Source organism: Vombatus ursinus, unplaced genomic scaffold, assembly GCF_900497805.2.
Source record: "Vombatus ursinus unplaced genomic scaffold, bare-nosed wombat genome assembly UNPS02010548.1, whole genome shotgun sequence".
NCBI lineage: Eukaryota > Metazoa > Chordata > Mammalia > Diprotodontia > Vombatidae > Vombatus > Vombatus ursinus.
In genome coordinates this window covers 20,450,517-20,594,695 of record NW_020950326.1, presented here as the reverse complement: position 1 = coordinate 20,594,695, position 144,179 = coordinate 20,450,517, and the positions used below count along the sequence as shown (strand labels likewise).

Genomic DNA, 144,179 nt, shown 5'->3' with positions numbered 1-144,179 from the left:
AAAAAAAAAAAAGAGAAAATAGTATGCTTCGATCTGCATTCAGACACTATAGTTCTTTCTCTAAATGTGGATAGCATTTTCCATCATGAGTCTCTTGGAATTAAGACCATGTTCTGAAAAGTCTTCTTGTTGAATAAAAAGAAAAGTGCCGAGTCATTTGACACAACTAACATCATTTTTTAAAAATCTAGTTCCTATCTCTATTATTTCATTCTGTATCATGCCTTTAAGCATAATAGTTTCCTTATCTCTTACAACCCTGTTTTCCTTCATGAATGCCACTCTTTTAGATTCCCAGTCACATCAAATTCTGCTCCAGCTCATTTTAACAATGTAAATATTATTTTAAATACTTCTTTTAACAACTTGTTAGATTCCTAATTCTAGTTAAGTCTTAACACTGATTTCTAATTCATATTGCTACCCTCTTGTTTTATAGGTTTTTCCAATTCACAAGCATGATTATGTTCTTCCCGTCATCATAATCTTGTTTTGTTTTTCTCCCTGATCCTTTTGTAAAAAAAGGGTGTGATTTTATATAAACTATATAAATATATAATTTTATATAAACTTCAACGAACATGACCATTTCTATATTCAAAGGAAAAATGACAAAGAGGCTTGCCTGTGAATCCATGAGTCTTTACTGCAGTCTGCCTCTTTTTTCCCCCCTAAAATTCATAATAAAATTCAACATACTCCTTTTCTGTGCCTTCCAATGGAAGGACATCCTCTTAATTTTCAATTTTTGGCTACCAGGAAAAGAATTACGAATATTTTTGCACATTTCAGTCTTTTTCTGAGTTCTTTGGTGTATTGGGCAAACTTTAGTATAGCACGATCTTCCTTATTGGAAAAGATTTTTTGGTTCGTTTCGAAATTTCGAGAGAAATGATCTTGTTAAGAGTTTTTTCATGACAGAACTGCTGTATGAGAAGTCCATATTTCCTGCCGCTATTCAGAAACAGCTTCATTTGAATTAATTAGATTTATTTGAATTATTTTATTAGAGACAGTCTTTCAGCACGGATTTAACACCAGTAGTCAGTGTAAAAGACCGTGTAGAAAAACCAAAAACTACGACATAATCGATTCCACTTTTCGAAACTGTATTAGGTGAGAGCACGAACGCAGTCCCCCACTACCACAAACTATGCAGGCGAGTTCACTGCATTTTGGGAAACCGCACGGGTCAGCCCATCCGGAGTGCAACAAATAAACCTGGCGCTGGGGAAACCAACTTCGTGATCATGGAATCACTCCTGCCAGGTAAGTATGTTTTCATATATTACACTTATTTTCTCCCTCAATATGTTCACACATTATACACACGGTCAGTAACACAACAGTTTGATATCCCACACAGCAAGCTCCAGGCACGCAAACCACAGAAATCTCAAAGCATTTCAACGTCGCAACGTGGCTTCATTCAAAGCAAATTGGAACTTGGACAAAGAAACGAGCTGCCTTATGAAACATTAGGCATATCCTTCTGGGGCGAGAGCAGATTCGTTTTACCGTTGAGTTGGTTTAGTTTTATTTTTTATTTTCATACCGAGCCCATCCCTAATTTACAATTATGCTGGTTTTCTATTCGCTTCTTTTCTCCACATTGCCGCATCTGTCCCTAAGCTCAAGCCACCTGTCTTCTATGAAGCCTTTTCCCATAACTTTCCCATCCTCGTACAAAGAAGTCCGAGCCCTGGGCATCATCCCCCGCCTGCCCCATTGCAACTTCCTTCTGGTTCCTCTCCCTGCCTCTAGTTTCTCCCCTCTTCATCCATCCACCCACCTGCCAAACAATTTTCTTAACCATATCATTCCCCTCCTTGGGTAATTCCAGTGGTTCCCTTATGTCATTCAGATAAAATAGAAACTCCTTCAATGGCACGGAAAGCTCTTCTTTTTTATATTTTTTTGTTAATAAATTTATTTATTTATAGTTTTCAACATTTACTTCCACAAGATTTTGAGTTCCAAATTTTCACCCCATCTCGCCCCTCCCCCCACCCCAAGATGGCATGCATTCTGAATACCCCTTTCCCTAGTCTGCCTTCCCTTCTATCTCTCCCCACCTTCTCTTATCCCCTTTCCCTTCTATTTTCCTGTAGGGAAGGATAGATTTCTGTACCCCATTTCCTGTATCTCTTATTTCCCAATTGCATGTGAAAAAAATTTTTTTAAACATGTGTTTTTAAAATTTTGGGTTCCAAATTTTCTCCCTTCCTCCCTTCCCACTCACCCTCATTGAAAAGGCAAGCAACTCAATATAGGATATACATGTGCAGCTCTGCAAAATACTTACTTCGTAGACATGATGTGAAAAACTAATTCTATTTCCCTTAATTCAGTCCTTCATTCTCATTTATTCTATTCTTTTTTTTGGCAGTGTCTATCCTCAGAAGTATTTGCTCCTGATTACCCCTTTTCCAAATTTGCCCTTCTCTTTATCATTCCCCTGCTTTCTTGTTGCCTTCCCCCCCTATTTTCCTGAAGGATAAAAATAGATTTCCCTACCTAATTGAGTGTGTATGTTATTCACTCCTTCAGTCAAATCCTATTAGAATAAGGTTCACTCATTCCCTCCTACCTTGCCCTGTTTTCCCTCCACTGTAAGAGTCTTTTCTGTTTTTTGTGAGATAATTTATCCCATTCTACCTCTCCTTTTCTCTTTCTCCTAATATAATCTTCTCTCATCCCTTAATTTTATTCTCCAGATATGACCCTTTCATCTTCAACTCACCCTGTGCCCTCTCTCTCTCTCTCTCTCTCTCTCTCTCTCTCTCTCCCTCCTTCCCTCTCTCTCTCTCTTTCTCGCTATATATATATATATATATATATACACACACACACACACACACACACACACATACATATGATTTTTTCCCTCCAATTACCCTAATACTGACAAAGGTCTCATGAGTTACAAATATCATCTTGCCATGCCGGAATGTAAACAGTTCAACCTTAATAAGTCTCTTGTGATTTCTCTTTCCTGTTTACCTCTTCATGTTCCACTTGAGTCTTGTATTTGAAAGTCAAATTTTCTATTCAGTTCTGGTGTTTTCATTAAGAATGCTTGAAAGTCCTCTATTTCACTGGATGATCATTTTTTCCCCTGAAGGATTGTACTCAGTTTTGCTGGGTAGGTGATTCTTGGTGGAAAGCACTTCTCAATTAAACTTATTACGCTAATATTACTTCTCTTCTGGCACTCTATATGATTCAGCCAAACTGGCTTTTCTTCCCTTTCTCATGCAGGACACACTCCAATTCCTCTGGACCTTTGCAGTGGCTGTTTCCCATACCTGCAATGCACTCCCTCTTCACCTCCCACCCTTAGCATCCCTTGTTTGCTGCAGGACTTAGCTCAGGCATCACTTTCTACATACATAAAGCCTTTCTAGATTTCACACCTCTTCCCAAAATTATTTTTTATTCTGATTTTATATAAACATATAAATTATATAAATATATAATTTTCTATAAACTTCAACAAACATGACCATTTCTATATTCAAAGAAAAAATGACAAAGAGGCTTGCCTGTGAATCCATGAGTCTTTACTGCAGTCTGCCTCTTTTTTCCCCCCTAAAATTCATAATAAAATTCAACATAAAATTCAACGTACTCCTTTTCTGTGCCTTCCAATGGAAGGACACCCTCTTAATTTTCAATTTTTGGCTACCAGGAAAAGAATTATAAATATTTTTGCACATTTCAGTCTTTTTTCTGAGTTCTTTGGCATATTGGGCAAATAGTAGTATAGCATGATCTTTCTTTTTGGAAAAGATTTTTTGGTTTGTTTTGGAATTTTGAGGGAGGCGATCTTAAGCTTTTTTCCATGACAGAATTGCTCTATGTGAAGTCCATATTTCCTGTCGCTATTCACAAATAGCTTCATTTGCTTTATTTAAAAATGTTTTTCAGTATGGATTTAACACAAGTATTAAGTGTCAGAGGCAGTGTGGAAAAACCAAGGAAATTTTGGGATCTACTACACCCAAGACACTGCCTCGCCCGCCCCAGTATCTGGGTCCTGAACTGCTTTGGTAGAGACAGGGATGCTCCCTATACAATTAAAACAACAGGTTCAAGTCTCTATCGTCTGAACTTAAACATCAGTAAACTTAAGTAAACAAAGAAAAATCAAAAAAAGGAAGGATCATATATCTCCCTTTATTTTTTAAAATGTATGTTAAATTTAACAAGGGAGGAACTAAATTGCACAATATATTTGGATCTTCTTCGGGACTTTTTGTTTTGTATTTTTAATTTTAATTTTATTAACTTATCTTGCTAGAAGATATGGCTAGGGCCCAGAGGACCACCCTTAGGCTTTCTTCAGTAACACTCTGGCTGGAAGCCAAGTAAGAGTAGCTTCTACAACTGCCGGGGTGGAGCAGGGGAGAATTAACTTTCTACCTAGGGAAGACTGAGAGACAGTTTCAAGACTAAAGTTAAGGAGAAAGGAAGAAGACAATAAGAACAGAAATTGTCTTTTTTTTTTTAAGGTTACAGAGTGGGTAGCTCCTCTTGGTTCAATGGCCAATTCTCTGACACAAACCCTTCTCTTTGACCAAGGGATTGCTGTGTCATCTCATATAGCACCACATCGGTCAGCACTGAGATTTGTTTTTATATGCATTTCACTTCTAAAATTTCCGAATCCCCCTCTCATACACTGTAAGCCATGATGTGTAACAAAGATTAAAAAAAAATATAGGAAAATCAAGGAACATATCTTCAGCATCTGGCAGTATATTGCAGTTAGTTTTGTTTAATGCAGCAAACATTTCTTTATTTAACATGGACCAAGTGCTTTACAAATTATATGGTGGGTGGAGTGGAGAATAGAAAGCTAGCAAGATGTGGTCCTTGCCCTTCAAGAGCTTTATAATCTAATATGGAGGGAGGGAGCGGAGTGGTGACACCACACATGTATGTAATGTATAACAGAATATGAAGAGTGCATAAGAAAATTCAGAAGTATTACTAGAGGTATGACTAGGGAAATATTTTTCCTTTTCATTTAGGGATTTCATCTAGAATTTTAGGAATTATATTAGACACTCTGTAAATAAAGCCTTGTTGAAGTTTATGACAAGAAGGCAAAAGATTGATCAACTATGGAATATCATGCCACGACTGACGTGCTTTAAAACATTTTTAAGGGAGTCGGCATCTGAGGTGGGTGCTAGTAACTAGTTAGGATTTGATAGATACAAATAGTACAAAAGGTATATATATGGGCAGAAGAGAATGAGATGGAAAATTGGTTGTTGCGGGTAAATTACAACCGTTATAAGTGCTGTAAAAGTTAGGACAGGGCCTAGAGAATAGTAGATGCTTAAATTTCTACTGACTCAGTGTGCTGAATTTGGGAATATGAACACCTAGTAGAGTCCCTCCCAACATCACGGTTCGGAGTTGCACTGGGGTTCTGGGGTCTATTAAAACACGGAACGAAAAAAGGAACGTGGTTTTTGGGTACAATACACACAGAGCCCCACAACAAAATCCGTTAATCTTTCGTTAAGACGAAGTTACCACAGAAGAGCGCGAACGCAGTCCCCCACTACCAAAAACTATACAGTCGAGTTTCCCACATTTGGGGAAATCGCAGGGGTCAGCTCATCCGAAGTGCAATGGGTAAGCCTCACTCTGGGGAAACCACCTTCGTAATCATGGAATCACCCTTGCCAGGTAAATAGTCTTTCATGTATTATATTTAGTTTCTCCCTCAATGTTCACACATTATGCACACGGTCAGTAACACAACCGTTTGATATCCCACGCAGCAAGCTCCAGGCACGCAAACCACAGAAATCTCAAAGCATTTCAACGCCACAACGTGGTTACGACTCTCTGACACTCAAATCTATATCTTCCTGAGAGAGTTAACTGGTGGGAGAAAACGGCCCCAAATACTTCTCATCTGCATATTGCCTCCCCTTTTGTGACGTCATCCAACAAGGCTGATGGATACCACCTTCTAACTGGAAGTAAGGGAAAACTTGGAGAAGGAAACGAGCTTGACTGTGTATGATTAAGCATTTCCTGATCGTAATGGGATGAAACCAGCATGTTTTTTCGTTGATTTGATTTTTACTTTTTATTCATTCATTCATTCGCCAAGCTCATCAGAATTTGCAGAGCCAAACGAGCTGTCCAGTTTTCTCGATTCGTCTCCCTTCTGTCCACATTTCCTAATCCATCCCAGCTCAAGTTACAATTTTTCCAGGAAGCCTTTTCCATCCCCACCGTCATCGCACAGCCCCGGAACCTGACAATGAAGTCTGGGACCTGGGCATCACCACTCGCCTGGACTATTGCCGTAGCTTCCTGGTTGCTCTCCCTGCCTCTTGTCTTTCCCCTCTCCATCCATCCTCTACCCATCTGCCAAACTGATTTTCCTGACTATGGCACTCCTCTCCTCGGGCAACTCCAGTGGTTCCCTTTTGCTGGTGAGATAAAACAGAAACTCCTCTGTTGGCATTTAAAGCCCTTCACAAACTGGCACCAATCTACCTTGCAAATCCTATTATACATTATTCCACTTCCTGTTGCCTAAGTCCAGCCAAATTGACCTCCGCCCTGTTGCTCACCTGGGAACTCCATATCCTCTCGCTATGCTTGACTACCAGGCCTGGAATGCACTCCCTTATCACCTCTCACCCCTCGAAACCTTGGTTTGCTTCCAGATTCATGTGAGACATTACCTTCTTAAATAAAGCCTTTTCAGATGCCCACCCCTACTTTGCTCATTCCCCAAAATTATTTTTTCTTTTAATTTTGCATTATTACAAACCTGACAAACATCAGTGAAAATAAACATTTCCATATACAAACAAGAAATGACAGATTGCCTATGAAACCATAAATTGCAGTACACTTTTAAAAAATTTTTTATTAATTTATTTTGATTTATCAACAATCACTTTCATATGCTTTTGAGTTTAAAATTTTTCTCCCCCTTCCTGTCCACCACCCTCCCCAAGATGGTGCAAAATCTGATACAGGCTATACATATACATTCCTATTAAACATTTTCACATTAGTAATGTTGTAAGTAAGAATTAGAACCAATAGGAGGAACCACCAGAAAGAGGAAACAAAACTCAACTGAAGGAAAAAAAATAGCATAGTATGCTTCTATCATTGCAGCACATTTTTAAAAAAGTATAACAAATTTAACATGCTCCTTTCAATGCTGTTTTGCTTGTCTGAATTTCATTCTGTTCTCGTCTAGTCTCCCTTAAAAAAAAAAAGTGTTTCACTAATGCTCTTTCATTGTTTTTGGTATGACTATCACTGGGCTACCTGGCTCCCAAAAGCAGTCCTTTGTATCAAATAACCTTAAACAAAAGCAACACCTCATGCATTGACCATGCCTGGGCCTCTCTGCTATGAAATGGAAAGTGCTGTCTCTCAAAATAACCTGGTAGTTATTTTTTAAAGTAAATTCAAGCATGTGCCTATTTTTGTATTATGTGTCATACACAACACATAATCACAATAAATGTTTGTTGGTTTGTTGACTACAGTTTGAGTACAGCTAGAAAGTAAATGAAACTGATTTTTAAAAAACATTCTGTATCAGAACTTGGAGGTTTCAGGTCATCATTGCCCTTCAAGGTAGTTGCTTTGGCAGGCTTTACATTTATTTGAAAGATATTTCCATCGCCATCAAAAGTCAGTGCCATGTAGCAGACCTGGAGCCAGAAGACACCAGGTGCCAGCACTTCCTGGCTGTCTCACCCAGAGTAAAGCATTTAATTTCTCTGGGCCCATTTCCTAATTTGTCAGGAGTTACAAGTTCTGCCTCTCAGGATGAGGCTTTGATACCCTTAAATTGCCATCTAGCCGTAAGTCACTGTGCTCATGGGGTACTGCTTTTGGTTCTAGTTCATGAGACCTGAACGAAGATCCATCTCCATCTTTTATCGTCACATTCTCCGCATTAATTTACAATTTAAACATGACATTTATTGTCATCTCCCCACAAGCTCGCTCTTACAATAACCTGGAATGGGGGCTAGGTGGAATAATAAGGCCTTGGTTTTTCCCATACTTCCTTCTTGTGAATTGGCTCATATAAATCGGTGGATCAGTTTCTCCACCCCTGTAGTCATTTACTCGTTAATCTTTAATAGATCGAGCTAGGAAGGTGGCAGGAGAATTTCTGGCTCAGGCCTCTTCTTGCCACTGTGATAAGAAGAAGACTGTGATGGAAAAGAAAATGACTCCAACTTCTTGAGGTCACTATGATAAGAAGAGGACATTGGTCCGGTCTCTTTTTTGAGCTTCTAAACATTGTGTCTCAAAGCTTGAAGGTCACAACACCTGCAAGATCAAGGCTAATAAAAAAGCCACAGCTCCTGTTTTGACCAGCTGGCAGATGTTCTTACCCTCCCTCTTCTGTTATTTGCTTCTAGTCAAGTAAATCCCCTTATCTTCCCCTCCTACTTTCACATTCTATATAAGTTCCAGAAACTCATGCCCTAGGCTGTCTCACTATTTTTTGGACAGATGAGCTGGCTTGAGTGTAATAAAATTCTGCAGATAACTATCCCTGAATTGTTGATTTGGTGATTGACAACAGTACTTAATCAATGGACCCTCTGAAAATTTATTTTTATTTTTTATTTTTTTAATTAATTAATTAATTTTTAGTTTTCAACATTCACTTCCACAATATTTTGAGTTCCAAATTTTCTCCGCATCTTATCCCTCTCCCCACCCTAAAATGGCATGCATTCTGAATACCCCTTCCCCTAATCTGCCCTTCCTTCTATCTCTGCCCCCCTTCTCTTATCTCCTTCCCCTTCAATTTTCCTGTAGGGAAAGATAGATTTCTATATTCCATTGCCTGTATATCTTATTTCCCAGCTGCATGTGACCCTCTGAAAATTTAAAAAAAAATTTCCTTTTGATTCTCAGTTTTTTTTTTTTTTATTATTATTACAAAAGCTTGTGTCAAGGGCTGACTTTCAATAGATTGCAGATAGGGACTTGCTCTGCCACCCACGAAACCCTGACCTAGAAGCAGGTCGTCTACAAACGATTACCCTCTGAAAATTTTTATATCAAAGTAAACAAGCATTTATTAAGTACCTTCTGTGTTTCAGGCACATAATGCCGCACCAGGGAAAGCTGGAATGTAGGCTCCCACTACCACAAATTATGCGGCTTGAATTTCCTGAATTTGGGGAAATAGAAGAGTTCACCCCATCCAGAATGCAACGATTCAGCCTCATCTGGGAAAACCAGCTCTTTGCAAGACACTTTACAAGTATTATATTGTTTAATCCTCACAAGACCCTGGTAGGCATATTATCCCCATTTTACAGTTCAGGAAACTGAGTCAGACAGCGGTTAAGTGACTAGCCCAGGGTCATACAGCTAGGAAATGCCTCAGGCCAGATTTGTACTGAGACCCCAGGCCTCGTCCTCTATCCACTGTGTCACCTAGCTGCTAACCTGGGAGGAGTCCTTATAAGCAAAGCTGAAAACCAGTCAAGGCTGGCTGGGATTGTGAACTACCTTCCAAAGTTCTGAGTGTTCAGGGGTTAATAACACCCCAGTATAAAGCCCACTCAGAAGTGCTGTTGGATGTAGAAGTGAATTGGTATCACTCTGGGGGGCTGGTGACTATAAATACAAGCCTGTGCTTTGAGTCTGGGGACCAGGCTGTAAACCTCAGCTCTGCCACTTATCAAGTGTCTGACTTGCAAGATGGAGGGCCAACCAGGGTCAGGGAACCTGCTACCTCAAAGCCACACGTGGCCCTCTAGGTCCTCAAGTGTGACCCTTTGACAGAATCCAAACTTCACAGAACAGATCCCCTTAATAAAAGGATTTGTTCCATAAAAGTTGGACTGGGGGCATTTGTTTATGTTTTATTTTGTTCATTCTCAGTGAAGACCTCCACCAGATCTGGGAGTTTGGGCTATGGCAATTTTGGAGCTAGGATTCTAGAAGAAATGTTGTAAACCATCCAAGGCCAGCCAAGAAGCCATGGCTTCCACACCTCACCAGTGTCTACAATCTACAAATAGTTGACATTCATTGCTACTTCTCTAAGTGAGCCTATTTGTCTTCTTGTCCTGATGGGTGAGTTTATAATTCCATTTGGTTTACCCTGACAGTGCTAGAGGGACCCTCTAGAGAATTTTGGTGTGTCCTGTGTAGAAAAGGACACTTTTATCCAGACCCCAGTTGGATGGCCTTATACACTGAGAGAATCACTTGAAGAGTTTCTATCAGTGATAGTTTTCTCATTTGAGAAAAAAAAAGTAACCCTTAGTTTTCCCAAATGCCTGTGAGAATAGCTCCATGTAGTTTGGAAAGCTCAGGGTAGACTAGATTTCCTTCTGAAACAGGAAATCAATTTGTGTGTGTGTGTGTGTGTGTGTGTGTGTGTGTGTGTGTGTGAGGCAACTGGGGTTAAATAACTTGCCAAGTCACACAGCTAGTAAGTGTCAAGAGTCTGAGGCAGGATTTAAACTCAGGTCCTCCTAATTCCAGGGCTGGTGCTCTATCCACTGCTCCACCTAGTTGCCCCCAAACCAATTTTCTTTGCTGTTCTTTGTTCCTTCTTTTCCTTGTGGATTGAAAAAAGCCCTGAGGGAAAACTAAGCAGACATATCTGCTGATTGTTTTAAAAATACCATCGGTGGGGCTGCCAGGTGGCAAGTGAATAGAACACCTCTCCAGGAGTCAGGAGGAACTGAGTTCAAATGCGGCCTCGGACACATAACAGAGTTGTGTAACTCTGGGCAAGTCACTTAACCCCAATTGCCTCTTCAAAAAAAAAAAATGCCACTGGAGATTGCCTAGCACAAATTTATAGTGGACCCAACTGGCACTGTTTCACGATTTTCTCTAGTTGGGGAACAAGGATATTCCAACTCTTCCATTTGATCAGGGTGGGGAAGGTGTTGAGTGAAGGTATCAGTACTGGGGTATCCTTCGGTACTGGAAAGGATGGCAGAAAGTAGTAGTGTTATCAGGAAGGAGCCAGGTCTAACTGGCTTAAAGTCAGTGATAATTACATGTCTACTGCTGTATAAATTCCATGAAAATGAACAATTAATAAAAGTGGCAATGGGCACATGAAATGCTCCCACTGACAGGGGGTTTGAGTAAGTGCAAGGAGTGAGAATGGAAAAGGTTTAGTATGAGACAGGCATTCCAGAGGCACAATGGAAGAGCTGGGCAGATGTGTACATTATAGAGACAGAGCTGAGGGGATGGCTATGATGGAGTAGACAGATTAGGAGGGGGGTGTTCTTTCTGTCTGGAGTTCACCATCATAGGGATGGAGAGAGTAAGAGGGGGTAGGAGAATGTTAACCATTGGAAAGCAGAGATCAAAGCAAAGTAATTTTAGAATTACCATAAAATTTAAATCATCCACAATAGCCTCCTTCAACAAGCTAGCTTTCTGTTTAAATCAAGTCTTTTCATCAGCAGCGACTCTTGTGGGAAGTTCTTGTATTTCTCCTCATTGCCCTTTGGTGGCTGACATTAGACAAGATACCACACAGGTAACAGTTAGTATTCATTTAATTGAAGACTAGGAGGAATTGGATCATGGTTTCTAGGTACGCATGCAGTATTCAGACATAAAGCTGTGCTGAAATGCTATCTAGTATGTGTTGTGAAAGTCTGTATGAAGACCAAAGCTAAAGTCACAATATGCATTAAGGTTGTGTCCAAATTAGCTTTTATGCATAGTTCAAGTTGGCAGCCACGTATATTAGCTGTGCTAGAGGAGCTACTTTGTTTGTAGAAGAAGCAGATAAATTGTATACTGTGAGTTTGGGGGGAAACATGTGCTCCCCAGAAAAGTGACCTCTAAGTCCAAGAAAAGAGAACTACAGGGTTGTATAAATAGAGACCTTCAGGCTGGCAAGGACAGGATAAACCTGACAAATCCTACCTTGAAGGAGAGGTTTCTATTGTGTTAGATATTTCCTGCCCCCCCCACCCCAGCCCCCATACTGTGATAAGCCTAACCTTGGAGAAAAACATTATCCCACTGGTATAAACCTTATATTTGACAACTCCTCAGACTCCAAGGTTAATGCATTGGACCCCAAGGTTAATAACCCAAGGTTTATACATTCTCCCCCAAATTACCTGACATCTTTTCCCTACTACTCAACCTCTCAAATAAGGAAAGTGGTTGAGTAGTTTTTTCCTTATAGGCTCCTTTTGCTGTAGTGATGTTGCCCTAAGTCTATGTAAAGCCCTATGTATGTGTATATCTCGCTTTGTTTGGGCCATTGCTGTCCATTTGATAACTGGCCATCAGCTGATGCTAATTAAATTTAAACCTCCAGTCTTGCCTCCTGATTTATTGACCTTCAGTCAAATAGACCAAGGGGAAAAAACTGTTCTGTGGGAGGATCTTAGGACCTCTGGGTGCAGGAATTCCTCAACAGATACTGATGTATCATTGGTATTTCATTTCTTAACTAAGTTGGCCATGGAACTCTTTTGAACTTGAAGTACACTGACAACCCATAAATACTGGTCCTTAATTTTGGGTTCAAGTAATATCCCTAGGATGAAAGGGAAATTTTTAAGTAATATATTTTTATACTGAAAAGTTGTTCCATGTAATATGTTAGATACATGTTTTTTAACGATTAAAGTTACAGAGGGAATATATTAATAGCATCGCAATTCTTACCACAGAATTCCTCCTCATACTACCCCTGGAGCACCAGGGGAAGGGATCAGGGTTCTGCAGACTAGTCTGGGAAATTCAGAGTTAAGACATTGTTTCCTGTAAAAATGCAAATACCCTGGAAGGGGTAGCACATCAAGTAGTGTTAGCATTATAACCAGTGTGAATTAGTTTATTTTTTAAATTGTTCACCGATATTCAACGTATCTGAAGGAGGGAAAGAAATCATATATGTGGGAAGAAAATCTGGAACCTTGTTAATATTTTAAATGATGACTAAAAGAATAACAATAACTCCTAAACCTACTTTCTCATCTAAATAAAATCTTTATGAGGGTCAGCTATTCTGGCAGGTGGTTGGCCAGTCAGTCTACAAGCATTTATTATAAGCTTGCTATGTCCAGGCATTGTGCTAAGTACTGGGGATACAGAGAGAGGAAAAAAAATTCCTGCCCTCAGAAAGGTAATTTCAGAGGGGAAGGCAATAGTAGCTGGGGGAGGGGAGGGAAGCAGCCTCTTGCCAAGGGCATCTTTGATTGAGGTAGTAGTAGAGAAGAAGCAGCTGCTAGGTGGCGCCATAGTGCACAGAGCACTGGACCTGGAGGCAGGAAGACCTGAGTTCAAGTTGGAAGTCTGACACTTACTAGCTGTGTTACCCTGGCTAAGTCACTTAACCTCTATCTGCCTTAATCCACAGTGAATCAGACACGACTGTTCAGCAGCAAGAGAAGAAGCAGATAGCATATAGAATCAGGGAAAGCAAAAACATTTTTCTTATTAAAAATAAATCAATAACAATAGGTGTTGCTATTGTTGGCTTATAAAGATGGAAGGAAGAAGAGACTTAGGGGTGATTGGGCTAATGCTTTCCTATTTTATATCTTTCCTTCAAAACTGTCTTGTGCCCTGACTGGTGTTATAAGTTAACTGAGGCTTTAGGCATATACCTGTACCAAAGCATTGGGCTGTAATGATTCTATGTCAAAAGGTCAGTGACACCACACCGCATGCCCACAACTGTGTAAATTCTGTGACAGGTCATGAAAGTGGCAGCAACCTATTAAATGCTCCAGCTGATAGGGGTTTGGATAAGTCCACTATAGGCTGCTAGCTGGCACAGTGGATCAGGAAGACTCATCTTCTAGAGTTCAAATCCAGTCTCAGATACTTACTAGCTGTGTGAACCTGGGCAAGTCACTTAACCCTGTTGGCCTCAGTTTCCTCATCTGTCAAATGAGCTGGAGAAGGAAATGGCAAACACTCCAGTATCCTTGCTAAGAAAACCCCAAATGGAGTCATGAAGACTCAGACATGCTTGAAATGACTGGACAACAATAACAAATCCACTGCCAAAATTACCATGGAATTTAAGGAAGGCAGCAATAGCTCAGACACGTAATACCACGATATCAAATAATAACAGCTGATAGGTGTCTGTGTGAATCAGGAGAGTGGGGAATATGACCAACTCTAAAACTTGCATGTTGTTCATGAGAGCAGGGCCCCAAGACTCCACTGTGACTATCAGTCCCTTAACACTATTATGGTGTGGGGTTGGCTCCTGTTGGACAAGCTGCTTTATTAGATGGTCTTGTTCATGAAATTTTGTGTATAACTGTGGGCAAGTCACTCAGTTTCTTTGGATCTCAGTGTCCTCATGTATAATGATAGAATTGGAGTAGAAAATCTCTATGTTGACCTCCAGCTACACCTTTATGATATTATGTTCACATCAGTGGTGAGGTTTGGGGGGGAGGGCAATAGATCCATATTTAGATTTGAAAGAGAGGGGTAAATTGAAGGCTGTTCAGACATCTCTGGGACAGTTTGAGCACAGGGGCATGCCATTCACATTTTGCAAAGCCTCTGTAGTTGTCAAGAGCTGCAAACCATAGTTCCAAAGAAAACTCAACCTTTGACCCATTCTGATGTTGCTTATAGGTTAAGCAGATTGAGTTCAGGCCCCTGCATTAGCATTTCTTAAATTGCCCCTTAAGTTGATTATGTTGGGGGGAGGGAGAACAAAAGGACATGAGACCTAGCTATGTCATAGCTTCGTAGTTGTGGAGAATCTGGTTACCTAGGTGACTTTTCCTGGTGTTTGTGTGGTGCAGTGGATAGAGTGCCAGGCCTGGAGTCAGGAAGACTTATCTTCCTGAGTTCCAATCTTCCCTCAGGCACTTACTAGCTGTGTGATACTAGGCAAGTCATTTAAGCCTGTTTGCCTCAGTTTCCTCACCTGTAAAATGACCTGGAGAAGGAAATGGCAAAACACTCCAGTCTATTTGCCAAGAAAATCCTAAATGGGGTCACCAAGAATCAGACATGACTGAAAAACAACTGAACAACAACGATGGTGTTGTGGGTGTCAGCGAGAAAACTCTTGGGCATTTAGTTTCTACAAGCTTCTTGAGGTCCTAGGCACTTACTAGACCAAAGAGCCAGGCAGGGATGAGCCAGTATCACAAGGTCAGTGACTATAGTATTCTTTTTTTTTTTTTTTTGGGCTAGGCAATAGGGTTAAGTGACTTGCCCAGGATCACATAGTTAGTAAGTGTTATGTGTCTGAGGTCGAATTTGAACTCAGGTCCTCCTGAATCCAGGGCAGGTGCTCTATCCACTGTGCCCCCTTGCTGCCCTGACAGTAGTATTCTTGTCAATATTTTCTGAGCCCTTCTCTATATTTTCAGGTGTGCCTGGATCAGAAGTTGTGGGACCCTGGCCATCAGGAGCCACAGGATCCTAACAATATGGTGTTAATTAAGGGGTGCCGTTAAAAAGTCTCCCTCCTGGCACCCCACCCCCTCCATCCCTCAACTCACCTTAGTGACCTGTCAGAAGACCTGGTTTTTCTGAAACCACATCCTCCATCATTTCTTACAACATAGTAGTATTTCATCATAATCATATACTACAATTTATTCAGCCATTCCCCAATTGATGGGCATCCCCTCAACTTCTAATTCTTTGTCACCACAAAAAGAGCTGCTGTAAATATTTTTGTACATATCGGTCCTTTTCCTTTTTCTTTGATCTCTTTGGGATATAGACCTAGTAGTGTGTTGCTGGGTGAGCACAGTTTGATTGCCCTTTGGGTATAGTTCCAAATTGCTCTCCAGAATGTCTAGACTAGTTTACAATTCTACCAATAGTGTATTGATATACCTGTTTTCCTATGTCCCTTCCAACATTTGTCATTTTCCTTTTTTGAAATGGTAGCCAATCTGATAGGCATGAGGTGGTACCTCAGAGTTATTTTAATTTGTATTTCTCTAATCAATAGTGATTTACAGCATCTTTTTGTATGACTTGATAGCTTTGATTTCTTCTACTGAAAACTGCCTGTTCATATCCTTTGACCATTTATCAATTGGGGAATGGCTATTTATTTTTTTGCCTTTTTTTTTTTAAGTGAGGCAATCGGGGTTAAGTGACTTGCCCAGGGTCTCACAGCTAGTAAGTGTTAAGTGTCTGAGGCTGGATTTGAACTCAGGTCCTCCTGACTCGAAGGGCAGAGCTCTATTCACTGCACCACCTAGCTGCCCCTATTTTTTTAAATTATAAATTTGGCTCAGTTCTCTGTGTATTTGAGACATGAGGCCTTTATTAGAGAAACATACTACCCTTACCCTTTTTCCTTTTTCTTCTAATTTTGGTTGCATTGGTTTTGCTTGTACAAACACTTTAATTTCATGTAATCAAACTTTTTTTCATGTAATCAAAATTATCCATTTTATTACTTTCTACGATCCTCTCTATCTTCTGTTTAGGCAAAAACTCTTCCTTTATTCATAGATCTGATAGGTAAATTTTTTCATGATCCCCTAATTTACCTATGATGTCATACTTTATGTCTAAATCATGTACCCATCTTGATCTTACTTGGTACATGGTGTTAGATGTTGATCTATGCCTAGTTTCTGCCAAACTGCTTTCTAGTTTTCTCAGCAATTTTTGTAAAATAATGAGTTCTTTCCCCTAAAGCTTGAATCTTTGGGTTTATCACACACTAGATTACTATGGTCATTTACTATTGTATACTGTATATTTAATGTATTCCACTGATCCACAAAGTATTTTTTAGTACCAAATTGTTTTGATGATTACCGCTTTGTAAAATAGTTTGAAATCTGATACTGCTAGGCTGCCCTCCTTTACATTTTTTTTTCATTGATTCCCTTGATATTCTTGATCTTTTGTTTTTCCAAATGAATTTTGTTATTATTTTTTTCTAGCTCTGCACAATCATTCTTTGGTAGTTTGATTGGTAAGGCACTGAATAAACAAATTAATTTAGGTAGAATTCTCATTTTTATTATATTGACTCAGTCTACCTATGAGCAATTAATATTTCTTCGATTGTTTAGATCTGTCTTTATTTGTCTGAAAAGTGTTTTGTAATTGTGTTCATACAGTTCTTGGGTTTGTCTTGGCATGTAGACTCCCAAATATTTTATATTGTCTGCAGTTATTTTAAGTGGAATTTCTCTATCTCTTCCTGCAGTTTTTTGTTGGTAATATATAAAAATACTGAAGATTTATGTGGATTTATTTTATATCTTGAAACTGCAAAAGTTGCTAATTGTTTCAACTAATTTTTTAGTTAATTCCCTAGGGTTCTTTAAGTATACCATCATATCATCTGCAAAGAGTAATAGTTTTATTTCCTTGTTGCCTATTCTCAGTTCTTCAATTTTTTTCTTTCTTATTGCTATAGGGAACATTTCAAGTACCGTATTGAATAATAGTGGTGATAATGGGTATTCTTGCTTCACCCCCGATATTATTGGGAAGACTTCAAGTTTATCCCCATTACAGATAATGCCTTCCAATGGTTTTAGATAGATAATTCTTGTCATTTTAAGAAAGGCTCCAATTATTTCTGTTTTCTAGTGTTTTTTGTTTTCATGTAGGAATGGATACTGTGTTTTGTCAAAAGCTTTTTCTTTATCTATTGAGATGATCATATGATTTTTATTATTGATATGATCATTTATGTTGATAGTTTCTTTCCTTTTGATTTGATGATTTTTTTTTGTATAACAGAGGCCTTATAAAAAAATCTAGCCTAGTTTATACTCAAAGATACCTCTCTCTGTGCCTCTCCCTTGCATTGAAAGTAAAAAAGAATCTGATTAGAAACTGTGTCTCAGGCATACCAACAAGATCTATGACTCTATGGTCTAGGTAGGCCATTCATTAGAAGGTATGAGCCTTTAGCCTCAAGCAAATTCCAACATAGAGAAGAAACATAAGTATAAGAAAAGATAACCAATGATATAAGGAAGCATATGATGAATTAATATTACGTGGGTGATTCAAACAGTAAGTACATTCAGAGGTTGGAGAAAGGAGAGATCAGTGTCAGCTTGGGTGATCAGGGAGGCTTCCTGGAAATGATGGGACTTGATGTAGATCTTGAGAATGGCAAGGCTGATATCAAGTCTACTGGGGGGAGTACAGTTATGCCTTCCACATCTTGACTTTCCCCTTTGTGGTTTTGATATATCACAGGTCGGCATAAGAAACTAAATGGGAACTTTTTTGGAATTTCGCAGAAGCCACAGATGACATGCAAAGGCCAGGAGATGACACAGAAAAAGTTTAGAAACTCAGAAATGCATAAAATATGTATTTTATTGTATAATATCAGCCCAAATTTTATAATAAGGTATTGAAAACACCTCATAAAAGAAAAAAAAGTAATACAGACTTCTTCTCTGGTACAAAGGGAGGGCTAAAACATTTTGGGCAGATTTTCCAGATTTCAGGGGGCACCACACCCCTAACCCCTATGGTGTGGAAGGGATAACTAATATATTTTAACATGTAAACATATACAAGATACATACAAAGCAACAAGAAGCCCAGATCAGTGAAGAGCAGGGTAGAAGGCATTCTAAGTGAGTAGCATTTTAGCAAATATGTTCTCGTCGTTTTTAGAGGACAATGAATCTATCACTCTGGCAGAGGTAAAGGACCCTCCTGAGGAAGTGTGTATGATAAGTTGGGAAGACAAGTTGGTCCAAGGTTGTGAAGAGCCTAGAACAGGGTGGGGAGCCTTCTGCTTCAAGGCCATATGTGGCCCGCTAGGTCCTCAAGTGCAGCCCTTTGACTAAATCCAAACTTCACAGAACAGATCCCCTTAATAAAAGGATTTGTTCTGTAAAACTTTGATTCAGTCAAAAGGCCTCACCCAAAGACCTAGAAGGCCACATGTGGCCCCGAGGCTGCAGGTTCCCCACCTCTGGCCTAAAATGTTTAGTCTGTAGGAGTTTTGATTTGTTCTCTTCCTGACCTCCACTGGGGAGTTGAAGGTTTTTGAGTAAGGGAATGATATGATGAAAATGTCATTTTAGGAAGATTAACCTGTGAATAATGTGCAGAATGGAGAAGCAAAGGGAAAGGAGGTAGTCATTTCAAACAGCTATCCAGTTTAATGTCAAATTTACTGAAACCAGATACTGGGTGTGTAAAGCACTAATGTACAAAAGCAAACAAACTATTGTCTGACTGGATATTTCACTTCTCACCTTTTGTTAGTGGCAACTCGACCATACCTTAGTCTTACATTAACCACTCATAGGATCACATCCAGAGGCCATTAGCTGCTATAAGATGTGGGAGCATATTAAAAACTTCCTTTTTAGCTCAATGGAAAATATTAAGAAATAAATATTTTTTTCAGCCTAAAATCTTTTCTGAGCTTGTCTGTTTAGGAAAATGCATAGGATGTTAAGAATGAAAAAATGAAGACCTGGAGTGAGGATTGGGAAATGAATGAAGGCTGGATGGAAGCAAACTCAGAAGAAAAAAGTGCTGTTTATCTAGTATCTAGAGAATTTTGTCTCCTTATTCCCTCAAGGAAATTCTGCAGCTGTGTGTACTATATCTGTCCATCTAATCACTTTGTTCCTGACCCTTTGTTCCTGTCATAACCAGGCCACCTGTATTTACAAAGTAAGTGTTGACAAATGGGGTGCCAGGACATTTGGGCAAATTGATCATTTTCATGGGTGGAAATGATGCATCTGAAGTAAGTTAACAAAAGGGGCAGAGCCCATGGCCAGGGTACAGTTTGGAACACTGACAATCTAGAGAAATAAACAAGGAAGAGTCATACCAATAAGAGGTCAACCTACAGGAAGAGGTATCCAAAAGAAAAGCCAAATGGGGGACTTGTCAGAAAATGAGGGAGTTCAGGAAGCTAAGGAAAAATAAAACAGACTTTTATGACAGATTTACATTTGTTAGTCAGAATTTTCTTTTTAAAGGGAAGTGCTGTCAGATGTTTAGAGACAGCTAGGTGATGCAGTCAGTGGAAGCTGGGCCTGGAGTCAAGAAGATGAGTTCAAATTCGGCCTTAGACACTTGCTAGTTATGTGACCTTGGGTAAGTCACTTAATCTCTTCTTGCCTCAGTTTCTTCAACTGTAAAATGGGGATAATAATAGCACTTATTTCCTAGGGTGGTTTCTGTTATTGTTGTTTATCCTTCATTCTTTATTTTTTATTTATTTATTTAAAAAAAATTTTTTTTTATCCTTCATTCTTGAAGAGGACCATGACATCAGGGAGGTGATGCCATGACATGCAAGTGAATTGGATTTAAGTGAGGGAGGGCTGTACAAAGCTACCAGCTTCACTTTCTCCTCCCTAGAGTTGTTGGGAGGAACAAATGAAATAATATTTGTAAAGAACTTAGCACAGTGCCTGATACATAGTAGGGTGCTCTATAAATGATGATGATGATGATGATGATGGATCCTGTATAGTTCCTAACTTTTGTCCCAGTTCTGGTCCTTGTCATGTTTGGGTACCCTAGAAAAGAGGCTATTTTGTGAGGCAAATTCCCGGTTGCTGGGAGGCATGGTGAGATAGATAGAAGCTTATACTTTAGAAAAGTAAAAGCACAGAAAATTCATGGAATCACGGGAATCAGGAACAATGATTTGATGGATTTACTCTTAGTGTAAAAAGTACCATCTATTTATACAAGAGTTGTGTATGGTCACACTTCTCTCTGCCCTGTCTGTTTAATATGGCATAATTATGTTAGGAGCCATCTCTGACAGTTCTGATTTATAGTCTGGTCATCCATCCTTCACTACCCAGCAGCTGGCAGTGGCACTTACAACATTTATTCTCAAGGACCTGAAACTCTTTCACACAAAAATACAAGTGAGTGATGACAGCCCTCATAGGATAGTTTCTTCCAGGGGTACCTGCATTTTTAACCGGTAGAAAAGCTTCAAGTTTTACCACTGTGGGTATGCTGGAGCCAGCTCTGACCACATCACTGAAGTGATTTTTCATTGTGAGCATTTACACCTTGGGAATTGGCAAATTAGTTCACAGGCAGCTTGGTCATAACAGGAACAAAGGAATAGTTGAACAAGGTGATTGGATGGACTGATAAAGCACATATCAGTTGCACCGATTCAGGGAAAGGGGAGGCAATGCTCTAAATGTCAGATAAGAAGTATTTTTTCTTCTAAGTTTGGTTACTACCCTCAATCCATTTCTCAACCCTCACCCTAGGTCTTAATATTTTCATACTTAACTTTCTATTCACTTTCCTAAGTAGAAAAGCTCTGGAAGGATTTCAAGGTAGAAAAACAGTTATTTTTCAATATTTTTAGGTGATCTAAAAAGGAGGTTTTAAATATGTTTCTTGTAGCAATTCAGGGCTCGATTTATTGTTTTATTGATTGTCTGCACTCAAGAAAGTGATGGAAAAACTGTTGTCAGGATCCCCATGTCAAGACTACCCTTTTCTTTTCACTTCCCTCTTTTTACTATTAGGAGACACCCTGTTTTCCAGAGCTAAGACCCAGCAAGCAGCTGTGCCCTGAGCTTGGCATAATAGCAATCCTTTGCACGTATCCTCTGGATGAACTCAGCCACAGCAAAATTCCAGAATTGTTTCATACCAGCATAAGGTGGTTTCTGAGCTTGGACAAGCACCTGTAGGACCTATGTTCTGGTCATGAAATCCTGCTATGAATCAAACTTATCTCATTGTTACTGTTACCCCTCATTGTCAGGGCTAAAACTCACTGAATAGCCATTGGTATAAGTATTGACATTTGGCAATACTAAAGTGGGTCTCTGGGGGGGGGGCATCTGTGTCATATATGTGTCTACTTTCCCTCCAACAGAAGAAAGTTTTTTTGCTTATAAGCTTTATTAGCTCCTTTTATTTTGTTTTGTTTTGTTTTATTTTTAGAGTTAACTGTGGTTTTGATAACCTGCATGAGTTCTTTTTTTGTTTGGTTTTTTTCAGAGGGGGAGTTAACAGAAGTTGCAGAGCTACTGTGGATCTTTGGTAAGGGTTGACACTGCTAATAATGCAGATCAAACTTGGAAGTGTACTATATATAGACAGTTCTCGCTTTCTACACACCTCTAGTAAAGTGATTTTTACATAATGCAATTTGCCCACTGATGATGTGGGGAAGGGAGGGAGGCAGGAAGGAGGCTGAGGTGTGTGGATGTCACACAGTTCAAGGACACGTGGGGGTTGGAAACAGAGGAGCCACACCTGGCCCTGTCAGGCCAGCCACATTTGGCCCAGAACCTAGAGGAAGAACACAGGGGAGACATGCAACCCATCTACATTGGTAAACTCAAAAGGAGTTTCCTATACCTATGAAATCACAGGTATAACCTTATATCAAATAGAACTACCTCTCTCCCCTCACAAATTGGAACAAAAAATTCTCTTGGACATGTGCTTATGAAGATTGGACAGTGGCTTGAGTAGAGTGCTGCCTGGTAGGCAATTCACATAATGAACTCAGCCAATTAAACTGCCTTGCTGGATAATTAAAATAGCGGCAAGCTGTCTTTATAGGCTCAAGGAAGACTACCACATATTGTGATATAAGGGATAGTGTGAGAAGTGGAAAGGCCAAGGAAGAGATGAACTGCTTCATAGAGGAGGTAACACCTGAATTGGGCCTTGAAGGAATGGGATCAAAGAAGTGAGGAGTGCTGGTGGCCCCAAAAGTAGTCCCAGAATTGTACAGCTAGCCACAACAATAGCAGCAAAGGGAGCACAGCAGACCATTGGAATGTATGAAAATATTTTTTATCTAGGGATTGTAAGTAAAATTGGGATATTTGTTGTGGGAAGTTCTAGGATGCTACAAAACTTCAATGTATTGTGATTAGCATATTTAAGTATATATGATGGCTGAGGATTTTGCTTTTCTTTAAATAAAACTTCTTTCTGACAAATTTGGGTCATTTAATTTTGAAAGTTGAGGAGTTGGCTCTAGTTTACCAGGCTGTCTACTGGAGAGATTTTCCCAAGATTTCTACACAGGCACTTGAGCCAAGGGAAGTATAACACTATTGAAGAGATGGCTCAAAACAATGGAATTAGTTGCTTGAATCTAGGAGGGCATAGAGGGTGGTGCCATTACACCCCGGGGGCAAGAATTCCCATTATGGACTCCCTCTTCTGTTGCCTCTTGGAATCCCTTTTCCCCTCAAGACTCAGCTCAAGTGCCACCTAGACCAAACCTTTCCAGATTCCCCTCAGCTGCTAATGCCCTCCCTTCCCAAACTACCTGGTAGTCATTTGGTACACTTTATGTGTATCCCTCTCTCTCTCTCTCTCTCTGTGTCTCTCTGTTTATGTCTCTCTGTGCCTCTGTTTCTGTCTCAGTCTCTCCTCCTCCTTGTTAATATACTTATGTGTATTGGGATAATATTTTAAATAGTTAATAATAATTAATAATATTGAGATAGTGTTATATCTAATGAGATAATATTTGTAAAGCACTTAGCACAGTGCCTGGACCTTAGAAGTAGTCACTATATAAATGCTTCTTCTCTTCTCTTTTCCCTCTCTCACTCCTTCCCTTCCCCATGTATTTATACCTTCTCCCCAATAAGTGTCAAATTCCTTAAGGACAGGGATCATTTCACTTTTGTTTTTTTGTAATTCATCACTTAAGCATAGTGCCTAGCATATAGTAAGCCCTTAATAAATACCGGTCAAGGTCAAAGGATATGAGCAGGCAGTTTTCTGATGAAGAAATCAAAGCTATCTAGTGGCATATGAAGAAATGGTTTAAATCACTTTTGATAAGAGAAATGCAAATTAAAACAACTCTGAGATGCCACCTCATCCGTATTAGATTGGATAATATGACAAAAAAGGGAAAATGATAGATGTTGGAGAAGATGTGGGAAAATTGAGACACTATTGCACTGTTGGTAGAATTGTGAACTGATCCAGCCATTTTGGAGAGCAATTTGGAACTATGCCCAAAGGGCAACCAAACTGTGCATACCCTTTGATCCAGCAATACCACTTCTAGATCTGTATCCTAAAAGGATCATAAAAAAGGGAAAGGACCGTATATGTGCAAAAATATTTATAGCATCCCTTTTTGTGGTGGCAAAATATTGGAAACTGAGGGGATACCCATCAATTGGGAAATGGCTAAACGAGCTGTGGTATATGAATATATACTATTGTGCAATAAGAAGTGATGACCAGGCAAATTTCAGAAAACCCTGGAAAGCTTGTATGAATTGATGCAAAGTGAAATGAGCAGAACCAGGAAAACATGATGATCAACTATGAATGACTCAGCTTTTCTCAGCAACACAATGATCCAAGACAAGTATAAAGGAGTCTCGAAGGACAATGCTTCCGTAAACAGTTAAAGAACTGATGGACTTTGAATACAGATCAAAGCATATTTTTTCACTTATTCTTTTTTGTGTTTTTTTCCTTTTGATCTGTTCCTTCTTTCACAACTGTGACTAATACGGAAATATGTTTTACATGATAGCACATGTATAACCCGTATAAAACTGCCTGCCATTTTCAGAAGAGGGGAAGAGAGGGAGAAAAATTTGGAACTCAAAATCTTGTAGAAATGAATACTAAAAATTGTTTTAACATGTAATTGGGAAAAATAAAATACTGTTAAAAATAAATATTTGTCAATTGATTTGATTATCATTGGCCTTTACCTCAAGGCAGGAGCCAATGATAATATTTTAGTTTAACTGATATTCAGCTTAGAAATAAATGCAGCATTCAATGGAACATAAATGAATTTTAAGAAAACTTTAAAGGGAATGCATTGTAGAAACTTCCACATTAATTAGCTAAACATTTTTCTGAACTTAGTCACCTCTAACACTTGGCCCATGTTCTATTCATTAAGGGCTTAAATCAAGGCCCAAGGGTGACACGTGCCAACATAATTCATAGTGGCCAGTAAATGGTATTAATGTCTTGGCTTGAACTGTGATGGCTGGTTTGAGCAATTATTGATGCCCTGATTATCAACTGGAGGTGGGAGTAGAAGACTCTTTGAACACAAGTGTTTACCAAGAAGTCTAAGCCAGGTGCAAGAAGTGGGAGTCACAGGTATGTTTAAGAAGTAGTAGGATAAGCTGAAACAAAATCAAGTAGGATTAGCAAAGACAAAAAGGACTGGAGTTATGGTTTCTGAGTCAAATGGCCAAGGGGAAGCCAGGAAAGAAGTGATATGAAGCTATGAGATTTGGACCTGGAGATCAGACGGGCACTCCAACTGTCCCTGACTCTGGGCCCAAATAGGGCCAGCATTTTCGTCTGCAATAACTTCCCTTTCTCAAAGCTCCAAAGTGGTTGAGGCAATTTTCGAGATTGCTACAATTACCCAGCTGATATTGCTTGGAGCTCAGTCATGAATGTGCAATGGGGCTCTTTCATGAAGAAATTTCCCTTGTCGTGTCAACATTTCCCCCTAGCCTTAGGCCTCAATATTTCTAAATACATAACATATTGATAGGTACTAAAACAAACCACAAAACCATGAAAATATCACATTTATCACTTTTAACCAGTTGGGAGTCTCCAGACAAAGAGCTACCAGGTTCATGGAATTCCCAGAACATCTGGGAGCCATCAAGCTACTGTTCACAGAGTGGGCCACTGGTGCCAGGTGATCTGCTTCCTGATGCTAAGAAGAAGGTGAGGAAAACTGACTTGTTACCCATGCTCTTAGGGTTAGATGCAATCTCCCTTGCTATCAGATGCACTTAGAATCTCCAGAGTTCTGATGCTGGGTGAAATTGGCTGATTTTCTGAACAGTAGCTGATTTAAAGATGCAAAAGGAAGGGTTTACACTGGCATAATATAATAAGGCTTACCATCTACAACACACAAGGTTAGGGGCCACCAAAACTGACATTAACAGTTAAGCACAAATAGATTTGGCCTTTCTCTCAATTGGTTAGATTCTGTGACCTTAATCAGAAGTCAGTGAGGATGGGGCAGCTTTCCACCTAAAAAATTTCCTATAAGGGCTTAAGGTCCCTCATTTTTATTTAGTTGACCATGGAAGTCTTTTGAAGAGAAGGGGTATTAGTCCCATGCCAGCTTTCCAAGAGGCATAGGAATATGTGTAAATGGTACCATTAAACTTTTTTTTGAATAATATTTTATTTTTTTCAATTACATGTAAAAACAATTTTTAACATTCACTTTAAAAAGTTTTGGATCCCAAATTCTCTCCCCTGCCTCACTCCCCTTCCTTCTCATTGAGAAGGCAAGCAATTTGATATAGATTATACATGTACAATCATGCAAAACATTTCCATATTAGTCATATGGTAAAAGAAATCATAGACAAAAAAAAAACCCATGAAAAAAGAAAGTGAAAAATAGTATGCTTCAATATGTATTCAGATTCTGTTAGTTCTATCTTTGGAGGTGGATAGCATTTTTCATCACAAGTCCTTTGAAATTGTATTGCTGATTGATTACTGTATTGTTGAGAATAGGTAAGTCACTCAGAGTTGATCATCATACAATATTGTTACTGTGTATGATGTTCTCCAGATTCTGATCACTTCACTCTGCATCAGTTCATATAAGTCTTCCCAGGTTTTTCTAAAATCATCCTCCTTGTTATTTCTTATACACAATAGTACTCTATTATAATCATATACCACAACTTGTTCAGCCATTCCCCAGTTGATGGACATCCCCTCAATGTCCAATTCTTTGCCACCACTAAAAGAGCTGCTATAAATATTTTTGTACAAACAGGTTCTTTCTCCTTTTTTGTGATCTCTTTGGGAGACAGACCTAGTAGTGGTATTGCTGGGTCAAAGAGCATGCACAGTTTTATAGCCCTTTGGGCATAGTTCCAAATTGTTCACCATAATGGTTAGATAAGTTCACAACTTCACTAACAGTGCATTAGTGCCCCAATTTTCCCACATTCCCTTCAACATGTATCATTTTCTTTTTCTGTCATATTAGCTAATCTGATAGGTGCAAAGTGATACCTCAGAGTTATTTTAATCTGCATTTCTCTAATCAATAGTGATTTAGAGCATTTTTTTCACCAGACTTTAGATAGCTTTGATTTCTTTCTGTATCTGAAAACTGCCTGTTCATATCCTTTAATCGTTTATCAGTTGGGATATGACTTGTATTCTTATAAACTTGATTCAATTCTCCATATATTTGAGAAATGAGACTTTTATCAGAGAAACTTGCTATAAAATTATTTTCTAGCTTTCTGCTTTCTTTTTAATCTTGGTTGCATTGGCTTTGTTTCTTCCCTTATTCATAGATCTGACAGGTAAACTATTCCATGCTCCCCTAATTTGCTTATAGTAACACCCTTTATGTTTAAATTACGTACCCATTTTGACCTAATCTTGGTATACGGTGTAAGATGTTGGTCTATACTTGGTTTCTGCCATACAGCTTTCTAGTTTTCCCAGCAGTTTTTGTCAAATAGTGAGTTCTTGTCCCAAAATACCATTAAACTTTTGAAGAGAAAATATTACACTAATAATGTATTCTGAGACTAAGGCTCAAGTCTTCCAGCTGCAATGCTGTTTTTAGTAATATAATGTTATTTAAAATACGTTATTATTTAATAATATTATATTATTTTACACCCAAGCTGTTTCTGGTGTGGAGAAAGAGAGAGAGAGAGAGAGAGAGAGAGAGAGAGAGAGAGAGAAAGAGACAGACAGACAGAGACAGACAGAAAGATCCAAACTGTTATTGTCTCCCAAGCCCGCCAATATGACTTCCCCAAGACAATTTGAGGTAATATTTATAGGAATTTTAGACAAGGAAAAAATCATAATATTTTAAAACGCAGTTTTGGGTTAACATTCCAGAACAATCACAGCTCAGTTCCTTTGTGGACTATTTTCCTTAAAGGACTAAAAAGAGTTCCTTTTTCTGACCATCATCTTAACCTTGAATACAAAAGAGAGCAGTGCCCTAAAGTGGGTCATGGTGCAAATCACTTCAGGTGGTAGTGAAGCACCTATATTTTCTAGACAAAAGTCTGGTTATCATCTTAATCCATTTCTTTAGGAAAGGCCTTAGCTTTTGTTCTAACCACTTTCCTGAAGGGATATTCTGGAAAGGGTTTTGGTCTAGAGAAATATTATTTCTTAAAAATTTTAGGGAAATCAAATTTTTAAAATATGCTTCCACACAAACAGTGAAAAATAATTTATTAACATAGCTATGAATAATGTGTGTAGGCATGTATCCATTCTCTAGTAAGCAATATAAATTCAATTGCATTCTGGAAAGATGGCACTTGCATTTATATAACTTCTAAGAACCAGATATGTCCTTATATACTACATAATAAGGGTCATGACAATCTCAGATTAGATACTATGAGATAAATCATGGCAGTTATAGTTTAATAAGCCTTACAACAATCTCCCCTCATGGCTAAGCTCTCTGCCCAGACAGGGAAGAGTGTCCAGAGAGGGTAATTGACAGAGTCAAAGGCAACAGATAGGTCCAGAAAGATCAATATTGAGAAAAGGCCATCAGGTTTGGTAATTAAGGGATTATTGCTAACTTCGAAGAGAACAGTTTCAGTTTAATAATGAGCCTGGAAACTAGATTGCAAGGGGTTTAGAACTGAGTGAGAGGAGAAGTGGTGTAGGTACCAAGTGTTGAGAAAGTTGGGGATAACTAGGAATTTTGAGGAAAGGATCTAGGAAATGAGAGGAAAACTAAGGCTAGGGCCAACGAAAGCAAAGCTTTGCTGATTTGCCAATCTGCTGAAAATTTTGTGCATACAGTGATTCCCAGCCTGAGGACCCAAACTCTAATCAATACAGATAATGGATAATGCTTAGATGCAGGATGACCCTGGGCTGTGAAATGTTGCTAGTGATGGGAACAATGATGACTTTCTGTGGAGGGATTCAGAGTGAAGGAAACAGAATTTCTTTTCAAGTAAAAATATGTTTCATGAAACAATGGGGTGAAAAAACAATAGTCACACAAAAGAGATAAGGGAACATTTGGAGATACTTTTGTTTACAAGCTTCAAATGAGATAAAAACCTTGAGAAAAGAGACATCAAAATCCTTTCTAAAGAGCAATTTGAAATTATGCAAAATAAAGTGATTAAAATATATTCTTTGACTCAGAATTTCCAGTTAGGCATTATTACATACCCAAATATTTGTTATCACTTTTTGTGATAGTAAAGAAAAGTAGGTCTCCGTCAATTGGGGAACAGCTAAACAAATTGTGGTATGTGGATCTGATGGAATATTACTGTGCCATAAGGAATGATGATCACAATGAATGTAAACACCTGGGAAGTCTTATGTGAACTGATGCAAAATGAATTAAACAGAACCTGGAAAATAATATACACAATGATTGCAGTAATGTAAATGGATAGATACAGGGGTGGGGAACTTGTGGCCTTGAGGCCACATGTGGCCCTCAAGTGTGGCCATTAAGGTCACATGTGGCCTCCAGGCCGCAGTTTCCCCACCCCTGGAGAACAATCAATAAAAAAATCAATAAATATTAAGCACCTATTGCATGCTAGACATTGTACTAAGTGCTAAATAACAACAAAACAACCGAAACTAAATGCTACAAAATTATAATGACCAAGTTTGCTCTAAAAGAAAAGAGATGGGGATTGATCAGTGTGAAACACTGCATATAATGTTGGGTTGGTTTTTTTTTATATGTTGATTAGTTTTTTGGAACTTTTTTCTTTCTTCCTCCTTTAAAACAATTTTTTATTACAAGGAATAGCTTTCTAGGAAGGGATGGAAGAGAAGAATACAGTAGAAATGTAAATGATAAAGAACAAAGGACAACAATAAAATGTATATTAAAATAAAAAAAAATCTTTCTTTCTAGAAATTTCTTAAAACTGTATCTTCCAAAAGAAGCCTGGGGGAAAAACCTGAATGCTCTTTAAGTCATATGAATTGAAATGCTTCTAAATCTAATATATAGCAATGAGGAAACTGGAGAAAATGTTATCCCTTTGTACTGGGGAGGCAGCCCCAGAATACTTATATTCTGAGGAGAATCCTTCTGATTTTTCCATGCCATACAGAAACCAACACTTTTTTTCCACAGCCGTCTCCTCAGTTTTAGAGATAATTACATTGGTTTCAGTTTGGGTCCTGTAGGGAATGTCTGAGACTGTCTTAGTTCTTTTTCTCTCAGAAAAAGAAATCTCCAATCCTCTTTGAGTCCTTCCTTAGTCATAGTACTTCCCCTAACCTTCCTTCTTCTCCTTTGGGTTATATCTAATAACAATGACAGTGACAGTACCTTTTAATTCCAATGCCTTCCCTCTGTTAACTATTTCCTATTTATCTTGCATATAGCTTGTTTTGTATAAATTTACTTGTAGTCTCCACCATTAGAATGGAAACTCCTTAAGGACAGGGGCCTTCTTTCACCTTTTTGTATCCTCAGAATTCAGACCAATGCCTAGCACATATAGGCACTTAATAAATGTTGATTGATCAAGGACTGCTTGAGGTGGCATTTTAAAAATTAACCCTACTATTGCAACTCACACCTTGTGGCTATTGGTGGTACCGATGTATGAATTTGTACCTGTAGAAGTAAGATTAAGTGATGGATTATTAGCATTATTATTCTAATTACTATCTGCTATTTATTGTCCATTTATTGAAACTTCAAGTGCTGCCCCCATTAACCAGAAGAAATATTTGTATTAAGTGTGGCTTATTGTAATTATCCTTGCTTGCATGTTGAGTTGATAATTAATCTTTGAACCATAGTCACTTATGGTCACATAAATCTTCGTGTCAAAAGTTCAGTAAGTTTTTATTTCTTTCTTTCCTTCCTTTTTCTTTCTTTCTTTCTTACTTCTTTCCTTTTTTCCTTCCTTCCTTTTTATTCTCTTCCTTCCTTTCTTCCTTCCTTCCTTCCTTTCTTTCCTTTCTTTCTTTCCTTCCTTCTTTCTTTCTTCCTCTTCTTTAAAAAGGTTTTGTTCCTCTTTGCTCTCTGACCCTATCTGCTTAACTCTAAGATAACTTCTGTTTATTCCTTGACTCTCCCTCCCCCTCCTCACCCCCATGCTGTTCTAAGATAACAGTAACTTCTGCCAAGGTTATTCTCAGGATATTTGCTAGTACCCAAGCTGAGCAGATTTCATATACCCTGTTACTTACTTTTCATTAGAGATCTCTATATCTGTAATAAAATACTTCAATAAACCCTATTGTGATATATCTATATCTATTTACCTATATATATCAGTTGAAGTTTTGCTTTCAATATTTACTAGTGTGCAAGTAATGGTTATTTACTATGTATCTACAGTATACCACTGAGAGAACATTTGGGACAAAATGCTGAGGAATGGGCACTAGTTCCTAACCACCTTTCCAATTCTTGGAATTAATCACTAGAACATAGGACAGTGGGACAGAAACACACATTCCTTGCTTATTCAAAGCTAGAAGGAACCTTGGAAAGCACACAGTACATCCCCCTGTAAAGGAGTATGGGGTATAGATAGTTTCCCTCCATATAGAACAACCTGCCCTTTCTTGGACACTGGTGGTAGATAGTTAGGTGCCTTCCAGCAGGGTGGTCTAAAATAGCTAGTCAGTATGCAATTTCCTCATAAAACACCAGGTGGTGCTCCAAACTCGAGCTACCACCCCAGGTCTCTAAGCGAACAGTAGTTGCCTGCCTGGATTTCCGTGCATCTACCAGGAAGTACTTTCTGTCCACCAGGGCCTTCCCAGGCTTCTCTTGGCTTGATATAGGGTTTAAAATGTCAAGAAACTTATCATACAATATTTTATACACTTATAAAAATTGACTTGGTTGTCCCCATCCCAATAAGATTTGTGTCTCCTTTCCCACTTCACATGACCCAAAGGAATACACACTCACATAATCTGTTAGAGTACCGAATATAATTGTAATTAAATGATAGAACATAAAAAAATCACAGCCACTCTGACTTTCTGTTTCTATTGTGGTTTCATGGCAAAACAGGCAATTTTGTAGTGTAATGATGCTGATTACACAACAGAAATTATGAATATTAAAAAGGCAGGAGGGGTTTGTTAAGAAATTAGGCAATGGGGAGGAGTCCCTTCTATGGTTCTGTGGTCAAACATCCTGGTCATGCTGCTTTCCGATTGGCTAGCTATTGTGGTCCTATCTTAGGTTAGATGGATGATGTGATTGTGGTTGAGTACATGGCCACACCTGTTTGAATATATGAATTTGATCTGGGGGCAGTGACTAGCTAGGGGCAATGGCTATATTGAGTCTGGGGGCAGTGGCTGTATTGAGTCTGGGGGCCTGTGATGTGGTTAAAGCCACATTATGTGGTCAAATCAGGACATGCCTGCTGTTCATTAGGGCCCATAAGGAAGTTAGACTATTGGGGCTGGGGGCAGTTTTATTAGGATTCCATCAGTTCTCTGCTTCCTACTTTCTCGTCTTCAGCTGGGCATTCTCAGTATACCTGAGTGACCTTTTAGGTGAGCACGTTTCTGCATTCCACTACCAAAGTCAAGACAAGAAACAGGAAGAATTGTCTCATTAACATTCTCACCAGCTCCCAGAGTCTTGGCAAGCCGGGCATTGAGAGAGAACCTATCTCAGACTTTTCCCAAGGGCAAGAATTTGTTGTCTTCCTTTCCCCCCACCCCATTTCTGCTCAGCACATAGCTCTGCCTTCTCTGACTGTGTTTGGGCAGATCTTTGTGATGTCCCAGCATCTAGGAATCCTTGGCCTTCCCAGCAGCTCAGGTGTTGCCAGATGACATACTCAAATATCCTAGTTGGGTGATTGGGCTCCCAATTCCTAATTCAGAGGCAAAATGACCTCACTGGGAATCTGCAGATATCAAGCTCACTAGACCTAGGTAAATCTAGAGTGTATTTGTCATAAAATGCTCCATGCTCTTTGTTTTAAATACAAGCACATTTTGCCAATTTGGTTTACGTGAAGAGTTCCCAGAACTTTGCTCTTAGCTCCCTGTACTTGCTGTCCTTGTCTGATAGATACTTAAAGGATCCAGGGGCCAAACTGTTTCAAATATAGTTTAGATACAGATGCAGAAACTGGAACTCAGCAAAGTAACTTAACAAACTTTAAGAGCTGAAGGGAACTCCAAGGCTTGTTGTTGGGGCATCTAGGTGGGCAGTGGATAGAATGCTGGGCCTAGAGTTAAGACTTATCTTTGTGAGTCTAAATTTGACCTCAGACACTTACTAGCTGTGTGACCCTGGGCAAATCACTTCACCTTGTCTGACTCGGTTTCCTCATCTATAATGAGCTGGAGAAGAAAATGACAAACTGCAGTATCTTTGCCAAGAAAACCTCAGATGGGTTCATGGAGAGTAGGACAAGGCTAAAAACAGCACAGCTTAATAGATTTTTAGAGCTGAAGGGGACTCCAGGGCTTACCTTGTCCAATTCATACTTGAATAATAATATCTAGCTTTATAAAATCTCCTTTGAGCCTCCCAACAGCTCTCTGAGGTAAGTGCTATTATTATCCTCACTGAGCTAAAGAAGTTGAGAGAGGTTAATCGCCCAGGGTCACACAGCTGGTAACAGTTTGGATTTGAACTCAGGTCTTTTTGATTCTAAATCTAGCATTCCACTTAACACCAATTAGCCACCTCTTGAAGCTGCTTGGAGCAATACTTCCCTTATAATATACTGCATAAGTGGTCACCTAACTTTTACTTGAATGCCTTCTATGGAGTTTAAATCTGCCTCTTTGTGATTTCCACTTATTGGTCCTAGCTTTCATCTCTGAGGTCAGGTAAAACAATTCCAATCATTACCTTCAACTAATTGACAGTCTGTTCATTTCCTCTGGCCAAGTTCCAAGTTTTCAAAGTCCTACCTAAAATATGGCCCCCAAACGGAACACAATGGTTTTGATATGGTCTGAGTAGGACAGTGAATATTGGAACTGTAACCTTTGTTTTGGAAACTGCTTCTACTATTACAAAATAAGATCTAGTTAACTGTTGGCAGTCAGCCAGTCACTGGTGACTCATCCACTAAAACCATGAAAGCTTTTTCACAGAACTGTTTACTAGTCAGACCTCCCTCATCCTGTACTTGTGCAGCTGATTTTTTTTTTAATTCCAAGGTATGATTTTACCTTTAACCCTATTAAATTTCAAATTACTAGATTTGGCCCATCATTTTAACCTGTCAAGATTTTTTTGTTTTGTTTTTAAATCCCAATTCTGTCATCTAACTCATTTTTATCCATCACTTTCAGCTTTCTATCCTTAGCAAATTAGATAAGCATTTCATATAAGTCTTTATCTAACTCAGTGATTAAAAAAATTAAACAGAACAGGTTTAAGGACAGATCCCTCTGATGCTTTATTAGAGAACTTCCTCTAAGTCTGGGGTTCTTTCCTAATTGTGTATGTGTGTGTGTGTGTGTGTGTGCGTGTGTGTATTTGTATGACATGGGGTTTCTGTTCTGACCAGAAACTCTGAGAGTCTTCCCCTCCCTGATTGATTCTTTTGTGGAAGCAAAGTAGGCCATCTTTTACTTTACCTAGCCTTTAATGTGAGTGTTGCCTCAGACAAACTGAGACCTGGGAAAGATCTCAGCTTAAAAAGGCCAAGGTCTCCTATTGCATCCTGGGCCATCTCTAGTTGTCCTAACCAATGTTTTGCCACTGGACTCCAATGACTCCGGAAGAGAGAGTGGGGCTGATGACTTTGTACAACTCTGCCTCACTTAAATCTAATTCACTTGCAAGTCAAGACATCACTCTGCTGATGACATTGGTCCTCTTCGAGAATGAAGGATGAACAACAATCTATGTCTTAGTCTAATCTGTCCCTTCTAAGAATAATTAGTTCAGAGGCATGAAATAAAATACATAGGCTTATGTAGGAAACAATTATATTGAATTATATTTATCAAAATATGTAAAAATAAACAAATTAACAGACCCCAGGTTAACAATCTTTGCTCTAGGTTGACTTCAGTCCACTAGTTAATACTCTTTGCAACCAGTGTTCAATCAGTTATGAATGTGCATTAATGCACAATCATTCAGACCACAATTCTTTATCTTGCTCAGAATTATAGCATAAGAGACTTTGTCATTTCTCAAACGATCATTAGGCATGTTATGTTTATAGCATTTCCCTGACCTACCAGACTAGTCATACTATCAAAAAAGGAAATGTAGTTTATCTAGTGTGACATGTCCTTTTAAAAATTGCATTTTTTTTCTGATGCTTTTTGTATGTATACCACCATCATTTCTAGGGGGGAAAACTCAAATAAAATTGAATTTTGTTATAGTTACCCCTGGATCCCAGTGATCATTTAGACCAGTATAGGAGGCAAGGAGGTGATGGATGTGTTTGGAATTGATGATATCCCAGGTTTGCTGAAAGTAATTAGGGGTAATGAATTGTCTAGTGTCTGTAATACTCAGTGAAATAGTTGGAGGGGTGGGGAAATGAGCAGCCATGATTGAAGAGGAGTAATAGTATCATGTATGGAGGTTACAAAGATACACAAAAAATTTATACAGACACAACTACAAAGCACTCTTTATACCAATGAAGGAAGATAAATAAGAGAGAGATATTTATTTCTTATATATCACTGTGTAAAATCTGGAGCCTTAAGGTCAGGGATACCCTCTCCCAATAAGAGGACCTGTACTCACATGGACCACGTTTAGTGCTGAGTATCCTGACCTTTAAAAGAAGGAAGTCAGGCTCTTTTCATGCTCTCTGGGTCATTACACCCCCACATTGAGGTAAAGCTTAGTTTTGGTTCACGTGTCTAAAAAGGATTATCAGAGTTCCTCCTAGAAAGGTACTCAATGTGCAAAGTAGAGCAGATATAGGGCAGTTATTTATTTCTTCTGCCACAAAAAGCATGCTTAAAACACAAATAACTCATATGTGCATATTGACAAGTACTTAATACATGATATAATAGCCCATCACTCCTATTGTAATCTCTTGGGAGATTGTTACTTAAAACATTAAGACATGAAACACATTGTGGGATTGTTGGACAGGATTTTTGTCTTTGCCTTCAGCTCTGTACAGCTTAAGGAACTCACTCAAGTGAGTATCTTCTGGCAAACAAGGGCATGGCTTGAGATTATCCTCCTCTTGGGTGGCATCTTCTCCTGTGAGGTGTTTCAGAGGTTACTCCCTATTGGGTAACTTGCATCTGAATCTAGGAGGAGCTCTTAATTTCTTTTCTTTTTTTTAGGCAATTGGGGTTAAGTGACTTGCCCAAGGTCACACAGCTAATAAGTGTCAAATGTTTGGTCTGAGGTCGGATTTGAACTCAGGTGCTCCTGACTTCAGGGCCAGTGCTCTATCCACTGTGCCACCTAGCTGCCCCCAAGCTCTTAATTTCTTGAACTCAGAAGTTTGCCATCAAGACTAGAAACACTTCTCAAGATTGATATTCAGTCATCTGTGCGCAGATTCTTAGGGAAAGAAACACAAAGCAAAAATGGCCACAAAGAGGAAAGAGAAAGAAAATTATATAGTACTTACTATGTGCCAGGCACTGGGCTAAGTGTTTTACAAATATTATCTAATTTTATGAGAGTTCACAAGAGATTTATGGGCAAATCTTAGGTTCATTGAGACAAGAACACGCATTTACAGCTGCCATAGCTGTCAGAGAGGAGGGGAAGAAAAAAAAAATCCCCTTCCTTATTTAAGAGAGCTGTCTGAATCCCAAGGCTTACATTCACAAGAAAGGGAGAAGAGAACAAAAGTAGAAGTTGCTTTTCCTTTTAAAATCCTTTGATCAGGGGCAGCTAGGTGGCATAGATAGAGCGCCGACCTTGGAGTCAGGAGGACCTGAGTTCAAATTTGACCTCAGACTCTTGACACTTACTAGCTGTGTGACCTTGGGCAAGTCACTTAACCCCAATTGCCTACCAAAACCAAAAAAAATCCTTTGATCAGAAGTCTTTTCTTGATCTGCAACCAATCCTCTTCAATATGGTCTCCTGTCATAGGGAGAGGGCACAAGGTGACTGACTAGAAACTTCTGGTTTCATATGTCCTTTATCAAGAGTCCCAAGCACAGATCTTGCTGGTAGTGGTTAGGTTACAGGCTCAGTACTTCATGTGGAGTGTACCAGCTAGAAATCTGGAAATCACTTCAGTGCATGCTCAGCTTTATTTTGCAATTTTTTTCCTTTTTTAAAAAAGTAAATTCATTTTTTAGATCTACATTCTTTCTCTCTCACATCTCTTCCCTCCCCCCCTCCCCAACTTCAGAAAGTAATAAAAATAAAATCCCTGTTACAAACATGTACAGTCAAGCAAAACAAATTCTCACAGTGGCCATGTAAACAAAAAAAAAGTCTCCATACTCTGAGTCAATCACCTCTCTATCAGAAGGTGGGTAGCATGTTTCATCTTGAGTTCTCTAGAATTATGGTTGGTCGTTGTATTGATCAGAGGAATGCACAGTTTTATTAAGGGGCCTTAGCCTGGTGGCTCCTGGAAAGGGTCACTATGTGTTTAGGCCTGTCATCTTTGTTAAACAACTGATTATACCTCATTTCAGGGGAATTGGATTTTAAATCACAGATGGTTAAAATGATGTAGTGGGAGATTCTAACCTTCATTTTCTTTTCAGCAAAGATTAGGAAAAGGCAATTCTCTGCTCCTAGAGTTTGTAATTTCTTATTGAAAAGTAATATTCTATTACATTTACATGTCACAGTTTTTTTTTCAACTATTCCCCATTGATGGTGCCCACATTTCCTTCTAGTTATTTGCTATCACAGGGACTGTTTCTATGAATATTTTGGCATATATTAGACAATTGTTTCTGTCTGTGATCTCCTTGGGATATGTGCCTACTAGTGAGACCAATGTGTCAAAGAATATGGACAGTTTGGTCACATTTCTTGCAAAATTCCAAACTGATAACCATTAATTATTGGAATGATTTACAGCTCTACCAACAATGTATTAGTTATGTTTGTGTTCCCACAGCCCCTCCAACATCCACTGTTTCCATTTTTTGTCATCTTTGCCAATTTGCAAGGTATGAATTAAAACCACAGATATCTTTTAATTTGCATTTCTCCACTATTAGTGATTTTGCAAATGTTTTCAAATGATAATTAATAGTTTGTGATTCTTTTTCCGAATACAGCTTGTTCCCAATAACTTGGAATAATTTAAGAACTCTGATTAATGCAAGAAAACATGATTCCAATGGAACCACCAGGTGGGACCCACCTTTTAACACAGAGGTAACAAATTCAAGAAGCAGAATAAGACATACTTTTCCAGATACAGCCATTGTGGGAATCTGTTTTGCTTGACTATGCACATTTGTTACAAGGGTTTTGTATGTCTTTTTTTCTCACAAATTTATGAGAGATTGTTAGGAGGGAGAAGGGGAATAGGGGAAAAAAAAGAAAAGCATTTGATTGAAACATTAAAAAAAATAAACAGAACAGAAAAAAGGAAGGCCAGAAGGAATCACAGACAAGTAGGACAGTTTTGAAAGTTACATGTTGAATTTATTACATTCTTAAAAAGTAAACTGCACATAATAGATATAATTTAATGTAAAAAATAAAACAGATTGTTAAATTAAGACAATTATGAGGTTTTCCCTTATACTCAACAAACTGACAAAGATGACAAAATATTTGAATCAGTGTTGAAGGAGTTATGGAAAGAAGGTCATATTGATGATGGAATGAATTGTTGCAAACCATTTGAGAAAACAATTTGGAATTATAGAAAGAAAGTGACTAAATGATCATACCATTTGATCCACAGATAGTACTTTGAGGTATGTACCCCAAGAAAGTTAAAGACAGGAATTCAGATCCCATTTATAACAAAATATTTATAGCAGTACTTTTTGTAGTAACATAGATCTGGAAACAAAGCAAATGTCCATGGAGTAAGAATACTAAATAAGTTGTGGTACATGAATGTGATGGAATATAACTGTGCTGAAGAAATGATTAATATAGTGAATACAGAAAAGCAAGGGAAGATTTACATGAATTGATGCAAAGTGAATCAAACAGAACAAGGAAAATAATATAAACATTGACTACAACAATGCAACTGGAAAGACTATCACCAACAAAATAATTGAAACTGAATGTGGTGAGATTAAAAAGATCAAGTTTGGACCCAAAGAAAATATATGAGAAGGTACCTTCCTTCGTGCTTTGCAGAGGTGTAGAACTCTAAGTATGGAACACGGCAGATGTTGTTAGACTTTATTATGTGTTGTTTGGTTTTATTCAATTGCTTCTCCCTCACCTTTTTAAAAAATTCTTTATTGTAAGGGATAACTTTCTTGGGGAGGGAAGGGAGGAAGAGATACAGGGGGAAATGTAGCTGATTACAAATAGAAGATATCAACAATATTTGTTTAAAAAAAGAAAATAGTTTGTTCATATCTTATTGAGGGATGTCTTTTATTGTGACAGATTTGTGTCAATTCTCTAAATAGTTTGGAAATCAACTATCAGTGATAGTTGATACAAATATTGTTCCCACTTAAATTTTTCTTATTCTGTCTTCACTGGTTTTGTTCATGGAAAAGTTTTAAAATTTTATATTTGTTGTTTCTATGATTAATTATAATGATTGTTTCCCCAAGTTTGAGCCATTCTGCCTCTTAGTATGAATTAACTTGGTCATTGTAAAATTCTTTTTGGATATATTTTATCTTCCTTGCAAATATTTTTATTTAAAATTTATGTAAAAATTGTTCCTTAGTGAAATTGGTTTAAAAATTCTCTCCCTCTTTTTTTTCTTTGTCACTTTCTGTTTTGGGTATCAGGATAATATTTGTCTCATAGAAAGACTTTTATGGAATGCTTTCTGACTGTTTTTGAGAATAATTTTTTAGCATAGGTATCAATTGCTGTTAGGTATGACTAATTCTTGATGAACCTATGCTGACAGATAAAGATGACTGCTTCACTTTCTAAATGCTCAGAATTTTGGAATTTTTTCAGAAAAGAAGCCAACTTCATTGGCTTGTGGTTTGAAAAATTTCCCCAGAGTAACAGAATTAGGAGTAGAGCCAAGACTAGCACCTGGGTCTCCAGACTCTCAATATCATGTTCTTTCTGCCCTACCATACTGTCCTCCTCTTGAAGTTGTTTGTCCTTCATTTTTGAAGAGGGCCAATGACATCAAGGAGTGACGTCTTGACTTGTAGGTGAATTGGATTTAAGTGAGGCAGAATTGTATAAAGTAGACTTACTCTCTCTTCCAGAGTCATCAAAGTCCAGTAACAAGATAAAAGTCAAAATGACTGATGATAACCCAGGATGGAGTGGATAACCTTGCCATCCTCGATGTCTGACCAAGCTCTAAGTGCTCCACAGCGCCTGTTTCATCTGCCTTCATGGCCATTCAGAGACAATTCAATTCAGCAAACACTTATTAAGTGTATACTCTATGCAAGGCACAGTGTCAGACACTGTGGGGATAAAAAGACAAAAAAGAAATAGTTGCCCTCAAGAAGCTTACATTCTACCTGGGTAATATAATATATACACATAAGTAAATACAATGTATAAACAAAGTAATACAAAATTATTTCAAGAGGGAAAGACCAATAACAACTTGGGGTGGGATCTGTAGGAGAGGGTACCTGATTTACAATTTGACTAGAATGAAGAGTGTCTTATTCTTCTTAGGCCCCAGATGACTGGGATAATCATAATTGGCTTTTCTAATAGCAGAGAAAAATAGAAAATCTCTTTTTTTTTCAGATTTTCCCTTTACCCAGGTTCACAAATCTCAAAGTGGTGTAGGAGGTAGGGAAGGAGCAGTGAATCTGTGGCTCTATCTGGAAGAAGAGAAGTAACAGAAAATATTGGATTGTTTCCCTTTCCCCCACCAATTTTTTGCCACCTTCCCTCTCCCATGGAGAGACTTTGAAAGTGTTAAGGGGTGTAATGACAGTCTTATCCTGAAGATGTTGAGAAAATGTCATCCTGACTGTGTAAACTCACACTGTTTAGTGAGAATCTTAACTCTGCTCTGCTATTAATTTGTTTTGCTAAGTTGCTAGATGTCAGTGCTAATGAAGGTCAAGGTTGTTGCCCTACTTTTCCTGCTGTTTTGTAGCTATATGTTGACTAACACTGGTCACAGACTGATTCATAAGCCCAGCCACAGACAGACCCCTCTAGCTTGGACCAATAACCTTATAAATGCTTGTACTTTGAAGCTATTGGAGGCAAAAGAGTGTGGGATCAGTATATTCGGAAAGTAACAATATAATTGGGGACGGCGACTAGCCAATGAGTGCCTAGTCTTTAGAAAATGCTTGGATTTGCCCTCTATAGTGGATTATACAGAGCATTCATCATATTCCCTGTCTAGCTTTAATTCAGTACATGGAGGGTGAACTTTCTCCTAGCCTTGAGTGATAGGTTGGTACTGTGTAGTGATAAAGAGTTTTCTATGTGGCTAAAGTGCTGGAAGGGACAGCTAGGTGGGTCAGTGGGTAGGGTATCAGGCCTGGAGTCAGGGAGATTCATCTTCATGAGTTCAAATCCGGCCTCAGACACTTAGTAGCTATGTGACCCTGGGCAAGTCACTTAACTCTGTTTGTCTCACTTTCCTCATCTGTAAAATGAGCTGGAGAAGGAAATGGCAAACCACTCTAGTATCTTTGCCATGAAAACCCCAAATGGGGTCATAAAGAATCTGAAACGACTAAACAACAAAAGTACTAGAAATACTGACAGTGTATGAAAGGCCGAGCTGGTATTGTGTGTATACAAAAGTGGTTTTCGGTTTTTTTTTGGGGGGCTAGGCAATGGGGTTAAGTGACTTGCCCAGGGTCACACAGCTAGTGTTATGTGCCTGAGGCCAGATTTAAACTCAGGTCTTCCTGACTCCAGGGCCAGTGCTCTAACCACTGCACCACCTAGCTGCCTCTTGTAGAAAAGTTTTGACCAGATGATCTCTTTTCTTTTCCCAGGTGGCTTTCGAGTGATGAGGACCTTGGTGAACATCTGGGTAGGGGGAGTAGTGACTACCTTATCTTCTCACTTGCCAGTCATATGTCTGTGAACACATGGTGCTTCTGTTTCTTTTGCCTCTTTTATGTTCTTTTCAGATTGTAGATGAGCGAGTATCCAGAGACAGAATTGACCAGGTTATGATCTTTTATCTTTGAAAGGCATGGAGAGCTATCAGAGGTCCCCTCTTGAAGTTGAATTGACAGCAGATCAACCTGTAGAAGATTCAGCAGAGTTCACTGGGGATCCCACACAGCAGCAACTGAGTTTATCTTTTTTTTTAACCTCTTATGTTTAGTCTCTTATTTGTGTTTATCTTTTAATGATTCTCTTCACTCCAGTGTTTTAACTTCAAAGTTTCCTCATAGTTCTGGTTTTTTCATCAGGAATGCTTGGAATGCAGGAATGCAGTCTATTTCATTAAAGATCCATTTTCCCCCTTGTATGATTATACTCAGTTTTGCTGAGTAAGTTATTCTTGGTTGTAAATCTATGTTGAAAATTATGTTGTAAGCCTTCTTGAATATCATATTCCAAGCTCTCTGCTTCTTTAGAGTGGTGGCTATTGAATCATGTTTGATCCTTAGTGTGGTTCCTTGGTACTTGAATTATTTCTTTCTGGATTCTTGAAGTATTTTTTCTTTGATCTGGAAGTTCTAGATTTTGGTTATGATGTTTCTAGTTTTTATTTTGGGATTTCTTTCCAGAAGTAACCTTTGAATTTTTTCTATTTCCACTTTGTCTTCTGATTCTAAGAGATATGGGCAATTTTCTTTTAAGATTTCTTGAAATATGATATCGAGGATCTTTTTTTTTGGTCATGTCTTTCAGGTGGTCTAATGACTCTTAAATTTTACTTCTCAATCTGTTTTCCAGTTCTATTGTTTTTGATATGAGGTGCCTGACATATTCTTCTTTTTTTCAGTCTTTTGACTTTGTTTTAATATTTTGTGTGGTCTCATGGAGTCATTGGTTTCTGTTTGGTCCATTCTAATTTTCAGAGAGTTTGTTGCTCAGGAAAAGTTTTGAATCTCATATGCCACTGTGTTAATTCCCTCTCCAATTCTTTCTGTCATAATTTTCATTTCCTTTCACAATTTTTCCTTCTAGCTCTCTCTTTAATTACAAAAAGGCTTAAACTCTTAAAAAAAAACCCATGCTTCAAATCTCTCAGGAATTCTAGTCAAATTTGTGTCTAAGCTGGGTTTTTCTTTGTGGCTGTGCTAGCCATTATTAGCCTTTAGTCATTGAATGGGTGTTGCCTTAGACAAAATGAGGCCCAGAAAAGACCTTAATTTAGAAAGGTTAAGGTCTTCCACTGCATCCTGGACCATCGCCAGTCATCTTGACTTTGTCTTGCCACTGGACTTCCATGACTCTGAAGGAGAGAGTGAGGCTAACAGCTCTGCCTCATTTAAATCCAATTCACGTGCAAGTCAAGACATCACCCCAGTGATGTAATTGGTCATCTTTGAGAATGAAGGATAAACAACAACAACAACAACAACAACAACAACAACAACAACAACAACAACAACAAGATGTTTGCAGTCCTTCTCTTCTTTTGGGTTTGTAACTTGAGCATTCCTGTCACAATAATGGTATTTTATTGGAGGGTTCTTTCTTGTTTGCTCATTCTTCCAGTCTACTTCTTGATTTTACACTTGATGTTAGGGGATGGCTTCGTATATTTCTAAAGGAAAAATGCTGGTCCTATTTCTGCTTTCTTGCAGGGTATTGTATTGTTTTATTTTAGGATCTTAGGGACTGCTTAGGTTGCAGACCTACAAACTTTCAGTGCTCCTAAAGAGGTCTGATCCAGGGCAATGTGTGGTTGCTGGCCTCCTCATCTGATCTCTGCAAGTTGTTGACCTCAGTTTAGGACTTAGCAATAGTAGACTGCTGCTGGATTCATCCCTTATCAGCTGGGGATGGAAAGCTCTGCTGGTTCAGAGTAATAGAACTAGAGGCTTTTTTTTTTTTGGTTTGGGATTTTTATCCTAAATATCTCTTTGCAGGCTTCAGACTAGGCTAGAAGCTGCAACTGAGATCCCACTTTATTCCTGGGGTATGAGCCACGTTGCTACTTCTTGCTTCTAAACTTGGCTAGGCTCTGTGATGACTCCCTATTCTGGAACACCATCCCTAGGCACAGGTCCCTTTCTTAGCATACTGTGGATCTGTTACCCAGAAGTGGGCAGTAAGTGAAAGAGTTACCAGTTGGTACCTGTACTCTGCATGTGATGCTCAAGTTAGCATAGGTCTGGGACTCCTTCTTATTCTGGTACATAGCCTCTCCCTGGGCTATTGCCCTCCATGTTTTGCTCCTTGTCAGTCTGTGTCCTTAAGGTTCATAACATTCCTATGTGCCTCCCTATGTCAACCCTTCTGGAAAAATGACTCATTAGGAATTTCTCTTGTGTTTCCTCACAAGAATTTAATCTAGTGCATTTCTAGAACTGTTTGGAGGATGGTTTTTTATTTTTTTGTTTTTAGGCAATTGGGGTTAAGTGACTTGCCTAGGGTCACACAGCTAGTAAGTGTCAAGTGTTTGGTCTGAGGCCAGATTTGAACTCAAGTGCTCCTGACTTCAGGGCTGGTGCTCTATCCACTGCACCACCTAGCTGCCCCAGGAGAGTTTTCTTGGGGGGAGTGGAATCAATCTAGGCTGTACTTCTTTCTACTCAACCATCTTTGAATGAGCATGTCTAGCTCCCGGGTACATCTGCCCTAAGACAGTTATTTCAGTTTTGAGAGGAAGTACATAGTCACTCCTTATAGTCAAGATCCATTCTGCTTCATGGTAATTTATCTTTTCAAAGTCTAAGAGATTGCACAAGTATTTGTTATGGGAGTTGCAATACAAGATACTAAATAAGTATAGTAAAGAAAAAATATGGTAAATGCTATGTTCAGTCATGTCTACTCTTCATGACCCCATTTGGGGTTTTCTTGGAAAGACACTAGAGTGGTTTGCCATTTCCTTCTCCAGCTCATTTTACAGATGAGGAAACTGAGGCAAACAGGGCTAAGTAACTTGCCCAGGGTCTCACAGCTAATAAATATCTGAGGCTAGATTTGAACCCAGGCAGATGAGTCTTCCTGATTCCAAGCCCAGTGCTCTATCCATTGCACTACCTAGTTACCCCAAATGCTATGGAAGAGATACAGAAACATTGCACTGGGGGCTCAGTAGTGTTTATTCCCACTGTTGCAGATACATTCCGTAGCTTATATCATATTGACTGACAGTAGATTAAAGGTGCTATCCATTTTTTTGGTGGGTGATGTCTTTTCTCCTTGCCCTTGAACAAAATTCCCCTCCTGCTAGGCATGAAGAGCTATCCCTTGGAATTCTTTCATTTGGGGAAAGAAGAGTTGATTGGGATAAGGGGGCATGATGATGGCTCAGAGGACAATCCACCCCATGGGTGTGGCTGTACTAAAGAGGGGCTGACCCATCTGCTACAGAACCTGGCCTATACTTCCATGCAGGGTTAGACGAAAACCCCAGGGTGTCATGGCAGTGGGATTCTAGAAGTGGCCTCCTGGGGATAGGCAAGGGAGTAGAAATGGACCATGCAGTGAAGGCCAAAAAGAGAACTGTGAGGGGAAGGAAGGACTGTTCAAAGATCACCATAGTCTTAGAGTTGGAAGAGGCCTTAGGCACCTTCTAATCCAACCTCCTCATCTTAAATTGAGAAAACTGAAGCTCAGAGAGACTAATGGACTTGCCCTAGATTACTCAGGTAATGAGTGGCAGAGCCAGGATTTGAATTCATATTCTTTGACCCCAAACTTGGTGCTGTTTCCACTGTACTACTGCTGCTTCCTACACAGACAGTTGATTCAGAAATGACTCCCACATTTCCCATCTATCGAAATATAATCTATTTTATTTTAAAAAAATCACTAAAGGAGCATGATCATCTTAAGGAGGGAAGTATACTCTGCTCTTCTCTCTCTTCCTCACCTATCCACAGATTGGTTGAATACAATAAGATTCCATAATGTTATGATGGGGTTTGGTTAAAATGTATTAATAATGGAATTGATAATTGATTGTGGTGGGGCATCATTATGTATGTTAAACCTTTACAGTGTATAGGGAAGATAAAAGGTTCACAAATAAAAATACTGTAATATAAAAAAAGATATCCCTAGCACCTATGACAGTGCCTTGCACATAGTAAACACTTACATAATTAAATAAATAATAGTTTAGTACTTATATAATGCTTTAAGGTTTGCAAGACATTTTACAAATATTTTACAAATTTTACAAATGACATCAATGTCATCCTTACAAAAACCTTAGAGTATAGGTACTACTATCATCTCAATTTTACAGATGAGGAAACTGAGAGACAGAAGTTAAGTTACTTGCTCAGGGTCATGCAGCAAATGAGTGTCTGAATTAGGATTTGAATTCAGGTCTTCTTGACACTGGGTCCTGCACTCTATCCACTGTGCCACCAGTTGCTTCTTAATATATATTTGTTGAATTGAATCAGTCTGAGTACTGTAAGGAATTTGAGAGGAGAAAAGTGACTTTTAGATGAGGGAAAGGCAAGATCAAGGAAAACTTCATAACACATCCACTGGTGGCACCTACTGGAAGTTCAGCACTAGGAGTTCCCTATACTGTACATATACCATATAACATACTCACACACACACACACACACACACACACACACACATATATACATATACATATAGTTATATGCATATGCACCATATTCGTATATATATAAACACATGCATATGTGTGCATGTGTATGTCTCACATTTCTTACCTCCGTCCCCTGTGACTTCCTCTGCACGCTATTGACGTCAGCTCCATGAAGATAGAGATCTTCGTATTTAGCTTTATACTTTTCTCAGTTCCTGGCACAATGCCTCCTTACTTGTGATATTAGATCTTTCCTCAAGTTTTATTAAATTGAATTCATATCACAAAAATAACCAAGGCTTACAATATAAAGATTAAGGTTCACAAAGCACTTTGCTTTGCAAATATCTCATCTGATCTTCACAAATGGTTGCATGAGGCACATTCTATATGTTTTATTTTCTGTATTTTATAAATGAAGAAACTGAGACTTAGATGGTTTAAGTGGCCTGACTTGGGCCTTGAAGAAAGGGAAATATTATGCTTTGTGGTGAGCAATAGATTTGGGGTTCAAAGCCTAGTTTTTATATTTGTATGATCATGGGTAAATTACATAAACATTTAGAGCTTCAGTTTCTTCATCTTCCTCACTTATACAATTTAACTTAATTCAGCAAACATTTATTAAGCTTATATATACTACATTCAAGGTACTAGCTGCTGAGTGGTACCTTCAATGAGCATACATTCTGCTGTTTGGATCTCTAAGGGTCCCTTCCAGTTCTAGATCTCATATGGAGGCTGAGAAAGGGGGAATACCTTCAAGGTATGCAGGGGTGGGGAACCTGTGACCTCATGGCCACATGTGGACCTCTAGGTCCTTGGGTGTGGCCCTTTGACAGAATCCAAACTTCATAGAACAAATCCCCTTAATAAAAGGATTTGTTCTGTAAAAGGGTGCAGCCTTTTAACTGGGTCCAAGTTTTACAGAACATATCATTTTATTAAGGGGATTTGTTCTGCAAAGTTTGGATTCAGTCAAAGGGCTGCACCCAAGGACTCAGAGAGCCACATGTGACCTTGAGGTTGCAGGTTCCCCACCCCTGGATAGGGGAACTGTGCAGGCAAAGGCATGGAGGAAGAAGGTAATATGAGAAAGGGAGATTGAGATTGTGAAATTAAAGAAAATGAATTGACACAAGACTTTAAAAATAGGTTGGAGTCATATTGTAAAAGGCTTTGAATGTCAATCTAAGAGTTTGTGGTTTTATTCAGTAGGCAATGGGGAGGTCCTGATGTTTCTTTGGATTGGCACATGAAAAAACTAGTGCTCTACCCCTGAGATATTCAATCAAGTTAAGTTTAATTGAATAATTTCTGCTTGTTCTTCCATACCATATGGTAGTTCTCACATCTCCCTCTCAGGATTGCTGGATCATAGCAGCAACCTCCCACTGCTGACTCACTGTTTCTAAAAGCTATAGCTCCATAGTGGCGAAGTATGGAAGCAGCAATATGACCAGGCTTCTTTTGATTGAACAAACAACCCCCTTCCATGTCAAACAAGCTTCTTTTCTTCTGCTCACAATTGTATGCATAAGGATGACTGCCAAAAACTTGTATATGTAAGTCTGGTTTTTTCCCTCATACTAGAAAGTGGTTTTATATCCAGTGAAAAATCCAAGTGGTACCTGTTGCCTGTTGGCCAGCCATTGCTTCCCTGACTTCAAACATCCCACACAGAGTCCTGTATTAGGGTAGCACTTCTCCAGAAGTACATTCTAAAGCAGTCAATGATTAGTTAGGATAGATGGGAACACTGGAAGAGTTAATTTAAAATAACATGTAATGGAAAAAATGTTTTTTATTTTATTTGAGAATGCATTTCATTTAAGGATTTGAGCTGAATGAGGTATCAATTTGGTTTAGCCTGGAGACTGTTGTAAAATTCCAGTTCTGTTAAAAATAGATACTTCAATAGGACAGAGCATCAATGTAGTTACTCTTTCTAATCATGCAGATTGTAATCTATCTATGCTTGTCCAGTCAGTATGATATTTTCTTCTATAAATTCACCACAGTAAATCTACCCACATACTAGGAGCCTTGTATGTATACTATGGAGCCTAAGGGCTGCCCGTCTGTCATTCCTTGCTCTTGCTTCATGATGGGTGTGCGAATATGTATGTATAACTATACACACGAACAAATATATATATATACACATAACTATTATTATCATAAATATAGACTTAGAGGGAATATTACAGATCATTTATTCCAAACTCAATTTTATAAATAAGGAAACTGAGGCACAGAGAGGTTAAGTGACTTGCCTAAGGTTACACAGATATCAAATGGCAGAGCTGAGATTTGAGCCCATATCATCTGAGTTCACAGCAAGCACTATTTTCACTATACCATCCTCTGCCTTGCCATATATACTCTGTATATGCATGTGTATAAATGTATCTATATGTATAAAAGTGAAGTTCTGATTTGTATTTGGTTTTTTTTGGGGGGGGAATCCTTTGGTTTGGAATTTATAGGGAAAATCATTATTTGGTCTTCTGTCTTATGGTTTAATATTGTAGGAAATGTCCTTCTTTGACTCAACAATCCCATTATTGGGCATATACTCCAAGGAATTCAAACGCAAAAACAAAGTTCCATTGATAGAAGCACTTTGTGGAGAGTTAAAAATTGGAAACAAAGTGGATGCCTATCTCCTGGGGAATGGCTAAATATGCTGTGGTATATGAAGGTAATGGAACTTTATTGTGGAGTAAGAAATGAGGACTAAGAGGAATTCAAGGAAAATTGGCAAGACTATATGACTGATGCAGAGTAAAATAAGCAGACCTGATGAACAAAGTACACAACAACTACAATAATGCAAATAAAAACCAACATAAAATGGCAACCAAATTAAAAAGAAATGCAATGACCAGTTCCAATTCCAGAGGTCAGATTACTACAAAAGCCAAATGTGTCAGACACGGTTGGAGTTGTTATATTGGTTAGTTTTCCACTTTTCATTATTCCTAACAGTTTTTTGTTGCTACAAAGGAGGATTCTGGGCTATTTAGAGGGAAAAGTATATAGAAAAATAATCTTGATATTAAAAAAACATAAAAATAAAGTGACATATCCTAGGGACTGGTGATGCCCTCTCCCATTAAGGGGTACCTAATTCTGATTTGCAAGTCAAGACATCACCCTCATGATGTCATTGGTCTTCCTCCAGTATGAAGGATGAACAACAAACAACAATTCTGAATTTGTACAGGCTGTATTCAATTCTAGGGGACCTGGCTTATGATGAAAGACGTCACACTCTTTATCATTTTCTTCAGCTCTTCATACCTACACACTGGAACCCTGAGGAAAATTACTTAAAACTTAGGTTTGGCTAAAGTCTAGGGTCTTCTCAAAAGGTATCAGCAGGTACTCAAAGTAAAATGTAAATCAGTTATAGGATAGCTATTTATTACCTCCATATGAAAGAAATAAAGTACAAAGGACTCATAAGTGTATATTTACAAAGACTTAAAACATAAAAAGTAACACATAATTCCTTTCCAGGAGATTGTCAATGAGCATGACCTACATTCTAGAAAGTCTCAAAGTCTCACTATGCTGTCAGCTCATGATGAGGAAACTTTCCTGATCAAATAGTTTGTTCCTTTCAAAGGGATTTCATTTTAGGGATGTGATTTATCTGGGGAAATGATCTCTTAGTAGTTCAGAGGAGAGGTCAGGACTAGAAATAAAGATTTTGGAGTCTTCTGCTTAGAGGTGATAATTAAAACTATGTGAGTGGTTATCATCAATCAAAGCAGAGAATGTAGAGTGAGAAGAGGGCTCAAGATATAGCCTTGGAGGATACCCCCACTTAGAGGATGAGAAAAAATCACTGAATCAGTGGAGACTGAGAAGGAATGGTCAAATAGGATGGTAGAAGCAAACTAGTAGAGAGAGGGGTCAGGGAAGCAAAATAAAAAGATTGTTTAGATGAGTATCTGCAAAAAGATTAAGGGTGGTAAAGACTAAGAAAAAAACCATTGTCTTCAGCATATAAAAGATCATTGGTGACCTTTAAGAAGAGTTTTAGTGGTGCAGTAGGGAGGGAAACCATATTATAAGAGATTGAGAAGAGAGTGGGTTATGAGGAAGTAAAGGCAGTAAATTAGACTGTTTCACCCTTTGTCCTCAAGACTCTTTATCTTGTCTGTTCTGCTTAATTTATCTCTACCTTTCATTTCATCTTATCTCATTTTGAGCAGCTTCTTCTTCTTACATTGGTTGAATATACTTATTGATGCTAGAATGTTCAACTGAGTATAGTAGTTTATAACATGACAGTTTGTGGTATCTTAACTTTTCCCTATAATGGTGATGGTGATGATGACAATAATATGAGAATGAAAATGACAGTTAAGAGATAAATGATGATTTATTTATTCATTCAAGAAACGTTTATTAAGCATCTACTATTTACAAGGAATTGGGGCATATGCTGGTTGGATTAGGAAAATAAACAGGATTCCTCTTTAATTCATCCTCCACACAGCTGTCCAATTGATATTCCTAAAACATGGATCTGACAATGTCAGTCTCCTATTAAAATTTTTTCACTGGCTCCCTATTTTCTGTAGTATAAAACATATACTCCTCAGTCTGGCTTTGAAAGCTTTTCATACCCTGGCTTCCACCAACTTCTCCAGCCTTATTTAACATGATTCCCCTTCGTGAAGCCTCCATGCCAGTCAAAGAAGCTTGCTAGTTAATCTTTATATAGGACATTTAATTTCCTGTTTCCCTGTCTAATTGTTCATGTCTGCTTCTTAGAATCCCCATCTTCTTTCTAAGCCCTCTATAAGTTCCACAAGGCCTTTCCTAATCTTGACATTATCTTAGATTATTTTGTACAGACTTTATCTATTGTCTTGTATTACCCTTCCCCTGACCCCAGCCCCTTCTTGTTTCCTTTTTTCCTCAATTAGAGGTCCTTGAGCCCAGGGCTGTTTCTGCTGTTTCTTCTTCTTCTTCTTCTTCTTCTTCTTCTTCTTCGTCTTCTTCGTCTTCGTCGTCTTCGTCGTCTTTGTCTTCGTCGTCGTCTTCGTCTTCGTCGTCGTCGTCTTCTTCGTCTTCTTCGTCTTCGTCTTCTTCGTCTTTGTCTTCTTCTTCGTCTTCTTCTTCGTCTTCTTCTTCGTCTTCTTCGTCTTCGTCTTCTTCTTCTTCTTCTTCTTCTCCTCCTTCTTCTCCTCCTTCTCCTCCTTCTCCTCCTTCTCCTCCTTCTTCTCCTTCTTCTCCTTCTTCTTCTTCTCCAATAAGCCGCAGCTATCAGCAGTCAGGTTTCCATTCCCACTGTCTATTGATACTGTTCTCTCCAAGTTTACCTGTGGTCTCCTAAGGCTAAATCCAATGCCTTTTCTTCACTGCTTATATTCTGTGAATTTTCATAATATTTGACACCTCCTTCTCTTGACAGTCTTTTCCCTCTCTGGCCAATATGTCTTAGTCTCTGTAGCTGGTTCTCCCTACTCTTCTGTATTGTTAAGTATGAATGCACCTATTGTCTTTAGAAAAAAAAACTACAAACTCATTAACTTGGCATTCAAGGTGTCCCCCACATTTTGGATCCAACTGAACTTTGGAAACATATTTCATCTAATCACCTTCATGAGCTCTATTTTCCAGCTGAACTGAATGCACCTTTCCCTCAGATGTTATCTAGTGCAAGTATGACCTGGAAAGAGCACTGAGAAAAGGCATAGAGATGGGATAGAGAGTACCATATGTGAGGAAAAGCAAATAGGTCAGTTTGGTTTAAGTACATGGAGTCCATAGAATAAATAGAGGAATTAATGTGTAAGGTCAGAAATATAAAATGGGACAAAGTTGTAAGGAACTTTAAGTGCCAAATAGAGGTGTTTATATTTGATTATAGAAGTATTAGGGAGTAGCTAGGGTTTATATACTGATGGAAGACCTGGGTTAAAGTATAGCCTTTGACATATACTGACTGCATGACCCCTGAGCACTGATTTGGTACCCCAGGCATCTCTGTGAGACTACAAATTGTAGAGCTGGTGCCAATCTGTATTGGTATAGGCAGTTTCCTCAATGGGAATTCCCTATGAAAACAACAACAACAAATACTACCAAGGACCATACCGACCCTAGTAGGTAAATATACAAAAGATATAAGTAAATCTTTCTTAAAAGAATTACAAACCATTAACAACATTCTGAAAAATTTGCTCTAAATCACTAATAAGAGAAATGAGAACCAAAATAACTCTGAGATTTCACCTTACCTTCAACGAAGTGGCAAAGATGTTAATGTTGGAGGGACTGTGGAAAGACATGCGCACTAATACATATTTTGTGGAACTACGAATTGTTTCAACTATTCTGGAGAGCAGTTTGGAATCATGCTAAAAAAAAGTAACTAAAATAGTCATGTACTTTGACTCCCAGATTTCATTGCCGAGCATGTAGTACAAGGAGGCAGATACAAAGAAAGGTCAAATATCAAAATATTTATAGCAACTTTTTTTTTTGTGATAGCAAAGAACTGGAAAAAGTGGGTTGTTTTCAGGTGAGAGGACAAAAATATAAACAAATTATGGTAGAGAAATGCAGTGGATATAATGTATAGTAAAGAATTACAAATGTGATGAATTCAAAGAATCATGGGAAACCATATGAACTGATGTAGAGTGAATTAAGCACAAATGTGAGAAAACAGGACTATAACAATGTAAATGGGAAAAATAATAAAACCATCGAATGCTTGTGCCGGTCACGCCGTGCACTCTCCTCCTAATAGGAGCAGGCTGCCAAGGTCATATTTACCAGTCTTCGGAGCCCACCTGGATAAACACAGAGACGAGCCGATCAGGAGGTGCAAACACTCGAACTTTATTCAGAGGCCATCACAGCAAGGCCAAGCAGGAAAGCAAGAGCAAGAGAGAGAGAGCTCCGACCCCTACCGCCCCTATATACCTTCCTAGCCCCTCCTCCTCAGCCCGCCTACCAGTGAATGATTGTAGGATCAGATACCGGAAGGGGATGTCTGGGGTTAGCACTGCACCAAGGGAGAGGACGTGACAAAGGAAGCTAGGCCCAGATACTGGAAGGAGACATCTGGGGTTAGTGCTGCACCTAGGGAGAGGACTAGACAAAGGGAGCTCGTTCTCTGCTGTCCCACTCCCACGTGGCACAGCCCCCTGCCTCAGGAGCACATGCTCCGGCTACTTCCCCGTATCCTGTTCCTACCCCAGTTCACCACAACTCCACATGGCACAGCCCCCTGCCTCAGGAGCGTGAGCTCCGGTTACTTCCTAATATCTTGTCCCTGCCCCATCTTGCCACAACCCCCACGTGGCACGTAGCCAACATCAGACAATCCCTCACAAATGCTACTTTTAAAAAAAGAACACTGAACTCAGAATCAAGAGTCCTTAGTTCAGTCCTTCCCTCACCCTTTCAGCTGAGGATCTTGCCTCATACATCCCCCCAAAAAATTGAGGGCATTCAATAAGAGGTTCCTCTTGTCCCCTTCTCACCTTATGTTCCTTTTACGCAGGAATTCTTAACCTTTCTGTGCATTGGTCTCCTTTGGCAGTCTGTTTAAGCCTACTGACTTCTCATAATTACGTTTTAAAATACATAAAATAAGTTAGGACTACAATGGAAACACATATTGAAATAGATATAGATATGTGTGTATATATATATATATCTACATATACATATACATAATACACACACACAGAGTTCACAGAGTCCAGGTCAAAAATGCTTGCTCTAACTGGAATCTCTGATGAAGAGGTCTCCAGTCTTCTTTAGCAGATTGCCTTCGCTATTATTCTCTCTCTCTCATATTCAGTCTCTCTATATTTATTGGTTCCTTTTCTGCTGCTTGCAAATATGCCTATGACTCCCCATTCTTAAAAAAAAAAAACCCAAACCCTCACTGGATTTTACCATCCCTGGAATCTACCATCCTGTCTCTCTTCCCCTTCTCAGCTAAATTCTTTGAAGAATCTATCTACACTTTGTACTTCCATTTATTCTCTTCTAAGCTCTCTGCAATCTACCTTCAGACCTCATCATTCAAAAGAAATTGCTCTCTCCAAAACTACCAATGATCTCTTAATTGCCATCCTTAACTTCTTTCCAGCATTCCACACTGTTGGTTGACTTTATTCTGGATACTTTAAACTCCCTGAGTTTTTGTGACTCTGCTCTCTTTCAGGTCTCCTTCCACCTGTGTAAACACTCATCAATCTCCTTCACTGAATCTTCATTTGTTTCATACTAAGTGTGGATGAGCACCCATGGCTCTGTCTAGATCCTCCTCCTCCTCCTCCTCTTCTCTCTCTCTGCCTCTGTCTCTCTCTCCATATCCTCTCACTTGGTGATCTCACCAGCTCCCATGGGTTCAGTTATCACCCCTCTTGCCAATGTTTCCAAGATGTATACATCCAGTTCTAATCTCTCTCTCATTGCCCAGTTTTGCACCACCAACTGCTTACTGGACATTTTGAACTGGATGTCCCCTCATATACCTACTTAGTTGCCAAATTTTGTAATTTCTTTCTCCACAACATCTCTTAGATGTGTTCCCTTACATCTGTTCACAAGGGTCTGGACCCATGACCTCTAAGGTCTCTTCCAGTCCTTCCAGTCCCTGATTTTATGATAAACCCAGGGGACTATGCAGTCCCCATGCTTGTAATGACTTTCTGAGACATTTTGGTCATGAAAAAAGCAAAAGGCAAAAGAACAAAGGAGCAACGTGGCTGCATCAGCACCTGCCTCTCACTCAGCGGAGAAAGGGCCAACTCTGGAACACGAAGCAGTTTGCCTGAGGCGGGGTAGGGGTGGCAAGAGAGCAATGGAGAGGTGGAGGGGTGGGGGCGAGGGGGAATGGGAGGGAGGAGGAGTCGGAGGGGGGAGGGAAGAGGCAGGAGAGGGCGGGTTCGGCGCCTGAACCCAAATCCCGCGGTACCCGCGGCGCCGCCGGGGCCGGGTCCCAAAGAACGCTGCTCCCGGAGCCGAGGCTGCACGACGCCGTGGGGCCGGCAGGGGGCGCAGTCAGGAGGTCGGCTGGCTCCCTCTTCCCTTCCCCCTCCCCGGAGGAGGCGGGGAGCGCGCGCTGAGGAGCCGGAGCGAAGGCAGGACGGGTCGGTCCGGCTGGAGTCCGGGCCAGGGCCGGGGTCATGGGAGGTGAGGGGGAGGCCGGGGCTCGGCGGGCACGCGGGCTCGCGACATTGAGATGGGCTGGCCCAGGGGAGAGGGGCGGGGCGGCAGGGCTTGGGGCGCCAGCCCCCGGGCTCACCCCCGCCTCCCCGTTCAGTTTCGGGGCGCAGCGCGAGGTGGGGGGGGAATGGTTCGGCGGGAAGAGGGGCGGGGCGGGGGGAGGGGGGGAGAAGGGACCAGCTGGGGGGAGACGCGGAGGGGAAAAAGGGGGGTTGGCGGCGGGGGAGGGACCCAGCTGGCGAGAGGCAAGAGGAACGGGTCGGGGGGGGGCAAGCCACCTTGTTCACCCCGTGCCCATTCTCTCTTCCCCTCCCCATTCTCTATCCTTCCTTGTTCTCTCTCCATTCTTTCTCCCCCCCCATTCTCTGTCTCCCACTTCCCATTCTGTATCTCCCCCTCTCCATTTTCTCTACTTGCCTTTCTCTCCCCTCACTATTCTCGTCCCTTTCTGTTCTCCCCCTCCCCATTCTCTCCCTTCTTCGTTCTCTCTCCTCTTCCCCATTTTCTGTCCCCCCTCCATTCTCTCTCTTTCCCCATCCCCTCCTTCCCCGTTCTCTCTTCTTCCCATTCTCTTTCCCTGACTCCATTCTCACTCTCCTCCTCCCCATTCTTTCTCCCTCCCCTTCTCTCTTCTTCCTTCTACATTCCCCCCCTCCCTATTCTCTTCCTCTCCACACTCTGTTCCCCCTTCCTGCTTCAGGTGGTAGAGCAAGCTTGTCCCCCAAATTCTGAGGGGGCAGGGACGGTTTCTTGGGGGAAGGAGTTAGTCTAAGCCTTACACCCCTCAGCCTGCTGCCCTCTCGCCCCAAATCTTTGCGTCCTTCTTTCTTTCCCCAAAGCCCTGCAGTAACGCCTCTTCCTACCCCCCTTCTAAAGTCCACTTTTCCTCTTTCCTCGGTACCCCAGCGTCCTTCTCTTCCTTTTAAAAACCACAAACCTCACCTCCTTTTTACTTTAAACAAACCTTTGCGCTTTCCCCTTCGTCCCGAAGAACATCTCAGCTTTTTCCCCTTCCCTTCTGTGTCCTGCCAAACTCTTCCATAGCTCATACTTGCTCTCTTCTCTCTCAAATTTCATTCATCTTCATTTCCCTGCCCCATCATTATTTTCCAACATTGATCATGGGCATTATTTTTGGAATTACTTTTCCCTTCTACATGGAAAATTAAGAACCATTTCTTCTTTAGGTAAGAAGGTGGGAATAACATCTCCATTGTGATGTTTTTCTGTTGGTTGCTGTATGTTTTTTTGGGAGGGGATATGTGTTTTTTCTTTCTAGTTGTAAACCAGTTGGTGAGGTAACATTGACTATGCTGGGGGATAAACTGGTTAATCACAGTGGAGAACTAATTCATAGAGTGGGGTTTCAGTTTTTTTAAATCTTGTGTTTTGGCTTTTGGGTCTAAATACTGCGGTAGTTCGTTTGTCAGTAATTTTCTTTGATCAGGCGTATTTAGTCAAAAAACTTGGATTCCCTTATGATATTAATTTCTTAAGTATGCTAAAGCTTGAGGTGGTCTTACACATATTGGTAGTTTTGAGTAATTGGTAATGGAGGAGAATTTAGAGCCATTATTTCTCTCCAGTTTTTCATTCACTGTTATTTTCCCAGTATTCTGAAGAGAAAGGTTAATTTCTGGCTGCCTTTTGGAGTAAAAGGAATGCATTATTGCAAACATTAAATAAGTAAAATCAAGGGAAAAAATCCAGCAGGAGGGCATGGGGTGGGGAGAAGAGAATTTAGGCATGTTAAAGCTCCAGAATGACCAAAGGATGGTCATGGGTGTACTGAATTTCACCAGAATGGAACTTATTTTATTTTTATAATAAACATGAATGTATAATCAAGGTATAAGTCTATCATTAGAATATTAATGAGATATTAACTGAACCTGTTTTGGCAATAAATTGTTCTTATTCAGTGATGATGGTATTGTTCAGTCATTTTAGTCTGATTCTGACCTCGTTTGGGTTTTCTTGGCAGAGACTGGAGTGGTTTGCCATTACATTCTTCAACTCATCTTACAGATGAGGAAACTGAGGCAAACAGGGTTAAATGACTTGCCCAGGGTCATACAGCTAGTAAATGTCAGAGGCCAGAGTTGAACTCATGAAGATGAAGTCATGAAGGTGAACTCATGAAGATTCATCTTCTTGACTCCAGGTCTTGTACTCTGTCCACTAAGCTGACCTGTCCCTTATTCAGTGATAATGCCCAATTTTTTAAATTTGTGAGAACCATTATATGTTTTAAATTATGAGGAAGATGAAAAGCCAAAGCTCTCCTTAGCAGAGAGCATCTTAATTTCTTAATCGTGACAGTTGTTTAAGAGTACAAAAATCATTTCATAAATATACTTTGTCAGATTTTTTGGGGGCAAGGCTTATATTCTGTATTAAATGGAACAGTAATGGTTTACCTTGGAAAGAGAATCAATCAACCAATCAGTAAATATTTATTAAGTGCTACTCTGTGCCATGTACTATGCTAAGCCCTGGGGATAACAAAAAGAGACAAAAGGCATTTCTAGCCCTCAAGGAGCTCAACAGTGTAATGGGGAGGTAATAGATAGAAGATAAGATTTTTATTAGGACTTACAGGAAGCCAAGGAAGCTAGTACGCAGTGATGAGGAGTGATGAGGAGAGAGAGCGTTCCAGGCATTGATAACAGCCAGAAAAAATGCCTGGAGGTGAGAGATGGAATGTCTTGTTGGCAGAACAGTGTAAAGATGCGGGTGTCATTGGACCAGAGTAAGTGGACTAGAAAGGTAGGAGGGACCTAGGTTATGAAGGGCTTTGAATAGTAAACAGAGTTTTATATTTGATCTTGGAGGTGATAGGGAGCCAAGGGAGTTTGCTGAGTAGGGAGCAAGGATGACAGTTGGATTTGAGTTTTAGGAAAATCACTTTAGTGTCTGAATGGAGGATGGATTGGAGTGGGGAGAGACCTGAGGCAGGCCCACCTATCAGCAAGCTATTGCAGTAATCCAGGTGTGAAGTGATGAGGGCCTGTGCCAAAGTGGTGAAGTGACCTGGGAGAGAAGGGGGCATATTGGAGAGGTGTCGCAAAGGTGAAATCAACGGATTTTGGCAATAGATTGGATATGGGCTATGAGAGATAGGAATAGAGAATGATTCCTAGGTTTTAAGAAACTGAGAGGATGATGTTGCCCTCTTCGGTAATAAGGAAAGGGGAGGTGAGGGTTTAGGGGAAGAGAGAATGCTCTCCGTTTTGGAAATATTTACTTTAGGATGTCTACTGGACATCCAGTTCAAGATGTCTGAAAGGCATTTGTGCCCTCTAGGGGCATAATTCAATTCCACAAAGATTTATTAATCTTTTGTCATGTGCAAGGCATTATGCTTTGTACTGGGCATACATAGTCTTTTTCTCTTGTTTACATTCCATGAGGGGATGCTACATATACTTTAATTATAGTATAAGGCAAATTGTAGAGAGAAAGAACAGTGCCAACTGTGGTGATCAGGGAAAACTTCACAAAAGAAGTGGCACCTGAGCTGTGTCTTGAAGGAAGAAAAGGATTATAAGAGGCAGCAATGAGGAAGGAAAGCATTTTCAAAATAAGGGACAGCTTATGTGAATACCAAGAGGCTGAAGGTGAATTATTGCCCCTACAAGGACATTCTGGGGCCCATGTATCAGATACTAGTTGAGCATCTAATGCTTTCTACTTGCGGGATGTTTGGAGATAGAGCCTGTACAGGAAGTACATAGCAAGATGGGGAAATTTGTGTCTCTAAGTCTTTGAGATGGAACAGATTGATAAGTAGCATCTGTACAACTAGGAACAGCTAGTAGTCCAGTTTGGTTGGAATGTAGAATATGTGAAGAGTGGTGATGAAGCCTTAAGTGCCAGGCTAAGTAAAGAGTTTGTATTTTATCCTATAATAATAATAGCTACCATTTTATATAGTACATACTGTGTATCAGACACTGTACTACATGTTTTATAATTACAATTTCATTTGATTCTCACAACAACCCTGGGAGGTGGGGCTATTACTATTCCTATTTTATACATGAGGAAACTGAGACAGAGGTTAAGTGACTTGCCCAGGGTCACACAGCTAAGTGTTTGAGACTGGACTTGAACTTAGGTCTTTCTGACTCCAGGCCCACTGCTCTATCCACTGTGCCACCAGGCTGCCACAAGGCAAGCTGTAGCTTGGAAGTGACACAATCAGACCTATTTCATAGAAAGATTACTTTGGCAGTTGTGTGGAGGATTGATTGGAGAGGGGAGTGACTAAAAGTAGAGGAAATAACTGGGAGGCTATTACATAGCCTAGGCAATTGGTGATGAAGGCCTGGATTAGGCTAGTGATCATAGTAGAAGAGGTAAATTGGAACATGTTCATAGGCAGTGGGAAAAGAGCCAAGAGAGGATGGGATTGATAGAGGGGTTGTCCTTGTCAAGGAGAAGGGCCATCTTTTCATCACAGACTGAAGAAAAGAAGGAAAGAATGGGTGATGATGTAGAAGGGTTTTGAGGTGTGATATTAGAGAGAAGAGAGATTTTACTGCACATGATTATTTTCTCAGCAAAGACTATTTTCTCAGGCAACATTTACTGAGAGAAAGGGTGCTGGGAAGGTATGGAACAGCCATTGAAGAAATGGGATAGAGAGCCGAGAGAATAAAAGTTTTTCTATACGACAACAGTGTGGGCCCAATTGAGATTAGATGATCTCAATTAGATAATCTGAAGAAGCAGAGAAAACTGGTGTGGGTGATTCAGGGTGCAGGAATGGCAGAATATAAATGGAGGTAGAGCACAAGCACAAAGGAGTCAAGTGTGGAGAACAGTATATAGTTGGACTAGTTAGTTATAGGATCAAGACTGAGGAGAGGAACGAGATGCTAGAGGATGAGGGATTGATCAGGATGGAGAGGCTGGAGGTCAAAAAACAGAAAGAAAGGAGGTTGTAGTGAGGGCAACGAATAGATTTAGGAGCAAAGCAGAGGGGAAGATGAAAGGATAAGATATTCTTATTATGTAGGTGGCATAATTTAGGGTGATGGTCTAGCGGGTATGGCCATCCCTGTGAGTGGTTGAGGTAGATTGTTTTAGGTCAGACCTGACAGTACATTACTGTATGAGGAGCTGTTGATAAAATCCATCTCTTGACTATAGTCATGTTTCTTGGAGAAAGGTGAGGTGGTTGGGAGGACTACTGACTCCTCTTCCTTCTGTTTGATTAATGAAGGGCTGTTCTGCTTCACCTTGAAATTTGGGCTAGGCTTGGACTGAAAAAAGAAGTTAGATGCTTACTGAGAGTTAAATTTTTTTTTTCTTTGTTACCAGAGTAACTTGAGCACCACTCATCTTTAAGCTGGAATTGACTTGCAGCCATTGTGTGTATCAAATTGCAAAAAGCTGGTGAAAGTCTGATTTATAAGAATATTGACTACACTTTGGGAAGAATTATATAATTCAATTCAAGAAACTTGTATTGCTTATTTTGTACAAGTCACTGTGCTAGGTGCTGGAAGGCACTTTACACAAAATCACAGGATCACAGATTTAGAGCTGAAAGAGACCTTAGATATCATCTAGTCTAGACTTCTCAGATGGAGAGATTTGTATGGGCTATAATAATTCACCTTTGTTTTTCAAAATATTTTACAAGTGTATGAAGCACTTTCCTTATAACAGTACTGTGAGCTAACTTTTTAAATAGAAGAAGAAACTAAGTCCTAGTCACATTGCTAGTAAATGTTAGAGCCATGAATCAAATCCAGATTTTTGGAGTCCAAGATCCATACTTTTTCATGTTATAATCTATTATACTACATAGTTAGGCTTTGGGATAGGAAGGCCTTGAGTAGAAAATGGGTCCTGAAGGGTGAGTAAAATTTAAGTGAATAGAGAAGAAAGGTATTCAGGGGTAGGTTAGCAATATGAACATACAGCACAGAATGGGAATGGTTACAGGGAGATGTTTAGTGAAGCAACTTGAATAAAACAAAGGGTAGTTACTAAAGGGCAATGAGAAATTATTTTAGATAGGTCAAATGTGAATTTGGAGTCAAAGGATCCAAGTTTAAATCCCATCCTTGTGGCTTTATCTCTATGGCCTTGGGCAAGTCATTTGACCTCTGTGGACTTCAGTTTCCTCACCGGTAAAACAAGGGTGCTGGATTACATAACCTTTAAAGTTCTTTCTGGCTCTAGATCTATGGTCCTGTGATTTTAGAAATGAGGCCAGGTTATGGAGGGATATAAAAACTGAAAAGTCCAGGCTGAGATATTTGATCATTTTGTGATAGGCTATAAGAAGTCATTGTAGGATAGTTTGAGGAGGGTAGTATAGCTAAGTGAAAGTTTTTTAAGGATTAGGTAGACCTGTTCTTGTTTGTAGATTTCAAGGGAGGATTTTTTCCCAATATATTTTTATTTCATTAAATATTTCTTAATTACATGTAAAATTTTTTTAACATTCATTTAAAAAATTTTGAGTTCCAAATTTTTTCCCTTCTTCCCCTCCTCTCTCCTTGAGGAGGCAAGCAGTTTGAAATAGTTGATACATGTGAAGTAATGCAAAACATATCTTGCCCTGTTACAAACAAACAAACAGATAAAAAAAACCCTAAGAAAAATAAAGAAATTTTTAAAAGTATGCTTCAATCTGCATTCAGACTCCTTCAGTTCTTTCTCTGGAGGTGGATAACATTTTTCATCCTAAGTCCTTTGAAATTAATTGTCTTGCATCATTGTATTTATCAGAATACCTGAGTCATTCACAGCTGATCATCATACAGTATTGCTTTTACTATGTACGGTGTTCTGGTTCTGCTCACTTACTTTTGCATCAGTTCATATGAGTCTTCCCAGGTTTTTCTGAAACCATCCTGCTTGTCATTTCTTATGGCACAATAGTTTTGCATCACAATCATGTACTCACCTTGTTCAGCCATTCCCCAACTGATGGGTATCTCCTCAGTTTCCAATTCTTTGCCACCACAAAAAGAGTTGCTATAAATAGTTTTGTCCACATAGGTCCTTTCCCTTCAGACTTAGTAGTGGTTTTGCTGAGTCAAAAGGTACACACAATTTTTGCATTTTTAGGGGAGGATTTTTTGCAAATCTCTTTTACTTCTACAAAGTGGCTTTTGGGAATGAGGTGAGATGACCTCCACAATTCAGAGACTCTGTGTGTATGTAGGTGTGTAAATTTAGATATCCATATGAACATTAAATATCAGTAAAAGTCATTGTAGGTTCTTTAGCAGGGGAACAAAATGATAAAAACAGCATTTTGGGGATGACTTCCTGAGCAGTATGTATTGGAAGGTGTGTTGGTAGGCAGAACACCTTAGGCAAGGGACACTGGAGAGGGGATTTAATAACCCAGGCACAGGTGAAGTAGGGTCCTTGGTTAGAGTGATTTTAGTGGGGATGAGAGAAAGGAGAGAATGAGATATCTTGAAAGAAATGACAGGACTGTGTTGACAGATTGAAAATTTGGGTGAAGGAGAGGTAAGAATTGAAGATGACACTGTGGTTTCCAGTTCAGGAGCCTGGAAGGACTGTAGTGCTACCAATAGAAATAACTAACTGTTCCCCTCTTCTAGTCCCTTTAGATTTTATTTGACTTCTACAGAGCCAGAAAATAATCTTGATTGTGGAGAAAGGGGACAGGACAGGTGAACAGTGAATTGGAGTCAGAATTTCATCTCTACACTTTGGAACAGCAAAATAGCTCATTTCCTCATCTTCCCCTCTTCTAGTTCTTACCTGTCAGAATATACCTCTTAAATTATTTTAGAAAACACGTGATCCACATGCAAAAGACAAATTTATAGGGAACTTTTTAGGAATATACCTATTAAGCAAAGCAAAGGGATTTAATGGAAACATTTTAACAAAAAAACTGTCCTTATTTTGTAGTTGGAGAATATATGATTTTCCATGGTTGTGTAGCTCTTGCACTCTAAATGTTGGTGACTTTTAGAAATGAATGGGTTGAACTGAGACAAAAAAGAGAGAAATTGAAGCATAGTAGGGATAGTATAGTATAATGGACAAATATGTTTCATTGAGCGTATGAAATGGTAAATGAAGTCAAGAAGAAGGACATCTACAGAAATTTTATTTTGGGTCTGGGTCTGTGATTTTATTGGTGTTAGGAGTCCCAGTGTGAAACTGCCTGTACTCATGCAAATGAGTCAGTTATCTGTAGTCTTAGAGAGCTGCCTGGAACATTGAAACATACTGGATCTAAAAAAAAAATTGAAGTAAGTCAGACTTTACATATTGGTAGTTACTGTTCAGATGTTTACACTTGGGTTTTTTGGTTACAGGGTTAACTAATCACTTAACTTAAAGAGTTAACCTAATCAAAATATGGACAAGTCTAAGGGCACAGCACTGAAAATTGTTCACTTTTGGAAATTTTGGAACGTGTCCCATTAGGGTGCTTGCTATCTGATAGTCTGCTAGAGGATAAAGGTAAGAAAATCAAGAATAACCACCTCATTGTCCTTCATGCTTCGATGCTTCTCTTGCTCCTAAAAGAATTCTTTTTCTTTCTTGTCATAGTCAATACTTATACTAGTCTATAAGATTCCCAGATTTAGGTTCTGGCCTGGATATTAAAAACATGTAGGTGGTTCAGCTAGAAAGTTTATCACCCAAGTTATTCATGTTTCATAGGTGTTATGGCATTTTTATGATTTACTTTTGGAAACTGGAATGTCCTTAGAGCTGGAGTGGCATGTGTAAATTCTAGGTGTTGCCTGTCTTTGTATCCCCAGTGTTTAGCACAGTGCTTGACACATAGTAGGTGCTTAATATATGTTTGCTGACTGTTGGCTAGGAGGAACTTCCTACCTCTATGGGCCAAGGGAGCTGTTGCCATTGCATTTCTTATTTGTCTTTGGAGAGTGACTCTAATGGGGACAGCAGCATAGGCGTCCTGGTTTGACCAGTACTCATTTACCATTCATATATGGAACTTGCCCTCATGATGGTTTATTTGCATGGCTATGTCATGATTGTGTGTGGAATATCTGTGGTACTTTATCATCATAAGTAGAATAATTAGTACCCATGTATTGAAAATTCATATTTTTTATATTGCTTGAATTTCAAATGAATGTGATTTTACTACTTTTTGAAAATATTTATTTCCATATTTATATAAAAAAGAAAAGACACTTAAACTTTGGTTATTCAAACCATGTATTTTTAAAAATTTTTTATTAATTTATTTTGATTTATTAACAATCACTTCCATATGCTTTTGAATTTAAAATTTTTCTCCCCCTTCCTCCCCACAACCCCCCCCCAGATGGCACACAATTTGATATAGGCTGTACATATACATTCCTATTAAACATATTTTCACATTAGTGATGTTGTAAGTAAAAATTAGAACCAGTAGGAGGAACCACCAGAAAGAGGAAACAAAACTCAACAGAAGAGAAAAAAAATAGCAATTCAAATTCCATAGTTGTTTCTTTGGATGTAGATAGCATTTTCTATCACGAGGCCTTTGGAGATGTCTTCGATCCTTGTATTGCTGGGAAGGGTTAAATTTATCAATATTAGTCATCGCACAACGTGGCTGTTATTGTGTACAACATTCTCTTGGTTCTGCTCACTTCACTCAGCATCAGACCATACAAGTCCTTCCAGGTCAACGATGTATTTTTGGGAGAGGCTGTATTGAATAGAAGTTAGAGCACTGTAGTTAGGCAGACCTAGCTGGAATACTTCCTCAGATGCTTAAATAACTGTGATCTTAAGTGAGTTATTTAATTATTACAAACCTTTTCCTCATCTGTAAAATGGGGTTAATACTAATCTGATTCGTTTGTTGTAAATATCAAAAGCACTTTGCAAATCTTAAAGCACTATATGACTATTAGTTGTGGGTGTTATTGTTGGAGCAGAAGGAAACTTGAAGAGGGAAGAAAGATCGAAGCTTTTGGTTTTTGTAGATGGCTTAACTTCGAAACTCTGTTCTTTGGTTCCTTTGTTTTTCTTTAATTCAGCACCCAATTAAAATAAAGATCTGAAAAGTCAAAATATAATGCATTGTATTTGAAGGAAGGGCACAAATGGATGATTTTTATGGATTTCTTTGAGGATGAAAAATCTCTCATTTGAGTGAGATCATTTATTATACGGTGTAACTTGCTCAGAAAAGGGAACCTAAATATTCTCTTTCCTTCTGTTCACTTAATTTCCTATATTCTCAAGTTAGTACATTTTCTTCTTTCATAAGTCATATTCTAGTACCCACTGATTATCTTGAAACAGCTGCATTAATTGATAAATTTTAATGACTATTTACTGTAAGTAGTTGTGGTTTGTTAGGCTGAGTATAGTACGTGATTTTTACATGCTTTTTAGTTGGAAGAACATTGACTATCTGTGCAAACACTAAAAGAAAGGAATTTTACCCATTGGGACTCATTCCTTTCTCCCTACATCTGATTTGGTTCTATTCCCAGGTAGTACTTAGGCTATAAATAGACGCTGTCACTCGAATGCCAGCAAGTAGTTGGTGAAGAAAATGAAAACTGTCTTTACACTTTGGGGTGTATGCCAGATAGTTGGTAGAGATTCTGTGGAGCTATGAGCATGGGGTTTTAAAGCTGGTTTGAATTTTTTTTTTCTGTTAGATTTTTATCATCAACTTTGACTATAAGTGCTAGGTTGTCCATACCTACCAAATCAATGATTGTAGTCAAGTTGTTATTGAATGTCACCCTACAGGCACGGGGTAGGTGGAAGGCTAATTCAAATGAAAATTTAGAAGTGAAGTTCCATTTTTTGATTTTTGCCCTTTTTAGATAATGCCCTATGCCTCCTTGTCCTTGCCTCTGTTGGGCCTCTTCTCTGTCTTGTTGGTTCCTTTCTACATTGTTGGACCACATGATCAGGGGTGTAACCCTGGAAATACTGGCTATGGGGAGCTTGATGATAATGTATCATGATAGACTGAGGTGTCTAGCCAACCTTTAGATTCATGGGTGTTCGTTCTTCTCTAGAGGGTCAGCTCATTCCAGGGTGTTAGTGTTGGTGTCTGCCACAATCATACCCTGAAGAAAATAGTGTGGATATGTTATTTATATTTTTATTTTTCTCTCTCTGTATGTAAATTGTACTTAAAACATTCATTTTAAAATTTTGAGTTCCAAATTCTCTCCCTCTCTCCCTCAAGCCCCTCCTTCACCCATTGAGAAGACAAGCAGTATGATGCCCATTATACATATGAATTCATGCAAAACATATTAACCATATTGCAAAAAAATTAAGAAAAATAAAGTGGAAAAAAAGCTTTAATCTGTATACAGAGCTTATTAGTTCTTTCTCTGGATGTAGATAGCATTTTTCATCATGAGTCTTTTGGGATTGTCTTGGTTCATTGTATTGATCAGAGTAGCTAAGTCTTTCACAATTGATCATTGTTACAGTGTTTCTGTTACAATGTTCTCCTGGTTCTGCATGCTCACTTTGCATCAATTTATATAAATCTTCCCAGATTTTTCTGAAGCTGTCGCCTTTGTAATTTCTTACAGCATTGTAGTGTTACATCACAAGAATATACCACAACTTGTTTAGCCATTCCCCCAATTGATAAGCTTATGTGGATACATTTTCAGCAGATTCTTTACTCGTGTCTTAAGGACTAGATTTCTGAGTTAGTAACTATGTGGTCAGAGCAGCTGGATGTCACAGTGGATAGACTCATCTTCCTGAGTTCAAATCTGGCCTCAGACACTTACTAGTTGTGTGACCCTGGGCAAGTCACTTACCCTGTTTGCATCAGTTCCTCATCTGTAAAATGAACTGGAGAAGGAAATGGCAAACTACTCCAGTATCTTTGCCAAGAAAGCCCCAAATGGGGTCACAAAGAGTCGGACATGACTGAAAATGACTGAACAACAACAAAGTGTGTGGTCACAGATACATAAATTGTGTTAGAAGAACACACATGGGGCTTGTCCTCATACATTCCCCTGCAACTGAGCGGTATATAAGCAGAGCATAAGACACAAATGGGATGAAAGGTACTTTTGAATCAAAGACTGTCTCAACCATGCATTATCAATGCAGTAGAGATCCTGAATTCTGAATCATAATCATGAAGCTGGTTTTAAAGAACACTGCAACATTCCACGCTCCTTAGAGTCACAGTCATACTCTGTGGGAAAGGATGTATACAGATGACTTCTAAATAGTCTGGTTCATTGCAGTCCCTGCTAGGAAAGAAGCACTGGTATAATTTCTGGTAGTGTGCCCCTGTTCCTCTCCCACCTTCAGGGGGGAAAACAAACTTTCCTTGTGCTAATACTTGTAACGAGTGACAGAAAACAAGGTTTCATTCTTTCGCTGTACTGTTCGGAACCGTGGAATAGGATTATACAATCACAGATTTAGAGCTAGAAGGGGTCCTTTAGAGTTCATCTAGTCTAATCTCATATAATTAAGTGGAAAAGCTTGATTTGAACCTAGGTCCTCTGTTTTCAAATCCAGCACTCATTCAACCATACAATAAGATTGAGCTTATTGCTTTAGGTTAATAGTTAAATCACATTGTTACATTTCTAGTGGCCTGATATAGTCTGATATAGCTGTATCTATAAAATAAGGAGCCATGTCATAATGGGGTTCTACTGTATTTGTCTTTTAGCATTGTTCATTGAACAATGGAATTCATTCATTCATAAAATATGTGTTAAGAGCCTCTTGTGTGCATGATACTCTGCTAGGTGCACAAGGAGGTAGAAAGCTGAGGTAGGATTTGGGCCTAGTCCTCATAGAGTATATAGTCTAGTACTTGGGATAAGATGCAAATATAGATAATTAAAGTGGCACAGTAGAAAGTTCCCTGGATTTGGAGTCAGAAGGCCTGGGTTCAAATCCTGCTTCTGTTAACTACCTATATGATCTTTAGGCAAATTACTTAATGTCTCTAGTTCCTCATCTTTAAAACGAGGTGGTTGGACTGGGTGGCCACTAAAATCCCTTTCAGCTTCAAATCTATGATCCTATTGCTTGAGCACATTAGATTGTTGAAGAAACAAGAAGTAAATGAGCTTTGAGAGTGGGAAGTTGGTTACTTGTGGGAATCTGGGGTGGCTTCTTGGAGGAGGTGACATTTGAGTTGGGCTTTAAAAGCATGGGTAGTAATTAACAGGCAAAGCCAGTGAGGGAGGCCGCTCCTAGCATTAGGAATAATATGAAGAAAAGGACAGGGTCTGCTCCAGGAGCGTATCTTGAGTTTGTAAAGATTGTGCACTGGATAGAGGGAAGGGAAAGGGAAGGGTAGAGTGGAGCCAGATGATGGAAGACTTTGAAGGCCAAGCAAAGAACGTTTGAACTTTACCTGGTGAGCAATAGCAGCTGAAGACTAGATATGCAGGTTGTGAATGGGCTGTTATTTCATTCATATGGAGAGCCCCCAAGAAGGAACTTCTTCTGATAATACAGACTGGTACCTGTTTGTTTGTTTGTTTGTTTTTTTTTTTGAATTTATAGCCTAGGGCAGGGTTTCTTAACCTGGAAATGTATTTATCCATTTATTTATTTATTTTTGGTGGGGCAATGGTGTTAAGTGACTTGCTCAAGGTCACATAGCTAGAAAATGTTAAGTGTCTGAGGCCAGATTTGAATTGAACTCAGGTCCTCCTAACTCCAAGGCCAGAGCTCTATCCACTGTGCCACCTAGGTGCTCCCTTAACCTGGAAATTTAAAAAAAATGGATATCTGTATTTAAATGTAATTGGTTTCCTTTGTAATCTCATGTATTTTATTAATTTTAAAAACATTCTGAAAAGTGGCCTGTAGGCTTCACCCACCAGCCAAAGGGGTCAAAAGACACAAAAAAGGTTAAGAATACCTGGCCTAGAGAATTGTGGGGTGGGGGAAAGGGGAGAATTACATGACTTGTTTAGGGTCACAAAGCTAGTATGTATCAAGGGCAGGAATGAACCCAGGTCTTCTGACTCTGGCATTAGCTCTCATCTGTTGGTCCATGCTGCTAGGTTTATAGATAAAGATTATTTTGGTTTTGCCTCTTATGCAATGCTAGACAATCTCAGTGCCTCAGGCAACTTGGTGAGACTGAGGTACAGACAGATTGCAGATCTATATTAGTGAAGGATCAGGCAGCTAGGATAGAATGCCAGGCCTGAAGTCAGGAAGACTTACCTTTCTGAATTCAAATGTGGTTTCAGACACTAACTGTGTGACCCTGGGTAAGTCACTTACCCTGTTTGCCTCAGTTTCCTCATCTGTAAAATGAGCTGGAGAAGGAAATGGCAAACCATTTCAGTATCTTTGCCAAGAAAACCTCAAATGGGTTCATGAAGAGTTGGATACAACTGAAAAGTAGCTGAACAACAACAAATCAGTAAAGGGAATTTCGACATGGGCAGTTTCTTATACAGATGAAATCAACTTCTGTGCCACAAAAGGGAGGGGCATGTTCTCCTTTCTTCCTCCTTAGAGCTCCAGCATCCCCCAGTGGGGGGGGGGGACTGTAGGAAGGAATAGAGGCAGGGAAACGTGTTGGGGTATTATAGTCATTCTGGCATGTGGTTATCCACTGAATAGAAGGGAGTCGGTCATTAGAAAGGTGGACTCTGAAAGACTTGACAACTAGTGGGACATATGAAAGAAAGGGTGGGGCTGTGTGTGTGTGTGTGTATCTTGGTTATCTTGAGATAAAGCAAAGTTTTTGAATAGGGAGTTGGGGTCCCATCAGCAGAAACACAGAAGAAGGGTCTGTAGATAGCTGGAGCTAAGGTTGAGCTCTGCAGAGGTCATAGAGATTTGGGAATCATCTTTTTAGAGGTAGGTTGTAGTTGAGGCTGTGGGAATCAGCGAGATTGCCAAAGGAGAGAGAAAGAAAAGTTCAAAAAAAGGCACTTAAGGTTCTATGATATTCACATTTTAGTAGTATTCTGCATTGCTTTCAAAGATCATGACAGATTTGCCAGTTGGTCCAATTCAGTGGCCACTTTTTAAAAAAATAAATTTTTTATTAAAATTTTAAGCTTCACCATAGTTACCTTCATTATCCCTTCCAGAGAGCCATCCTATATAACAAATAAAATTTTTAAAGAAAAAAAAGAAAAAAGGGAAAAAATCAGCATAACTAGTGGATACTACAAAAAAGTCTGAAAACATGTACAATGTGCAGTACTTCTGAACCTCCCACCTCTACATAAAGGGTGAGGTAGTAATGGCTTCTCATTTCTTTTGAGCCAGCACTGCTGACTTTTTACGGGTACATTTTATTAAGTGTCAGCAGGAATACTTGTTTTTTTTTTTTGTTTGTTTTTTTGGGGTTAGGCAGTGGGGTTAAGTGACTTGCCCAGGGTCACACAGCTAGTAAGTGTTATGTGTCTGAGGCCAGATTTGAACTCAGGTCATCCTGAATCCAGGGCTGGTGCTCTATTCACTGTGCCACCTAACTGCCCCTAGGAATACTTGTTAGTGAAGACCTTGGCCATCAAGCCTCTTTCAGTCTGTTTTGGAAATGATGACATAAAACACATGACACGTTAAGTTCTGATGTGTGAGATAAATGACATTTAAAATACTATTTAAGAACTTGTATTTGACAAATTGACAAATAAATAGTCTACATGAACAAATTTAACTTAGGCTTGTGGGATGGGAGTAGGACTGGAGAAGGGTGTTGTGGAATTAATGCAGAATTCACACATCTCTATATGTGTCAAGCATTGTAATTTTGATCTTTAGCTCCAGCAAAATATGAAGTATGACTTAGCATAGTAAGTGAGCAAATGCACCTTATGTGGACTAAACAAATAATTCCTCACACAATATGTATTGCTGTTTTTAAGATGTGAGTGCTGTTGTGATTAATAACACATAACTTCATTTAAGTGTTACTGAATTCATAGTAGCTTTTTGTCATCATATATTCCTCAATCAACAGATAGTAATTGTGTAATTGTTGTCGTGTGAAAACCAATACATTTTTTTAAACATCTTAAAGAATGTCCTTGTACTAGGAATGATTATGAGCTACTGGTCTAAACCAGTGGGCCTAAACTTTCTTCATTGCACACCTTTCTTAATAAAAAAGATTTTGAGTGCCTCCCCTCCCAATATGTATATGTATAACTTATTTATAAATTATACATATATGCTACCGTACTAATAATTATGTAGCTTATAAAACTTATACAAAATCAAAATTAAAAAAGGATGAGCTAAAGATGCAATAATATTTGATTCTAGAGTCAATATAGAGCCACTGGAGTTTGTTGAATAGGGGAGTGAACTGGTCAGACTTGTACTCTAGGAAAATCACTGGCACCTGGATGGAAGTTTTGGAGAAAGGAGTTACTTGGGGCAGGGGACCAGTTAGGAGGCTAGTGCAGTAGTCCAGGTGAGATGTGATGAAGTGGTGGCTATGTGAGTAGAGAAGGAGCAGATACAAGAGATATTGTGGAGATAGAAACACCAATATTTGGCAAATGATTAGATATATAGGGTGAGGGAGAGTGAGAAGTTGAGGTAACTGTGAGTGAGAAGATATGAGAAGATGAGATAACTCATTAAAGTTATGAGTCTGGGTGATTGGAAGTGTGGTGGTGCTCTGAATAGAAATAGGGAAATTTAGAAGAAGGGCAGGTTTTGGGGGAATAATAATGTAACAAGATCTGTTATGAATATTGCAACCTATCCATCTCTGCTCATACTGTGAGACTTACTCTACCCACCCAAAATGAAAATGGTAGAGGCAGAGCTCTTACTTACTAGACACTGCCCCAAGCCAGAGCTTGCCTTCTGAGAGGTGCCTGCTATACCTACAAAGTGATCTGAGGGCTATGAGATGGATATGCTGGTGGGAAAATTTTCCAGTGGCATCTCTGGAGCTGGACTGTGGTTACTCAGTGATCAGATTATAACTGCCCTGAGAGCAATTTGCCTTGGCGCAAAAGGGGGGAGGTTGGGAATTTGAACAGTAGAGAGAGTGGGAGAATATTGGGGGACAAGGGTAGGTATGATTGTGTTGGAGATAAATTCTGTAACCTATCTTCCCAACCTCCGAATAGGTGATCATCTACCCTTTGGGGTCAAGCCACACCTTTCCAGGGAGACGCTGGGCCCTACTTTGGAGAGGACTGGTCTAAACAATAGATACTGTGGGGCTTTGAAGTTGAGACAGTGGACCTTAAGCTGGGCCTTGAAAGAAAGGGAGTATTTCAGTAGGCAGAAATAAGGGGGAAAACATTCTAGGTAGATAGAATGTTCTGAGCCAGCAGTGTGGTAGTGGGAATGCACAAAGTTTGGAGGAATGAATAGACCAGTTTTGCTAAGATACAATTTCTTTCTTTCTTTTTCCTTTTTTTTTTTTTTCAAGGCAGTGGGGGTTAAGTGACTTGCCCAGAGTCACACAGCTAGTAAGCATCAAGTGAGCAAGTGTCTGAGGCCACATTTGAACTCAGGTTTTCCTGACTCCAGAGCCGGTGCTCTATCCACTGCGCCACCTAGCTTCCCTAAGATGCAATTTCTTATGCATGGTCAACAAGTGAGAATGAATATTTCATGTTGAATGCATGTAGCAGAGGGCCTCTATATTGAGGAATGGTGAAACATGAAGTTGGAAAAGTTGGTTGGGGTTATAGATAGCTTTGAAGGCTAGTCTGATTTTTCTTATCCTGTAGGAAGTAGAGAACTATTGAATATTTTTGAGCTATTGAAGATTATTAAAGATTGAAGAGCTATTTGAGATTTTAAGTAATCTGATCAAAACAGTGTTTTAGAAGGACCTGGCTATTGAATTAGGGCAGGTAGGTGATCAGTGGATAGAGTACTGAGCCTGGAGTGAGAAAGACTCATCTTTCTGAGTTCAAATCTGGTCTCAGACACTTTCTAGCTATGTGACCCTGGGCAAGTCACTTAACCCCTCATCTATAGTTCCTCATCTGTAAAATGACATGGAGAAGGAAATGGTAAACCACTCCAGTGTCTTTGCCAAGAAAACTCCAAATGGGGTCACGAAGAGTTGGACATGACTGAAAAACAACTGAACGACAATAACAGAAATCACTTGGATGTGCTTCAACATGTTAATTTGTGCTTTGATAGCAAATGCAAAGTGTTGACAGTGATCATCTAAAACCTTCCATATGCTGATATATGTACGTGCTTATGACTCATGATCAGAATAATGTTCAACAATTGTTAGGTTGGTTTGCCAAGTCTGTGTTTTGCTTTAGTTAGTCTTTCTGGCACTGACAGTGTCTTTCTATAGTGTTTTCCTTAGCAGTACCATATTCAGCTTCTCTATTTTCCTTGACTGAATGTTACTGATGACTACCAAGACCTCAGAATAATCAGCCCTTCTAAAAGAATGGCAGTTAGTTGGCAGAAGTCAGTGCTGTTTTCAGAAAGACGTTATTATGAACAGAAATCAAACCAGTTCTGTATGCTTTGATGCTTAACCTTTTAGTAAGTGACAGTAATACATGTTGCTCTGTTTTGTTTCATTGACCACTTTGACATACACCACCTGTGTAGCTTATGCAAATGTGACATTTCAGAAGAAGAAATATAATATCAATCCAGTAGCACTGAGGAGGCAGCATGGTGTATATAGTAGAAAGATCATTGGACTTTGGAAGGGAAGGGGAAGGGAATAAGCATTTATATAGCACCTACTATGTGTCAGGCACTGTGCTAAGTGCTTTATAGATATTCTCATCTGTCCTTCCAACAACCTTGTGAAGTAGGTGCTATTATTTATTATATCCCATTTTGTGGTTGAGGAAACTGAGGCAGACAGGGGTTAAGTGATCTGCCCAGGGTCACACAGCTAGTAAGTATTTTAGGTTGGATTTGAACTCAGGTTTCCTGACTGCAGGCCCAGTGCTCTATCCTCTATGCCGCCCAGTTATCTCTTGTACATTCCATTAACTAATGTAAAAAATTTCTAAAGTCATGGAATTTGTTTCTATAAGCATGATCATTGACATGCCCTACTTTATTGACAGCATACTACTGCATCATTCAGTTATTGAAGAGTGCAACAATGAGTTTTAAAATGGCACAACACAGGTACAGTGATGGCAGCAGTTTGATATAATCCCATAGTACCTTGTGTGTCTCTTATTCTAGATAATTTGACACCAAAAGAACAATCAATGGAATTGATAGTGAATTTTCACCTATGTATATGCATTTGTATATAATAACATAGTTATGTAATACCATTTCAGTGGAAATGCTGATTTTATAGAATGAAAATAATATATTAGCATCATTTCTGTGATGACAAGTGACTGCAAATATATCTCATGTCCAACTGGTTGCTACATCTGTCAAGACCTGCAAGAGGGTCCCATCATTTAAAAAGTTGTTTTAAGAAGCAAGTTTCCATCCTGTGCCAGGAAATTTCTGTTTTAAACATTTTCATCAATTTAATGCTGTCTTATTTCCCTTTCAATTTAAGGCATTTAAAATAATAGATTTTATTTATGTATGCCAGATAATCAACTTTATTAAAAAAAACTTGTTTAAAAAGTACATTCAATGTAATTAAATGACACACACTTTTATATCATTTTTGTTCTGTATTTTAAAAACAGCTTAAGTTGTTTTTGACAGCCTGAAATAGTAAAACTAATTTCAAATGCTTTCATGTAAGGTATTTGAAGAGAGAACTTTGTGAATGGGACAGGCAGGCAATTTGGACTGACATCCTCAAAAGCTAACTGGATGCACCATATACAAGTGAATATTACAGCTTGATGAACCAGTAATTAAAGTCTGTTTACTCTGAAAAAGCAGTCACCTGCCATTATAAGTGGTATGTGTGGTTCAAGTGTGGGCCAGTGTGGTTAAAAGGAGGCCTGGGACCAATTCCTGTCACACTTGAGTGAGCTGTACCACCCATGTTCCTTAGCTGTCATCATCGTAGTTTTCATCTACACTGTTTTGATTCCCATTGATACCATTTGCAGCAATTATTTCTTTGTTGCTAATTAATTAATTCTTGAATGATTTTTGGTTTAAGAATAGTGACAAGTAGATCCTTTGGTAGAATTAAAACTATTGTCAAATGAGAGAATGGATGATAGGATCATCTGGAACTCAGAGATTATCTAGTCCAGGGCTTCTTAATGTGGGAGTCCATGAATGGATTGCACTGGGCAGGGTGAAGGGTATCTGTGAACTTGGATGGGAAAATAATTTCTTCTTTATTTTCACCAACATCTAACTGATATTCAGTATTTCCTTCAATTATGAATTTAAAAATATTCTGAGAGGGAATCTGTAGGTTTCAAAAGACTACCGAAAAGTTCTATGACACAAAAAAGGCCAAGAACTCTTTATTTCATCTAATCCCTGTATTTTGCAGCTCAGGAACAGAGAAGTTAAATGACTTTTAGAAATAACCTTTGCTCCCTTTCCCTCCAACAGAACTCATCCTTATATCTTTGGATTTGGAGTCCCATGCTCTTTCTACGATACCATACTTTACAAAGAAAATAGTTTAATATTTTGGAGATCTAAAAACTTATCCTATAGCCTTCCATAATATAAAATATGAAACTAAGATGTCATTACTCAGAATTTAGTTTGGTTATATTTAGCCAAGCATCTTTGATATTGCAGTTAAACTCTTCATTGAGTTGATTTTAAGAATCAAGAGCACTCTTAAGTATGTATTCATATGTGCACCTTGGTAGAACATGTTCGTAGTCAGTAGACTGAAATATACTGCTGTTACTTGTTACTGCTTAATTATGTGATTACAGCAGCGTTGCTTATTTTACCTGTAATTAAGATTGTATGTGGTCTGATGGACTTGAAAATGCTTGTTCCTTGCACTAGATTGCTATCATAGGGAAATTTTTTTAGGCAGTTTTATGCATTGTAAAGCACTGTAAAATTATAGGATATTTAAAACATAATCGGGAATGAAGTTCAAAAGGATCAGAAGAAAACAAGTCAGACATAATTCTCTTAGAATAGTCAGGAAAGCTAAAGCCTAGTATGGGCTGAGGCTTGTGATAACTGTTAGTGATAATAAAAAGGCATATTTTAGTTAGTTGGAGGCAAGAGAAGGAAAAAGAAAGGGATGGAACTCCTCTTGGGCTGTATAGGACAACCACCAAGAAGATAGAAATACTCAATACCCATTTTACATCTTTCTTCTACCAAGAAGAATAATCCTCAGATTGGTTATTATACAGGAAAAAAGTGGCTCACTGGTTATTTTGGAAGCCCAAATAAGTGAAAAAATACCAGAGAAGCACCTTTCTACTCTTAAATTTGGCAATTAGCTCAGTCAAATGATATCTCTTAAGTTTTGATGAAAATTTATGAATAAGATGACCACAATACTTTAAGTGATCATTAAGAAATGATAAGAGGAAAAAAATTAAGAAAAGATATGTACCATAAAAATGGAGCTATCTAATTTTTTTTTTAAAGGAGGAGAAAATGGATTCTTCAAACTGTAGGCCAGTAAACTTGATATAAATTCTTGGGAAAATACTAGAAGAGATTATTAAAGGTGTGCTTTATGAACACATTGAAAGGTAAATGGTCATCACTGTTAGCCAACTTCATCCTAAAAGCTGATAGTGCTTTAAGGGTTTCAAAGAGATTTGCATATATTATCTAATTTGATCTTCACAACAACTCAGTGAGGTAGATGAATTTATCCATATTTTACAGATCAGAAACTTGAGGTTCAAAGAGATTAAGATTTACCCAGGATCACATAGGTAGCAAGTGTTTGAAATAGAATTTGAACCCAGGTCTTCCTGACTCCAAGTAATGTGCTTGAGGATGGGGCCAGAATATTGAGAGGTTTGAAAGCTTAGAAGAGAAATGTATCTTTTATAGGATAGATATTAGGAAGTCATTGAACACTCTTTAGCAGAAAAGTAATGATGAAAAGTGGTGTTTTAGTAAGAAGTCAGGAGTTAATGTGCAACATGGATTGGAGGTGATTATTACATATAATAGAATTTTTTTTAGTTTGGATTATCTCTATCTATTAGACTTCCCTTTTAATTTGTTTACCTTTGGAGACTATTGAACATAGAAAAAGAAAAGAAAGAAAAGCAAAAAAGCAAAAAAAAAGCATGTATTCTTTTATAACAGTTTACTCACAAGTCTTTAATCTGTCAAACTCTGCTAAATTTAGTTATTTATAGATACTTTAGGACTACATTTAGCAAAATCCTTTCATTTTGTTGCATGTCACTGTGCTGTAATTGCAGAGTATTCTGCCATGCATCAAAATAAAAATCAGCAAATGTTGGTTTGCAGTTTCATTGGAAATGTTAATGAATGCCGTGAATTGGTACAAGCTGTTGGCTGAGGTTTTCAGGAAGCCAGTGGAGTCTGTTGGGGCTTCATTACTCAGAATTGAGGTTGGTTACCACTAGCCCAAACATCTTTGAAGTTGCAGTTAAACACCCTTCATTAAGTTGATCTGAAAAAAGCAAGGGGACTTGTTAAATATGTATTTATATGTCCTCCTTAGTTATAGACTTAAGCTATTATTAAAAATTATAGTAGTGTATTGTAAGGATCAAAAATGTATTTTCATTTAATACTGTCTTTTATTTACCTATAGTGGTTTAAACTGCAAGAGTGAAAGATAAGTGGATACATATTTCTAGCAATTTTCTAAATGCTTGCAGACTTAAATTCACTTTTTTTTTTTTTTGCTTTTTGGTGAGGCAGTTGGGGTTCAGTGAGTTGCCCAGAGTCACACAGCTGGTAAGTGTGAAGTGTCTGAGGCCATATTTGAATTCAGGTCCTCCTAACTCCAAGACTGGAGCTTTATCCACTGCACCACCTAACTACCCCTGAATTCACTTATTTTTGAAAGGGATGTTTTATTGTATTGTCTTGGCCCTTTCTGGGGGTGGATAGTGGAGAACTGTCTTTTGGTGTTGCTAGATAGTTAGACTTTTTGCCCCCTGCCATATACTATTATTGGAGGATTCCAGTAAACTTTCATACCTAGAACTCTGAGAGCTGCTGTCAATTTGATGACAATGCTATGGATGATTCACATTTCTTTTGTACTTTAGGGCTTTCTGCATAATGAACCTGTGATATAGGTTGTGATTTATTTAAACCTTTAAAGGCTAAGATCACGTGTACATATAGTGATATAGAAACAGTGTTATTGGGAACAAAACTGCCTTAGTTAATGTTTCACAGATAGCTGCTAAAACAATGGAAACATTAAAAAAAGGAAACTGATAGCATATTTTAAATCATAGAGCCCTACCTAATAACTCTACCAATCCATATCTGTCTGATTTTCACAAAAAGTGAATAGAAAATTTCAAAAAATATAGAAATGTTGATTTTCAATACATTTTTACCAGATTTTATTAAAAGAATGTGGTAGGATTATAAATGCAATATTGGTTGGACAAGTTAAGTTGTACATGTAAAATTTTAAATAAATCTGGCAGAAATAGTAGTCCTGTTGCAAAGACTAAGGAGGACTAATCACCCTTTGTGCATTTAGAGAGATAACTCATGAAGGCCAGCCATCATGTCAGATATCAATAGCAATTTTATACGAATATTTCTAAAAAGTATTTGGACCCAAATGCCACCTTCCTCACATTTTTATGCAAACTGATACCAAATTATGACATCCATGCTGATACAGGAAATTCATTCCTGGATTTAGTCTCTCCTATTGAAATAGGGTACCATCTGAAACATTGCGACAACGTAGCCCCTGGACTGGATGGCATTAGATACTGGATTTTGAAGAAGATTGATCTAGAGGGGCATATTTTAACAACTTTTTTTTTAACATGTCACATAAATTTAATTATGCCCTGAAGGAGTGGCAGCTGTCTACCACCATTTTAATTCATAAGGAAGGCAATACAAACCTGCCCTCCATATCCCTAGGCAGTGCCTTGGGTAGGATTTATGCCTCTGTCTTGTCAAAAAGACTTCATGATTGGAGTACAGGGAATGTACATATTAGCCAGAAGGGCTTCATGCCTACTGATGACTGCAGTGAACATAATTTCTTGCTGTAGTCAGTCTTGGATGATGCCAGACACAAAAAGAAAATGTGTGGGGTAGCCTGGCTTGATCTGACCAATGCATTTGGCTCAGTGTCATACAGTACAATCTGGCTGGCAGCGAGATAAACTGGTTTGCGTGAAGTGGCTATTAGCATTATACAAAGACTCTATCAGGATAGTAAGACTTCTATCCCTTCTAGGGGTGGCCTTATATCAAGCATTTCTATCCAGGCAGGAGTAAGGCAGAGTTGTCCTCTTAACCCCATAGTTTTTAACCTAACCCTGAAATTAATAATCATGCTCTGAGAAAGACAGGGCTAGTCTTTACATTATATGGCAGGAGAGTTAATGGCTTTGCCTGCACAGATGATTTAGCCATAGTGGTTGACACCCTGGACTCTGTTAGTAAAATGTTGAATAATGTGAGTGAGGTTGCCAGATGGGCAGGATTACATTTTAATGGGGCAAAATGTGCATCCTTATTAATTGATGGTTGAAAAAAATGTACTCCCACCTAATTTCGAATTCAAGATCAGGGGATCTCAGTAATGTCCAAGGAGAATAATTACCTTTACCTTGGAATCCCCGTGGGGTTCTACACTGCAAATTATAAGGATGTGATAATATGACCATAGATTTGGATCTCATATATAGACAGGTTGAAATTGACACCTTGGCAGGAAGTAGATGCAGTTAATACTTTCATTCTGTTCTGTATTTTGTTCCATCATAAGAATGGTGTAATTCCCAAGAGTACTTTCAGTCCCTTGGACAAAACAATTAAAAAAAAGTCAAGAGATGGCTGTACCTCTCCCAAAGAGCCATTATCGCAGTCCTTTATTTCCCCTATAAAATGGGTGAATGGGGGAATGAATCTATTGCCTCTAGTCATAGCAGTAGACATTGGACAGATAGTTTATGGGGTGAGACTACTGGCTTCAGTTGATCTGGGTTGACTTTCTTACCGTTTCCTTAGTGACATGGTGAGGAATAGAATCAAACCTAACACCCTCATCCAGAAGACTTTGCCACCTATCTGAGTGGCTCCCTAGAGAGAGAATTTGCAGTAGAGTGCAGCAGCATCAAACATTTGGTCCTGACTACTGGTAGCCTCCTGGCAATTGTCCACAAAAATTTCATCTGAATGGAGGATAAATAAGTGTCCTGTCCCTATGACTAAATTATAGACCTTTGATTCCAGGAATAGAGAGTTTAAAACAGATGGATGCTTAGACATTTTTATAAGCAACATCTAATTTGCAAACCTAATCAGGCTAAAGTGTGTTCAGTTACCTCTATGACTCTGGCCTCTAGGTTTTTTTATGGGAGAAGGACCTTGTACCTGGCTTGTAGATTGGCATTGTATCCACAAAGCCAAATTAGACTGCTGGGCAGAAGATTTGGCTCTCTCTGGTGATAAGCACTATTGTCTGTGTTAGTGGAGGGGATTAAATGAAACACATCCAACAAACCTCTGCCACTCTGGTCCTCATACCCAAAAGCATGGCTCCATGTTAAATAAAACTAATTAATTACTGGAGAGCTGGAAACCACTGAAGTGTGGATAAATTTGAAGGACTTGGAGAGGCACTACCACTGTCAGTTTCTAGCTCAGGAAGGCTACAGAGTGCATTGCAATACCCTGATAGTTGGCACTTTGGGATCCAGCAGTGACACAGTGTTGTCTAAATTAAAAATCAGCACCATGTATGCAGACTTTATAAGGAAACTGATGGTGTAGGACTCCATTAGATGGAGTAGAGACACATAGAGAGAACACATCACTGGAATGAGACAGTATACAGAATGAATTTTTGAGAATATTTCTTTTTTATCTTAGCAAGGTCAGAAAATGTTCTTTTTAGGATCCAAAGAGAAGCAACTGCATTTTTATTCCACATAGAATATTATTATGGAATATTTCATCTTTTTATATATGTATACATGGTTATTATCTTTATGTAAATTTATGTATACTTTTGTGTACACACATACATATATGTATATATACATGTATTTAAAACTTATGTTTGCATGTTCTACTACTAGGTACTTAGGTGTTAAAAATTCTGAAAAGAATCTTATAACAAAAATCCCTGTAAGTCTGTGCACTTTAAACTTTATTTAAATAAAAGTAAAATATCTGTATTTTACTGAGGAGGGCATTGTGCCTTAGAGAAGTAAAATGACTTGTCCAAAGGCACAGATTGATTAAGTATCAGATTTGTCACTAAAACTGACTGGAGGCATGTTTCATGACACTAGCATTTCTTGTCCTGTTTAGAACTTTAGGCCTTTTAGGTTCTTACACTGTTTAATTTCTGTTGACTGAGCAGTCACCCTTCCCTGCCCACATGCCATACCATCTACTTCCCATTATACTTATTGGAATCTATTTTAATGTGCCTATTTCCTCTTGAAATTTCAGACATATTCAGATCATCTTTAGCTCATAGACTCATTCTATCTTGATTTGTTCTTATCCTGAGTCATTCTACTCTGTCCTTAGATCACCTGTTTTATTATTAGCAAATTTCCCAGTGCCCTTGAACTTTTCTTTTAGTATTCCTTCCACCTTTTTTCTTTAACTAAAATTTGGCTTTAACTTCAGAGTGGCACAGATCTCTCTTCATTAGAAGCTACTTCTATTCTCATCTTTTTACAAAGTCTGGAGGAGTGATATAGTTCTTGTTCCCTATTGCTGTTTGTGAGCTAGATAGTGCAAGGGATAGAGAGCCTGTTCCTGAGTTCAAATGTGGCTTCAGACACTAGCTGTGTCACTTTGGGCAAGTCACTTAACCCTGTTTGCCTCAGTTTCTCATCTGTTAAATGAGCTGGAAAAGGAAATGGCAAATCACTCCAGTATCTTTGCCAAGAAAAATCCCAAATGGGATCATGAAGAGTATTAGACTAAAATAGCAGATGACAACAACAACATTGCTATTTCTAACCCATTCTGTGATGATAATCCCCCAGTAATCAGTTAGTTAATAAGCAGTGGTGCTGGGTATACAAAGACAAAAAGGAAACATTCCATGCTTTCAAGGATCTTGCATTCTTTTGAGAATAACTGCAGTCCTTTGAAGTTGTGGCAATAAAATTATACCTACCCACTTCATTCTTGTTGTGGTCAGGCAACAAGCATTTATTAAGCCCCTACTGTTTGCCAGACATTACAGTGATAAGTGCTTGAGATACAATTACAATAAACAAAACAACCCCTATTCTCAAGGAAGTTACATCTTAACAGGGGCAGGGCACCTCTAGGCCACTCTCCAGATTTCATTAATGTTAGAATCAGGTTCCTGGTTTTCTTCACTCAGTTTCCTGCCATCATCCTCAGAGATTTCAGGATTCCTGTTGATAGCCTTAATAACAATACATTAACCTTAGAATCTCAAAATCACAGAATTTGAGAGTTGGAAGGAACCTCAGCAACCACCTACCCCAACTCCTACATGAAAGGAGTCCTGATTAGAACATATCAGACAAGTAGTCATCCAGCCTCTGCTTGAAGAACTTCAGGGAGATGGAAACCACCATCTCTTGAAGAAAACCATTCCATTTTTAGATAGCTCTAATTATAAGGAAGTTTTTTCTGACACTAACAAGGAAGTGGCTGCAGGCTTGAAACACAGGTGAGGGTGCCGTAAAGCCCATAAAAAGAAATGATTGCGCCACAAAGCAGGACACCCCCCCCCCTTGAGGAAGTAGATTCCAGAAGCAGATAGTTAAACTACCTTGTCTAAATGCCAGCACTGTCCTAGAGCTTGATCTAGCATCTATCCCAGATATTTCTGGATGAATTTTTGGATGAAACATCAAAGAAAGAAGTTAGACAAGAAAGAGGTGACTAGGAAAATTGAAGGTCCATATATATTTGCAGTTAGGACTAGGTTTAACTTAAGATCTTTATATTTTCTTCCCCCTTTTGTTATTTTTAACCATTTTCTTTCTCCTGGTAGTACTTACTTGAACAACTGTTAGAATAGTAAAGTTTCCTTGTCATTTTTAGGCAGCAGAGTAGGAGAGCAAAAAATTTCCGTTTTTCCTTAAAGGCTAGGAGTGAATGATAGTCAATCAGTAAACATGTATTAAGTGCTTACTGTGTGCCAGGCACTGTGAGGAGAAATGAAGGCCATCAGGAGAGTTGATGACAGTAAGAAACCACGAAGTAAGTGAGTAAGCCCTGCCCTGGCAGATAACTATGGTGTCATATGTTCTGAAACCAGAGTCTGTCTAGACGTGTAATTTACAACTTTGAAAAGGTAAATGTGCCAAGGCTTTGGATTTGGAATTGAAAATTAGTTGTAGAGAGTACTTTTAAAAACATTTCTGTATTTTTACTTTTTCTCATTTATTTCATAATAGATTTTTGGTTCCCTGTTAGCTAGGTACTGTCTGAAATGTTTTGTCCTTTAATTGTTGGGTTCATTATTACCATGGCTCTGAAGTTCAGTGCAAATGAGCTGAATTGAAAAAAGCAACACTATCAGGACTTCAGGTTCTTAACTTGTGTGCATTTAAGTGGAACTTTGATTTCACTGGTAAAGGGAACCCAGTTGAGAAGACTCCAGTGCAAATCAACACTTTAGTAGTTTATAGTCTTGGAGAGTTGCTTGGGGCACTGAAAGGTTCAGTGACTTGCCCAGGGTCACACAGCCACTGTGTGTCAGAGGTGGGACTTGAGCATATGTCATTCTGACTAAAGAATAGAAGAGCTTTCTATCCACTATACTTCTTTGCGTTTTTCAAAATAATAAAAATATTCAAAATCATTGACCACATGAATTCAGCTTAAACATGATAGGTGTTTATTATTTTTAAATGCAAATTATATATTAACATATTTTCAAGTATTTTAATCAAATTATATAAAATGGCTTACTAGGAACACCACATTCATTACCAAACTTCTTTTTCACTGTTGAATAAACCTGAGTGGAATATTCTAAAGATCATGATTTCAGTCACCCACATTTACGATCTTAGTGTGATCCTTGACTCCTCACTCTTACCTTATATGACCAGTCAGTTCCCAAATCTTGCCATTTCTACCTTCTCAACATCTCTCTCATGTATCCCCTTCTTTCTTCTCACAGAGCCACCACCCTAGCTTGGGCCCTCATCACCTCTCATCTGGACTCCTACAATGGCCACCTAATTTGTCTCCCTGCTTCAAGTCTCTGCACTTCAATCCATCTTCCACACATCTGCCAAAATGATTTTCCTAGAGTTCAGGTCTGTCACTCTCCTAATAAATAAACTCCAGTGGCTCTCAGTCACTTTTAGGGTCAAATATAAACTCTTCTGTTTAGTATTTAAAGCTCTTTACAACCTAGTCCCACCTGACTTTTCCTGATTTATTTCACATTACTTCCTTTCAGACATGATAGTTTAGCCATACTGTTCTTACTGTCCCTCATATGAGGTACTCCATCTCTTGTCTTCATGCCTGTGCATTGACTATCCCCATGCTTGGAAGATAACTCTCTCCTTGCTTTCTCATTTTAGAATCCCTAATTTCCTTCAAGGCTCAGCTTGAGAGCTTCTTCAAGAGGCCTTTTCATGTTTCCCTCCTCCTCAAATTATCTTGTATCTATATTGGATGCACATGTTTGTGTCCTTGATAGAATGTAAACTCCTTGAGGGCAGGGACTATTTCAGTTTTGTCTTTATATTTCCATTGCATGACGTATTGCCTGGTTCATAGTAGATTTGTAACAAGTACTTTTTTGATTGATTGATATCTGGGGATTCTTAGTGACTTACCTTGAAGATAAATGAATAAATGCATGTTCTTGTTCCAAAACCAGTAATGGTTAGATCACTAATAAAGAATTTTGATTTCTTTTTTTAAAAAAGTTTGTGTATTATGGGTATTTGTGTGTTTATTTTAATGAGGGGCTAGAAAATTTGTTCACAGATCATAGGGCATACTTTGGGTTTGACTTGCTTTTTGGAAGGAGCAGCTGACTCTGGGGACATGAAACTAGAGACTTCTTTTGAGGGAATAATGACAAAAATGGAAACACAAGAACTGATTTATAGAGGTAGTTCTTATGCATTGTAAAACAATGTTTTACTCCACCTGGAGTGCTGAGATTCCAAATTATTTACAGCTGATCAGTAGAACTGGTTGTACTGTTAAATTCCAAAGAAAGCTTGAATAATTGACACAGAATCCAGCAATTTAAGTATGCTGAGAGACTGGTGATAATTGTTTCCTTATGGTAGAGGGAGGGAGAACATTCCAGGACAAAAACTGTGGAAAGAAATAGTGAAAGAAGAGGCTGAGTCAGCCCCCTGCATTGCTGCTGCAGAGGAAACTAGTAATTGTAGTGCTAGTTTAATATACTGAAGTGACTCAGGTATGCTGTCACAACCTGAAAGGCAGCCAGAGGAATGAAGGGGAACACCAGCTATTCAGGATGTGGAAATGGAGCAACTCATTTAGTTGCAGCAACTTGGATAGAATTTAGAGAAAGTCTGTCTAGGCCCTCCTGACATTCCTTATAGCAAAATGGGAATAGCACATGTCTCTTAGAGTATTTTTTTAAAGATAATAATACAAATTTGAGAAATTATAAACCAAAATTCATCTTTACCCAGCCACTTCTTCCCCTTTTCTAGTTCAGTTAATTGGACTAGTCACAAAACTTTGCAATCACCTTTGACTCTCCCTCCCACTAAATACAATAATTTGTTTTGCACTATAGATTCTACAATACTAATAATCTATATTTATACAGCAAGATAAAGTATTTTCCTTACGACCCATTGAGATAGGTTGATTCAGAGTAGGTAAGTGAATTGTCCAGGGCCATATGTACAGTATCTGTTTGTTTAGTTTTTAGGCAATTGGGGTTAAGTGACTTGCCCAGGGTCACACAGCTAGTAAGTGTCAAGTGCTTGACCTGAGGCCGGATTTGAACTCAGGTCCTCCTGACTTCAGGATCGGTGTATCCACTGTGCCACCTAACTGCCTCTCCATATGTACGGTGTCGTAGAGGGTAGTTGAATCCAGATCTTTTGATTCTAAAAGCAGTACTCTTTCATCTGTGCCACCCTGCCTGCAATGTGTCTGACATGCTTTTTTTTTTTGGTGAGGCATTTGGGGTTAAGTGACTTGCCTAGGGTCACACAGCTAGTAAGTGTTATGTGTCTAAGGTCGGATTTGAACTCAGGTCCTCCTGACTCCAAGGCTGGTGCTCTATCCACTGAGCCACCTAGCTGCCCCTCTTACATCCTTTTTACTGTTCCCACAACCACCACCCTAATTCAGATCAACACCTTTCTTCTGTATTGTTGTAATAGCCACCTCTTTATCAATCTGGCCTAGATTAGTCTACTGCCAGATTAATTTCCCTAAACCATAACATCAATTATGATATTTCTCGATTCGAATTAGTGGTTCTTCGTTGTCCAGATTGGATTGTCTACCACAAAAAAACCATATTATCTGCTTGACATTCTTTGATTTTCCCCAGATATCATGGTAGTAACCATTTCTTAAACTCTTACAATATATAACATATAGTAATATATGTAGTAATAGGTGTTTTATATATATATATGACTATGTGTGACAAACACACACAGAAATAAAAACTTGAATACCTGATATTATTTTTTTCAATTCAACTTTACTAAGCTATTACTATGGCATTGTGCTAACAAAGAAAGGTAAAAATGATCACTGTCTTCAAGGAACTCACATTCTAATTAGGGAGACAACTTGCAAACAATTATGTACACATAAGATGTTTAGATGGTAAATTATAAACAATCTTAGAGGGAAAGCATTAGTAGTGGAGTTTAGTGGATCCAGGAAAAGACTGTTGTAGAAGGTGGGATTTGAGCCAAGTCTCAAAGAAAGCTAAAGCAGCAGGGTAAAGATGAGAAAGGAGAACATTTTGGTTTACTGCCAGTGAAGAGGTATAGCATAGGGAGATAGAACCACCTGTGTGAGGAGTAGTAAGAAGACCAGCATCTGGATTGGAGAGTAAATGGAGGGGAGTAAAATGTAAGAAGCTAGCTGGCTTACTGGATAGAGTGTTGGGCTTGGAGTCTGGAAGACCTGAGCCCAAATCTGGCCTCAGACATTTACTAGCTGTGTGACTTTGGGTAAGTTACTTAACTCTGTTTGCCTCAGTTTCCTCATCTGTAAAATGAGTTGGAAAAGGAAATGACAAACTGCTGTAGTACCTATGCCAGGAAAACCCTGAATGGGGTCATGAAGAGTTGGACACAACTGAACATATCATTTACTGTTTTTTTTTCCTTTACTGTAGTTATTTAGCATCTTGTATTGCAGTTCCCATAATAAATACCTGTGCTCTCTCTTGGACTTTAAAAAGATGGACTAGCATAAAGCAGAATGGACGTGACTCTAAGGAGGGCCCACACACAGTTTCCTTTATTTTTTATTTTGGTCATGGTGATGTAACTATAAAATGAGACCAACTTTCTTATGTGGGTCTGGAAAATGGCCTGTGAAGGTAATTTCAAAATAGAAATTCCAAAAATGTTTTGAAAATGGCAGCATCGTTGGAATAAGTTTTTAGTCTTGTAAGGTAAGTTTTTAAAGGAGGAAACATATGGCCGTGTAAGTTCTGGAATATTTGTTTAAAAGAGCAATCTCATTCCTTTATAACCACGTCCCGTTCAGGATCACTTTTAAGGTAGAGGTAATGACATGGCTCATCTGGTTCATTTCTTTAAGAAAATGATAAATTAAGGTTGAGGTTCTGAATATTCTAGTTCAACTTGGGACCTAGAACTTCAGTGCTGGGTTTACATGGACTGTTTTCAATCTTGGTATCTCACATAGATTGCTTTCTTTAATTTACATCCCCATCCAGGTTTTCCCTGAGAACATCAGAATTTGGTCCATTTTGTCTTTATCTGTCAACTTGCCTGGGAACATTAGAGTATATGGCTTGTGTCTAAATCTCTAAGAAAAGGTAAAAAGGCCCTCAGCTCTCATGTAAGTCCTTAGACTAAAATAGAGAATACAGGAGAGGCTTTACTTTTATCTGACAGAAAGCTCAAAGCACAAGGGACTTGTACCCAAGGTTGTAAGCATCAAGACAGCTCTCTGTCACTCTTTAGTGAAGCCCCCTCTCTCCCTTCCTCCCAGAAATATAGTTATCCAGACTTAAAATAGTTTTTTAAGATCGAAGCTGCCTCCAAAGGGGAAAGAACTGGGGTCCATAAAGAATCAAATACCTTCTCACTGTATACCAGTACAGGTCCAGCCAGCCATACTCCTTCGCATTATGACTGTTTTTCATGATGCTTCTGACTCCTTTTTGGTTCTTTGTAGGACTTCTTTTATCTCCTGAAGCCTTGGTCCAAGAACTTGTCTCTTGGGTAGTTCTGCCTCCAGGGAATCTGTTTGTAGTCCTTCTGTTCTCTCCATTTATTCTCCTTTTAAGCCCAAATCCAAGGGCATAGCACAGCTTTACACAACTCTTGATTTTAGTCATCCATTCTCCTACCAGCAAATCACCTAGCATTCAAGGCAAGGATTCATGTTCCATCTAGTTACCAAATGTGGTGTCAGTGAGACATTTATATCCTATATAGTCAGAGGACATCAGACACTTTCAACCTTGTCTTAGTCACACCTAAACACTAGGGAAGTAGCTTTGTAGTTAACTTGGATAATTATAAACAGAGGTGGGATTAGTTTTCTGTAATTGCTGCTTTACTAGTTTTCTGTAATGCTTAACCCTATTTGACTCATAAAAACAATCCCTAAGAAATAAAATGAGTTGAAATCACTTTTAATTAGTGTATTGCCCAGTTTTGTATAGAAGTAAAATAAAAAGGGATAAATAAGAATAAACTAAAGGGACTTAAGGTATACCAGACTCAGTTTTACATTTTGTTCAACTTTAAATCAATTTTATGTGCTTATTAAATTTACATAAAACTAAGAGGAATTATTGAGCTGTTGGATGACAACTGAAACCAAGAAGATAAAATCACATAGGGTGGAAATGTAAAATCTATTGTTTAGATTAAAAAATCAACTGTATGGGTATGAATTGGCATAGTTCAATAGTTCATGTAAAAAAGATGCAGATTTTTATTTGACTTAAAAGTTAATATGTATCAGAATGCACAAAGAAGTGACAAAAGTCTTCAGTGAAAAAGAAGTATACTCTACAGTGCTGGACAAACTACATCTGAACTATTCTATTAAGTTCTGAGTGCTACAGAAAAAGATGACCTGTGGTTTAAAAGAAAGAATACCGGAGGCAAAGGACCCAGGTTTCAGTCCCAGCTCTGCCACTTACTGTCTGTAGGAGCTTGAATAAATCACTTAACCTCTTTAGGCATCTTGTTTCTCCTTTGTCAGAGGAACTAGCCCTAAATTCCCTTCCAGCTCTAAATTTATGATCCTATTACCCTAATTTTGATCATTTGTAAAATAGGTTTTTGCACACTAAATTGTAAAGTAACACCTCATAGGTCCTACCTTCTACCATCCAGAATGTGGCTCCTAGGAAGTGCCCCCCCCCAAAAGACCCCTTGTTAGTAAAGATAGATGTTAGAGAATTCATTCTCGAAAGATCTTGCACTTTACTCAGAGGAGGATCCCTCATGACCTCATTTGTTTTTACTGTTCATACAGAGTTATAACTAACTAGCTTAGCTATCAAATTTTTCAAAGCTTATAAAGCAGAAATAGTGAGTTGAAGAGAGGAGAGCTCACTGCCAACAAGTAAGAATAAGCTCTTCTGGGGAGGGGCTGTTTTCTTTGTCTTTATGCCCTCCAGCATCTGGCACAGTACTTTTCACTGCAGGTACTTAATAAATATTTGTTAAATTGAATTGAATTGAACAAGTAGAGGTGATCCCTGAGAGACTTAGTAATGAGGGATGATACAGAAACATTTTAAAAAGCAGACAAATGAACTGGAAAAGAAGCCCCCTTCAACATCTCATTTCCCATCTAAATGCTCTCATTTTGGACTTCTGGCTGCCCTAATTTTGGTTTTCTTTGATTCCTCCACCACAGCCATGATCTGGGGACTTTTCCTCACCTGTCCCCTCCCCTACCCCTCTTCCCCATTTTGATTTCTTGGGTGTGTTGTCTTCTCCCATTAGATTATAAACTCCGTCAGGCCCAGGACTATCTTTTTCTGAATTTTTATCCTGAGTACATAGCACATTGCTTGGCATATAGTGTTTAATAAATATTTATTGACTGACACACTGGCTGACTTTCTGTGGGTGTTTAATGTAGAACAGACAGCCATATACACTTAAGGTACCCCTTGATGACTTCACTGTATAACATCAGTATAGATGGAGCCATAGAATCTTGGAAGGGACCTTAAAAATATTAAGTTCATTCTCCTTATATTATGGATGAAGAAGAGGAAACTGAGGCTAAGTGAGATTAAGTGATTTAATAAATCACACAGCTGGCTAGAAGCAGAATACTTCATCATAATAAGCCTATTTCATCAAAGAGGTTAAATTGTGCTAATTCAGGATTTATTAGGTATTTGCTGCTGGTAGTCTCTGGGGACACAAAATGTGAAAAACAACATACTCTTTGCCCTTTAAGGAGCTTATAGGAGTTTAGGATTTATTAGTATGTTTATGGAGGCAAGAAAATGTAGGTAAGTTAAGATTTCTATAAGAGGAGTTAAAGATTAAAAAAAAAGTTGAAGGCTAAAAAAGAAAAGTTTCATTATCTGGAAAAAAATTGCTTGTGTAGAGTGCTTTATTCCCCTGTGATACCAGATAAATGTAGGATTACTGCATTATTATTTATTTTCAAAGATTTTTCTGAACGGAGTAAATAAAAACAATAATAGATTTTTTTTGTGGTCAGGGATTAGCTCGTCTGCCAGGGCAAAGAGTAATTGAATTTTCTTCAGTCCAACAGTTGACATACTTAGTTTTCCAATCTTTCAACATATGTTTATTGCCTTTTTTATTACAGGGCATAATTCCAGTTTGAGGTGAAACCATGAAGAGAAAGTAAAACAAATAATAATGCTTTTCCGAAATCGTTTTTTGTTGCTGCTGGTCTTGGCTGCTTTACTAGCCTTTTTGAGCATCAGTCTACAATTCTGTAAGTATGTCATTCTGCTCCCCACCCCCACCCCCATTTTATTTTGCCTCTTTATTGCAGAGTATCCCAGTATAGAGGAAATGATTAAGGTATTCATTGTTTATTCCTTTAGTGAATAATGAGGTGTGGGAAATCTGAGCTCTTTGTTGTGTTTTTAATGTAACAATGGAAAGTGAGTGAATGTGTATTTTTTAGTTTGTTTCATTTGCATTTGTATATTGTTCATCCTCCCCTGCTCCCTCCTCATTCTTTTGGCAAATTGTGACTTCTTTACTCTTCTTTCACTGGCCTGTTAGGAATTCTCTCTGATTGACCGTCATCCCTTTTCCATTTCATTTGTTTCTGGATCTGTGACTCCCTTTTGATTGCTGATGAAACATTCTAGACTCAGTCATAAATCTTACTGTTATTTGTCCCTCAATAATTCAGACTTGGAATTCTACACATAAATGAGGAACTTGAAATGGACATCAGTCTAGAAAAGGATTCTTTGGAGTGAAACTTCTGCAGCATTATGGGAAAGAGCACAGTGGGATTGTGAAGGGTGGGGCATAGTCTGGGAATACAGTGTAGTTTGGGAGAAGTCAGAGTTTAGAATGAAATGACTAGGTGAGCAAGTTTTTAGCAAGTTTCTTAGTTTAACCTCCAGGCTTATAATAGATGCTTAAGAAATGTTATTGTCGATAATAAAATTATTGAAAATATTATTTTATCTTTTATTTATTTATTTTTGGTTAGGCAATGGGGTTAAGTGACTTGCCCAGGGTCACGCAGCTAGTAAGTGTTATGTGTCTGAGGCTGGATTTGAACTCAGGTCCTCCTGAATCCAGGGCCGGTGCTCTATCCACTGTGCCACCTAGCTGCCCCCTATTTTATCTTTTAAAAAAAGAAAAAGTAACGAATCTATAGTTGGTTAATGAATTTAAAAGTGTAATCCTTTAAAATGTTTGGGATGACTCAGTAGTTTGTTTATAACTTTTCATTCAGAAATTTTCCAGTCTTTGCTTGGAGAAGTGGACTCTTGTTTTTATTTTGAAAAGTTGACAGGTACTAAAGGGTAGAAGTTAGAATAAGGGTTCATTCTATCTGCTTCATTTCTGTTTCATGAGTTGGTTTCCACGTCATTGAATTGGCTTGCTTGGTTTGCTTATATAACGCCACTGAAAGTACCTTCTGTTTTAGGACAGTCAATTTTAAGGCATACTTTTATAGGCACATTTTGCAGGGTGAATTATCCTGTGTACAAGGACTTTTTTTCTTGGATATACTGGTGATACAGAAGCATCAGAAATTAAGACATGGATATTTTTACTTCATTTCTGCTCTTAGGTAAACTTTTATGGAGACTATTGTTGTTGCATTTCTTCCATTATGTTGTAAATTAGGTTTATCTATTTAGGTAATATTGAGGGTTATGGTATAAGAAACTAGATGGTGAAAGTTCAACTAAGTATGTTCTCTGTGTGACCTAAATTCTTTAGGCTTGCTACTTCTTAAATTAAATGAATTTCACATCACTACGTTCTTTGACTAATTTGTACATAGTGAATTAACAACATAAATATTTTTAAGTTGTATAATCAAATATAACGTCATAGGATAATGTCTTATGAAATACTGTGTTACAATGTTATATTTGTTTTTGTTTTGAAATGATGTTCTTTGCTATGTTAATGGTTTTCTTTTTCTGATATTTTAAACAGAAGTAAGTCATGATGCTGTTTAAAATAAAAAAAGTTTTCTTTTCAATAGTATTTTTCTTTTAATAAAGACATTGTTGAAATCCATTAGTGAACAAATATTTTAATCATCTATAATATATTTGGTGTGTAGAGATACAAAGAGTTATAAGATATACTCCATTTTTTGCAAGGTAAACTTTAAAAACTTCCTGTATTACTGATACTTTGGAAATTAGACTTATTTACATACAAACTACTGAGTATTATGGTGTAAGAAAGTAAATGTTGAAAGCTTAATTAAGTAGGTTTTCTGTACGAACTGGTTTTTAAGTGTGTTATTTAAAATTAAGGGATTTTGCCCCATTTTTGGACTAATTTTTTGAATATGGAAGTAACAAATAGAAATATTTTTATAGCTTTAAATGATTTTATAAATTTTAATGTTTTAAATTATGAAATTGCTGGTATTTCTGCTTTCATTTTTCATTATTTAATACCACCTAAAATCTGAAGTCTTCGCTGAGCCCTTTGGGATCAGTATCTTTCCTAGGATCTCATAAAGGACTTTTTTTTAGAACCTCTTTTATACAGTTAATCATGTAATTTTGCATATTATAGTTGTCTGTTTTTGTAGGTTAGCTCCTTCCTAGACTGTATGCTATGTGAGAGCTGGGATGTTATAAAAGCTTTTAATTTTCTCCGGTGCCTAACACACTACTACTAAGTCAGTTCTTAATAAAAGTGTTGAATTTGAAAATTTCTGATGTTAGAGTAAAAATTAAGGATATATAAAAAGTATATGTCTTTTGTAATGAGGAGAACATATTGTACTTAATCAGCTATTGCTTGAAAACGTAATTGCTTAAATTGAGCATTTGAAAATGAAGTTGTACATGTGGTAAAGACCTTGGAGACTTAATGGATTCATCATGAATCATTGCTTTATTTTTGTTTCAACTTTTCACTTGTAGGTGATTACCAGTTTCATGCCTTAATCTTTTATTTTTGTGTTTAGTCTTATGTTTCAAGCATAGATAAGGAAGACAGTCACAGACCAGTTTTCTTAGCATTAATTGTATGTGAATATGTGAATTACTGTTTAAATAAACCGAGATTGAGCTTCAATAACCTTAAGTGCCTGTTGTATGCAAGGCACTGTTATAATCAAGCTTATTTTAATTTTTACCTAAAAGAAAGTTAAATAGGTTTATTGAGGGCCATAGAACCCTCTTCAGTAAAATTCTGGAGCTCAGTTGCATAGACTTTTTGTTTCAGTATCTTTCATGCTTGGTTCTGGCTTGTGGTCACATTTTCAATTTTCATCCAGTATAGTAGCCTATTTTTTTTTATTAAGACTTGTAGATTGATGCCATATATAGTTAATATTTTCTAATTATTTTGAAAGAATTGGCCTTCACAGAATCTGTTGTATGTAAGACACCTTAGTACAAATATGAATAAGACTCAAAAAATGGTTTTAAAACCATTGTCACCAGTAGGAATTTTTATTATAGCATTGTATAAAATCTGTTTGTTTTGTTACTAATGATCTTTTAATAGCCAAATCCAAGAGTCCTTTCTCAATCCTCATTCTGCTTGACCTTTCTGCAGCCTTTGATACCGTTGATCTCTTTTTCCTCCTTGATACTCTCTTCTCTCTAGGTTTTTGGCATACTGCTCTCTCCTGGTTTGCTTCCTACCTGTATGACACTTCCTTCTCTGTCTCCTTTGCTGAATTCTCTTCCAGATTATGCCTTCTAACCATAGGTGTCCTATAGGTTCTGCCCTGAACCCTCTTCTCTTCTCCCTAGATGCTATTTCATTGGTGATCTCATCAGCTGCCATGAATTTAATCTCTTTGCTGATGATTCTCAAATCTACCTGTCCTGCCCCAATCCCTCTGCACCTGTCCGGTCTTGCATCTCCAACTGCCTTTCAGACACTTTAAACTGGATGTGCAGTAGACGTCTTAAAACTCAATTTGTCCAAAATGGAACTCATTATATTTTCTCCTAAACCTTCCCTTTTTTTTTTTGTAGAGGGCAACATCATCCTCCTATCCTTTAGGCTTACAACCTGGAAGTAATCCTGGATTCCTCACTATCTCTCCTCCAATCTGTTGTCATTGCTTGTCAGTTTCACCTTTGCAACATTTCTCCAACAAGCCTCCTTTTCTTCTGTGACACTGTCAACACTCTGGTGCAGACCCTCATCTCCTCATGTTGATTATTGTGATAGCCTGCTGATAGGTCTGCCTGCCTCAAGTCTCTCCCTATTCCAGTCCATCCTCTATTCATCTACTCAAGTAATTTTCCCAAAGCATAGATCCAATCATGTCAAATATCCCTTGCCTACACTCAGTAAACTCTAGTGACTCCCTCTTGTCTCAGGATCAAATACAGAGTGATTTGTTTGACATTCAGAGCCTTTTATAACCTAGTCTTTTCCTACCTTTCCAGTCTTCTTATACCTTTCTCCCCACAGCTTATTCTCTGATCCAATGACATTGGCCTCTTGGCTGTTCCACAAAGAAAATACTCTATCTCTTGGCTCTGGGTATTTTCTGTGACTGTCCCCTATGCCTGAAATGCTCTCCTGCATCTGTTCCAACTACTGACCTTCCTGGCTTCCTTCCCGGCATCCTTCCCAACTAAAATCATACATTCTATAGGAAACCTTTCCCAATCCTCTTAATTAATGCCTTCTGCTTATTGAGGATTTCCTATTTATTCTCTATATAACTTGCTTTGTATGTATTTGTTTTCATATTTTCTCCCCATTAGATTGTAAGCTTCTTGAAGGCAGGGACCGTCATCATTTGCCATTTTTTTTTGCAGCCCCAACTTTAGCACAGTACTTGGCACAGAGTTAAGTGCTTAATAAATATTGATTGATTGATTGTTGCAAATCAGCAGAGGAGAGTGCAAATCCTTTGGTCCTGAAATGGGAGAAGTATATAGGAAGAATATATTATAGTAGGAAAGAGTAAAGGAACTAAGAAATGAGAATACTGCTTACTTGACCAATAAAGATAGCATTGAACTTTGGAAAGTAGCAATGAGTAGATTTGAGTTTGGAAATTCTAAGATATTTGAAATTTTTACATCATAATTATAAGCATATTTGCTTATGATTGCCTTCATTCTATATATGATAGTACTTTATTTTTCTTCATTTACTTTTTGTCTGCCCTCCCTGATGGGCAATGTTTTGTAGACTAATTTTTTTGTAGACTAATATTTGACAGTCACAAAGCTGATCTCTGAAATCTAAGACTCTTCTTTTAATTTATTATTATCATTATTTTAAAATTTTTATTTTTTATTCTGAATTTAACAGACATCAAAAAAAGAGAACATTAAAAGAATAGAAAAAGAGGATTATATGTGAAACCATGAATCTCTCTCTAATGTAAAGCTTTCTTAAAAAACACTATCAGACGTGATAGACACATGCCTGTTATAATCCCTGCTAGAGAGAGAGGCTGAGGCTATGGATTGCTTGAACTTAGAAATTCTGAATTTTCTTGAGCATCCTACCGCCTAGGGTTGTGATGATTAAATGAGATAACATTTGTAAAGTGCTATATAAATGCTAGCTGCTGCTGTTATTATTATTATTGTTGTTGTTGTTGTTGTTGTTGTTAGCAATTTAGCAGTGGATCTAGAGCATACTTTTTTTTAGGGCAGCCTTGAGAGAAATCCCCTTCTGACAAATAGTGTTGTTGGTTGCCTTTATTGATGTAGAGCTACCTTAGTTACTTTGGATTATCTTCAGTATTCTTTTGATTTGGGGCTTCTTTGATTCTTAAGTGGATCAGTTGATCCACTTTTACTCCCAGGCCGTTTCACTTCCTCCTGTTCTCATCTTGTGTTACTCTTCTATCTCTTTCTGTAAATCCCCCAGAAATGATCAGTTCAACATGCTAGAAGCCTCATGTTAACTTTGGACATTTCCTTTAATTTTAATATTGAGGAAGATACTGAAACAAATGATCCTGTTATCTTTTAGTTCAGACTTACAGACTGAAGCATAATCCAGTACCTATTTATTTTGTTGGGCATGAGTAGTGAAGAATTGGTCTTGAATGGAAAATATCACCTAGAAGAGTACAAGGTATCTGAAAGTAAATACAGTGATTCATTAAAGAGCAAATTGTGTTGAACAATCTAATATCCTTCTGTGATAAAGAAATAGGAAGTACTGATATGGATAATATAATAATACAATATAATAATATAATAATAATAGATAATTTATTTTGTTTAAATCTATCTGGATTAAAGTGAGGCTTTATTTTTATGCTCCATATTATGTTCTTATTAGCAGATAAGTAAATTGTAAACTATTCTGTGGTTTTTAAACACTCTGCAGTTGTATTCTGTGGAGTGAAATTAATGATCTTGAGAATCTAGCCCAAAAGTTAAAAAATGATGGCTAGAGGAGATCGTGTTCACATTCTGTTGTTAAACCTCTTTGCTATTTCAGCAAAGGATTTCGGTTGAACATGAGGTTGAGGGCCTAAATCTAGTGTATTATGTTGTTGTTGGGTGGGTGAATTCTGTCTAGGTGGTTAATTTTTACAGCTTAGAATCAGTAGTACTCTCAGATATATTAGTTCTGTGACCAGTATTGTTTAATAATACATGGTTAAAAACAAAACAGCAACCTAAAAAAATCAGATCAAACCAAAAGCTCCCCAAATCTCCCAAACCTTTGCTATCAGCATATCAATGAAATGTAAGCTTCCATTGAAAAACTTTTGAAAAAAGATTTCAAATGAAAAAAATGACACTGAAGTGGCTTCAAGAGTAATTCATTGAATTAAATGCAACATAATTCAGAAAATTAAAATATGAAATTCAGAATTACATTGTACAATTATACTTCATGTAATTACTTAATTACATTGAAAATTTTTTTTTTAGTCCACCTAACGCCAGTAACACCAGTCAAAAATGGGATGAATGGTAAAAATCGCAAGAGAATAATGCCTGATCCATTGACTGAACCTCCTGTGGTGGATCCTATTCATGAAGCTCGTATTTACTGCAATATCCCAAGCATTGCTGAACGTAGTGCAGAAGGTAGGTTTTGTACTATTGTGTAACAAATTCAGTAGCTATAACAAAGTACTTTTTTTCTTAGAGCTATTTTGAAGAGTCACAAGGTTAAAGTTCTTGGATTTGTGAAGGTCAGGGAGGAATGATAGTAGGAATAAGTACTCAGCCTTCCAGTTTGTTTATCTACAGTTCAAAATCTTTTTAAAAATAGGAATATGCCCCAATCCTTTTCATGAAAATCAGTGGTTTATGTTGATAGGTAGAGTTTTGCTTTGTAGACATCTTTTTAAGGAACACTTTTTTGTATTGAAGTATTTCTGTAAAACCTAGTATATCTTAATACTGTTCCCAAAACTAATGTTTAAATTTATATTTCTTACATGTAGGTCATGCACCTTATTATTTCAAACTAGTATCAGTTCACGTATTAATTCGTCATGGAGATAGATACCCACTTTATGCCATTCCTAAAACAAAGAGACCAGAAATTGACTGTACTTTGGTTGCTAACAGGTAAGCTGCGTTTTAAAAATTCTTTTCCAAATTATAATCATTTTTGAAACTAACATGTTTCATTTGTTTTATATCACCACATGTTGCTGTACTTTGTTTATACTTTTTAATTTTTCAGAACTGTAGAGGTAACATGTTTTTCAGGATCCTTTTTTAAAAAAACATGAATGATAATTTTGGTTTGTTTTTAAAAAATAAAATTAGATTATAAGTTCCTTGAGGGCAGAGATTCATCTTATTTTTTGTATCTTTTGGATGGCAACATGGCACAGTGGAAAGACATATTGGTTATGGAGTCTGGAGGCCTGGGTTCAAATTTTGCCTCTGAAGTTTACTACTATATGACTTTGGCAGTCACTTTAATCTCCTTGGGCCTCAGTTTCCTCATCTCTAAAATGAGGTTCTAGCTCTAGGTCCATGATCTTGTGATGCCCAATTAACATGATATCTTGCATTTTCAGTAAATATTAGAATGAATAGAGAAATAAATGGAGAAAACATTAAGAATAGAAAGTGGAAAATAGAAATATGGAAATTTTAGAAAATTATAATGATAGTTAACTACAAGAAAAAGTACCAACTGCCAAGGATGTATTTAGAGATGTATAATATCCACCATATGTAGTGTGGTCATGTGGCTAAAGGGCTGGTCATGGTGAAGTGAAGACTTCGGTACAAGTTCTGCCTCTGACATGTACTAGCTGTGTGACTGTGACTAATCACTTAACTCCTCAGAGCCCTCCAAAAGTATAAATTGCAAAGCAAGGATCATTGGTAGAGATAATTTCCTTACCAAAAGTTGCCTTAAACTAATGAGACAATAGATCTGATTTTAAAAAGTCCTGATAGTGGTATGTTTTTTTTACTTTAATTTATATAGTAGAAATATACTTAAAATAAATTACCTAATCAAAACACCAGGAGAAAGGATTGTACTTGATCTTGGGGCCATATAGGATAATAGAATTGAGTTACTATCAAATTTAGTTCCTTTGGTCATCCACACCTGTTTGTGCAGTCTTTGACCCAGATTAGAATTTTTACCTCTCTCTAATGATGTGGCTTGAAATTTCATATAATCACCAACTTGTGTTGATTACTAATCTGTCTGTACAGTTAGAGCTGGCTGTTTCATTTTCCACATCCAAAATGCTGTGGTATAGGACTCTGGCTTTTTGTTATAGTGAGATTTTTCTCCTTTCACTTATCATGTCCCTATAGGACAATATCATATTAATTGTACTAAATCTGTCTGAACGGGACCATTACTTACATGCTTATTTTGTATCCCACAAAGTACTCAACACTAGGTTAGATATTTAGTAGATACTTGTTGAATTGAATCAAATTACCTCTTGAGACTTGAATAGAAGAATATTAATTGATTTTAAGTCTTTATAGAAAAATATTTTTTAAATTAATAGAATGCTGTTTTTCCAGTTAGATACTTTTTACTCTTGAATAATCATTCCATAAATTTACATGCATTAGCATTGTTACTTAATTTAAATATAAACTATTTGAATTTATTTTCTGATAAGAAGGCTACTTTTTTTTCTTAGTATTCTAGTGAAGAACTCATTACTTATACAGTTTATGCTGCAGTATTGTTGACTTTCTAATGGGTATGCAAAATAGTTTTGAGGTCTTATATTGAGCTTTATGCGTTAACATTTCTGATATAAATAGATACTCAGAGTGAAATAAGAAAATGAGGCCAATTCTTTGAAGTCTGTAATAATTTAACATTTTTATTACTTTCAGTATTCAGCATGCATAAAAATTTCTGATGAGGCCAAGGTCAGGTATATTTTTATTGAAGAATTTATTTCATGGATTTGATTAATAAACACCAAAACTCATAATAATTTTAATGTTTAAGCAAAAAGTGTTATGTCTGATGTTTAGTTTTATTAACTATTGTCCAAGAAAAGAACAATTATACAGTTAAATTAGGGTAAAATGAATTTTTATTTGTCCCTGTCTCTATCAGATCCACTAACATCAGTATAACATTAAGATTTGTATGAGAAAGAAGCATCTTCTGATAAATAAATACTTGATTAATTGCTTCCTCCACTGAAGTTCTAATTTGATATCTTATCAAAGGGTAACTGTGACCATGACTTAGGTTATGACAGCAGCAGCTCTGGTAGGTTCAATACCAAGCTGAAAAGTCTTTGATTATAGGTCTGGTGAAAGACTGTATGTCTTTGGTGGTTTTTTTTTTTGTTTTGTTTTTGTTTTTGTTTTTTAATGTATGTCTTTGGTTTGGGGACTAGCTCAGTTAAATTTAGAGAGATTTATCAACAGGTTGCCCACAGGTTGATTTTTTTGTCTCAGCAACTCTTAAAGATCATGTGCTATATTTGTAGAGGGGTCAGGATCTGTGTTAGTGAAAGAAGTACCCACACCAGTGAGGTCATAGATCTTTAAAATATTGAAGTAATAATTCCATAAGTGAAAATTTTTGATTATGGATTTCTTTCCATAAGAAATCCATATTCAGAAGAAGATCCACAAACCACCTCTTACAGGAAAAAAAAACTAATAGATAATTAAATTATTTTTAACATGAAAAAAGTCTTTATGGATAATCACATAGTGAAAACATGGAGAATTTAGGAAACTATTTCCTGTAACTGTCTTTAGTCATGTAACTTAAATTTAATTTCCAGGTTACGTCCACAAAGCTTTTGCTTAGATTCTTAATCAGAATCCAGAGATACTGAGAGAAGCATTTTATGTGTCTTGAGGGGTAACCTATAGTTTATGAAGATAAGTATTAAAAGCTTTGTTTTCATTTTATAAAAATATTAATTTCTAAGATTGCAAACATTTATATGTATTTTTAGGAAAAATTTGTATTTTCTGCTCTAGTGAAAAACATAATGTACCCTGTAGTATTTAGGTTAACATCATCATTTATATTAGAGTCTGCCAGGTTTAGCACATTATAATTTTAAGATGTACCTTTACACAGAGAAGTTTTGAGGTTTATGTTTTTTTGTCAGGTTACTGAAATCATTTTAGTATATTTAGAACCATGACTGTATCCATTTAAAATGTCACCGTCGATGGAGCTCAGGCGCTGAGAGTTTACTGTTAGAGCAGTTTGATCTTTGCTTTTTTCTTTGCTATTTCTTGTTTTTAATCTAGCAGTTAACTTTCCTCTTTCTGTAACTAAGTAAACATCAGCATTTTAGTAGTCAGTTGGAAAGTGTGCATAAATTCTTATTTCGTTAATCAGGAGAAATTCCTTATTACTAGATATTTTACTTTTAAACCTAATTTTATATTAATATACTGCAAAGATTAACATTTAAGGTTTTACACTGGTTCTTTTTCTTTTTCTTGGCCAGCCTGTGGTTTGACTCAAGGTGCGTTTAATTGTGATATAAACATGCCGAAATTCTTTAGCTTTAATCATGGAAATGAAGTGCTTATCATATGCTTCTATTCACTGCAAGGTTAATTCTGCAAAAATACTGCTTTCATCATCTCGTACACCTGCTGAAAAACCTCCAGTGACTCAGTCTAGGCTCCCCTACAATCTGTCCACAGTGTTTCTAACTTTATTTTCCTCTACTCCCCAATTAAATCCTGTACTGTCCCCTGAACATGACTAGCATGTTCCTACCTTTCAGGCTTTGCTCGTGGCATTCCTGTTGTCTAGAATAACTTCCCTATCCTTCCCATCTGTCTAAATCCTATTCATCTTGCAAGGCATTGCTCAAATCTCATTCTTCCATGAAGCTTTTCCAGACCACTTCAGCTTGAAGTCCTCTCTTACTCCTTTGAAATCCTATAAGCAGTTTTTGTCTGTATAACTCAATTGACACAAGGAAACAAATGATCTTGTGCGTATAGGTTTTACTTTGCTAACTTGATTGTAAATTTCTTTTGTAGCCCTACATGATAGTCATTCATTTGTTTGTTGTTTGATTTATATCAAGCTGAGTCAAATATTATCATTCTATAAAGTAACTTTAAAGTTGAATTTTTAACTTTACATAAGGGCAAGACACATGAAATAATTAGAAAGTGAGAGTGTATAATAAAGTGCTAAATTATATGGTAAAACAAATATGTGTACTAGAAGTTAAAGGAAAAGATGAGTGTAGTCTGAACTTTCCAAGGAAAGCTTTAAATAGGAGGTGAAGGATTCAAGCTGGGACTTGAAGAATGACAAATTTATTGATGAGTATAAGTGGTCAAATAATAATTGAATTTTAATATTAAAAATTTGGTGATCAGTACATCAGTTCATGATCTTATATGACAGCATGTCACCCTCAAGTTTCTTCTCTGAGAAATGGTTAGGGTTGTAACCCTTTATCCTTGGAGCCAGTTTTACCTCTTGTTCTTTAAATATGGTTGATGGGTGAGAGGGAATAGTCAGCATCAAAGCTTTAGGAGTCTACTAGACCCAAAAAGGCATTTGCTTGATTAGCTAACTAGCTAGCTCCACAGAAGTTGAATTAGAAAACCCTGATTGGGTCTAGAGAGGAGGCCTGGAATCTACAAGGGGAGATAACTTAGGAGCATATAGATAATTGGGAGCTGCCTGCCCTTGAATGCATTTGAAGATCTGAAGCTCATTGTCTTAAATGTGGATTAAAAATGTTTATGAAGAGAGACTATAGGTATGAAAAAGCATCTAGCTTTGAACAATATGATTTCTTACAATAAATCATTCAATTTTTTCACTTTATAGTTTTGCTTTTATATTATCATATAAAGCATTTGTTGGACTAGAATGTATTTTGGTTTGTCCTTTTTAGGAAACCAAACCATCCTAAACTTGAAGCTTTCATCAATCACATGTCAAAAGCATCTGAAGTCTTAATGGAAGGCACTCTCAGTACCCTGCCTCTTTATCCTAGTCATTCACTGTGTGAAATGGGAGAACTCACTCAGACAGGCAAGTTTCCTCTTTGTTCTTTTCGATTTCCCAAGAACGTATTTTCCCTTAGAGGTTGTTTTCTATGGTTGGAAATACTACCTGGTTATGTTTTTACATGATTATTTTTAAAGTTATTTTATTTTGAAATCCATTGCCTTGTATGTAACTTCACTCTTCAGAAAGCTTATTTGGGGCCATTATGACAAAATAAGATAATACATGTAAAACACTTTAAAAACCATAAAACTTTATATAAATGTTAGCAATATGAGTTATCATCCGCTTTTGCTACATCAATTCTAGTGGTAACTTCTTGGCATTCATTGGGAAGAAATTTCACCCTATCCTCTACCACATCACTAGGACAAGTGAGGCAATACTTAATCTTACTTCAGTACTTCAAGGATCTGTTGTAGTTGTTGTGAGTACTCTCCCCATATATTAGTAGATAGTTCTTCTAGAGTTACTGTTTCCATGCAAATGATGAACCTCTCCAAATTTAGCTAGACTGGTCCTCAAACAACAGATACATAGTCACTAAACTCTTAACCTAAGCTTTTCCAGCTTGGTGTGAGACCTATCATATTTGGTGTTTTTTTGGGCATAACTTTTGAGAACCCAGTGTCACTTCTTTAATAGGATGCTTAGAGTAGCAATTAGTCTCTAAACAAAAGAATTGTCATATTACATCAAACCAGTAGCCGAATCCAGCTTGTCTTTGGTTGGCTTCTGAGAAGTATCTTCAAAGTTGATGATGTGAGACAGCACAATTTTCTTCTTGAACCCAGCCTCAGTTTCAGATATTTAGGGACATTTCCTGTACATTTATTTCCAAGTCCTTTTAATTAATTATGGATCAAAGAATTTATCAAAAATTTATTTATATTAACTTTGATCTCATTTACATTTTAAATCTGCCATACTACTTGAGGTTCAGTTCAATTCAGCAACATTTATTAAGTGTCTTCTGTGTGCAATATACTGCATTAGTCTCTGGGGGATAACAAGACAAAATGGAAAACAGGTCTTCTCCCTTTGGTGTTCTACTGTACTGCAGATAACAGGTTCCTTAAGTTTATATTTCACTGTAAAACAGGACATTCTTTTTTGATAGAAAAAATACTGTTTTATCTCTTTCAAGCATCAAGGAGAGACTCACCTGTTCTAATATTTTAAGATTTGATTACATTCAATTCAGCAAACATTTATTAAGTGCCTATTGTATGTGAAACATTGTGCTATTCACTTGGGAAGAGATGAAATTTAGATAAGACAGGATTCCTTCTCTTATATGGAGCTTAGTCTAGTTGAAGCTATTGCATATACAAAAATAACTAAATCATAAGAAGTTCTGAGGAAGATACAAACTGTGATAAACAAGTCACTTTTGACATATTTATGCCCTTCTTGAGTTCATGAACTTCAATCATATCCCCTCCTTGTAGAGTGAAGAGTTATGAATTTTTTTTAGTTTATCTTTTAAGAGTTCTCCCACATAGTTTAGTAATTTGCTTTCTCTTATCTGACTTTATTACATCTTTTTTGAGATTTGTATTCTGGATGTCTTCTGTGGCTCATGGTTTTATACAGAGGTGACAAGTGTTTTCCCCTTTGTTTTTCCCCCATCCTGAGGATGCCTAGCATATTGTTTGTCTTTTGGCTATAGTCAGCAGCATATTTTGTACTTCTTCTTTAGTATATCAATGACCCCTTGACCTCTTCTTTTGATTGTACTTGATAGATTAGAGCCACTCATTATACAGTTTGGATTATCTTTTCTTAAATATATTACCTTGTACATGCCTACATTAAAATTCATCTCTTGGTTTTCTGCGTAGCCATGCAGTTTTATGAAATTTGTGTGCAGTTTTTCATCATCAGTTCCACATTTCACTACTTGGTATTGCTTAGTGGGATCTACCAATTTTGAAATTTTACTGTACCCTATCTTTTAAACACTAAGATGAACAGGTCTTTAAGAGTTTAAATTGTTTCTCTTGAGACAGTAGTTCCCACCAGCTCAGGAATGGAAAGGTCAAATGAGACCAATAAAGGGAGATTAATGAATGAGAGAATAGTAGCAGATGGGTAGATTTTTAAAATTTATTTACATTCGATTAAAAGACTATATTGAGTAAATTGAAGCTCCAGTCTCCCCTACAAATTGAAGAATACTTGCTAATAGAAAAGAAAAAGTCATCCCTCTGTCCTTTCCAGTTGTAGACTTGGTAGCCAGTTGCCTATATGTGGTAGCTGATTTTCATCTTCTTGGGTGGTTCCCAGAGTAATATAGAAGACAGCCAGGGACTATTCCCCAGGGAGTTTGGAGGAATTGAGTAGAAGTTATGCTGTCTAGGAAAAGAAGGTGTGAACAAGCATTATCACATCACTTCCATAAGTGGAGGACAGATTTCTGTCTGCCATATCTGACATATAAATTTGCATGCAATTTTCTTTCATGAATTGATGATGGTTGTCCAGCTTGCGGAGCTGAGTTGGGTTCAGATATTTATATTTTACATTCATTTTAAAAAATCATAAAATTTAAGATTGATTAAACTTTTATGTACTTGGCCCTCATACTATTCTCTTTTTTTATGCTCTCTCTTTTGTATACTTTCCTTCAAGTCTTATATTCAGGAAAACTTTTGTTGTCATTTTTGTTAGGTGTTGTTCAGCATTTGAAGAATGGACAGCTGTTACGAGACATTTATTTAAAGAAACACAAACTCCTTCCAAAAGATTGGACCACAAAGCATCTTTACTTAGAGACAACTGGAAAAAGTCGAACTCTCCAGAGTGGACTGGCCTTGCTCTATAGTCTTCTCCCAGATTTTGATTGGAAGAAAATTAACTTTAGGCACCAGTGGAGTACTATCTTCTGCTCTGGAAGTTGTGATTGCCCAATGAGAAATCAGTATCTTGAAAAGGAACAACGTCGCCAGTACCTCTTGCGTGTTAAAAACAGCCAGTTAGAGAACACTTATGTGGAAATGGCAAAAATAGTGGGGATTCCCACGAGGCAGCTAAGAGCTGCTAACCCCATAGATTCTATGTTATGCCACTTTTGCCACAATGTCAGTTTCCCCTGTACCAAAAATGGCTGTATTGACTTAGAGCATTTTAAAGTTATCAAGACACATCAGATAGAGGACGAGAGAGAGAGACGTGAAAGGAAACTTTATTTCAGGTATGCACTACTGGCTTCTCATCCTGTACTTAACCAGACAGTCAACCGGATGCTGCGCATTGCAGAAGGCAAGAAGGAAGAGATTTTTGTTCTTTATTCTGCTCATGATGTCACTTTGTCACCAGTTCTCAGTGCCTTGGGTATTACTGAAGCCAGGTTTCCAAGATTTGCAGCCAGATTGGTCTTTGAATTGTGGCAAGATGGAGAAAGACCTACTGATCATTTTATCCGTATTCTTTATAATGGAGTTGATGTCACATTCCACACCTCTTTTTGCCAGGAACACCACAAGCATTCTAGCAAGCCTATGTGCCCTCTTGAAGATTTTGTTCACTTTGTCAAAAGAGACATGTTTTCAGTCTTAAATAGTAGTAGTTATTATGATGCATGTCACAGAAAAACATTTTAAAAGAAAATCATTCTGTATTTTATGAAATAATTTGTGCTGGTACAGAAGATGACCAGTTTTGGTTCTTTCTGATTCAAAAGGTATGACAGTATTACTTTGAAAATACTTAGAAATCCCAGTTTGGGACCATATAGGTAGATTGACTTGAATAGCAAATAATTTGCCATGATTTGGTACAAGATCTAGTTCATTAATTTGGTACACTTCTACTTCATTGAGAAACAGATACTGTGCTGTAAGTTGATGTTGCTTGGAGTAAGTGATTTTCCTTCTTATGCCAGAGTAGATAAGTCTAGGTTGCAGATTCAGAATTTTGTTCTCTTGACTGCCATGGTACTATAATATGTAACCAACAAACCTCATCCACAATATTTCTTAATCTTGTGCAGATACAGGTACTCCTTAAATGGAAGTATTCCTAAATTTGGATATCCAACAGCTCTCTACTGTGATTGTACTTGCAGAAGTAATTTGAATACCAAGAACTTTATGTTGGTTCTTCCAGTTCTTTTACTAGCAACATACATCTTGGTATAACTATCTAATTACAACACAATATGAGGAAAATGATTATTAAATCAGGATGAACCTGATAGTAAAATTATTAAGGTACTTTATGTTCAGGATGATAAAAAATACTGTGGTATAAGATCATTAAGTGTGTTTTAAATATTTGTCTGCTGTAGCAAAAGCTGGATATGCTGAAACTTTGATATGCAATTTAGTATTTTTATAGTCTAGAAAAATATTTTCTAAGACTTGTGTTAGAAATGATGTAGTACTAATCCCAATTTTCTGTATTTTCTTGCTAGTCAGAGATTTATGAAAAGCCAATTTCGGATATCTCCAATGAACATCTTACCAAAAAATAGCATTAATGAGCAATTATCTTTGAGCAACTGTGGAACTGAATACATTTTTAAACCACTTTGGTCAGTTAGAAATAGTAAAATCTGATTTGATTTTTAAGGAGATATTTGGGGTAAAACTTCATTACCAGAATATTAAATTAATCTTTATACTGATAGATTTTTTTATACTTTTAGAAAAGATTCTGATTTAATCTCTAATATTTTAATTAATGGTGCTAGTTAAATCAGAGGAAATGTAATCTATGAGTGAGATTCTCTAGTGTTATTGGCATTCCAGACTCTTCTTTTTATTTTTTGCTCAGTGCCGCATTTGAATACACTTGTTTCTATCAATAAAATTTTGAGAAATATTTGTATATTCCGTGGTTCACATTATGTATCCTGAGTACATTAGGTGTTTTTTAAGATTTATCTTGAATGCTTCTGTTCTTGCTTAAAAGCTTAAGTGTTAACACTTGCTGGCATTTTAATGCTAATTAGATTCTTTACAATCACTCAAGATATATCTGAATAAGAACTCCTGAATATGGCACCACTATTTAAGAATAAAGATGTGATCCAGAAGACTTTTAAAAAATCAAATTACAATTATATAGGATAGACAAGATACTTTGAATAATAACCAGTGCCTAAGTATGGCAATGGATGTTGCCTCCCAAGACTTTGTGTATAAATAAAATTAAAAGACTATGGCATTAACACATTAGTTCCAAAGTCCAGTGATTGGTTTGAAGCCATGGTATAGTAGAGAGAACACTAGACAGATGTTGGAGTATCAGTTCTGCCTCTTAGCAGCAAGGTTACTTTAGGCAACTCACTTTGCCACAACTCTCCCCGTCCCACCTCGCCCCTCAACTGGAAAAGGATAATACTTAGATGATCCCCAAAGCTGGTCACTCTCAGCTTTATGATTTCATGAAGTTTAAATTTGTGGCCGATTTTTTACAAAAATGTTTTATTAATGATACATTCATGTTGGAAGTTTAAGAGAACACCAGGTATATCTGTGGGATAGTGTGGGATTATTGAGATGTATTTGAGGACTTTGTATTTGACAGAACAAACATATTGTTAACCAAAAACACTATCATAAGTCCATGACACATTGTGTTACAATTAGATTTATTACAAGAGAAATGAATACACATGTGCAACCTAAGCAGGTGCATCGAGTTCACACTTCATAGGAAGTTTGTGTATTTATGACAGTACAACAAAGGAAGGAGGAGAAAACAAACATTTCCTCCTAAAGGGAAGTGTCATGGGAGGGGGAAAGGTGCAGTAAAGGTGGGAAAAGGACAAAACCCCCGTTCCTTAACGATATATACATACATACATACACACGTATGTATGTGTATGTATTTGTGTGTATATATGTACATATATATAATCAGTTTCCTAGTTCAGTTGAACAGTTAGTCTTTTTGAACTCGAGATTCTATAAGTACTTTTGTTCTGATGACTATTTTTTTCCCTAAATCCTTTTTAAATGAAAGAAATGAACATAATAACGTACCTAAAGTTAAGCTGATGAGTCTACAAGTCATGGTTCTCAAACTTTTTGGTCTCAGGACTCCATTACATTTAAAAATTATTGAGGATTCCCCATAGAGTGTTTGTTACATGGGTTTTTTCAATCAATGTTTACCACATTAGAAATTAAAACAGATTAGTAGTATCATGAAAATAGTTTTGACCTGGTGGACTCCCTGAAAGGGACTCGGGGCTCCTAGATTACACTTTGAGAACCATTGGTCTGCAGCACTGTAGTAGAGTTGGCCTGGCTGGCAAGATTTAGGAAATAGTGTAATTATGCAGCAGTGTGCATTGGCTAAGCAGTTTGTGAGTATAAAGTAGAAAACTTGACATTAAATTTTTGATTTTCATGTTGACTGGTGGCAAGTCAAGTTTTGTTTTGTTTGTTTTGGAGGCGATTGGGGTTAAGTGACTTGTTCAGGGTCACACAGCTAGTAAGTGTCTGAGGTCGGATTTGAATTCAGGTCCTTCCAACTGCAGGGCCAGAGCTCTATCCACTGCACCACCTAACAAGGCATGTTCACCCATATTCCTACTAGGTCATTTAATTTAAAAGTTTGGATTATGCTTTATTAATATCCATCTGTATGGTAGCCAAAAGACTTAACAACAAAAACCAAAAGAGCAAGTCCAAATAAAGAGTAATGTAGATGAAGTCTAGTTAACTAGAATGTTTCTGAAATAACTAGAATGCTTTTGTGGACCTGAACCATTTGATTTCCCTGAGGAATCAACAGTCAAACTTTCCCAGGCCCTATTGTTCATACATTTCCAATCAGTTCACAGTTTAAATCAGTAAACATTCATTAAGCACAGTTGTGCCGATTGCTGTACTAGATGCTGGTAGAAATCCTTTTGGGCATTCTACTTTTGGGCAACTCTAATTGTTAGGAAGTTTTTCCTTGCACAAAGCCTAAATTTGTTTTTTTGCAACTTCTACCATTACCCTTAGTTTTGCCCTTTGGAACTAAATAGAACAAATGAGATACATCTTTTATGTGATAATCCTTCAGATACTTGAAGGCAGTTGTGTCCAGTCCTAGCCCCTGCCCCCCAATCTTCTCTCAAGTAGACTTACCTTATTCAACTGGCCAACTATAGTATGAACTCAAGGACTTTCGCCTACCTTTGTCCAGACACTAACTGATTAATCAATGTCCTTCTTAAAATGTGATGTGCAGAACTAAACATAGTTTTTTTGGGCGGGGGTGGGGGAAAGCAATTGAGGTTAGGTGACTTGTCCAGGGACACACAGCTAGTAAGTGTCTCAGGGTGAATTTGAACTTGGATCTTCCTGACTGGAGGGCTAATGTTCTAGCTAGCTCTTTGTACATAGTATTTCAGAAGTTGTCTGATCGGGGATTTTGAACTCTTTATTCCTTGATAATATGCCTCTTAGTATTGTCTAAGATTGGTAGCTAAGTGGTGCCAGAGTACTGGGCCTGGAGTCAGGAAGAGCTGAGTTCAAATTTGGCTTCAGACACTAACTGTGTAACCCTGAGCAAATTACTAAACCCCTCTCAATCTCAGTTTCCTCAAATTTAAAATGGGGATCATAATAGCACCCACCTTGTAGGGTTGTTGTGAGGATAACAACAATAATATTAACTAGCATATAGCACTTTCTATGTGCCAGGCACTATGCTAAGCACTTTACAATGATTAGCTGATTTGATCCTCACACCAATCCTGGGAGGTACAGGCTGTCATAATTCCCATTTTACAAATGAGGAAACTGAGGCAAATAGGTTAAGTGGCTTGCACAGAGTCACACAACTTAGTAAGTGTCTGAGGGTGGATTTGAACTCGGGTCTTCCTGATTCCAGACTCAGTATTCTATCTACTGCACCAGGATAAATGGAATAATATTTCTAAAGTGCTTAGCACAGTGCCTGGCACATATTAAGCACTATAATAAACATTTATTTCCAATTGTCCCTCCACATTAGTTTTCTCAGCTCTCATGTCGCTCACATTGTCAAGCTTGCTGTACACTAAAACAGCTTTTTCAGATGAGCTGCCCTCTAACCATGCCTCCCTTATATGTGTGAATATGATTTTTTGAATCTAAGTGTAAAACTCTATATTTATTGCTATTAAATTTGGTTTGATTTTGGTACAGTACTCTAGCCTATGAAGAGCTTTTCACATTCAGATTGCCATTCAGTCTGTTAACAATCCCTCTTAGCTCTGTGTAATTTATAAATTGGACAAGCATGCATCCAGACCTTTTCTAAGTCATTGATTTAAAAAAAAAATTAAACAGAACAGCATCAAGTAGAGATTGTGGGGGACACTCTGTTGCAGTTTCCAATATGACATCAAACCATGCACAATTATCCTTTTGTTCCAACTCTTCACTCAGTTCTGAATCAATACAATTGTACCATTGTGCAGACATTAAGCTCTGGCCAGCAAATCCAAAGACAGCTCTATAGTTGAACTCAATTCATTTATATAGTGCTTCCTAACAACAACCTAATGAGTCAAATAGTTCAAACATCACACATATCCATTTTACAGATGAGGAAACTAGTTCATATGAGTTAAATGACAAGCCCTATGGTAACCTAGTAAGTTTCAGAGCAGGATTTGATCCAGGCCTCCTGATGACCAAGTCCAGTGCTTTTTCTGTTGTACCATGTTGCCTTTCAAAGCTGAACTTGGAAGGGAATCACACCATTGTCTAACCACTCCAAGGGTTTCTGAGGCTGAACAAAACTTACTTATGAACAGAACAGAACGAAATACTTTCAAATTGGCTTTCTTAGTCAGGAAAACTCCTACATACAATGGAGATGAGGACCTCAATTCAAACATATATTAAATGCGTAGTCTGAGCTAGGTTATGGGCAGATAGAGACAAAGGGGAGCTCCAGCAAGATGGGTGAGTGAATGGTCATGCCAAAGCCCAGCTTCTATTTATTACCTTAAGATAAGTGCCAAATGAAGTAAATCCAAAGGGGTAAAAGGAAGTTTTTTACATGGAAAAATCTGCAGAAAAAAAAAAAGCAGGGACTGAACAAATGAGTATACAAAAAAGGCCCAATAATACAATAAATAGTATGGGGTAAAAGACAGGTGAAATCTCCAGAAAAGGGGAATGATGCTATAATAACTTCAAGTTGATTTCCTAACACAGATTGGGTCAACTACAAGCAACCTTAGAGCCATTGGAAAGCTTAATAGAAGTTGTTAAATGTAGATATAAGGTCAAATTAGAGCTCTTAGTGAAGATTTAAAAAAAAAAAGTTGCTGGTTTAGAATGAAAAGGAATGACTGATGTCTCCCACTTATTGGCAGAGGTGGTGGGCTATATAGATAGGTATGGAATGAGGCATACATTTTTGGACATGACCAATGTATTGACTGGGAGAGGGGAGTCATTGGAGAAAGACAGTGGTATTACAAAAAACAACACACTTAAAAAGGAAGAAAAGGCAGACTGCAAAAATGAAATTATATAACAATAAACAATATAATTAGGCCAACAGCCAGCAAAGTAGAAGGAATACTTGAGATCTCTAGGAGCAGAGGTAAGTCACCTTGAAGACAGAGTATAGTAAGATAACCTAAAAATTATCTTAGGATGTAACAAAAGCCTAAATACCATACTCCAGGCAATTGTAACAAAAAACTTCCCCAGAAATATTGAAACTGGAGAGCAAAGCACATAGAATTCATGGGGTGTTGGCAGAAGAACCCCAAATTCAGATCATTCAGAAATACAGCCATCAAGTTCCAGAGCTTTTAACATTAAACAAAAGATCTTGTAAATGGCTTAGGAGAAGACTTTACATTTCAAAGAGAGATATTCTGAATCTCCTGACTATTCATCACCATGAGAAGTGAAAGCAAAAGCTGAAGTGTGACATCTTATTAAAGCAAAGGAAATCAATTTCTAGCCCCTAGATAATATTCTGTAAAACCCACCAATGAATAAAGGATTTTAAGTTCAGTATAAGGAAAGAATTTGTATCATTCTTACAGAAAAAAAGATGATGTTGTGTATCAGCAATTTGGTATGCAAATTCAAAGGAAAGAAACAAGATGGTAAATAAGTCCATATATCACGACAGTACTGAGCAAAAATAAAATAAAATCAATGTTTACATGCAGCAAGGAGCCTGCGAAGCTAGCAGTGCCTTTTAGAAATCTCCCATTGTCTGAGGGTCATTAAGAGAACAAAGAGAAAGCATTTACTGCAAAGACACTTACTTAGTCGAAATAGGTTTTGTTTGTCTCTTTGTTTGTTTTTTAGAGAAGGAGCTGGGAAGGGGAATATGTTAATAGGATAATGGACTTGAAGTTTGGTCCAGCTGTTTTATTTTATGGATGGGGGTGACTGAGGCCCAGGGTGAGTAGGGGACCAGTGAATGGTAGAGCCTGGATTTGGGTCTTTCAGATCTAGTGTTCACTTAATTACATGCTGTCTCCTTTGTGAATTAATACTTCCGCTAATGGGGTGTCATGGGTGAAGGTATTTCAAACAGAGTAGTTTGGGGTGGGTTAGGAAGGATCCTAAAATATGTGGCAGGGCTGAGTGCAGGAGGGGTCAAGGCTTGACTGAGAACTCTCAACTTAGGTGAGGATCATTGAGAGAACAAAAAACATGAATGGAAAAAGCCCGTGAAGGGAAGTCACAGCCAGGCATATCCTAGAGAAGGCAAGGAGGGGAAAGGAAAAGGACTGAATTATAATTCTGGGAATGGGTCACCACAGTTAAGTATCATTTCAGCAAAGATGTGGGACAGTGGGGTAGCAGGGACCCAGAAGCATGCTAAACCCAGCTAAACATGAAAAGAGTAACTAAGTACAATCAAGGAATCTGCTTGGCCTGGGTAGGGGTGGGGGAAATGGAAGGAGGAGTGTCCATTTGAGAAGATTGAGATCAGATTATTTAAAGTAAAACAAACCATAGGGTCCTAGTGCTGGTTTAAGAAAAAAAATTAATGCTATAAAATTTGATAAAGAGAAATGATAATTTTGAATGTTGGTGGACCGCTATGAAATAGAAGAAAGGGAATAAATGGATTAGGAAACAGAATCCAACAATTTGCTGCATGCAACTTCTAAAACATAATGATGCATTCAGAGTTAGAATTGGGAATGGAAATGAAATTTATTATTATACTTCAGATCTGGTAAAAAAAGCAGGATATGGAATAATGATTTCAGATAAGGCAAAAATAAAGATAAATACTGTCAAAAGATATGCAAAGGGAAAGTATGTTATACTGAAAGATTTCATTGATAATGAACTAATACCAATATTAAATATTGTTGTTGATCAGTTGTTTTGGTTGTACCTGACTTTTTGTGACCCCATTTGAAGTTTTCTTGCCATTGCCTTCTTCAACTCATTTTACAGATGAGAAAACTGAGGCAAATGGGGTTAACTTGTCCAGGGTCACACAGCTAATAAGTGTCTGAGGCATGCACTGAATTGAATAGGCTAAACACCTAAATACTTAAAAGAAAAGCTGAATGAAATAATAATAGCTGACTTGTAGGTAGCACTTAGAAGTTTATGAAATGCTTTACATGTATTATTTCATTTGATCCTCATGACAATTTTGTGAGCTAGGTGCTATTATTATCCTATAACCCCGTGTTAGGGGCAGCTAGGTGACACAGTGGATGGAGTGCTTGCTGACCTGGAGTCAAGGAAGACTTATCTTCATAAGTTCAAATGTGGCCTCAGACACTTACTAGCTGCATGACCCTGGGCAAGTCACTTAACTCTGCCTCTCTTTCCTCATCTGTAAAATGAGCTAGAGAAGGAAATGGCAAACCACTTCAGTATCTTTTCCAAGAAAACCCCAAATGGGGTCATGAACAGTTGGACATGACTGAAAACTGAATAACAACAACAACCCCGTGTTACAGATGAGGAAACTGAGACCCAGAGCAGCAGTCCAGAGTCACACAATTAACAAATAGCAGGTGTGATTCACACCCAGGTCTTCATGATTCCAAGACCAATTTTCTATTCACTATATCACACTACCATTAGGAAAAATCCTTGATAGTAAACCTAATTGTTGGTTATTATTTCTCTTCTAGAATTAGATAGATTTAATAGTATTAAATAAGAAGGAAATCACAGATTGGAACAGAGTATTGGAAAAACTACATTTCATAAGCCCTCTGGCATTTATCATACATATTATTAAAGAGTATTCATTTTTCAGTATCAGTGATACTTTATAAAAATTTTTTAAAAATAAATATAAAAATTTATAAAAAATCATTTACTAGGTTATAAAGAACTCATATACATAGCAGAAACAATAAATATGCTTTACCAACCATACTGAAATGAATATGGGATCACACTGATTTGGAAGTTGACTCCAATGATGCAAATCACAACTCATCCATGTTTACCCATTCTTGTCCATGTCGTCCCATAGGGCCACAGGGTCTACCCAATGTGATGGAGGCCTTCACTTCCTCCTGAAGCAGAGTGCCCTGTCTACCTTTTAACCTTGATCCTTGCCACAAGACTAGCCCATCTTCTGTTCCTATCATAACATCCCTTGATGATCCACCATCTTTTATTCTTATTTTTTGTTGGAAGTTCCTCATTAGTTATATGTTACAGTCTGCTCACCCTCCACCAAGAATGTCCAGTGAGACTAGAAAGATAGGTTGGGGTCAGGATATAAAGGGTTTTAAAAGCTAAACAGAGGGGTTTACATTTTATTCTAGAGGAAACAGGAATTCAGTGGAGTTTATCGAGTGCAAGAGTAACATGGTCAGATCTGTGCTTGAGGAAAATCATATTGGCAGTACTGCGGAGGATGGGTGGAAATAGAGCAGCACCAAGCAGGGAGAACAATTGGGAGGCCATTAACAATAATACAGATGAGGTGATGAGAGCTTGAACTAGGGCATTAACTATGTGAGTTCAAAAAAAAGGCAATATTTGGCAACTGATTGGATATGTAGGGGCGAGGGAGAGTGAAGAGTTGAGGATAATGTCGAGAGACTAGAATAATTTGTTGTTCAGTCGTGTCTGACTCTTTGTGACGCCATTTGGGGTTTTTTTTTTTTTTTGGCAGAGATGCTGCAGTGGTTTACTGTGTCCTTCTCCAGCTCATTTTACAGATGGGAAAACTGAGTCAAACAAGGTTAAGTGATTTGCCCAGAGTCACACAGCTAGTCTGAGGTCAGATTTGAACTCAGGAAAATGAGTCTTCCTTATTCCAAGTCTGGTGCTCTATATACTGAGCCACTTAGCAGAAACAGGGAAGTTTGGAAAAAGGGTGGAGTTGGTGGAGGTGAATATTGAGTTCGTGTTGAGTTTGAGACATCCAGGACACTCAGTTGGAAATTTCTTGGAGACAATTAATTGATGGTACAGGACTTCATGAAGGTTAGGTGAGACACTGGGTCTGGATATGCTATAGATTCTGGGAGGCATTGGTATAGAGATGATAATTAGACCCATGGAAGCTGATGAGGTCACCAAAAGTGAAAGTGGAGAGACAAAGAATAGCAGAGGCCTAGAACAGAGCTTTGGAGAATCTCACCAGTGAGGGATGATCTGGATGATGAATTAGCAAAGGAGACTGAGGAGGAGACAAATAGGAGGAGAAGCAGGAGAGGGAATGTCATGAAAGCTCCTAGAAGAGTGAATGTTGAAGAGAAGGTTATTTCTGTTGTTATGTCTTTCAAGGAATCTTGCAGAATTTTAATGTCTCTTCATAGAGTACCTGTATGTCTTCCTTGTGTTTGATATAATGTCCTTCTTCTGGTTTTGTTTATAGCAAGAATGTTGAGATTGATGTGATTTGGCTCTTCCAGCAGTATTTCCATTCGCTGGTCACTGGATAAGGATCTCATGTTTAGAATACCAATAGTTAAATTAAAGTTTATACAGTATGAGAATTTTGTGACTCTTAGCAACTTCTGTCTCATTTCCTGCCATTCTGACACTGCTGTTGTAGAAGTAAAAGGGATCATGCAGGACTGAAGGCCATTTTTCTTTATTTTATGACTTGCCACAGAAATTAAAAAAAAAAATGACCAAGTGTCTACCCTACTAGTGATGTGCTTCTTGGCTAAGTTGATGCTCAGGAAACAGACTTGGTCAGTCACCAGAACCCTATTATGGTTACATACTGTAATGCAATAAAAATCATAATCGGTAAAGGAAATAAAATGGAATAAATAATAAATAAAATTAATGGAATAAATAAATAAATGGAAACTAAACAATGTCTTAAATGATGAACAGAACAAAGAACAAAAAGAAACAAAATGCTTATATTAAGTGGAAAAATAACAGATGATATAAACTTTATGGGATGAAATTGTATATCAATAAATTAACAAAAGAGAAAAACAGGATGTGTAAATTGAGTCTGAAATAAATCATAAGGAAAAAATTGGGAAATTCCATTTAAGATAACTACAAAATGCACAGTACATATGGGTCAAGGCACAGATTCTCCTGGAATTTAGAGATATAAATGTGAATGACAGTTGTTCTTTAATTTTTAGAAATATGCCAAAAAAATCCCCACTTCCACCCCAGAAAAGATGCTATTCTCTCATTTCCTTATCTTTTTCTTCTTCTTCTATACCTGATGTAAAGTACATTATTGGCAACTTATTAAACTTCACCAAGGTGTCCAGATAGTGCCCTGTCTGTGTAGTTTTCTGTATTTACAAGTTGCATGTCCATTTGTACATCATTCACCACTTCAGCTTCACCATTCCTGGCTTCCCTGTTAGTTCATTCAGGAGTGGTTTGGGACTGAGGAGAATGTGCATTATGTACAAGCAATTACAGAACAATGTAAACAGAAGTAATACAAGAATTAAACAATAGTAGAGACATTCAGCGTCTATAGTTCAGCTGTACTATTACAATAAAATAGGGAGGCTAGGGACAATATGGATAGAACACCAGACCTGGAGTCAGGAAAATTTAAGTTCAAAGCCGGCCTCAGATACCTACATGCTATGTGACCCTGGGCAGGTCACTTAATCCTGTTTGCCTCAATTTCCTCATCTGTAAAATGAACTGGAGAAGGAAATGACAAACTGCTCCAGTGTCTTTGTCAAGAAAACCCCACATGGACGAAGATGTGGCTGAAACGACTGAACAACAACAATAAATTATGATAAAAATGAAGGTATTATCTAAATTAATCTATAGATTTTGTGCCATACCGAAAGGTCATATAAGTTAAGGAAGAATGGATGGCTGTCTGCTTATGTTGTGGAAAGAGTCACAAATCCAATTTGTGATGCAGCAACCTGTACTGGAAGCCCTTTAGTAGTTTAGGGAAGCCTCTTCCCTACCAGTCCTTGACACGCCTCTTCAGTGTTCAGTGCCTACATATACTTTCTCATTTCCCTTTGGCTAGATTTTCTTTTTGTTTTCTTTTTGTTTGTTTTTTGTCTTTTTTTTTGGCTAGGCAATGGGGTTAAGTGACTTGCCCAGGGTCACACAGCTAGTGAGTGTTATGTGTCTGAGGCCAGATTTGAACTCAGGTTCCCCTGACTCCAGGGCTGGTGGCATCCACTGTGCCACCTAGCTGCCCCTTGGCTAGATTTTCTTAATGCAGCCTACCCACAAGAAAGCTTTTCTCTCCTCTGAGTGTTTTTTTTTTCCCTTTGGTAGACTCGTCCTTACGGAAGAAGTTTGAACTTAAGTCATCTAGTTCCTCTGACAGCTGGCAGAGATTCTTTCTTATATCTTTATACTGACTGTAGTGGTGTTGCAAAATGCAGATGTGCTAAGTACATGAAAGAAGGATGGTGACATCAAGAAGAGGATCTATCTGCCTTCCAAATTTTAAATGGATGACTTTTCAGGGATTATAAATTGCCTGCCTCCCTAATAAAAAAGTAGAACTCAGTTTGCTCTAAAATCAATTCATACACAAGTTGTGTTGTTCTTTATCTTCCTTCCTTCCTTCCTTCCTTCCTTCCTTCCTTCCTTCCTTCCTTCCTCCCTTCCTTCCTTCCTTCCTCCCAATAGGCAGGCTATAATGGTGGATTTAATATATGGAGGGGAGTGGGTTCTGAAATGTTTCTTGGGTAGTTGGTCAACTAAAGAGGGCCTTGGACATGGGGTCAGAAGATCAGAGTTTAAATTTTGCTTCCAATCTAAGAACTGAATGAACACAATTATAAAACACTTTTTATATAAATAAAGTCAGATTTAAGTAATTGGAGAAATACCAATTGTTCATGGGTAAGCAGAGCCAATGTAATAAAAATGAAAATTCTATCTAATCTACTTATTCAATGCCATCCCAATTAAATTACTAAAATTTATTTTATTGAGCTAGAAAAAAAATAAAATTCATTTGCAGGAGCAAAAAGTCAAGGATATCAAAGGAATTAATGAAAAAAATGTAAAGGAAGAAGTTAGCAATACCAGATCTTAAACTATATTAGAAGGCAGTAGTTATTAAAACTATCTGGTACTGGTTGAGAAATAGAAATATGGATCAGTGGAACAGAGTAGATGTACAGTACATAGCAGTACATGATTATAGTAACCTTTTTTCAAAAAATGTAAAGATTTAAGCTTTTGAATAAGAATACAATATTTGGTAAAAATTATTGGGAAAACTTGAAAACAGCCTGGCAGAATTGGGTATAGATCAATGTCTTACACCACTTAATAAGATAAGGCCAAAATGGTTACTTGACCTAGATATAAAGGTAGATATCCTAAGAAAACTAGAAGAGCATGAAACACATTACCTATCAGACTTATGCATAGGAGAAGAATTTATGAATGAACAAGAGAAAGATAGCATTGTGAGATATAAATGGATAATTTTGATTACATTAAATTAAAAATTTTGTACAAATAAAACTAATGTAGTCAAAATTAGAAGGAAAGCAGAAAATTTGGGAAAATTTTCATGGACAGTTTCCCAGATAAAGGTCTCAGATCTCGAAATACAGAAAATTTTGTCAAATTTATAAGAATATGAATCATTTCCCAGTTGATAAATGGTTAAAGGGTATGGACAGGCAGTTTTTTGATGAAGAAATAAAAACCATAAATAGTCATATAAAATGCTCTAAATTGTTATTGATTAGAGAAATGCAAATTAAAACAGCTTTGAGATAGCATCTCATAACTATCAAATTGCCTAAAATGATAGAAGGGGAAAATGACAAATGTTGGAGGAAATGTGGAAAAGTTGGGACATTGATATACTCTTGATGGAACTGTGAACTGATCTAATCATTTTGGAGAACAATCTAGAATTACGCCCAAAGAGTTATAAAACTGTGTAGACCCTCTGATCCAGCAATACTGCTATCAGATCTGTTTCCCAAGGTGACTGGGGGAAAAGGAAAAGAATCCATATGTTCTAAAATATTTATAGTAGCTCTCATTGTGGTAGCAAAGACCTGGAAATTGAAGGGATGCTTATCAACTGAGGAATGGCTAAACAAATTGTGGTATGTGATTGTGATGGAAGAAATGATGCACTATAAGAAATGATGAGCTTGTTGATTTTAGAAAAACATGAAGGACTTGCATGAAATAATGAAAAGTGACGTGAGCAGAACCAAGAGAATATTTATATGGTAGCAGCAATATTGTTCAGAGAATAATTGTGAACAACCAAATTGTTCTGAGTACTATAAATACTAAAATCAACTATAAGGGACCTATGAAGGAAGATGTTATACACCTCCAGAGAGAGAACTGATAAATAGAAGTACATATAGTATGTTTTTACATATATTTACAAATCTGCCTCAAATGGTGGCCTTTTCTAGTATGGGATGGGGAGGGAGGGAAGGAGACAGTTTGGAATTTAAAGTGTAACAAAAAAGGGAAAAAATAAAAAAAATTGCTTCCACAGTTTATAGTGTGTTCTTGAGCAAATCCCCTTATCTCTGATCCTAGTGTGCCTCACTTTTAAAATGAGATCACATTAGCCCTGCCTACCTTACAGCATTGCTATGGAAAACAAATTAAATAATGTATATGAAAACACTTTGAAAACTCTAATGTGCTATATAATTACAAGTTATTGGTAGTATAATTAGCTCTACACCAGGGCACCTATCCTTAGGGGCTGGGGGAGAGAAAGGGTTTAAGGGTTCTAGGTTGAGGAGTCAAGCCATTACTTTTTCCCAAGGGTTTCATTCTATCTATAATAAGAGCTTTTTGGGATCTTCTGTGCTAGTCTAGAACCAGAGTGCCCTCTTAATCTCATTATACCTTTTTGCAAGAGAAAGTACCACCACATTATTTAGCTGGGGAGTCATATCACCTGCCTTCAAAGTGCTAGCTTCTAGTCTAATGTGGGGACATATGGTTTCTGGTCTAGGCGTATTTTGGCAATGTTGTTTTATGACCTGACCCCTACCCTTGGAAGCCCCCCAAACTAAAAAGGGCTGCTAGAAAATTGGCTGAAAACCAGACATTTTTAAAGTGGCGTTGTGGCCAAGGCTCTGTACTAGGTGCTATAGGGGTTTCAAAGAATTGTGGGATAGGTCAGGGAGTTTAGAGTCTAATGGGAAAGGAAGCAAATATACTTAAAAGTAATGTATTAGTATGTAATACTACATTATTACAATATTATGAATGTAAAGTAGCATGTAAATGTGTTAAATGAGTCACAAAAATATAAAATGTCATAAAAATGTCTTTGCTTTACAGAGAAGCATGAACATGGGGCTAAGAAAGTTGATATTATCCTCTCCTCGCTTCCCAAATCTGGTTTCTCAACAAATCCTTGGCCTTAACTCATCGAAAAACTATTTTAGCTCCACGCAAAAGGTGCCAAATCTCATATTTTCTATTTACTTATTTATTTTTTGAGAGGCAATTGGGATTAAGTGACTTGCCCAGGGTCACACGGCTAGTGTCAATGTCAAGTGTCTGGTCTGAGACCAGATTTGAACTCGGGTCCTCCTGACTCTAGGGCCGGTGCTCTGCTCCATCTAGCTGTCCCAAAAGGTGCCAAATCTCAATGAAAATTCAGTTATGGATTCCTCCTTTCCACCCCTTCATCCTCATTCCAGTATAATCCAGTCCAATCCAATAAATATTTATTAAGCACTTACAACAACAATGTGCCAGGCACTGTGTTAAGCACTAAGGATACTATTAATAAAAAGAAAGGTAGTCCCTGCCCCCAAGGAGTTTACAATCTAATGGGAGGAGACAACACACAAAAGAAAGCAGGAAAGTGGGGAGCAATGCCAAAGGGTACTGAGCACAGGGACATCTTGTTCTGTGGAGTTTCAGCCAGGAAGATGCACAGTAGAATGAGTCAGAGCCATTTCAGTCCTTTATAAAAGAAGGCATTGGGAGAAATTTGGTACTCCACTCTCTAGCCCTCTAATCAGAGGGGAGATGAGACTGAGAGAGGTGGGTGGTGTCAGTTAGTGGACTTAGTAGTAAAGGAGTGAGTTTAGAAGTGATGCTTAACCCATCTTGTTCCTTGGAGTTGAAGCCAGGCAGAGCAGCAGATGCTTATTAAGTACTATGTACAAACCATGGTGCTAGGCACCAGAGATTAGAAAAATAAAAATCATCTTCGCCCTCAAGATGCTTACATTCCTTTAGGGGCATACAACATGTACACAGATAAGTACAGTACGAGGTAATATGAGGAACCAGAAGCACTGAGATTGGTAGGGATGGTGAATCAGGGAAGTTTTTATAGAGGAGGTGGCAACTGAGGTGAATCTTGGAGAAAGATATTTCTGACAGATGGATGTGAGGAGGCAACCCAGTCTTGAGGGACGCTCTGTGGGAATACAGGAAGACAGGAGATGGAATATTGAGTTCCAGGAACAGCTATCCGTTCAATTTGGCTGGGAAACAATGCATGAAAGGGAGAAAAGGCTGGAAAGGCAGATTGAAGGCAGATTGTAGAGGACTTTAAAAGCCAAACTAAGCAATCTGTGTTTTACCTTAAAGGCAATAGAGAGCCACTGAGCAGGGGAGTGACTAATATGACTATTTCTTTTTTTTAAAAAATGTTTAAGAAATGTTGTTATTGACAGCAATTGTTTTTATATCACCGTCATTTCCAAATATATTTCTCACTAATCTCCTATCCAGGGAGCCTTCCCTTGAAACAAAGAATTAAAAAAAAAAAAGAAAAAAAAGCAATTCTGTGGAACTAATGAACACATATACTGACAAAAGATGCAATATTCTGTGCCCTTAGTTCCCTTCCTCTACAAATAAAAGATAGAGGTAGATTTAAAAAATTATTCTCTCAGACCAAGGTTGGTCATTATAACGGTACAGTGTTAATTTCTTTTTCTCTTTTTGTTGTTGTTCTTTCCACTACTATTGGTGAAGTCACTGTGTATTTTGTTTTCCTGGTTCTGATTTCTTCATTACCTTAGTTCCTCTAAAGTCTTCCCATACTTCTCTGATTTCTTCATGTATTACATTCATGGACTGTCAGTTTGTCTAACTATTCCTTAATTAATGGGCATTTATTTTGTTTCCAGTTCTTTGCTATCACAAAGAATTCTGTTATGAATATTTTGGTTCATATTGTACTGTTATTTTTGTATTCGACCTTTTGGGGACATATGCCTATTGGTGGGATATCAGAGTAAAAAGGTATTGATATTTCATGGTCACTTTTTTAGCACAATTTCAAATTACTGCCAGAATGACTGGAACAATCTGTAGCTCAATCAACAGCGTTTTAATGTGCCTGTCTTTCTGATGTCCCTGTTTGCATTTGCCCTATTTCCATTTTTTGTCTTTGTTAATTTGTTAGGAGAGGTAAAACCTTGGTTATTTTGATGTGCATTTCTTTTATTATGATGTAATGCAACCTTTAATATGTTGTTAATTGTTTATAATTCTTCTAAGAATTATTTGTTCATATCTATTGACCACTTATGTAGTGAGGTTGGATACAGGCCTGTTTAATAGGAAGATTTATTGGTGGAGGGAAGGTGCAGCTAGGTGGAGGATACATTGGAGAAAGACAAGAAGAGAAGCAAGGAAACCATTTAGGAAGTTATTACAGTAGTTGAGGTAAAGAGTGTGAGGGCTGCACCAGTGTAATGATATTGTGAACTGAGAGAAGAAAACACATGTGTGAGATGTTGTGGAGGAGGTAGAATCAGTGGGATTTAGTGAGTGATTGTATATGGTGGAATGAAGGAGAGTAAAAATTCCAAGATGGAATTAATTATGACATCCAGTTTAGGAACCTGAGTGCCTGGGAGGTTGTTAGTCTTCTCAAAAGAAATAGGGAAGTTTGAAGGAGGTAAGATGGTGAGTGAATCTCTGGAGACCAGTTGAATTAAAAAAGGATTTCTTGAGTACCTACTTTGTACCCAGTCTTATTCCCATAGCCCATTCTCAGTCAGTTACCCATCTGGTTATCATGTCACAGAAAGAACCATATTATTGTTGTTCAGGTGTTTCCAGTCATGTCTGACTCTTTCTGACCCCATTTAGAGGTTTTTTTTTTGGGCAAAGATAATGAGTGGTTTGCCATTTCCTTCTCCAGCTCATTTTACACATGAGAAAACTGAGCCAAACAGGGTTAAGTGAGCTGCCCAGGGTCACACAGCTAGTGTCTGAGGCCAGGTTTGAACTCAGGTACTCCTGACTCTAGACCTGGAACTGTATCTACTGCACTACCTGCCCCTGGAGAACCATACCATACTTTTACTAGGTGCCATGCTATTTGTAATTTGTAGGGGAAATCATATTCATACATACCAGCAGGGATTGCCTTTTACCTCTCTCTATCTCTCTCTTTTTTTTTTTTTTTTTTTGGTGAGGCAGTTGGGGTTAAGTGACTTGCCCAGAGTCACACAGCTAGTAAGTGTTATGTGTCTGAGGATGGATTTGAACTCAGATCCTTCTGACTCCAGGGCCAGTGCTCTATCTATTGTGCCACCTAGATGCCCCCTTACCTCTTTTTTTTTAACTCCATTGCTTAGCACCAGTGCCTGGCACATAGTAGGTATTTAATAAACATTTATTGATTGACTGACTTTTAACCTCTAATAGCTTAAAACTGCACCAGGACTTTCGTCATTATTTGTTATTTTGTTCATTATTTTAAAGTTATCTGCAAGTATGTTGAGCTCTGGAATGATTAAGTGCCTTATAAACTCAACAAGCAAATATTACTTTATTGCAAATGATCATTTCTTTGAAGATGATAATTACATTTGGTTATAGGATATGTTATCAATAATAATGATTTTTCCTATGCATATTAGGCCTGATATTGACAGGAGAGAAAAACAGCCACTAGAATTAATATTTAGAATCTTGCTTCTGCTTATACTTCTTTTATTAAGACTAATGGCTTAAGTAAAAGGTTCTGCCTTCTTGAGTGACTTTCACAGACTGGTTTCTTTCTAGTAAATGAAAGAGGGGAATGCAGCCACTTTCATTTACTGAATTTGGGGTTGATACACCTTGGAGCCAGGAAGACCTGAGTTCAAGACCATCCTCTGACACATACTAACTTTGTGACCCTGGGCAAGTCATGGTGTTCTAGAAAACTCTCTAAGACTACAAATTGCAGAGAAGATGCTGTCCTACATTGATAGGAGTTTTTTTTTTTATTAGAAGTTCCTTATACCAATAAAATTAGAGATATAGTCCTTATTCCTTATTCTTTATCAATAAGGATTAGGCACACATATTATAGATATAAGAAATGAATTTAAGAGAAGAGGAGTAACAGCTGGTTGTTGGGTACTCATGTCTTTGTTGCTGTTTCATTTCAGTCGTGGCTGACTCTTTGTGATCCCATTTGGTGTTTTCTTGGCAGATACTGGAGTGGTTTGCCATTTCCTTCTGTAGCTCATTTTATAGTTGAGGAAAGTGAGGCAAATAGGGTTAAATGACTTGCCCAGGGTCAGACAGCTAGTGAATATCTGAGACCAGATTTGAACTCATGAAGATGAATCTTTTTGACTCCAGGCTCAGCACTGTATCCACTCTACCACCTACCTGCCCTAGTCATGTCTAGAACCCATAAAATCATAAAGGAACTTGAGAGATTATTCATCTGGTCCAATTCCCCCGGTCTCCCTTCTTAAAAATACAAATAAGGAAACAGACCTAGAGACAGAACATGATGTAGTGGAAAGAGTGCTGGGACTAGAGTCGAAGGATATGGGTTATAATCCTGCTTCTATCACTTTTGTGATGTGTATGATTTAGGGTCTCAGTTAATCTCTCTGGGTCTCGGTTTCCATATTTGTAAAGTGAGATAGGTGTACTGAATGACCTCTGAGGTTCCTTCCAGTTTTAAATGGATGATATAATTGATTTGCCCAAAGCCACTTCATGGTAAGCTGCAGAGCTGGGGATTCTATCTGATATTGTCAGACTAATCTTGTCACCTTACTTTCCCACTACATCATGTTATACTGTCCTCCAGGTGTGAAGGTTTATAATGTAACTGATTTATTTTGCATTTGTACCAGTCACTGACTTCTAAAATTCTTTGAAGCAGCATGTCAACTGGAATATGAGCTTTGTCTGTCTTTCATGGGTAGCTTCTTTCTTTTCTCCTATCAGTGTCTGGATTGTAACTGAAGCCAGTTTTTTCGTTTCTTTTTTTCTGACAGCAGAAAATATTTCAATCTCTGCCACTAGGTGGAACCACAAATCTCTCTATATTTTCCCTGGGCCCTCAGAAACATTGTGGAGGTAGAGAGATGGAGCCCACAGGCCAACCATTTCTGTATCTCGAATCTGACTTGTTGGTGACCACCCTCTCCTCCAACCCAGCAGGTCCTTCTGTTCTTTTTTCCTTTCTCCTGTTAAAATCCGCTTTCAGGGAAGGAGCTGAAAAGCCTGCGGTTCAACTGGCAGACAAAGTTTGATGGCTTACCTCTCTACATGGGGGAATTAGCATTTGGACCAATGACAAAGCCTGAAGTCACAGAAGCTAATGTTGGAAATTCAGCTATCAACAGGTAAGGTGGAGAGAGGAGAAGTATTTGGATGGACAGGGCATCATACCACATAGGACAACCACCTGTTCCATCCTTCTGTGAAGCTATTTCTGAATCTAAGTAATAAGACTAGAGGTAGAATTCCAGAGAGATCTGGGCATCCCTAGCAGGGATGTGTTTGTCTCAGTTGGTTTGAAATTCCCAAAGAATGGAAGCTAACTTGAGAGGGATTCCCCACTCTGCTTTTGGTGCAATATGGGGCAAGTCATATCCCCTCTGTAGGCTTCAATTTCTTCATCTGTTGAGTGAGGGGTTTTGACCAGATGATGTCTAAGGTTTCCTGCTGTAAATCTATAGTCTAGTGAAGACTTCTGAAAATAAATTGGGGGAAAATCCTTTCATTTTTAATACCTCTCCCCACTATTTCCTGAAAAAAATTGAGGGAAAATGGAATTTTTTTCTCCTTATTTTTGTAACTGAGAGATACAAGATCATGGAATATTCATAGAGTTAGAGCTGACACTTTAGAGGTCATATGGTCTAACATCCTCATTTTACAAAGGAGAAAACTCAGGCACAGAACGAAAGAGAAGATGCACTGTTTAATTGTGATGACAGAAAAATGTAAGTAAACACACAGGAAAAGATATAGAAAAACACACAAAATAGCATTTTGTTATCCTAAGAAAAATTTAAGTCATTTGTCAGCAGACTATGTCTTTTTCCATGAATTAAAAAAATTAGAACTATTTCTTATATTCCTTTTAATTTAATTAAATTTAGTAAGCATTTATTAGGTGTCAGGCAATGTGCTGTGTGCTGGGGTTACCAGGACAAAAACAAAACACTCCCTACCTCCAAAAACCTTATGTTCTAGGGGGTGTATGTGTGTGGAGGGGGCGGGAGAAGGGGAGAAAAGGATACAACATTTTGTTGTTGAGTTGTTTCAGTCATGTCCAACTCTTTGTGACCCCTTTTGGTATTTTCTTGACAAAGATACTGGAGTGGTTTGCCATTTCCTTCTCTAGCTCATTTTGCAGATGAGGAAACTGAGGCAAATAGGGTTAAATGACTTGCCCAGGGTCACACAGCTAGTAAGTGTCTGAGGCCAGGTTTGAACTCAGGTCTTCCTGACTCCAGGCCTGGCACTCTATCCACTGTGCCACCTAGCTGTCCATATGAAGATACAATATGCATCTGAATAAATAAATATGAAATAGATCCAAAATAATTTTGGAAAAGGGAAGTAATATTTGGGGGGATCAGGAAAGGTTTCATGTAGGAGGTAAACTTTGAAAGGAGTTAGGGAATCCAAGAGTCAGAGGTGAGGAAAGAGAGCATTCCAAGCATGGGGGACAGCCTGGACATAGGCATGGAGACAGGACCTCCTATCCTTATTGGTTAAAATCTGGGGAAATTGTAATTTTAGGAATGGAAGCACAATTAGCATAGTATGCTCAATAGGTAGTAAGGATATTTCTGCTCAGAGTGAAAGGTTTGTATTAGAGCACAAAAGGAAATAAAATTAAAAAGGTGGGATGAATCAAGTTTAGGGAGGATCTTAAAAGCCAGGCAGAGAAGTTTTATGCAGTAGAAAATAGGGAACCATTAGAAAGGCTTCTGAGTGGGAGATTTCCAAATTTTTTGGGGGGTAAAGCAATTGGGGTTAAGTGACTTGCCCAGGGTCACACAGCTAGTAAGTGTCAAGTGTTAGAGGCTGGATTTGAACTCAGGTCTTCCTGACTCCAAGGCCAGAGCTCTATCCACTGTGCCACCTAGCTGCCCCTGGATTTCCTAATTTTTAAAATCCCTAGATAGAGATGTGATCCCTTAGAGAAAAGTTGGGAAAATGTTACTAAAGGGATGAAGAAAGAGAAATTTCCAGTTTTTGAGATAGAAAACAAATTTTTTCCATGTATTGTATATATGTGCATACATGTGTGTGTAGTGTGTTTGTGTTTAAAGGAAGGTGGTTAAGAGCGGGATGGGATCCTTCAATTTCAGCTTTGGATTCTCTCCATTCCTTTGAACATAGACCCTGCAAGATAGTCTCCAATATCCAATGTGACCCTTTTCATGAGTTTTTCCTACTTCTTCAAAGGCCCAAGTTTCTTGCAGGAAGCTACAAAAGTTTTTTCTGTTCTTTTTTGTTATTTGATGTCCAGATGTATTCTAAAAAGGAAGGTTGTCTTCTCACAATGGCCAAGTTAGTGAGAGTGTGAATCTACCCAACTACCACCAGCAAGAAGGTTGAACTCAGTTGTTGTTTTGGCAAATAAACAGTTATCAGCTGAAGGGTTGGCTGAATTAATCAGTTGTTTTTCCTAATTCCTTTGTTTGTGGGCATTGCTAGCCTTAAGAAGGGGAGAGAATACAGACTTTCTGACTTCAGAAACCTACCTCTTTCTTGGCTCATAGTCATACTAGCAAGACATCACAGTGACAAAAGACATTTCCTCTGACCAGTCTTTTGTGTGTGACAATTTCATTTATCATGAAAACATCTCTGAGTGGATTGTGAGAGCTATGGGTATACATTCTCATGCAGTATAGTGCAGAAGAGAAACAATAGAATTGAAAGTGGAAAACTGAGTTCATAGAATCATAGATTAAGAGCTAGAAGGAACCTTTGGGGTCATCTAATTCAACCATATCATTTTACAGATAAGGCAATTGAAGCACAGAGTAGTTAAATGACTTTCCCAGGATCACTCAGCTAGTAAATGCCCGAGCTAAGATTGGAAACTAGCTCTTTTTGATTGAGTCCAGTGCCCTATCCAGTGTCCAGTGGAGTCAGACTCAGAAATAGATCCCTGCAGGTGGCATATTGATTAGAAAGTCACAAATCAACATTATCTATGTTGTATCATATTTTTATTTATTTTGTTAAACCTTTCCCAATTGCATTTTAATTTGATTCACCCTTCATTTGGGAGTTTTGCAGGCTATATGCTATCAGAGTTTGATTCCTCTGAATACCATGCTGCCTATTTTTTTTTATTACCTAGGTGTATGACCTGGAGTGAGTAATATTTTAATAAAAGAATTATAGAAGTACTAACTTTTCCTTATTTTGAGCCAAGTTGTCCTTTTTTAAAAAATAACTGTCAAATTACAGAACAAATTGAATCTTTCTTCTACATGCAACTTTTATTGCAAGTCAATATACATAATTGCCAGAAGTCTTAGTGTAGTGTTAAGCTATTAAAGCTACAGATTTTGAAGTACTTAAAATTTTTTAAAAAATTTATTTTGATTTATCAATAATCACTTCCATAAGTTTTTGAGTTTTAAATTTTTATCCTTCTCCCTCCCCCCCTCCCCAAGACAGAGTGCAATCTGATATAAACTATACATATACATTCCTATTAAATATATTTTCACATTAGTGATGTTATAAGGAAGAATTAGAACCAATAGGAGGAACCACAAGAAAGAGGAAACAAAACAAAACAGAAGAAAAAAAATAGCAAATAGTATGCTTTGATCTGCATTCAAACTCCATAGTTTTTTCTTTGGATGTGGATAGCATTTTCCATCATGAGACCTTTGAAGATGTCTTAGATCCTTGCATTGCTGAGAAGGGCTAAGTCTATCAATGTTAGTCATCACACAACGTGGCTGTTATTGTATACCAGATTTTGAAGTATTAAAGTATGTATGTTTGCATATATGTTTCTATACACATACATAAATATTTGTATGGAACTCTTGATTTCATAGTAATGAAGAAATTCCCTCTACAAGTATAGGCTAATTGCTTTGTAACTTATCATCTTATAGGGTTGCGTGGGACTTTAAGATGTTAAGTAACTTGCCCAGGGTCACACAGACATTATGTGACAGAGACAGGAGTTTTACATATACATACACACACACACATATGTATATATGTATATGTATATATGTATTTCCCTACTTTAGATGTGGAATTCTGACGGCTGTCAGAACTGGCCATTCCTTCCACCTAGTGCTCAATTCAGGTCTCATACTTGGGTTATTTATTCTATCCTTGCTGGCTTTGATTCCTGGTTTTCCTGGAGCCTCCAATACATTTTGTACATAGATGCCAGACTATTCATACTTCTAAACTGCTTTTATGATGTTATTTATCTATGCAAATCTCTTCAATGACTCCCTATTTCAATTCTAAACTTTCTAGCTTGATATTGAAGACACTTGATAATTTGGCCCCATTCTAAATGTTGAAAAGTTTTATTTTTATGGTATTTCAACATAAACACTATGCACCAATCTGATTGGTCTCCTCTACAGTGATATGAACAGCCATCTCTGACTTTTGATCCCCCAGCCTACAATGTCTATATTCCTCTCCTAAACCTATCCAAATCCTACTTCAACCACTAGGTGACATGGCTAACCACTAATCTGATCCTATTCAACAAGAAGGATTAGATGATGGGGAAATCCGGTGCTCACCCTTGTGGTTATGCTTTCAGCTCACTTTTAAAAGTGCTGGGAAAATACCAAACTTCAAGACTCAGCTCAAATTCCACCTTTGACAAGGGGACTTTTTTTGATCCCTGTACCCTCTCTCCCCTCTACTGCTAGTGACTTTGCTCTGTAAATTTGGAAGATTACCTTCCATGTACAGCTACGTGGCCCAGTGGATAGAGTGCTGGGCCTGGAGTCAGGAAAACTCATCTTCTGAGTTCATATCTGGCCTCAAACACTTACTAGCTGTGTGACCCTGGGCAAGTCATTTAACTCTGCCTCAGTTTCCTCATCTGTAAAATGAGCTGGAGAAGGAAATAGCAAACCACTACAGTATTTTTACCAAGAAAACTCCAAATGGGGTCACAAAGGGTCAGATATGACTAAAAAAAAGACTGAACAATTACACACTGTATACCTTTTGTATGTATAATTCTTTTTGCATGTTGTCTCTCACATTAGAATATAAGCTTCTTGAGGGCAGGGATTTTTTTTTTGCCTTTTTTTTTTGGGCACAGTGCCTGACACATAGAAAGTGCTTCGTAAGTAATAGTAGACTAATGTCCCCTGTTGCTAGAGCCTCCTCACTCCCAACCCCAATGACTTTGTATTTATTTTGTATATGCTTAAGTAGGTACATGTCTCCTTCAATTGCATATTAGCTTCTTGAGGGCTGGGGCTGCTTCATTTTTATCTTTCTGTACTCAATGGCTGGCAAATAGCAGGAAATTAGTAAAAGCTTGTTGAATGATTGACTGAGTCTTCTATCTCAGTTTTGTTTTTCCCTAGGTGTGGGGATGTGGTTAGTGTGAATTTATCCAAACAGAATCAACTCCAAGCCCTGGTCTTACTGGAAATGCTTCCTTCTCCCTAAATATACATATCTCATAGTTTGCATAATGTAATACTTACCATAGAGCATGTTTAACTATATAGAGCATTTTGTTATTGGCATAGGAATAACAAAAACAATAAATGATACCTACCACAGAAACTACCACATGACTGTCTTTCCTCAGCTTCTCTTAGTCCTAGCAACCCTCAAAGGGTGTATAGTCCACTCTGAACCCAGAAGTTCTAGGAAGGGCACCTTCATGCTGATGTGTGCTGATGTCAGCTTAAACTGTCTGGAGAAAACAAGCAGATCGTTAAATCTTCAGTGTGAGCATTTATACCTCAGAGATCAGCAAATGCTATAAATCAGAGCTTGATTTATTGTTTTATTGATTGTATAGACTTAAAGTGATGGAGAAAATGCTAATAATGAAGATTAAACTTTGTCCTGGCATGAGCCCCCACCCCCACCCTGTGAACCGGTTGTTAAATATTTACCAGCACACAATTGTAATCAGGCAAAGGAATATTGACAATCCAAAATAGTTCCCAAATAATGGTCTACTCATGCTATGTACTAGGGCTAGTCATTGTGGTTTGTCCTTCATTCTTGAAGAGGACCATGACATCAGGAAGATGATACCATGACACCAGCCTCACTTTCTCCTCCAGAGCCTTCTGGGTCCGGTGGCAAGATATAGATCAGGACAACTGGAGATGGTCCAGGATGCACTGGGGGACCTTGGTCTTTTTCAAGGCTAGTCATTAGGTCAAGAGTCAAGAACTTTGGACCCTGGACTTGATTCCCTCCTCCTCAAAGCATGACAAATAGGCTTAGGATCTGGTACAGACTGACATACCTTTTCTGTTCAGGATCCTGTTGCTGTCAGGGACTTCCTTGGCTGGCTCATCACTTTTGGAACAGAATGAATGAAGCAGTGGCAGACTCTAGCAAGGACCAGATTACTTTCTCCATTCTGCCCTGGCTTCTCTTACTTTGTTCTCTCATTTCTAGTGGCCAGGAGGGATGTCACATCTCCTGCCACTTTCTCCACATCCAAGGACCTTTTCCAGGGCACCTCTCTCTTTCTGCTGCTTCTACCATCATTTATACTTTCCATTCCTCTCTCATTCCCTCACCAGGCAGCCAAAGACCTGCTGCTGCTCTGTGAAGGGTGATAGAGGTCAGACAGAATGAGAACTACATGACCTATCCTGTGAAGTTCCACTTATGCCCTTCCTGTTTTCATTAAGCCTTTCTTCCAGTCCTTACTGATTTCTACTTTCTCTGAATTCCTATAAAATTTATTATGTCTTAAATTGTGTCACTTACATATTACTTTATCATAAATCTTGTTTCTCCAATTAGACTATGAGCACCTAATAAGCTGAGATTGTGTTTTGTTCTTTTTTAAATACTTCAGCAATTTTTTTTCAGGGCTGGGAACCTATTATGCGCTCAACAAATACTTGTTGAATTGAATTTAAATGTACTGATTTTATCTTCAACCAGATGTTGAGGGTAGATGCAGCCTTGAAGTGTGATGCTCATAAAACTGGCCACGGTCAAACCTTCCATAATATGAGGGTGTGTTTACACAATTGGGGTTCTATTGTTTCTTCTCCACTCAGACAAGGACATGTACTACCTATACTCAAAGTCTGCCAGAAGAAGGTGCTACCTGGCTCAATACATATTCATTGGCCCTCTGCTTGAATACCCAGCATGGAAAGAGAAAGTCCTTTTTAATAGTAGATTACATTAGCATTCCTGGAGACTCATTAAGCGTTTACAGTTTCCTGGAATAGTGTAGGATATTTTCCCTTTGGGTCCTACCACTAGTAGATAAAATCTACTTCCTGTGTTTATATATGCAACAATAAATTTTTGATGAATTATACTGGAAATTCTTTGTTTGGCTTATAGCTGGTAAGTAGGAACCCTGTTTTGTTTATTTACTTATTTTTAAAGCAAAACTCAAGTAGGTATTTCCCAGGCTATATTTAAGAACTCCCAGAGGGCAAACAATTCCAGAGCTGTGTGAGAAGGAATGCTTCCTTTGGAAAACCCCATGGTTAATGAGGCCTTCCAGGAAGACCGCAGCTGTGGCCACAAGATGTGGAAACAGCTGGTTAATGCAGCCAGTTGAAGAAAATAATCAAGTCAAGTCAGGCAAAAACTTAGTCCAACTAAGAGGGTGGGTAGCATCAAAGTAGCAGGGGTAGCATCAAAGCAGCATGGTACCATGAGGGGAATATAACCACTGGACTTGGAATGAAAAGTTATGGATTTTAGTTCTGGTTATACTGACATTTACTTACTTTGTGATCTTCATCCATAATTAGCTTTTCTGGGCCTTGGCTTACTCATCTGTAACATGAGGGTAATATTTGTCATATCTAACCTAACTGTTTAAGCAGGAGTTTAATGCATATAGTATTTTGGGAAGGTTAATTTGACAGTGTTCGGGACTGATTTGGCAGTCAAAGGAGTTAATGTAATCTTAGGCTGTATTAAAAGAGGTCTAGGATCCAGAGATATGGAGGTGAGAGTTCCTCTGTTCTCTGTGCTGGTCAGATCACATGTAGAATATTTTGTTGTTGTGGGTGCAATAGATTAATAATCCAGAGAGCATCTTCTGGAGGATGGTGGCAAATGGTATGGTGATAGCTGTTACGCTCATGATATGTGGAACTAGGTGATAGGAAAAGGGATGTTTTGGCTAGACAAGATTGGTGGAACATGATGCTTGTTTTCAATCACTTGAAGGACTTGCATGTAGGGAAAAAAGATTAAAATATAATAGGTTCATAGATTTAGAGCTGAAAAGGACTTGGGGGACCATCAAGTCCAACACTTTAATTTTTACATTTGAGGAAACTAAGGCACAGTGATTTTCTCAAAGTCATATAGCTAGTGTCTGAGGCAGGATTTGAACTCAGTTCTTCCTGTCTCTAGGTCTAGTGTCCTAGTAAAAAGGATATCCACAGAAAGCAGATCAAAGAGCAAAGGGTGAGAGTTGCAAAGGTTAAATCTGGGTTTGTGCTCTTTTTGGCCTCATAGCTCAGGTTAGAGCAAAGATCCAGGTTTGAGGATTTATAGAAAATTGGTACTCAGGAAGCTAGCGCAAGCTTGACCTTTCTTACTATGCAATGAATCAAGCAGGTGAAAATGAAGCACGCGCGCACGCACACACACACACACACACACACACACACACACACACCATATGGTGACACAGATGGAGATTTGGCTATGTGGAGTCAGGTTGACTAACATGAGGAAAATGTGTGCAGTGGCAAAAGCTGAGTGGGGTCTTTTTAAGGGGGAGTCATACTTTAAAGGTAGGCTTCTTTGGGATAGACAATCAGGACCAAATGTGGGAAGACGCATTCTTTTTTTTTTTTGTTTGTTTGTTTTTGAACAGATTTCATTCCATTTTATTTTTTTCTAAACAGAATCATACAAAGACAAAGAAACATTAAAAGCAAACATTAAATCATCATCTCTAAATGGCCGCACTTACTGGTTACAAAAATGTTCATAATGTAGAAAAAGATACACTGTTGTTTACATGAACAAAATACTGCAAAACAACTGAGGACAAACTGTGGACACATCAACATCTGGTGAATACATGGACAGCAATGCATGGACTTGTCATTTCCACTGAACATCAGCCTCAGCAAAGTATCTTCAACTCCTGTTCATGGTGACCTGGATTTTAGCACCACATATGAAGTGTGCCCTGTTACATTAGCTACTTTAAAGTAAAATTGGGCAAAGCAAGAAGCATAATGCCTCCTCCCTGATCGCCTCCCATGTGTGCCCTTATGACTTAACCCTTCCTTCTCAGCAGGCAGATCTCCTTCTAACAATGGTTACACTCACGCAGACAGACAGACAGACAGACACACATACACAGCCCCACAAAAGGGAAGCCCATCTCCATGAGCTTGGCATAATTGTGTATATTACTAGAAATCTTGCTGTGAAATGTACAAAGGTAAGAGAAAGATCAACTATTTTTTTCTAAAACATCACTTTGACACACATTATATGTTCTATGGTTTTTCCACACGGCTGAGGGTAAAATTTTGGAGATTTGGCTTTCTATTCACCTGGATTCCCAGGGCATCTGTAATTCCTTCATGCTCAAGAAGGGGGAAGAGGCATTCTTAATCGGACTCAGATGTGGTAGGGAAATTCTCCGGGGTTGCTTATCAATACCATACTCAAGTGGAGGAGTTTCCTAATTGGGACCAGAAATTGGGTGGGGATTTGAATTGGTAATTGGGGCTTCCAGAACTGGGTGTCATTGCATAGCTGCTGCAGTTGGTTGGGAACCTTGGCCAGTCAGGAGTGGAGGTTATTCACAGGATCACAATGAGTCAGGGCAGTGGAAAACTACAGGCTGTGTGTTACTGCTTAGATGTTTATGGTCATTAGGACTAGTTAGCTTAAGTGACTTCATATTGGAGTCCTATCACTTATAACTCCAACATCAAACAGCATATTTAAAAAAATCACATTTATTACAACTGGTTATAAGGTAACTCTTCCCAACAATTAGAGCTATCCAAAAATGGAATGGGCTGCTTTGGGGAGGTGGGTGGGTTCTTCCTCACTGGAAGTCATCAAGCAAACATTGCTTGACCACTTGACAGGTGAGTTGTCAGAGGGGATTCTTTTTCAAGTATGGGTTGGAATAAATAGCTATTGAAGTCCCTTCAAATTTGTGATTAATTGGAGGAAGGAGAGACTATGTATTCAGGGATGTCTAAATATTACTAAGTGCCAATATTTAGGCATGAGATTATAAGATTATGGTCACATAATAGAGTTATAGAATGTTAAGAGTTGGAAAAAAACCTTTGAGATCATCTAGCCCAACTCCCTTATCTTACAAATGAGGAAACTGAGGCCCAGAGTGGGATGGTTGAGGTTTGAATGGAGAGGAGAAACAAACACGTGTCAATTTCTCTCTTTTCTCTCTACACTTTCTCTTTCTTGGTGACCTCATTAGCCATAGATTTAATTATCATCTTTAGGCCAATGACTTCAAAATCTATAAAACCAGCACTATTCTCTCCCTTGAGCTTCAGTCCTATAACACCAATTGCCTATTTCAAACTGGGTGTGCTGAAGTCATCTTGAATTCAACATCTACAATACAGAGCTCATTGTCTTTCCTCCTCAATCCCACTCCTCTTCCAAATTTCCCTATTTCTGTCAAAAGCATCACCATTCTTCTAGCCTCTCACATTTGTAAACTTGATATTATGCTCAGATTTCCTCTTTATTTCATCCCAAACATCCAATTAATTGCCAACCTTGCCATTTTTGCCTTCACATTTGTTATATCCGACCTCTTCCCTTGTCTCCCCTCTCACATTTGCCACCATACCTGTACATTTTAGTTCTAAACAGATTCAGTGAATTTCTTTAAGTACAGATTTGACCATGTCACTCTCCTACTCAATAAACTCCAGTGGCTCCCTATTGCCTCTAGAATAAAATATAACTTCCTTTGCTTGGCTTTTAAAGTCATTCACAACTTGGCCTCAACCTATCAATGGGAATCATTGCTATTTCCATGTTCTGTGATCCAGGTAAACTAGCTTTTTCTTTGTTCCTTACACACATCCCCTGAACCCATGCCTTTTCACTAATTATTCCCCATACCTGGAATGCTCTCCCTCCTCATATCTGCCTCATAGAATTGATCTCCTCATTCAAGACACACTCAGGCACCACCTACTTTGTTAACCCTATCCTCATCCCCTCAATTGCTAGTGCCTTCTTTATCAAACTACCTTTTATGTATATTTGTACTTTTTTGTATTTATTTTCTTTTATTTATTCTATCTATGTTTATATAACTCAGAGTCAAGCCTGAGTCATTTGGATAAGACTCTTTCCATTGTTAAAGAGGATGTTGACTCAATACTACATACCTGTGTGAAGGGCAGAGTTGGCGTTAGGGCTCGTGAGAAAAGACATCTTTTCTTGCTTCAGTTTTGAGAGAAAACACATGGGGTTTCAGATCCTCTGGAGAAACCCAGAGAGAGAGAAAAGGATCTGGGAAGCAGAAGACATGTGGAGGAACCAGTGACCCCACATGTTCCTGATTTCCAGCTTGCTTCCCTAGAAACTTTGGGAAATTGGACTCTCTCTGTCTCTCTCTTGCTGAGATGTTTCATTCCCATTGGGATTCACTCTGAGTATTTTCTGGTATATTCTAATCTATATAACTTCTTTGAGTTCTGTTTGTTATTGCCTGGATAAATGGATTTATTCACTCTTCACTATTTTTGATGGTCTTATGTATAACTAACATTTGGTGGGAAGGAACCAGGTCTTTGGCTACAAATATGGGATAATCTTTCCCCTTTAAGAGTTAGCAACCAGATAAACAGCTTGAACCTAAAAATCACTTTTCCTTAAATTAATAATATCTAGGGTGGGACAGATAGGTGTAATTCTAGTCTGGTACAGTTCCCTCTGAGGAGAGCAGAGTGGCCAGCCTTGTGGGGACAATTTCCTGTTCCCTTCCAGTCAAGAACCAAAGTCATCCTTGAAGAGGGGTGGGTGAGATTGCTAGGATTTATTCATGCTTCCCCATAAACCATATTTAGACAACTCATGTGGGCTTATATAAAACCGACATGAAAAAAACCTATGTGAGAGCACAAACTTACACCCATGGAGCATGTTTGGATACCCTGTATAGGTACTTATTGCCTCTCCTATTAGAATGTATGCCCTTTGAGAGCAGTCATTTCATTCATTGTATTTGCAACCCTAGTGATGCGCATATAATAGGTGCTTAATAAATATTTGTTGGTTGATTGTAAAAAATTCATGTTTATAGAATACAAAGTGCTTTCCTTGTAACAGTCCTGTGGAGTGTTAGGGGTCAGATAAAATATTATTATTATTATTTTACAGGTGAGAAGCCTGAAAACTCCGAGAGGTTAAATGACTTTCCCAGGGTTATATAGCTAGTAAGTGTCAGAGCTAGCTTCTGTATAAGGGTCTTCTGACTCTCCAAAATAGTACTTGATTCTCTGTACCACCCTACTTTGAATTCAGTGAGCCTATGAGCGTACCAGAGCACCGGAGCATTTCTCCCTCGGAAATCAACTACTCACCAGTCAAATGCTTCTTCCTCACACCAGGTTGTGTTGACTCAGTGACCTAAGCTCTGGGCTGGGGTGATGGAAAGCTGTTGCTGTGGGTTACCTCTATCAGCTGCTGCAGATGAGGTTTGTAATCCTACTATTCAACTGGCTGTCTTTGTTATGCAGCATGATCACTCCATCCCTGCCTAGCTGACTGGTGAGCATTGATCCCCAAATTGCTCAAGGAAAGAGAACCATCCCCAGAAGCCACAGTGGTTTGGAAGGGATTAAGAGTGGAGCCTGTTGTTTACTTTCCTGCTAGGGTGAGCAGATCAAATTCCAGTCCCTGAAACTAGTATCCTGGACCTTTTGCTGAAGCACTCAGAAATGGCACCGTGAGTAATCTTCTCCTGTTTCTTTCTTAGCCCACCAGTCAGATCAACATGGTCTTAGGCAGTGTTAAGCATTCCCAAAGGAAGATGGAGTCAGTGAAGAATGATTTATTAAGCATTAGCTATGTGCCAGTCACTTTGCTAAGTGCTGGAGATATAAAGAAAGGCCAAAAACCAGTGCCTGTTTTCAAGAAGTTCACAGTCCAATGGGAGAGAGAAAACATGAATTAAACAACTGTGTATAAATAAGATATAGATAGGATAAATTGGAGAGAATTTTTGAGGGAAGGCACTAGAATGAAGGGAAATCGGGAAAGGCTTCTCATAGAGGGTAAGATTTTAGCTGGGCCTTGAAGGATGCCAGAGAAGTCAGGAGACAGACAATATGGAGGTGACTTGGGGTATCTTACTATGGATATGTACCTTGTATGAGAAAGGGATTTCAGACTGCACTCAAATGATTGATCAGAATTTATGACTCCTGGGACAGGGTTTTGAAATTTAAATAAAGTTGGAAAGGATGTTAAAGATTATTCAGTCTAGGAGTTCTTAACTGTGTGTAGATGTGTGTGTGTGTGTGTGTGTGTGTGTGTGTGTGTGTGTGTGTGTCTGTCTGGTGAAGTCTATCAACTGCTTCTCAGAATAAAGTTTTTAAATGCATAAAATAAAATACATTGGATTACAAAAGAAACCAATTGTATTGAAATAAAGATGCAATTTTTTTCCTATTCAAGTTCATGGACCTCTTGAAATCTAATCACAGATTCCAGATTAAGGACCCGACACCCCCCCCCCCCAATCTAATCCAATTCCTTCATTTAACTAATAAAGAACTGGAGGTCCAGAGAAAGGAAATAACTTTAATGAGTGGATGCAGGAAGTTAAGGAGCAGAACCAGGATTTCAATTTAAGTCCCCTGCTTCCACTCCTTCAGTTTTTCCCATAGCACTCTGTCTTACCCAGGAGACAAACTCTGACATAAATTTTGTATTCAGTGACTCTGTTCTATTTCCATATCAAAGAGAAGCTGACAGACCCTACATTTTAGATGTGCCACTGCTGGGGTGGGGGGGAGGGGGGGGAGTCAGAGCTCCCATTCCCCGAAGTGAGAGCTCAGCCCTAAATAGCCTAACCACCCAAGGGGACTTCCCAGAGTTTCTAACTTCGAATCAGTAGGGGAGGGAGTTTGCATAATGTTTCTTTTAAACCATTTCTTTTAAAGAAGCAAAATGGAGCCTAGGAAGACACTACAGGACAGGTAGGGATTGTTCTTGCTGGGGTTTGAGAGGCTGCTCGCAAGTTTGAGGTTTCTGAAACTTTAGCTCCTTTCTCTGGGGTACAGTAACACATCTAGGGAGGCAGAGTGGATGGAGTATAGGCCTTGGAATCAGGAAGACCTTCTTGCAGCTCTCACCTCAGCCATAGTTGTGGGATGTTTGGCAACTTACTTAATATTGCTGCACTCAAGTTTTCTCATCTATAAAATAAGGGTAACAATAGGGGACAATGAATAAGTAATAATAAATAAAAGTAATAAATGAGGATATAATGGGGATAATAATCACAGGATTGTTAGGAGGATCAATTAAGATACTGTACATAAAAGGCTTTGCAAACTTTAACGGGTTATATAAATGTAAGTTGCTTTTGGATAGATCCTCTTCCTACCTCCCCTCCACACACACACACACACACACACACACACACACACACACACACACACGCCCTGTCTCTCCATTAGTACCTAGCTCATAGGATTGTCGTTAAGGCTCAAATGAGAATATTGAACACTCGGTAAACTTTAGAGCAGTTATGTAAACAGCTATTTTTGTTGATATGCACTCAGACAATCAGAACTCTTGCTTCTGGGTAATATTCCAGAATAATTACCTTAGTAATATAACAATGGTGTCATATTGCTATGAAGCTCTTCCATAGATATCACCTCTGATCTCTGAGTGGCACAAGAATCATTTTTAGCATTTTGCAGACGAGGAAACTAAAGTTTAGAGTGGTAGTAACGTTCCTGGAGACAGAATTTGAACTAAGGTTTTCTCGTTCTAGGTCCAGTGTACTTTCCACCACACTATGTGTCAGTAACTTGAAATATTTAGAAGATGTTGGCTGCCTCCCAGGATTTGGGCTGAGTCTATACATGCACAACCAACATGGTCATTTTGGCTGAGTCAGTGTCTACTTGGGCAACAGAGATATGTGTAATGATTGGATGAATCCAAGACCAGGTTTAACTCGTATTGTAGTTGATCAGAACAGTGTGCTTGTGTGTGTGTGTGTGTGTGTGTGTGTGTGTGTATGTGTAAAGTCATATGGTTTATGGAAGCCAAAGATTTGTGTGATTGTAAAGCAAATGGGTGATTTTAGCCCTCAAAATTTAATGTGAATAACTTAGGAACTTAGAATTATGTTAATTTAATAATAAACTAGTTGATAGAGTTTCAGAGAGAAGTATCATTAGCATCTCTGACTTGATTAAATCACTTTACTTCAGTTTTATTATCTGTAAAATGACAGGGTTAGACTACTTGCCTCTAAGGCTTTTTCTAGGTTTAATTCTATGATCTTATGGTAGACCTTCCAAGGAGGATAGGTTCTGGGTATGACTATGAAGAAAGGCAGAAGATATATCAACATTTGTATAAAATAATATCATCATCTTAAACTGGAGGTGGTTAGCCTGGAGAAGAGAAGATTTAGAGGGGACATCATAGTGATCTATAATTATTTGAAAATTGTCATATGGAAGAGGGATTAGAATTGTTTGCTTCTTCCTATAGGGCTGAACTATGGGCAATGGATCAGAGTTAGAGAGAAGGATATTTTTTTTCAATATGAGAAAAAACTTCTCAGTTCTGATTGTCCAGAAGTGGTATGGGCTGATTTGGTCAGTATTGTGTTCCCCACCATGGAAATATTCTTGTTATATATTTATTTCTTTTTTTGGCAAGGCAGTCAGGGTTAAGTGACTTGCCCAGGGTCACACAGCTAGTGATTATCATGTGTCTGAGGCCGGATTTGAGCTCAGGTCTTCCTGACTCCAGGGCTGGTACTCTATTCACTGCACCACTTAGCTGCCCTGGAAATCTTCTGATGAAGACTAGATGACCACTTGTCTGAGACATTGCAGATGATATTGCTGTTATGGTATGAAATTGGATAAATGACCTCTGAGCTCCCATCT

General features: G+C 38.0%; 2 protein-coding genes, 2 non-coding genes and 1 pseudogene across 9 annotated transcripts in view; 2 read left to right on the top strand and 3 right to left on the bottom strand.

Annotated features, from left to right (window-relative positions):
* Positions 1 to 1,113: 1,113 nt before the first annotated feature.
* LOC114037800 lies at positions 1,114 to 1,277 on the bottom strand. Its single transcript, XR_003568507.1, has one exon. It is a non-coding gene; the product is annotated as a U1 spliceosomal RNA (small nuclear RNA).
* Positions 1,278 to 5,550: 4,273 nt separating this feature from the next.
* LOC114037799 lies at positions 5,551 to 5,714 on the bottom strand. Its single transcript, XR_003568506.1, has one exon. It is a non-coding gene; the product is annotated as a U1 spliceosomal RNA (small nuclear RNA).
* A 50,120-nt stretch (positions 5,715 to 55,834) lies between these two features.
* Positions 55,835 to 109,949, top strand: PXYLP1 (2-phosphoxylose phosphatase 1). 6 transcript variants are annotated; one of them, XM_027854706.1, is made up of 7 exons: positions 55,835 to 55,904; positions 88,852 to 88,953; positions 91,956 to 92,087; positions 98,698 to 98,856; positions 99,219 to 99,345; positions 104,130 to 104,269; positions 106,919 to 109,949. In XM_027854706.1, exons 3-7 carry the CDS (start codon positions 92,009 to 92,011, stop codon positions 107,848 to 107,850), a joined length of 1,437 nt encoding a protein of 478 aa, XP_027710507.1. In that variant the 5' UTR covers positions 55,835 to 55,904; positions 88,852 to 88,953; positions 91,956 to 92,008; the 3' UTR covers positions 107,851 to 109,949. The 6 variants fall into 6 exon arrangements, with proteins under 6 accessions (XP_027710507.1, XP_027710508.1, XP_027710511.1 ...); XM_027854708.1 differs by lacking the exon at positions 55,835 to 55,904 and adding an exon at positions 56,555 to 57,124; XM_027854707.1 differs by lacking the exon at positions 88,852 to 88,953 and having other exon boundaries at positions 55,836 to 55,904.
* Positions 109,950 to 118,811: 8,862 nt separating this feature from the next.
* On the bottom strand, positions 118,812 to 119,042 carry LOC114037703 (annotated as a pseudogene).
* A 23,118-nt stretch (positions 119,043 to 142,160) lies between these two features.
* The window catches only part of GPR148 (G protein-coupled receptor 148), a 7,231-nt gene continuing 5,212 nt past the window's right edge, over positions 142,161 to 144,179 (top strand). Inside the window, exon 1 of the mRNA XM_027854759.1 lies at positions 142,161 to 142,238. The gene's annotated coding sequence lies outside the window, so the exon portion shown is untranslated. The remainder of the gene's footprint in view (positions 142,239 to 144,179) is intronic.

Bases quoted from the DNA above. Each gene is read 5' to 3' on its own strand.
- PXYLP1 (XM_027854706.1), top strand. From the start codon at position 92,009: ATGCTTTTCCGAAATCGTTTTTTGTTGCTGCTGGTCTTGGCTGCTTTA. The intron at 92,088-98,697 runs GTAAGTATGTCA...TTTTTTTTTTAG, and splicing joins GAGCATCAGTCTACAATTCT to TCCACCTAACGCCAGTAACA. The intron at 98,857-99,218 runs GTAGGTTTTGTA...TCTTACATGTAG, and splicing joins TGCTGAACGTAGTGCAGAAG to GTCATGCACCTTATTATTTC.